At 41.0% G+C, this 102,372-nt stretch overlaps 4 protein-coding genes, 1 long non-coding RNA gene and 1 pseudogene across 6 annotated transcripts; 1 reads left to right on the top strand and 5 right to left on the bottom strand.

Annotated features, from left to right (window-relative positions):
- Positions 1-5,817: 5,817 nt before the first annotated feature.
- LOC150044761 (uncharacterized) lies at positions 5,818-9,191 on the bottom strand. Its single transcript, XM_090320874.1, has 4 exons — positions 9,184-9,191; positions 6,889-7,676; positions 6,428-6,720; positions 5,818-6,343 (listed from the first exon to the last, which is right to left on the bottom strand). The coding sequence occupies exons 2-4, from the start codon at positions 7,663-7,665 to the stop codon at positions 5,905-5,907; spliced, it is 1,509 nt and encodes a 502-aa protein (XP_090177000.1). The 5' UTR covers positions 7,666-7,676; positions 9,184-9,191; the 3' UTR covers positions 5,818-5,904.
- Positions 9,192-18,397: 9,206 nt separating this feature from the next.
- Positions 18,398-47,984, bottom strand: LOC150044760 (uncharacterized). Its single transcript, XM_090321159.1, has 6 exons — positions 47,907-47,984; positions 40,760-40,886; positions 39,730-39,813; positions 36,600-38,221; positions 18,736-19,070; positions 18,398-18,650 (listed from the first exon to the last, which is right to left on the bottom strand). The coding sequence occupies exons 1-6, from the start codon at positions 47,982-47,984 to the stop codon at positions 18,398-18,400; spliced, it is 2,499 nt and encodes an 832-aa protein (XP_090177285.1).
- A 295-nt stretch (positions 47,985-48,279) lies between these two features.
- LOC150044758 (uncharacterized) lies at positions 48,280-64,048 on the bottom strand. The gene is given in 8 exon segments (XM_090321158.1): positions 48,280-48,338; positions 49,342-49,473; positions 49,558-49,761; positions 57,903-58,048; positions 58,133-59,429; positions 60,663-60,746; positions 61,463-61,589; positions 63,998-64,048. Coding segments are annotated over 8 exon segments (2,076 nt in total). The 5' UTR covers positions 64,025-64,048.
- LOC150044759 (uncharacterized) lies at positions 51,866-57,373 on the top strand. Of its 2 annotated transcripts, XR_016533110.1 has the most exons (4): positions 51,866-52,125; positions 54,805-54,966; positions 55,987-56,122; positions 56,830-57,373. It is a non-coding gene; the product is annotated as an uncharacterized LOC150044759 (long non-coding RNA). The 2 variants fall into 2 exon arrangements; XR_016533111.1 differs by lacking the exon at positions 55,987-56,122.
- A 9,069-nt stretch (positions 64,049-73,117) lies between the features above and the next one.
- LOC150044757 (uncharacterized) lies at positions 73,118-77,240 on the bottom strand (annotated as a pseudogene).
- A 16-nt stretch (positions 77,241-77,256) lies between these two features.
- Positions 77,257-79,834, bottom strand: LOC150044756 (zinc finger protein 717-like). The gene is made up of 3 exons (XM_090321157.1): positions 79,786-79,834; positions 79,222-79,305; positions 77,257-77,951 (listed from the first exon to the last, which is right to left on the bottom strand). The coding sequence occupies exons 1-3, from the start codon at positions 79,832-79,834 to the stop codon at positions 77,257-77,259; spliced, it is 828 nt and encodes a 275-aa protein (XP_090177283.1).
- Between the last annotated feature and the right edge of the window lie 22,538 nt (positions 79,835-102,372).

Raw genomic sequence — 102,372 nt, 5'->3', positions numbered from 1 at the left:
TCTCAGAGACTAAAGCAATCTGGGCTGAATCCCTACCTTCAGGGACATCATCACAAAGAGCAGAACTGGTGGCTTTCACCCAAGCCACAGCAGGACAGACCATTAAAAATAAGGAGGAAATATTGGCACTCCTGGCTGCCCTTTGAGAACCAAAGAAACTGGCAATAGTCCACTGCCCAGGACACCAGAAACCCATAGACCTGTGTCCAGAGGCAATCACCTGGCCAACTAGACTGCCCGGGAGGTGGCCTATCTCCAACCCCATCTCTAGCCCTCCCAGACCCAGGACCCAGAGCCTGACCGCCGATCCCAGAGTACACAGAGGAAGAACTGCCATGGACCCAAAAGCTCCCTATGGCACAGCTCCTCGACAGATGATGGAGAGATTCCAGGTATCACATAGTGCTCCCCAAAAAATTAGGGACAAAGGTGCTGCGAAGAATCCACCATAGCACACATCTGGGAGCCAGAAAAATGTAAGACTTAATAAGACAAACTGGACTATGAATTAAGGAAGCAGCCACAAAAATCGATCAGATTATCTCAAGTTGCAGAGTAAGCCAGCTAAATAATGCAGGGAGAAATCAGCAGAATGCAGGGGCAAGGCAGCAGGGGGACAAGGCAGGAGCCTAATGGGAGGTTGATTTTACTGAAATAAAACCAGGAAAGTATGGGTATAAGTATTTACTAGTTTTTGTAGATACTTTCTCAGGATGGGTAGAGGCCTTCCTCACGAAAGGAGAAACTGCACAGATAGTGGCCAAGAAGATACCTGAGGACATCTTATCCAGATATGGCTTTCCAATGATGATAGGTTTGGACAATGGACCTGCATTCATCTCAAAGGTAAGTCAGAGATTGGCTTCCATTCTTGGGGCAGATTGGAAATTACATTGTGCCTACAGACCCCAAAGTTCAGGACAGGTGGATAGAATGAATAGAACATTAAAAAAGACCCTAACTAAATTGACCATGGAGCACAAACTGGGTAGCTCTTCTCCCCTATGCTCTGTACAGGGTTTGAAACTCCCTTTTAAACTAGGACTTACCCCCTATGAAATAGTGTTTGGTAGACCACCCCCTATAATACCCAGCCTTAAGGAAAACCTTGTTAAAAAGAAAGAGGATGGTGATTTTGAACTCTTGTTTTCACTCCAAGCCCTGCAAAGGGCTCAACAAGTGGTCTGGCCCAAGCTGAGGGACCTGAACGAGACAGGACCACCTCCAGTGCCTCACCCCTACAGACCAGGTGATTGGGTACTTGTGAAGAACCACCCGCAGGAGAATTAGGAGCCACCGCGGAAAGGACCGTTCAAAACCATTCTGACAACTCCCACCACTCTCAAGGTGGACTGAGAGGCCTCCTGGATTCAATACACCCATGCCTAGCCAGTGAACCCATTTCCAGCCCTCACTGAACCCTCAGCGAAGAAGACGACCTGGAGGATTGATCAGACTAAGAACAACCCTTTAAAAATTAAGTTGCACTGCCAAAAACTGTGACCATGCTTGCTCTGCGCTTTTATCTTTTAATCTGTTTACCCTTGTGTTCTGTTGCAACAAACCCTCACAGACCATCCAACTGGATGTGGGTGATCCACAACCCTGAGACAGGAAAGAGAATAATTCTGACCACGACACGGGGACCCCTGCCCGATTTCCCCAAACTCCACTTTGACCTATGCCAGCTGGCTGAAGGATCCTGGGCCCGAACGATCCTGGGCCCGAACTGGCTGGACTAAACAGGACTCTCACTCAGAATGCAGATGGCACAGCTGGCACATGGGCCTGGGGGAAAGCAGACAGACCGGTGTGGAGGTCCCGAAGAATATGACTGTAAGGCCTGGGGTTGTGAAACCAGCACCTCCACCTGGTGGAGAGGTACTGGGAGGGATTTAGCAATCTTTTCCAAGCCCAGCAACCAGGATTCCAAAATCAAGATATAATTCACAGACACTGGGAAAAGGGTGGAAGGGTGGGAACTAGGTAAATCATGGGGCTAGCAACTGTATTACACCGGGGGTGTCCATTCAGGGGTGCTGTTAACCTTGCAGGTGGTTAAGGTGCCTGATCGCTGCTCCCCCCAGCAGTCATAGGTCCCAGTGTTGCACTAAAGCCCTCCTGTGACCCGAAACCAAGCAACCCCAGAAAACCTAAGGGAAAGGACCAAAAGACTCAGAAGTCCCAGGGCCCACAAAGCCCTCAAATCCCTAAAACCGTAGATACCCCCGGCATGCCCTAAACATCAGGAGGATCCTTGTGGCAATTGCTACTGCTTACCTTTAAAGTCCTAAATCAAACCCGTCCCAACGTTACAACCTCGTTGGTTACGCTATGACATTCACTTTCTTTTTCATGAGGGCCTGGCCACCCAAAGGAGTATTTCCATCTGCAGCAACTGTACTCAGTGTAGGTGGAACAACAGGCCGTCCATTTGACCTCACAAGTGGTGTCCAGACAAGGGCTCTGTGTGGGGAAGATTCCTACCAAATATTCCCAACTGTGCAATTCCTCCTTTAATTCCACTTCCCACACCGGGTATCTGGTGCCGCCCTCGGACACCTGGTAGACCTGTTCAACTGGACTTACCCCTTGCTTGTCCCTCCAGATACTATGACATTAAGGTCAGGGAAAGGAATCCTTTGGAGTATTAGTACAGCTCCTACCTCAGGTAATTTATCACACTGAAGAAGACATGATGACTCAGTGGATAATGGAACGCCTGAACAGAAAAAAAAAAGGGAGGTAATCGCCTCTATTACCATTGGGAGCCTCATAGGACTGGCTGGACTAGGGATGGGGGTCGCATCTCTGGTAACTCAGCCACCTCCTGTGAGTCCTTACAAGGAGCAATTGACGAGGATATTCAAGGCTTGGAGAAATCAACCTCTTTCCTCCAAAGTCCACTAATCACAGGAAGAAAAATACTTGGCCTTTTAGACCGCAACCATTGAATATTTATCTTTCTCTTGTGTTGTGCCTATCTTCCCTACTCAATTTATTGAGTGAAATCACCAGTGCTACAAAAGAGTGAAAAGACCATTGATAAATTTGAGTGGCTGGGTTCTGATTTCTCAGGTATATGACACAGCAATTATTGGATGCCTATGAGGTTTAATTTCTTGCCTTTGTTTTTTTTTTTTTGGTTGGTTGTAGGGCTTGAACATTGGATCTGGGCCCTGGCCCCGAGTTCTTCGGCCCAAGGCTGTCACTCTCCCACTTGAGCCACAGTACCACTTTCCAGTTTTCAGGTGGTTAATTGGAGATAAAAGCCTCACTGACTTTTGTGCCCAGGCTGGCCTTGAACTGCAATCCTCACATGTTAGCCTCGTCAGTAGCTAGGATGACAGGCATGAGCCACTGGCACCCAACTCTGGTTCTTTCTTTAAAAGTTGTTTGTTCCAGTACCTACTGTATGAGCTATTCTTTTTTTTTTTTACCCCCTACGGCTGGGCTTGAACTCAGGGCCTGTGCACTGTCATTGGATTTTTTTCAAGGCTAATACTCTAGAACTTGACCTCAGCACCGCTTTTGGTTTTCTTATTTTCTGCTCCCGTGGCACTGAGGACTCAATCCTGGGGCTTCATGTACATTAGGCCATCACTCTATCACTAGTTCATGCTCTTGGCCTGAATTATTCTATCTTTAACCCACTCTTTGATCCCACACTTTTGGAATATTGATATCATTTTCCTATTTGCCTGCCCTTTTCTCCTTTGTATACTTACGCTTTCCTACCCTTGAATCATTTCAGGTGAAAAGTTGGAATACAGCCATTATAACTTGCACTGGTGGGTTTGTGTATAGTTTGGGCTTTTCTCCTCTCAGTAAAACTGGTCATAAGCTTTGGAGATGGCATGACCCATTCGTGGAATACATTCTCCATAAAGAAGAGTATGAAATAAGATACTTTTTTCAAGGTGTCAAATCCAGAGTTACCCTGTTAAGGATACTTTCCTTAAAGTTTTTTTTTTGTAGTTAATTGATATTTTTAAATCTTATCTGCTTATCTCAGGAAAAGCAAATGTTAAAGTTTTGGCTTTTGGGAGTTGAAATTTGAAACTATGAAAGTAAAAGCATCCATTATCCCCAAATTTAACTTTTAAAATAATTAAATATGTAGAAATTAGAGTCAGGCATGGCTGCTCACATTTGTAACCTTGTTATAGAGCTAGGACTATATAGATACAGAGTCTTTTGATTTATGGCTAATCCAGACAAAAAGTTCACATTACTGCACCTCATTCAATAGCTGTTCTCAGTACACTGTGTTTGTGACCTCAGCTACTCAGAAAGCACATAAAGATGGATTGTAGTGCAACCTGGCCTGGGCATAAACATAAACCCTATTATAAAAAGGAGTGAAACAAAAAGAGCAGGGTGTGTGGCTCATCTAGTGCAGCACTTACTAGCATGAATGTGACTCTGATTTAAGGACTGGGAGAGACAAGAGGGAAGAATGTGAAGGCAAGAAAGGGAAAATAGAGAAGAGGGGAGAAGAAGAGGGAGCAGTGATCCTATAAGCACATACCTCAATAAAAAATGGTTAGCAATGTATCCGTTTTCTCATCATTTTTCTGCTACTTCACCACTTAAAAATCCAATGACCTCTTGTGGACCAGTTTAATTATATTTGTCTTTATTTTCCCACCAGAGAAACCAGAAGTAGAGTTATGGCTCAAGTGGTACAGCATTAGCCTTCAGCAAAAATGTTTAAGATCAGTGCCTAGGCTCTGAGTTCCAGTTGCAAGATTTGTCCCCACACACAAAGAAAATGTATCCCCAAATGTGTGTTCATCCATGTTCTCTACTGAACTTAGGGACAAAAGATGGGGAGACAGATGTTCCTTCTGTGCACAATTCGTAATAAACAAGGAGGGGTATCTTCCATCAGATCTTCTATTAAAAACCAATCTGGAGGGCTGGGAGTTTGGCCTCGTAGTTGATTGCTTGCCTAGCATGCATGAAGACCTGAGGTCGATTCCTTGGTACCACATACATAAGAAAAGCCGGAAGTGGGGCTGAGGCTCAGACGCTGAGCTCAAGCCCAGGACTGGCAAAAAAAAAAAAAAACCAATTTGGAAATACTAAGTCATCTGAGTTATAATGCATGGACCACACAATACAGTGAGAAACTTTGAGAGAACAGTGGAGAAAAAGATGCTCAAATCATGACACTCTTTTCCCATCTAACAATCCCCAAACCATCTTGGAGATGACCTTAACACCAGTCGCATAGAGCCAGAGCTCTTATTTCTGAGAAGAAATAAGAAAATGTCTTTTTTAGCCAGTCTTGGGGCTTGAACTCAGGACCTGAACACTGTCCTTGGTCTTCCTCAAGACTAAATAGCTCTACCACTTGAGCCATAGCACCACTTACGGCTTCTGTGTATGTGGCATGGAATAAGTGAACCCATGTTTTCATGCATGCTAAGCAAGCACTATACCACTAGGATAAACTCCCATTCCCCTGTGTGTGTTCTAGAAATATTGAGCTATACTTTTTTGGTGAATAACTTTTGACATTTCTTACATTCATATGGTTTCTCCCGTTTGTATTCTCTGATGAAAACGGAGGCATGCCATCTTCTTGAGAAACTTTCCACATCTGTTTCATTCATAGTATTTGTTTCTTGTATGTTAATGAGTTGTGAGCTCTGCCTTCCTGCATTCATAAGGCTTCTATCCTGAATGGTTTTCTAATGCACGAGATGTGGCTTCTGCTCAAAAGACAGTGGTCCTTCATAATATAAGGGTTCTCTCTTGCATGGGTTCTCTGATACAAACTGAGTTCTTACCTAGTTGAAAGATTTTCCATATTTATTATTCCTAAAGTATTGCCACTGAGATTTGAACGCTGGTTGAAGGCCTTTCTACACTTTTTACATTCATAAGGTCTCTAGCCTATGTGAATCCTTGTATGTCTGTTGAGATCTGATTTCCGGGTGAAGGATTTGTCACATTCCTTACCTTCAAAGGGTTTCTCTCCTGTGTGAATTCTTGTATGTGTGTTGAGACCTGATTTCTGGGAGAAGGACTTATCACATGCCTTACATTCAAAGGTTTCTCTCCTGTGTGTGTTCGCTGATGTAAAGTGAGGTATGGTTTCTGTCTGAAAGACTTCCCACATTCCTTACATTCAAAGGGTTTCTCTCCTGTGTGTATACTGGAGTGTCTTTGGAAATCTCTCTTGCATCCAAAGGATTTCTCACATTCCTTACATTCAAAGGGTTTCTCTCCTGTGTGTGTTCTCTGATGTAAAGTGAGGTATGATTTCTGTCTGAAAGACTTCCCACATTCCTTACATTGAAAGGGTTTCTCTCCTGTGTGTATACTGTAGTGTCTTTGGAAATCTCTCTTGCATCCAAAGGATTTGTCACATTCCTTACATTGAAAGGGTTTCTCTCCCGTGTGTATACTGGAGTGCCTTTGGAAATCTATCTTGTATCCAAAGGATTTGTCACATTCCTTACATTCAAAGGGTTTCTCTCCTGTGTGTGTTCTCTGATGTAAAGTGAGGTATGGTTTCTGTCTGAAAGACTTCCCACATTCCTTACATTCAAAGGGTTTCTCTCCTGTGTGTATACTGGAGTGTCTTTGGAAATCTCTCTTGCATCCAAAGGATTTCTCACATTCCTTACATTCAAAGGGTTTCTCTCCTGTGTGTGTTCTCTGATGTAAAGTGAGGTATGATTTCTGTCTGAAAGACTTCCCACATTCCTTACATTCAAAGGGTTTCTCTCCTGTGTGTATACTGTAGTGTCTTTGGAAATCTCTCTTGCATCCAAAGGATTTGTCACATTCCTTACATTGAAAGGGTTTCTCTCCCGTGTGTATACTGGAGTGCCTTTGGAAATCTATCTTGTATCCAAAGGATTTGTCACATACCTTACATTCAAAGGGTTTCTCTCCTGTGTGTGTTCTCTGATGTAAAGTGAGGTATGGTTTCTGTCTGAAAGACTTCCCACATTCCTTACATTCAAAGGGTTTCTCTCCTGTGTGTATACTGGAGTGTCTTTGGAAATCTCTCTTGCATCCAAAGGATTTGTCACATTCCTTACATTGAAAGGGTTTCTCTCCTGTGTGTATACTGGAGTGCCTTTGGAAATCTATCTTGTATCCAAAGGATTTGTCACATTCCTTACATTCAAAGGGTTTCTCTCCTGTGTGTGTTCGCTGATGGGAAGAGAGGTTTGACTTTTGTCTGAAAGACTTTTCACATGTGTTACACTTATAAGGTTTCTCACCTGTGTGAATTCTCTGATGCAAATTGAGGTATGACTTCAGTCTGAAAGACTTTCCACATATGTTGCATTCATAAGGTTTCTCACTTGTGTGAATTCTATTACCCATGTCAAGCTGTGACTTCATCATGAAAGTCTTTCCACATTTGTCGCATTCATAAGGTTTCTTTTCTGTGTGATTTCTTGTATGTACATTGAGATCTGATTTCAGGGTGAAATATTTGTCACTTTCCATACATTCAAAGGGTTTCTCTCCTGTGTGTGTTTGCTCATGTAAAGTAAGGTATGGTTTACGTTTTGAATTCAACTTAAAAGTTCGTAGTGATCTCATTCTTTCCACGACTGTGTTACTATTCATGCTTTCTACTTCACACACACATTCATCTGGATTTTCCTCACACGTTTGAGTCATTGCCTCCATCTTTTGGATACCTAGAATGAGTCATACAAAAAAAATACAAATGAGAACCAACGATTCTGTAATGCAAAGGTAAAGACATTTTCTCCCATCCTAACTGTTAAGAGATTTTAAAATGTCAAAGTAGGAATTGATTTATGAGAAATATATGCTTTTCTTTTGCCGGGAGTGTGGCCTAGTGGTAGAGTGCTTGCCTATCATGCACAAAGACTGGGGATCGATTCCTCAGTACCACATATAAAGAAAAGTCAGAACTACTGCTGTGGCTTAAGTGGTAGAGCACTAAACTTGAGTAAAGTCCAAGGATAGGCTCAGGCTCCTGAGTTCAGTCCTCAGTACTGGCAAAAAAAATAAGAAACAACAACAGAGAAATATATGCTTTTCTCTCTAGTGTATTAATTAAGCAAGTAATCCAGATATTTTACAGAGAAAAATGTTTCTCTATGTGTCCTTTTTCCTTTGTTTTATAACAGAGAAAAATTTACTCAAATTGCTCAATTTTGTACTGATAAAATTGAGCTCAGTACTTACCTTTGGCCTTTACCATTTTTTTCAAATATTATTTGCTTGATCATGGGAGAAAAGCTGCTTTGTTTACATTTACTTTTTTGAAATAACTAATACTGCTGTGTTTCTCAATAATTAGGTGACTCTTTGCCTTTCAATAATTGTTTATACATTCAGTTCTAACTTCTCATTAAGAATTATTTTAGGTATCTATGGGAATTATAAAATTTGTGTTTCTCTATCTTAGACAATGTCTCATCAAATTCCTTTCCTAACACTCCTGCTCCTCAGAACCTTGGAAAAACAAAGATACTCCAGCTCACCACTTACTTAATCATCCTCACTAGACTAAAAGCTCTGCTTCTGGATCTCAGTCTCTGCCACCACTGATACACTATTTTGGTTTTCAGAGTAAAACAGCCCTGATGTATTCCTTATTTCCTCACACTGGCATACTTTTACTTCCAGGAAAATTAAAACTCTTTTCTCTCTTCCTTTCTTTCTTTCTTTATCAGTTCTGGGATTTGAACTCAGGGCCTGAACACTGTCCCTGAGCTCTTCAGCCAACACTAGTGTGCTACCACTTTGCCCCGAGGATCACTTTCAGCTTTCTGGGAGTTATTTAGAGAGAAGCGTCTAAAGGACTTTCATGCCTGGGCTCGCTTTGAACTGACATCCTCAGATCTCAGCCTCCAAATTAGCTAGGATTACAGGTGTGAGCCTCCAGCACCAGGCAGAAAATGAAATCTCATTTTCTACATTATTCACTTTCTTCTTTTTGTTCCATAGTGACTTCCACATAAAGAAAGAAATTGCTAACTTTACCGCCACAGAGAACATAGTAGATCTCCATATCAACTCTTGTTTCACAGTCCTTTGACACAAGGATCACCTAGGTTTCCATCACACACAGGACTCAGGGAAACCTGCAATATTATAGCTCCATACAGCAGAAGAAGAACTTACCCACTGAGTTCAGGCCTCAGCATCACTACATATGATGATGTCACTCACCTGTGAAGTTCTGGTCAGAGGCTCCCCAGGGTTCTGTACCTTGCTCCAGCTTGGCAATCAATTCAGGTTTAGGAAAGCAGTGCCCTGCTAATAAGAAGTAGTGGAGAACTATGGCTCATGCTGGGTCATCACTGCTCTAGGATGTCACACATATTGTTCACAAGGCTGATCCTAAATCTTGCTTCCCTTTTTTTTAGTCTATAATGAATAAATTTTTGTCTTACAAAAATCATTGTCTAGAAATATGGGAATACAAGAAAAGATATCTGCAGTCAGGAGTCTGGTGGTCAACAGCCAGTACAATTCATCCAGGGGAGATTCAAGATTCCAAACCTGCATGACAATTCTTCCTAACAGATGATAAAGCTTTTAACCCCCAAAGGTTTTGTGTTTTGAAGTACAATGCAGAGGATTGAGGATTTTTCATTAACACTGATTCATTGTTGCTGAATGTTTATAATACTACTTTGACTAGAGAGGTACATGTTATGAAGCACAGTCAAAATAATACAATAAATTGTCCTAGAGGCAAATAATATATTTAACATTGTTTTAGTACTGTAGTGTCTAAGGCACTTTCTGTAATGTCAGTTTGCTCAACTATCAACTGAAAAAAAAACCCAAAACAAAACACCAGAATGCTAAGTGTGCACTGGAATACTGTGCAAAGGAAAACGAAGGATTCACACCCACTGGCATGTCAGCGTTCAGGCAGGTGGTATCTGTTCTTCAGGAGGACGTCAGCACGGACTTGGAGAAAGCCAAGTCCCAAAAGCTTTTCCAGTCTTGAGTAGTTAATTGGAGATAAGAGCCTCACGGGGTTTTTTCTGCCATTGATGGCTTCAACCCCAAAATCTCTGATTTCAGCCCCTAAGGAGCCAGGATTACAGGAGTGAAGCACTGCAACCAGTGCCAGATTTAGAGTATAAATCCTGCGGCCTGAAATCTTACACTCCAATAACACAAACATTAATAAATGCACTACAAAATATGACGATGACCTTGTAGGTTATTATGATTTTTGCTCACCCAAGGACACAAAGTTGCTGTAGGTATCTAGCATGACATCCCTGTACATGGTTCTCTGGGCATTGTTCAGGATCTGCCACTCCTGCCAGCTGAAATCCACAGCCACATCATCAAATGACACCAGCTTCTGTAACAGCACATTTCCATCAAGTCATTAACTGTGAGGCATAAGAATACCAACTCTGGAAATTCACTCTTGTACATATATGTTTCATCTTACATCAAATGTTTGGAGCTTGCTCTGTTATGTTACACTAAGAGAAAGAAAAATTAAAAGAAATATATGTCTCTATATTAACTTAGTAATTAGTAATACAAAGTTTCTGCTGCTAGCATTAGAGACAAAGTAACTTCTAAGGAGCTAATAACCTGGAATAATAAAATTAATTATACATAGGTTTCTGAAAGAGTGTCCTTAGCTTATAATATGATAAAATTTACTACTTCTCAGGGTAACCATGAAGTAAACAAATTATTTTTCCATATTTTCATATTCTTCCTCACTGAATATGCTAATTTGATCTTTTATAAAGAGCTCTCATAAGCAATCAGAACAGATTCAGGACATCACATGGAATACATATGCCATTAAGACATCTGTGACAAGTAGAGTGTCCAGGGGAATGTTTAAGTGAGTGACAATACTCAAGTATGTACCTAATGGAAATTTTACAGCTCAAGTGTTAGAGCTCCAGCCTTGAGAAATCCAAGGATAGTGCTCAGATCCTGAGCTCAAGCTCAGGACAGGAAAAACAATAAATAATTAAATAAATAAACTTACCAGTTAATTTTCTATGAAAAGAACAGTCAAACTATCAGACTAGATTATAGCTATTACATAATAAATAGCTTTTCAAAGGAATATACTAGGCCCTGCATATTTGTGAACTGCACAGATGCACAGAGCAATCGAACCAAAATATTTGAAAAAGTTTGGCATCTGTACTAAACAGGCAGTCTTTGAACTATTGTTATCTTAATAATCAGTCAAAAGAGATCTATACTAAATATAGAAAAAACAAATAAAAAGCTAACCTAAGCAAAAGACAATAATGAAAAATACAAATGGTGGGAATATGAAAGGAAATAAACATCAGTACAAATTGTATGACCATAGCTACAGACCATTTATAATAACGAATACATCAAACATCTGCATAATAAAAGATGCATGGTAAAAAGGAAAGTCTCGAAAGACATGCTTAAAAGGAACTCTGGGGCCCTGAGTTTGGCCTGATGGCAAGTGCTTGCCTAGCATGCACAAAGACATGGGTTCAATTCCTCAGTACCACATATGTAGAAAAAAGGCAAAAGTGATGCTCATGCTCAAGTGGTAGAGCTCTAGACTTGAGAATGTCCAAGGAGGGTGCTCAGGCCAAGGACAGTGCTCAGACCCTGAGGCAAACCAAGAAATGGCAAAAAAAAAAAAAAAAAAAAAGAATAAAAGGAACCCTAAAGCTGAGGGTTTAAAGTTCCACCTTGCCAGAATGCAAAATACTGAGAGCTGGCCATGAAGGGTTTAAACAGCAACTCTGGAGAGTGTTCAGAGACTCAGATCACACCTCTTCCTTAGTGCTGGGAAGGCTGGGAACTGAACCTTAGAATGTTGTTGACCTTGAAGAATAATTAAGGAGGATTTCATGGCTGGAATTTGTCTGGGCTATAGTCTCCTGTCTTAAAAGCCTCTTACAAACTCTGTTTTGGCTCTGCTTGTAATATTAATATAGGTGCTTTATTTTTTTTCATGTATCCCTTGTAACCTTCCCTGTGTGAAATAAATATGCTTGTTTGCTGGGACTCTAGGCCCAATTGCTAGTCAAACTTGGAAAGCCTAGTTTCTCTTTTACTTCTCGATTTTTTTATGTCTTCTTGTTGTTTTTTGTTTTTTTTATTTGTTTTCTTTGGATCTGGAATCCTGTAGAAGTGTCTCAGTTTATAATTTGCAACAATTTTCCTATATATTGGGTAAGAAAAATGTCAATTCTGACCAGGTGCTGTGGCTCCAGCCTGTAAACCTAGCTCCTCAGGAGGCTGAGATCTGAGATCAAGGTCCAGAGCCAGCCCTGCATAAAAGGACCAGAGTGTCTCATCTCCAATTAACCTCAAGAAAACAGTCTCCAGGATAGGGCAGTGGCCTCTAGCTGAAGAGCTTCAGGACAATGCCCAAGCCCAGGGGCAGGATGGTAAGGCTTGAGCTGATAAGTTCAGGGAGAGTACTGAAGTTAGGGCTGGTAGTTTGATCTAGTGGTAAAGTCCTTCCCTCATGTGCACAAAGGCCCAGGTTTGATACCTTGGTACCATACACATAGAAAAAAAAAAGGTGGAAGTGATGCTGAGGCTCAAGTAGTAGAGTTCTAGCTTTGAGAAACTGCAAGTATAGTGCTCAGGCCCTGATCTCAGGCCTAGGACTGGCAAATTAACGAATGAAATAAATAAATAAATCAATGATTGAAGGAAGGAAGGAAGGAAGGAAGGAAGGAAGGAAGGAAGAAAGAAAGAAAGAAAGAAAGAAAGAAAGAAAGAAAGAAAGAAAGAAAGAAAGAAAGAAAGAAAGGTATGTAAAAAAAAATGTCAATTCTGGCTGGGGTTTGGCCTAGTGGTAAGAGTGTCTGACTAGCATACACAAAAACCCAGGTTCGATTCACCAGTATTCACCAGTACCACATCCTCACGAATGGCAAAAAAAAAAAAAAAAAAAAAAAACAGGGAAGAAAGGTAGAAAAGAAAATGTCAATTCTATGAACCAAAGGAAAATGGATCAATAAGGAAAACTAGTTCCTGGCAGGGAGTTTGGCCTACTGGTAGAGTGCTTGCCTACCTAGCATGCACGAAGAACTGAGTTCAATTCCTCAATACCACATACACAGAAAAAGCTGCCAAAATGAAGCCAAAAGATCATTGGAAGAAAAGAAAAAGGTGAGACTTATGACAGACAGGGGGGACCAGGAGCATAGCCTAGTGGTAGAGTGTTTCCCTAGCATGCAGGAAGACCCAGATTAGATATCTCAGACAGTATGCCATACACAAAAAAGCCAGAAGTGCTGCTGTGGCTCTAGTGGTGGAGTGCTAGCCTTGAGGAAAGTCCAAGGACAGAGCTGAGGCCCTGAGTCCAAGCCTCAGGACTGGCCAAAAAAACAAGGAAAAAACGTAAAGAAGGAAGGAAGAGGGATTGAGAATAAGAAAAATAAAAAGGGACACATGTAGCCTAATTTTCCAGTAAGACATAAACAACAAAACTGTCCAAGAAGCATGTATGGAGAGGAATTTGTACACATGAACCTTGTTCTCTTCTCTAGCACACTAGAAGTTGTGTGTGGACACACTATTTCAGCTGCTCCACTAGTATTTCATTAACTACACTTATTTATGTTACTCATGGGAATGTGATGTCTCACACTCTGCTTATAAACCTTCCATGAGGGCCATGAGTTTGGCCTAGTGGTTAAAGTGCTTGCCTAGCATGCACGAAGACCCGGGTTCGATTCCTCGGTACCACATACATAGAAAAAAGCCAGAACTGGTGTTGAGGCTCAAGTGGTAGAACTCTAACCTTGAGAAAGCCCAAGGACAGTGCTCAGGGCATAAGCTCAAGCCCAGGACTGGCAAAAAAAGAAAAAAATAAAATAAATAAACCTTCCATGAGAAGTCACTTCCCCATTGTCACTGAATCACATAACAAGTGTGCTTACTTTTTCTTATATCAGAAAAATTAAAAACTACCAGAAGCAAATTAGCACTCAATATGGACAGAATGTAAGGTTTTTATAATCTGTTTGATCTAATTCCATCTTTATCTCCTTATATTTTTAAATCTTCAACACACATAGGTAGGTAAAACACTGAGAAATAAAAAGCAACTCACCACAGATCTTCTCATGTTTTCTTGCTTTTGACAATGAACAGAAGATTCTGGAAGAATAGCTGGGAGAAAAAGCAAATGAGGTGGTTAGGAAAGAGTCTGTATGGTTTTGCTCCATTTTTTTCCTGCAAAACACAGACTATTTAGGCTGGAGAAGCATAAAGCCTTCTATAGATTCTTTTGGATCACAAGTATAGCAATAAACTCTCTGCTAAAGAAGAATCCAGTCCATTAGATGTTAGGTAGATAGTATACAAGCAATTCATTTCTAGATTAATAGATATACAGAATTCATAAAAGCTAATGTTTGCCTGGGTGGGGAGTGTGGCCTCCCGGTAGATTGCTTGCCTATCATGCATGAAGCCCCTTATTTGATTCCTTTGTACCACATCTACAGAAAAAAGCCAGAAGTGGTGCTGCGGCTCATGTGGTAGACCTGTAGCCTTGAAAAAGCTCAAGGACAGTGTCCATGCCCTGAGTTCAAGTCTAGAACTGGCAAAAAGCAAACCAAAACAAATGTTCCCACCAAAAAGAATTAACTAATTGAAACAAATAGAAAATCAAACCCTCATTAAAACTAGTTTTTACTGAAATACACTGAGGCATGTATCAATGATTATTTTATTTATTCAAAGGTATCCAAGGACTGCACTGACCATTTGTGTACTGCCTCATTCATTTACATACTAAATACAACAAAAACATGTATGTCTAACTCAGTATTTATCACCCAAATTTATACAGGAGAAGTGTATATGATATGTAAGTCTTGTTTATGATGTTTCAGTAATGGCTAACAAATGGCACATTTCCCTATATTCAAACACTCAGAGTACCCTTGTGCAATGATTTGCAAGTTGTCATTTAATCTGCTTTTGTCAAAAGGCCATCAGTAAAGATGATGCAAGTCCTTAATGCTGACTTTCCTAAACAGTAAAATTAAGAACCTTGCTAGCCTGGTGGAGACACAGGGCCTAACAAAGATGCAACATAAAATACCGGTCAAAGGCGTGTCTCAATCCAACTCACACATCCTGAGCTAAAGAACCAGAAGATTATAGTCTTTTCTCAGGTCCATTTCTGCCCGGGCTGGCTTTGAACCTTGATCCTGAGATCTTAGCCTCCTGAGTAGCTAGGATTACAAGCCTGAGCCATCTCACTCAGCTTACATTCTAACATTACTTAAAAAATACTTATGTAAAATTACTAGCTGAGAACTCTCCAAAAGGCAGATCCATTATATTTTTAAAACATTAAATAGATGTGTTTCTACATGTACTTAGTAGTTGGTTTGTTACACATGAAATACATTATCTACAGTTCTGTTTGTTTGTTTTTACACACTCATGTAGAATGGAAATTCTTTTTTTGTGATGTTCATTGGACTTCTGCTTTAGGGCCTGGTTGTTGTCCCTGAGCTCCTCAGCTCCAGGCTACCACCCTACCCCTGGAAGCAAACAGTGCCACTTCCAGGTTTTTGCTGCTTAACTGCAGGTAAGATTCTCAAAGACTTTAGTGCCTGAGCTGGCTTTGAACCACAATTCTCAGATCTCAGCCTCCAGAGAATGTAGGATTATAGGTGTGGGCCACCACGCCCAGCTTGGACATTTTTTGATGTAAAATAACATGAATCTTACAAAGACGTACAAAAAATGAAAATGTACTCTTTAGAATTTCAGTGAGGCTGTTCTTGCTAGGAAAGACAATGTGAATTGTTTAAAAGCAATGTTTGCAGATCAGTATTTTGTTTTTCTACATCAGAATAGTGTTTCCTTACATTAAAAACCATTTTTGAAAGCCGGTGCAGGTGGCTCACATCCATAATGCTACCTTCTCAGGAGGCTGAGATCAGAGGATCAAGATTCAATGCCAGCCTCGGCATAAAAGGAACTGAAACGCTTATCTCCAGTTAACCTCTAGAAATTGGAAATGGGCCTTGGCTCTCTGGCAGGGTGGTAGCCTTTTAGTGGAATACCTCTGGGACAGAGCCCAGGCCTAAGAAAAACAATAAGCTTAAAAAAGGTTTTACAATAGCCCATTGCCTATATTCACAACGCTTGAGATCAAGAGTGTTACAGATTTCAGGGTAGGGTATTTTCTTTTTTTTGGGGATTGGGACTACCCTTATACATATTAGTGACTGGACATCCCTTATTAATTTAAAGTTTTCTATTTCATATGACTTTATTAGAAATATAATATGCATTTTATAAGAGAGGCTCTGGTGGCTATAATCCCAGCTACTCTGGAGGCTGATATCTGAGAACTGTGGTTCAAGCCGGCCCAGGCATGGAAAGTCTATGAGACGCTTACTTGCTATTGAAAGCCAGAAACCCGGAAGTAGCACAGATTAAAGCCAGCAGGGACAGGTCTGGAAAAATCCAATATCCAAGGAAATACCAAGAATAACTGGAATTTAAGAGGTGCTTTAAGTGTTTCTGAACACTACTCTTGAGCAAACAAGCTCATGGTTAGTGCCAGGCTGTGAGCTCAAAGGGCAAAATTAGAGAACCCCAAACAGAGAACACTAGCTAAAACTGCAGGGTATGTAACATATACAAATTATAAAATCTGCAGCAAGATACCTTACTTGAATGTTTCTTCTGTGATTTTCCAAAAAGGACAAAGATATGGACTTACACTTCCTGAAATGCCAGCAAGAGCCAATATAGGATCACCAGATCCATAGATGGGATATTTGGGATTAAATTTGAGAGACCATGTACTAGAAATGATTGTGGGAGTAGGTTGAATAAATTAGTGAGAATGGGATTAGGGAGTAGGACCTAGACAGATCCTTTCATTTGTCTCCTGTTCCCCTCTAATAACTAGGTTCCAGCTTATTCCTCGGCCCAGCTCCTCTCCCCGCCTGAAAGTTGGTCTAAACCTTCCCAAATCACCAAGTGACTGAATGCTGGAAGAAAGACTACCACGTCCATTTTGTGCTCTGCAGATATAGAACCAATGATTCCTTAAGGAAAGGAGAGCTAAAACCATCTTCCTCTTCCTGTGCTTTTCTCCTCTGCTCTGTAGGTCAGAGTTGTGAAGTCAGAGTGGGTGAAGTCTGTCCTTTAGGAGGGAGACTCCTGATCACAGGGTGTCTTTCCAACAGCTCTAGGCTCCATTCCTAAAACCACAGCACCAGCACACACTACTCCAATATCCCATGAACAATGACTCCAGACACAAGGACGTGTGCACACCTGCGTGAACTCAAGCCAGGCCAGCTAAGAAGGCCAACAAAGCAGGAGCAGAGCAAACATGTCTTGAGAAACAACACAGAACCCCAATCCCAGCTCACTGTCCTAAGACCTTCCACAATTCCACCACAGTCATGCCCTGGCTTGTCCTCCAGCTGGGCACAGTGATAACATCCCATGGCTGACACAGCACTCTCTCTCAGTCATGGAGGGAAATGCACAGCTCCTGCTTCTCCTGGTCTGCAGGGCCCAGCTTGCTCTCCCGGCGTCCAGAGCCAGTTTCTGGCACCTGGAGGAGACCCGAGAGCTGATGGCAGCGACACTCATGAACCCCGAGTGGAGGAACACGTGGAGGTCGACTCTGCTCCAGTGCTCCAGCCCCGGCTCCCCACCTGACATGGGCTCCACACCTGAGATGCCTTCAAGTACAGCTGGGCGCGTGTCTCAGGGGACTCCGACCTACAGAACGCCAAGTTAGTCTTCCGCGGACTTCCAGCAGCCAGGGGAAGAGGCAGAGCGGGGATTTTCAAAAGCTAAGCTGTGGCTGGGAACGCGCAAGCGCAAAAAGGATCTTCCGCTTCCCCACCCCGCCTCAAAACAGAAAACCTCCACTACCAAGGGCTCTGCTCTGCCCGAACACTACAACTCCCACAATGCACGGCGGCACCCTGGAGGAAGTGGGCTCCTTTCAGAGGTTGCACCATTCTCAGATCCTAGATCACAGGTGTGGCTTGATAGTTTGGAAAGTTTCTCACCCGGTGGGGGAGCCAAGGTGAGTTTCTTCTTCCAATTACTGTTTGCCTCTCAAAGCATTGTAACAAGCAGAAAATGGAAACATATGGCTAGCACTAGATAAGTTGGCTCTTATTAAAAAACTTTTATTAGAGAATTTATTAACATTGATTTTTACATCGTATTTCAAATGACATGATTAACAAACAAGTGTTCAAAAGGAATCTCTATATACAATCAATGGCACTTAGTTTTTAGAACATAATCAAAATTAGGCTAAGGGCTTCCCACATTCCTTACATTCAAAGGGTTTTTCTCCTGTGTGTTCTCTGATGTGACGTGAGGTATGGTTTCTCTCTGAAACACTTCCCACATTCCTTACATTCAAAGGGTTTCACTCCTGTGTGTATACGGGAGTGTCTTTGTAAATTTCTCTTGCTTGCAAAGAATTTGTCACATTCCTTACACTCAAAGGGTTTCTCTCCTGTGTGTATACGGGAGTGTCTTTGTAAATCTCTCTTGCATCCAAAGAATTTGTTACATTCCTTACATTCAAACGGTTTCTCTCCTGAGTGTGTTCTCTGATGTAAAGTGAGGTATGGTTTCTCTCTGAAAGACTTCCCACATTCCTTACATTCAAAGGGTTTCACTCCTGTGTGTATACGGGAGTGTCTTTGTAAATTTCTCTTGCATGCAAAGAATTTGTCACATTCCTTACACTCAAAGGGTTTCTCTCCTGTGTGTATACGGGAGTGTCTTTGTAAATATGTCTTGCATCCAAAGGATTTGTCACATTTCTTACATTCAAAGGGTTTCTCTCCTCTGTGTGTTTGCTGATGGGAAGAGAGGTTTGACTTTTGTCTGAAAGACTTTTCACATGTGTTACACTTATAAGGTTTCTCACCTGTGTGAATTCTCTGATGCAAAGAGAGGTTTGACTTTGTTCTGAAAGACTTTTCACATGTGTTACACTTATAAGGTTTCTCACCTGTGGGAATTCTCTGATGCAAATTGTGGTATGACTTCAGTCTGAAAGACTTTCCACATATGTTGCATTCATAAGGTTTCTCACCTGTGTGAATTCTATTATGCATGTCAAGCTGTGACTTCTTCATGAAAGTCTTTCTACATTTGTCACATTCATAAGGTTTCTTTTCTGTGTGATTTCTTGTATGTACATTGAGATCTGATTTCAGGGTGAAGTATTTGTCACTTTCCGTACATTCAAAGGGTTTCTCTCCTGTGTGTGTTTGCTCATGTAAAGTAAGGTATGGTTTACGTTTTGAATTCAACTTAAAAGTTCGTAGTGATCTCATTCTTTCCACGACTGTGTTACTATTCATGCTTTCTACTTCACACACACATTCATCTGGATTTTCCTCACACGTTTGAGTCATTGCCTCCATCTTTTGGATACCTAGAATGAGTCATACAAAAAAAATACAAATGAGAACCAACGATTCTGTAATGTAAAGGTAAAGACATTTTCTCCCATCCTAACTGTTAAGAGATTTTAAAATGTCAAAGTAGGAATTGATTTATGAGAAATATATGCTTTTCTTTTGCCGGGAGTTTGGCCTAGTGGTAGAGTGCTTGCCTAGCATGCACAAAGACCGGGGATGGATTCCTCAGTACCACATATAAAGAAAAGTCAGAACTACTGCTGTGGCTCAAGTGGTAGAGCACTAAACTTGAGGAAAGTCCAAGGATAGGCTCAGGCTCCTGAGTTCAGTCCTCAGTACTGGCAAAAAAATAAGAAACAACAACAGAGAAATATATGCTTTTCTCTCTAGTGTATTAATTAAGCAAGTAATCCAGATATTTTACAGAGAAAAATGTTCTTCTATGTGTCCTTTTTCCTTTGTTTTATAACAGAGAAAAATTTACTCAAATTGCTCAATTTTGTACTGATAAAATTGAGCTCAGTACTTACCTTTGGCCTTTACCATTTTTTTCAAATATTATTTGCTTGATCATGGGAGAAAAGCTGCTTTGTTTACATTTACTTTTTTGAAATAACTAATACTGCTGTGTTTCACAATAATTAGGTGACTCTTTGCCTTTCAATAATTGTTTATACATTCAGTTCTAACTTCTCATTAAGAATTATTTTAGGTATCTATGGGAATTATAAAATTTGTGTTTCTCTATCTTAGACAATGTCTCATCAAATTCCTTTCCTAACACTCCTGCTCCTCAGACCTTGGAAAAACAAAGATACTCCAGCTCAGCACCTACTGAATCATCCTCACTAGACTAAAAGCTCTGCTTCTGGATCTCAGTCTCTGCCACCACTGATACACTATTTTGGTTTTCAGAGTAAAACAGCCCTGATGTATTCCTTATTTCCTCACACCGGCATACTTTTACTTCCAGGAAAATTAAAACTCTTTTCTCTCTTCCTTTCTTTCTTTCTTTATCAGTTCTGGGATTTGAACTCAGGGCCTGAACACTGTCCCTGAGCTCTTCAGCCAACACTAGTGTGCTACCACTTTGCCCCACAGGATCACTTTCAGCTTTCTGGGAGTTATTTAGAGAGAAGCGTCTAAAGGACTTTCATGCCTGGGCTCGCTTTGAACTGACATCCTCAGATCTCAGCCTCCTCATTAGCTAGGATTACAGGTGTGAGCCTCCAGCACCAGGCAGAAAATGAAATCTCATTTTCTACATTATTCACTTTCTTCTTTTTGTTCCATAGTGACTTCCACATAAAGAAAGAAATTGCTAACTTTACCGCCACAGAGAACATAGTAGATCTCCATATCAACTCTTGTTTCACAGTCCTTTGACACAAGGATCACCTAGGTTTCCATCACACACAGGACTCAGGGAAACCTGCAATATTATAGCTCCATACAGCACAAGAAGAACTTACCCACTGAGTTCAGGCCTCAGCATCACTACATATGATGATGTCACTCACCTGTGAAGTTCTGGTCAGAGGCTCCCCAGGGTTCTGTACCTTGCTCCAGCTTGGCAATCAATTCAGGTTTAGGAAAGCAGTGCCCTGCTAATAAGAAGTAGTGGAGAACTATGGCTCATGCTGGGTCATCACTGCTCTAGGATGTCACACATATTGTTCACAAGGCTGATCCTAAATCTTGCTTCCCTTTTTTTTAGTCTATAATGAATAAATTTATTGTCTTACAAAAATCATTGTCTAGAAATATGGGAATACAAGAAAAGATATCTGCAGTCAGGAGTCTGGTGGTCAACAGCCAGTACAATTCATCCAGGGGAGATTCAAGATTCCAAACCTGCATGACAATTCTTCCTAACAGATGATAAAGCTTTTAACCCCCAAAGGTTTTGTGTTTTGAAGTACAATGCAGAGGATTGAGGATTTTTCATTAACACTGATTCATTGTTGCTGAATGTTTATAATACTACTTTGACTAGAGAGGTACATGTTATGAAGCACAGTCAAAATAATACAATAAATTGTCCTAGAGGCAAATAATATATTTAACATTGTTTTAGTACTGTAGTGTCTAAGGCACTTTCTGTAATGTCAGTTTGCTCAACTATCAACTGAAAAAAAAACCCAAAACAAAACACCAGAATGCTAAGTGTGCACTGGAATACTGTGCAAAGGAAAACGAAGGATTCATACCCACTGGCATGTCAGCGTTCAGGCAGGTGGTATCTGTTCTTCAGGAGGACGTCAGCACGGACTTGGAGAAAGCCAAGTCCCAAAAGCATTTCCAGTCTTGAGTAGTTAATTGGAGATAAGAGCCTCACGGGGTTTTTTCTGCCATTGATGGCTTCAACCCCAAAATCTCTGATTTCAGCCCCTAAGGAGCCAGGATTACAGGAGTGAAGCACTGCAACCAGTGCCAGATTTAGAGTATAAATCCTGCGGCCTGAAATCTTACACTCCAATAACACAAACATTCGTAAATCCACTACAAAATATGACGATGACCTTGTAGGTTATTATGATTTTTGCTCACCCAAGGACACAAAGTTGCTGTAGGTATCTAGCATGACATCCCTGTACATGGTTCTCTGGGCATTGTTCAGGATCTGCCACTCCTGCCAGCTGAAATCCACAGCCACATCATCAAATGACACCAGCTTCTGTAACAGCACATTTCCATCAAGTCATTAACTGTGAGGCATAAGAATACCAACTCTGGAAATTCACTCTTGTACATATATGTTTCATCTTACATCAAATGTTTGGAGCTTGCTCTGTTATGTTACACTAAGAGAAAGAAAAATTAAAAGAAATATATGTCTCTATATTAACTTAGTAATTAGTAATACAAAGTTTCTGCTGCTAGCATTAGAGACAAAGTAACTTCTAAGGAGCTAATAACCTGGAATAATAAAATTAATTATACATAGGTTTCTGAGAGAGTGTCCTTAGCTTATAATATGATAAAATTTACTACTTCTCAGGGTAACCATGAAGTAAACAAATTATTTTTCCATATTTTCATATTCTTCCTCACTGAATATGCTAATTTGATCTTTTATAAAGAGCTCTCATAAGCAATCAGAACAGATTCAGGACATCACATGGAATACATATGCCATTAAGACATCTGTGACAAGTAGAGTGTCCAGGGGAATGTTTAAGTGAGTGACAATACTCAAGTATGTACCTAATGGAAATTTTACAGCTCAAGTGTTAGAGCTCCAGCCTTGAGAAATCCAAGGATAGTGCTCAGACCCTGAGCTCAAGCTCAAGACAGAAAAAACAATAAATAAATAAATAAATAAATAAATAAACTTACCAGTTAATTTTCTATGAAAAGAACAGTCAAACTATCAGACTAGATTATAGCTATTACATAATAAATAGCTTTTCAAAGGAATATACTAGGCCCTGCATATTTGTGAACTGCACAGATGCACAGAGCAATCGAACCAAAATATTTGAAAAAGTTTGGCATCTGTACTAAACAGGCAGTCTTTGAACTATTGTTATCTTAATAATCAGTCAAAAGAGATCTATACTAAATATAGAAAAAACAAATAAAAAGCTAACCTAAGCAAAAGACAATAATGAAAAATACAAATGGTGGGAACATGAAAGGAAATAAACATCAGTACAAATTGTATGACCATAGCTACAGACCATTTATAATAACGAATACATCAAACATCTGCATAATAAAAGATGCATGGTAAAAAGGAAAGTCTCGAAAGACATGCTTAAAAGGAACTCTGGGGCCCTGACTTTGGCCTGATGGCAGAGTGCTTGCCCAGCATGCACAAAGACATGGGTTCAATTCCTCAGTACCACATATGTAGAAAAAAGGCAAAAGTGATGCTCATGCTCAAGTGGTAGAGCTCTAGCCTTGAGAATGTCCAAGGAGGGTGCTCAGGCCAAGGACAGTGCTCAGACCCTGAGGCAAACCAAGAAATGGCAAAAAAAAAAAAAAAAAAAAAGAATAAAAGGAACCCTAAAGCTGAGGGTTTAAAGTTCCACCTTGCCAGAATGCAAAATACTGAGAGCTGGCCATGAAGGGTTTAAACAGCAACTCTGGAGAGTGTTCAGAGACTCAGATCACACCTCTTCCTTAGTGCTGGGAAGGCTGGGAACTGAACCTTAGAATGTTGTTGACCTTGAAGACTAATTAAGGAGGATTTCATGGCTGGAATTTATCTGGGCTATAGTCTCCTGTCTTAAAAGCCTCTTACAAACTCTGTTTTGGCTCTGCTTGTAATATTAATATAGGTGCTTTATTTTTTTTCATGTATCCCTTGTAACCTTCCCTTTGTGAAATAAATATGCTTGTTTGCTGGGACTCTAGGCCCAAATGCTAGTCAAACTTGGAAAGCCTAGTTTCTCTTTTACTTCTCGATTTTTTTGTCTTCTTGTTGTTTTTTGTTTTTTTTTATTTGTTTCCTTTGGATCTGGAATCCTGTAGAAGTGTCTCAGTTTATAATTTGCAACAATTTTCCTATATATTGGGTAAGAAAAATGTCAATTCTGACCAGGTGCTGTAGCTCCAGCCTGTAAACCTAGCTCCTCAGGAGGCTGAGATCTGAGATCAAGGTCCAGAGCCAGCCCTGCATAAAAGGACCAGAGTGTCTCATCTCCAATTAACCTCAAGAAAACAGTCTCCAGGATAGGGCAGTGGCCTCTAGCTGAAGAGCTTCAGGACAATGCCCAAGCCCAGGGGCAGGATGGTAAGGCTTGAGCTGATAAGTTCAGGGAGAGTACTGAAGTTAGGGCCGGTAGTTTGATCTAGTGGTAAAGTCCTTCCCTCATATGCACAAAGGCCCAGGTTCGATACCTTGGTACCATATACATAGAAAAAAAAAAGGTGGAAGTGATGCTGAGGCTCAAGTAGTAGAGTTCTAGCTTTGAGAAACTGCAAGTATAGTGCTCAGGCCCTGATCTCAGGCCTAGGACTGGCAAATTAACGAATGAAATAAATAAATAAATCAATGATTGAAGGAAAGAAGGAAGGAAGGAAGGAAGGAAGGAAGGAAGAAAGAAAGAAAGAAAGAAAGAAAGAAAGAAAGAAAGAAAGAAAGAAAGGTATGTAAAAAAAAATGTCAATTCTGGCCCGGGTTTGGCCTAGTGGTAAGAGTGTCTGACTAGCATACACAAAAACCCAGGTTCGATTCACCAGTATTCACCAGTACCACATCCTCACGAATGGCAAAAAAAAAAAAAAAAAAACAGGGAAGAAAGATAGAAAAGAAAATGTCAATTCTATGAACCAAAGGAAAATGGATCAATAAGGAAAACTAGTTCCTGGCAGGGAGTTTGGCCTACTGGTAGAGTGCTTGCCTACCTAGCATGCACGAAGAACTGAGTTCAATTCCTCAATACCACATACACAGAAAAAGCTGCCAAAATGAAGCCAAAAGAAGATCATTGGAAGAAAAGAAAAAGGTGAGACTTATGACAGACAGGGGGGACCAGGAGCATAGCCTAGTGGTAGAGTGTTTCCCTAGCATGCAGGAAGACCCAGATTAGATATCTCAGACAGTATGCCATACACAAAAAAGTCAGAAGTGCTGCTGTAGCTCTAGTGGTGGAGTGCTAGCCTTGAGGAAAGTCCAAGGACAGAGCTGAGGCCCTGAGTCCAAGCCTCAGGACTGGCCAAAAAAACAAGGAAAAAACGTAAAGAAGGAAGGAAGAGGGATTGAGAATAAGAAAAATAAAAAGGGACACATGTAGCCTAATTTTCCAGTAAGACATAAACAACAAAACTGTCCAAGAAGCATGTATGGAGAGGAATTTGTACACATGAACCTTGTTCTCTTCTCTAGCACACTAGAAGTTGTGTGTGGACACACTATTTCAGCTGCTCCACTAGTATTTCATTAACTACACTTATTTATGTTACTCATTGGAATGTGATGTCTCACACTCTGCTTATAAACCTTCCATGAGGGCCATGAGTTTGGCCTAGTGGTTAAAGTGCTTGCCTAGCATGCACGAAGACCCGGGTTCGATTCCTCGGTACCACATACATAGAAAAAAGCCAGAACTGGTGTTGAGGCTCAAGTGGTAGAGCTCTAACCTTGAGAAAGCCCAAGGACAGTGCTCAGGGCGTAAGCTTAAGCCCAGGACTGGCAAAAAAAGAAAAAAATAAAATAAATAAACCTTCCATGAGAAGTCACTTCCCCATTGTCACTGAATCACATAACAAGTGTGCTTACTTTTTCTTATATCAGAAAAATTAAAAACTACCAGAAGCAAATTAGCACTCAATATGGACAGAATGTAAGGTTTTTATAATCTGTTTGATCTAATTCCATCTTTATCTCCTTATATTTTTAAATCTTCAACACACATAGGTAGGTAAAACACTGAGAAATAAAAAGCAACTCACCACAGATCTTCTCATGTTTTCTTGCTTTTGACAATGAACAGAAGATTCTGGAAGAATAGCTGGGAGAAAAAGCAAATGAGGTGGTTAGGAAAGAGTCTGTATGGTTTTGCTCCATTTTTTTCCTGCAAAACACAGACTATTTAGGCTGGAGAAGCATAAAGCCTTCTATAGATTCTTTTGGATCACAAGTATAGCAATAAACTCTCTACTAAAGAAGAATCCAGTCCATTAGATGTTAGGTAGATAGTATACAAGCAATTCATTTCTAGATTAATAGATATACAGAATTCATAAAAGCTAATGTTTGCCTGGGTAGGGAGTGTGGCCTCCCGGTAGATTGCTCGCCTATCATGCATGAAGCCCCTTATTTGATTCCTTTGTACCACATCTACAGAAAAAAGCCAGAAGTGGTGCTGCGGCTCATGTGGTAGACCTGTAGCCTTGAAAAAGCTCAAGGACAGTGTCCATGCCCTGACTTCAAGTCTAGAACTGGCAAAAAGCAAACCAAAACAAATGTTCCCACCAAAAAGAATTAACTAATTGAAACAAATAGAAAAATCAAACCCTCATTAAAACTAGTTTTTACTGAAATACACTGAGGCATGTATCAATGATTATTTTATTTATTCAAAGGTATCCAAGGACTGCACTGACCATTTGTGTACTGCCTCATTCATTTACATACTAAATACAACAAAAACATGTATGTCTAACTCAGTATTTATCACCCAAATTTATACAGGAGAAGTGTATATGATTTGAAAGTCTTGTTTATAATGTTTCAGTAATGGCTAACAAATGGCACATTTCCCTATATTCAAACACTCAGAGTACCCTTGTGCAATGATTTGCAAGTTGTCATTTAATCTGCTTTTGTCAAAAGGCCATCAGTAAAGATGATGCAAGTCCTTAATGCTGACTTTCCTAAACAGTAAAATTAAGAACCTTGCTAGCCTGGTGGAGACACAGGGCCTAACAAAGATGCAACAGAAAATACCGGTCAAAGGTGTGTCTCAATCCAACTCACACATCCTGAGCTAAAGAACCAGAAGATTATAGTCTTTTCTCAGGTCCATTTCTGCCCGGGCTGGCTTTGAACCTTGATCCTGAGATCTTAGCCTCCTGAGTAGCTAGGATTACAAGCCTGAGCCATCTCACTCAGCTTACATTCTAACATTACTTAAAAAATACTTATGTAAAATTACTAGCTGAGAACTCTCCAAAAGGCAGATCCATTATATTTTGAAAACATTAAATAGATGTGTTTCTACATGTACTTAGTAGTTGGTTTGTTACACATGAAATACATTATCTACAGTTCTGTTTGTTTGTTTTTTTACACACTCATGTAGAATGGAAATTCTTTTTTTGTGGTGTTCATTGGACTTCTGCTTTAGGGCCTGGTTGTTGTCCCTGAGCTCCTCAGCTCCAGGCTACCACCCTACCCCTGGAAGCAAACAGTGCCACTTCCAGGTTTTTGCTGCTTAACTGCAGGTAAGATTCTCAAAGACTTTAGTGCCTGAGCTGGCTTTGAACCACAATTCTCAGATCTCAGCCTCCAGAGAATGTAGGATTACAGGTGTGGGCCACCACGCCCAGCTTGGACATTTTTTGATGTAAAATAACATGAATCTTACAAAGATGTACAAAAAATGAAAATGTACTCTTTAGACTTTAAGTGAGGCTGTTCTTGCTAGGAAAGACAATGTGAATTGTTTAAAAGCAATGTTTGCAGATCAGTATTTTGTTTTTCTACATCAGAACAGTGTTTCCTTACATTAAAAACCATTTTTGAAAGCCGGTGCAGGTGGCTCACATCCATAATGCTACCTTCTCAGGAGGCTGAGATCAGAGGATCAAGGTTCAATGCCAGCCTCGGCAGAAAAGGAACTGAAACTCTTATCTCCAGTTAACCTCTAGAAATTGGAAATGGGCCTTGGCTCTCTGGCAGGGTGGTAGCCTTTTAGTGGAATACGTCTGGGACAGAGCCCAGGCCTAAGAAAAACAAAAAGCTTAAAAAAGGTTTTACAATAGCCCATTGCCTATATTCACAACGCTTGAGATCAAGAGTGTTATAGATTTCAGGGTAGGGTATTTTCTTTTTGTTTTGGGATTGGGACTACCCTTATACATATTAGTGACTGGACATCCCTTATTAATTTAAAGTTTTCTATTTCATATGACTTTATTAGAAATATAATATGCATTTTATAAGAGAGTATTGTAACTAGGCTCTGGTGGCTATAATCCTAGCTACTCTGGAGGCTGAGATCTGAGAACTGTGGTTCAAGCCAGCCCAGGCATGGAAAGTCTATGAGATGCTTACTTGCTATTGAAAGCCAGAAACCCGGAAGTAGCACAGATTAAAGCCAGCAGGGACAGGTCTGGAAAAATCCAATCTCCAAGAAAATACCAAGAATAACTGGAATTTAAGAGGTGCTTTAAGTGTTTCTGAACATTACTCTTGAGCAAACAAGCTCATGGTTAGTGCCAGGCTGTGAGCTCAAAGGGCAAAATTAGAGAACCCTAAACAGAGAACACTAGCTAATACTGCAGGGTATGTAACATATACAAATTATAAAATCTGCAGCAAGATACCTTACCTGAATGTTTCTTCTGTAATTTTCCTAAAAAGGACAAAGGTATGGACTTACACTTCCTGAAATGCCAGCAAGAGCCAATATAGGATCACCAGATCCATAGATGGGATATTTGGGATTAAATTTGAGAGATCATGTACTAGAAATGACTGTGGGAGTAGACTGAATAAATTAGTGAGAATGGGATTGGGGAGTAGTGCCTAGACAGATCCTTTCATTTGTCTCCTGTTCCCCTCTAATAACTAGGTTCCAGCTTATTCCTCGGCCCAGCTGCTCTCCCCGCCTGAAAGTTGGTCTAAACCTTCCCAAATCACCAAGTGACTGAATGTTGGAAGAAAGACTACCACGTCCATTTTGTGCTCTGCAGAAGTAGAACCAATGATTCCTTAAGGGAAGAAGAGCTAAAACCGGCTTCCTCTTCCTGTGCTTTTCTCCTCTGCTCTGTACGGCTTGTCAGAGTGGGTGAAGTCTGTCCTTTAGGACAGACTCCTGGTCACTGGGTGTCTTTCAAACATCTCTAGGCTCCATTCATAAAACCACAGCACCAGCACACACTACTCCAATATCCCATGAACAATGACTCCAGACACAAGGACGTGTGCACACCTGCGTGAACTCAAGCCAGGCCAGCTAAGAAGGCCAACAAAGCAGGAGCAGAGCAAACATGTCTTGAGAAACAACACAGAACCCCAATCCCAGCTCACTGTCCTAAGACCTTCCACAATTCCACCACAGTCATGCCCTGGCTCGTCCTCCAGCTGGGCACAGTGATAACATCCCATGGCCGACACAGCACTCTCTCTCAGTCATGGAGGGAAATGCACAGCTCCTGCTTCTCCTGCTCTGCAGGGCCCAGCTTGCTCTCCCGGTGTCCAGAGCCAGTTTCTGGCACCTGGAGGAGACCCGAGAGCTGATGGCAGCGACACTCATGAACCCCGAGTGGAGGAACACGTGGAGGTCGACTCTGCTCCCGTGCCCCAGCCCCGGCTCCCCACCTGACATGGGCTCCACACCTGAGATGCCTTCAAGTACAGCTGGGCGCCTGTCTCAGGGGACTGCGACCTACAGAACGCCAAGTTAGTCTTCCGCGGACTTCCAGCAGCCAGGGGAAGAGGCAGAGCGGGGATTTTCAAAAGCTAAGCTGTGGCTGGGAACGCGCAAGCGCAAAAAGGATCTTCCGCTTCCCCACCCCGCCTCAAAACAGAAAACCTCCACTACCAAGGGCTCTGCTCTGCCCGAACACTACAACTCCCACAATGCACGGCGGCACCCTGGAGGAAGTGGGCTCCTTTCAGAGGTTGCACCATTGTCAGATCCTAGATCACAGGTGTGGCTTGATAGTTTGGAAAGTTTCTCACCCGGTGGGGGAGCCAAGGTGAGTTTCTTCTTCCAATTACTGTTTGCCTCTCAAAGCATTGTAAGAACAAGCAGAAAATGGAAACATATGGCTAGCACTAGATAAGTTGGCTCTTATTAAAAAACTTTTATTAGAGAATTTATTAACATTGATTTTTACATCGTATTTCAAATGACATGATTAACAAACAAGTGTTCAAAAGGAATCTCTATATACAATCAATGGCACTTAGTTTTTAGAACATAATCAAAATTAGGCTAAGGGTTTATATGTCATAGATACATATGAATCTATGTAATAAAACATTATGTCTATAGAGTCATAGGTTTTTATGTCTATATAGTTGTGTTTATATTTCCAACACCATATCCATAGCATTTGGTGTGCAAATATTGAGTCCTCACTCTTGTATTGTTTGGATCTAATAGCCACATATTAAGCATACCAGGTGTCTTTTGTTCCTTAGGTCTTGACTTGTCTCAATCAACATGACTCGCTCTAGATTCATCCACTTCCCTGGGCAACCTCATGCAAAAAACTAAAAATTGACTCTAGCCTTTCGTCATGCACAAGCATTAACTCAAAGTGGATCAAAGACCTCAATTTCAGACCAGAAACTGTGAAACTGCTACAGGATAGAATAGGAGAGACACTGGAACTCATACACACAGGGAAAAGATTCCTGAACAGAATCCCAGGGTCACAACAGATTGGAGAGAGACTCGATAAATGGGACTACCTAAAAAATCAAAAGTTTCTGCACAGATAAAAGCATAGCCACAAAAGTAGACAGCCAAGCAACTGGGAAAAGATATTTAGCAATAATACATCTGACAAATGCTTAATATGCAGTATCTACAAGGAACTCAAGAGACTAATCCCCACCAAACCCAACAAAGCAGAGGTCTTCTGGTTCACCAACGGGAGCAGCTTTATGCACCAAAGCTAGACGTAGGCGGGGGCTGCAGTAGTCTCAGAGACTAAAGCAATCTGGGCTGAATCCCTACCTTCAGGGACATCATCACAAAGAGCAGAACTGGTGGCTTTCACCCAAGCCACAGCAGGACAGACCATTAAAAATAAGGAGGAAATATTGGCACTCCTGGCTGCCCTTTGAGAACCAAAGAAACTGGCAATAGTCCACTGCCCAGGACACCAGAAACCCATAGACCTGTGTCCAGAGGCAATCACCTAGCCAACTAGACTGCCCGGGAGGTGGCCTATCTCCAACCCCATCTCTAGCCCTCCCAGACCCAGGACCCAGAGCCTGACCGCCGATCCCAGAGTACACAGAGGAAGAACTGCAATGGACCCAAAAGCTCCCTATGGCACAGCTCCTCGACAGATGATGGAGAGATTCCAGGTATCACATAGTGCTCCCCAAAAAATTAGGGACAAAGGTGCTGCGAAGAATCCACCATAGCACACATCTGGGAGCCAGAAAAATGTAAGACTTAATAAGACAAACTGGACTATGAATTAAGGAAGCAGCCACAAAAATCGATCAGATTATCTCAAGTTGCAGAGTAAGCCAGCTAAATAATGCAGGGAGAAATCAGCAGAATGCAGGGGCAAGGCAGCAGGGGGACAAGGCAGGAGCCTAATGGGAGGTTGATTTTACTGAAATAAAACCAGGAAAGTATGGGTATAAGTATTTACTAGTTTTTGTAGATACTTTTACAGACCCCAAAGTTCAGGACAGGTGGATAGAATGAATAGAACATTAAAAAAGACCCTAACTAAATTGACCATGGAGCACAAACTGGGTAGCTCTTCTCCCCTATGCTCTGTACAGGGTTTGAAACTCCCTTTTAAACTAGGACTTACCCCCTATGAAATAGTGTTTGGTAGACCACCCCCTATAATACCCAGCCTTAAGGAAAACCTTGTTAAAAAGAAAGAGGATGGTGATTTTGAACTCTTGTTTTCACTCCAAGCCCTGCAAAGGGCTCAACAAGTGGTCTGGCCCAAGCTGAGGGACCTGAACGAGACAGGACCACCTCCAGTGCCTCACCCCTACAGACCAGGTGATTGGGTACTTGTGAAGAACCACCCGCAGGAGAATTAGGAGCCACCGCGGAAAGGACCGTTCAAAACCATTCTGACAACTCCCACCACTCTCCAGGTGGACTGAGAGGCCTCCTGGATTCAATACACCCATGCCTAGCCAGTGAACCCATTTCCAGCCCTCACTGAACCCTCAGCGAAGAAGACGACCTGGAGGATTGATCAGACTAAGAACAACCCTTTAAAAATTAAGTTGCACTGCCAAAAACTGTGACCATGCTTGCTCTGCGCTTTTATCTTTTAATCTGTTTACCCTTGTGTTCTGTTGCAACAAACCCTCACAGACCATCCAACTGGATGTGGGTGATCCGCAACCCTGAGACAGGAAAGAGAATAATTCTGACCACGACACGGGGACCCCTGCCCGATTTCCCCAAACTCCACTTTGACCTATGCCAGCTGGCTGAAGGATCCTGGGCCCGAACTGGCTGGACTAAACAGGACTCTCACTCAGAATGCAGATGGCACAGCTGGCACATGGGCCTGGGGGAAAGCAGACAGACCGGTGTGGAGGTCCCGAAGAATATGACTGTAAGGCCTGGGGTTGTGAAACCAGCACCTCCACCTGGTGGAGAGGTACTGGGAGGGATTTAGCAATCTTTTCCAAGCCCAGCAACCAGGATTCCAAAATCAAGATATAATTCACAGACACTGGGAAAAGGGTGGAAGGGTGGGAACTAGGTAAATCATGGGGCTAGCAACTGTATTACACCGGGGGTGTCCATTCAGGGGTGCTGTTAACCTTGCAGGTGGTTAAGGTGCCTGATCGCTGCTCCCCCCAGCAGTCATAGGTCCCAGTGTTGCACTAAAGCCCTCCTGTGACCTGAAACCAAGCAACCCCAGAAAACCTAAGGGAAAGGACCAAAAGACTCAGAAGCCCCAGGGCCCACAAAGCCCTCAAATCCCTAAAACCGTAGATACCCCCGGCATGCCCTAAACATCAGGAGGATCCTTGTGGCAATTGCTACTGCTTACCTTTAAAGTCCTAAATCAAACCCGTCCCAACGTTACAACCTCGTTGGTTACGCTATGACATTCACTTTCTTTTTCATGAGGGCCTGGCCACCCAAAGGAGTATTTCCATCTGCAGCAACTGTACTCAGTGTAGGTGGAACAACAGGCCATCCATTTGACCTCACAAGTGGTGTCCGGACAAGGGCTCTGTGTGGGGAAGATTCCTACCAAATATTCCCAACTGTGCAATTCCTCCTTTAATTCCACTTCCCACACCGGGTATCTGGTGCCGCCCTCGGACACCTGGTAGACCTGTTCAACTGGACTTACCCCTTGCTTGTCCCTCCAGATACTATGACATTAAGGTCAGGGAAAGGAATCCTTTGGAGTATTAGTACAGCTCCTACCTCAGGTAATTTATCACACTGAAGAAGACATGATGACTCAGTGGATAATGGAACGCCTGAACAGAAAAAAAAAAAGGGAGGTAATCGCCTCTATTACCATTGGGAGCCTCATAGGACTGGCTGGACTAGGGATGGGGGTCGCATCTCTGGTAACTCAGCCACCTCCTGTGAGTCCTTACAAGGAGCAATTGACGAGGATATTCAAGGCTTGGAGAAATCAACCTCTTTCCTCCAAAGTCCACTAATCACAGGAAGGAAAATACTTGGCCTTTTAGACCGCAACCATTGAATATTTATCTTTCTCTTGTGTTGTGCCTATCTTCCCTACTCAATTTATTGAGTGAAATCACCAGTGCTACAAAAGAGTGAAAAGACCATTGATAAATTTGAGTGGCTGGGTTCTGATTTCTCAGGTATATGACACAGCAATTATTGGATGCCTATGAGGTTTAATTTCTTGCCTTTGTTTTTTTTTTTGGTTGGTTGTAGGGCTTGAACATTGGATCTGGGCCCTGGCCCCGAGTTCTTCGGCCCAAGGCTGTCACTCTCCCACTTGAGCCACAGTACCACTTTCCAGTTTTCAGGTGGTTAATTGGAGATAAAAGCCTCACTGACTTTTGTGCCCAGGCTGGCCTTGAACTGCAATCCTCACATCTTAGCCTCGTCAGTAGCTAGGATGACAGGCATGAGCCACTGGCACCCAACTCTGGTTCTTTCTTTAAAAGTTGTTTGTTCCAGTACCTACTGTATGAGCTATTCTTTTTTTTTTTTTACCCCCTACGGCTGGGCTTGAACTCAGGGCCTGTGCACTGTCATTGGATTTTTTTCAAGGCTAATACTCTAGAACTTGACCTCAGCACCGCTTTTGGTTTTCTTATTTTCTGCTCCCGTGGCACTGAGGACTCAATCCTGGGGCTTCATGTACATTAGGCCATCACTCTATCACTAGTTCATGCTCTTCGCCTGAATTATTCTATATTTAACCCACTCTTTGATCCCACACTTTTGGAATATTGATATCTTTTTCCTATTTCTCTGCCCTTTTCTCCTTTATATACTTAAGCTTTCCTACCCTTGAATCATTTCAGGTGAAAAGTTGGAATACAGCCATTATAACTTGCACTGGTGGGTTTGTGTATAGTTTGGGCTTTTCTCCTCTCAGTAAAACTGGTCATAAGCTTTGGAGATGGCATGACCCATTCGTGGAATACATTCTCCATAAAGAAGAGTATGAAATAAGATACTTTTTTCAAGGTGTCAAATCCAGAGTTACCCTGTTAAGGATACTTTCCTTAAAGTTTTTTTTTTTGTAGTTAATTGATATTTTTAAATCTTATCTGCTTATCTCAGGAAAAGCAAATGTTAAAGTTTTGGCTTTTGGGAGTTGAAATTTGAAACTATGAAAGTAAAAGCATCCATTATCCCCAAATTTAACTTTTAAAATAATTAAATATGTAGAAATTAGAGTCAGGCATGGCTGCTCACATTTGTAACCTTGTTATAGAGCTAGGACTATATAGATACAGAGTCTTTTGATTTATGGCTAATCCAGACAAAAAGTTCACATTACTGCACCTCATTCAATAGCTGTTCTCAGTACACTGTGTTTGTGACCTCAGCTACTCAGAAAGCACATAAAGATGGATTGTAGTGCAACCTGGCCTGGGCATAAACATAAACCCTATTATAAAAAGGAGTGAAACAAAAAGAGCAGGGTGTGTGGCTCATCTAGTGCAGCACTTACTAGCATGAATGTGACTCTGATTTAAGGACTGGGAGAGACAAGAGGGAAGAATGTGAAGGCAAGAAAGGGAAAATAGAGAAGAGGGGAGAAGAAGAGGGAGCAGTGATCCTATAAGCACATACCTCAATAAAAAATGGTTAGCAATGTATCCGTTTTCTCATCATTTTTCTGCTACTTCACCACTTAAAAATCCAATGACCTCTTGTGGACCAGTTTAATTATATTTGTCTTTATTTTCCCACCAGAGAAACCAGAAGTAGAGTTATGGCTCAAGTGGTACAGCATTAGCCTTCAGCAAAAATGTTTAAGATCAGTGCCTAGGCTCTGAGTTCCAGTTGCAAGATTTGTCCCCACACACAAAGAAAATGTATCCCCAAATGTGTGTTCATCCATGTTCTCTACTGAACTTAGGGACAAAAGATGGGGAGACAGATGTTCCTTCTGTGCACAATTCGTAATAAACAAGGAGGGGTATCTTCCATCAGATCTTCTATTAAAAACCAATCTGGAGGGCTGGGAGTTTGGCCTCGTAGTTGATTGCTTGCCTAGCATGCATGAAGACCTGAGGTCGATTCCTTGGTACCACATACATAAGAAAAGCCGGAAGTGGGGCTGAGGCTCAAGTGGTGCTGAGGCTCAGACCCTGAGCTCAAGCCCAGGACTGGCAAAAAAAAAAACAAACCAATTTGGAAATACTAAGTCATCTGAGTTATAATGCATGGACCACACAATACAGTGAGAAACTTTGAGAGAACAGTGGAGAAAAAGATGCTCAAATCATGACACTCTTTTCCCATCTAACAATCCCCAAACCATCTTGGAGATGACCTTAACACCAGTCGCATAGAGCCAGAGCTCTTATTTCTGAGAAGAAATAAGAAAATGTCTTTTTTAGCCAGTCTTGGGGCTTGAACTCAGGACCTGAACACTGTCCTTGGTCTTCCTCAAGACTAAATAGCTCTACCACTTGAGCCATAGCACCACTTACGGCTTCTGTGTATGTGGCATGGAATAAGTGAACCCATGTTTTCATGCATGCTAAGCAAGCACTATACCACTAGGATAAACTCCCATTCCCCTGTGTGTGTTCTAGAAATATTGAGCTATACTTTTTTGGTGAATAACTTTTGACATTTCTTACATTCATATGGTTTCTCCCGTTTGTATTCTCTGATGAAAACGGAGGCATGCCATCTTCTTGAGAAACTTTCCACATCTGTTTCATTCATAGTATTTGTTTCTTGTATGTTAATGAGTTGTGAGCTCTGCCTTCCTGCATTCATAAGGCTTCTATCCTGAATGGTTTTCTAATGCACGAGATGTGGCTTCTGCTCAAAAGACAGTGGTCCTTCATAATATAAGGGTTCTCTCTTGCATGGGTTCTCTGATGCAAACTGAGTTCTTACCTAGTTGAAAGATTTTCCATATTTATTATTCCTAAAGTATTGCCACTGAGATTTGAACGCTGGTTGAAGGCCTTTCTACACTTTTTACATTCATAAGGTCTCTAGCCTATGTGAATCCTTGTATGTCTGTTGAGATCTGATTTCCGGGTGAAGGATTTGTCACATTCCTTACCTTCAAAGGGTTTCTCTCCTGTGTGAATTCTTGTATGTGTGTTGAGACCTGATTTCTGGGAGAAGGACTTATCACATGCCTTACATTCAAAGGTTTCTCTCCTGTGTGTGTTCGCTGATGTAAAGTGAGGTATGGTTTCTGTCTGAAAGACTTCCCACATTCCTTACATTCAAAGGGTTTCTCTCCTGTGTGTATACTGGAGTGTCTTTGGAAATCTCTCTTGCATCCAAAGGATTTCTCACATTCCTTACATTCAAAGGGTTTCTCTCCTGTGTGTGTTCTCTGATGTAAAGTGAGGTATGATTTCTGTCTGAAAGACTTCCCACATTCCTTACATTGAAAGGGTTTCTCTCCTGTGTGTATACTGTAGTGTCTTTGGAAATCTCTCTTGCATCCAAAGGATTTGTCACATTCCTTACATTGAAAGGGTTTCTCTCCCGTGTGTATACTGGAGTGCCTTTGGAAATCTATCTTGTATCCAAAGGATTTGTCACATTCCTTACATTCAAAGGGTTTCTCTCCTGTGTGTGTTCTCTGATGTAAAGTGAGGTATGGTTTCTGTCTGAAAGACTTCCCACATTCCTTACATTCAAAGGGTTTCTCTCCTGTGTGTATACTGGAGTGTCTTTGGAAATCTCTCTTGCATCCAAAGGATTTCTCACATTCCTTACATTCAAAGGGTTTCTCTCCTGTGTGTGTTCTCTGATGTAAAGTGAGGTATGATTTCTGTCTGAAAGACTTCCCACATTCCTTACATTCAAAGGGTTTCTCTCCTGTGTGTATACTGTAGTGTCTTTGGAAATCTCTCTTGCATCCAAAGGATTTGTCACATTCCTTACATTGAAAGGGTTTCTCTCCTGTGTGTATACTGGAGTGCCTTTGGAAATCTATCTTGTATCCAAAGGATTTGTCACATTCCTTACATTCAAAGGGTTTCTCTCCTGTGTGTGTTCTCTGATGTAAAGTGAGGTATGGTTTCTGTCTGAAAGACTTCCCACATTCCTTACATTCAAAGGGTTTCTCTCCTGTGTGTATACTGGAGTGTCTTTGGAAATCTCTCTTGCATCCAAAGGATTTGTCACATTCCTTACATTGAAAGGGTTTCTCTCCTGTGTGTATACTGGAGTGCCTTTGGAAATCTATCTTGTATCCAAAGGATTTGTCACATTTCTTACATTCAAAGGGTTTCTCTCCTGTGTGTGTTCGCTGATGGGAAGAGAGGTTTGACTTTTGTCTGAAAGACTTTTCACATGTGTTACACTTATAAGGTTTCTCACCTGTGTGAATTCTCTGATGCAAATTGAGGTATGACTTCAGTCTGAAAGACTTTCCACATATGTTGCATTCATAAGGTTTCTCACTTGTGTGAATTCTATTATCCATGTCAAGCTGTGACTTCGTCATGAAAGTCTTTCCACATTTGTCGCATTCATAAGGTTTCTTTTCTGTGTGATTTCTTGTATGTACATTGAGATCTGATTTCAGGGTGAAATATTTGTCACTTTCCATACATTCAAAGGGTTTCTCTCCTGTGTGTGTTTGCTCATGTAAACTAAGGTATGGTTTACGTTTTGAATTCAACTTAAAAGTTCGTAGTAATCTCATTCTTTCCACGACTGTGTTACTATTCATGCTTTCTACTTCACACACACATTCATCTGGATTTTCCTCACACGTTTGAGTCATTGCCTCCATCTTTTGGATACCTAGAATGAGTCATACAAAAAAAATACAAATGAGAACCAACGATTCTGTAATGCAAAGGTAAAGACATTTTCTCCCATCCTAACTGTTAAGAGATTTTAAAATGTCAAAGTAGGAATTGATTTATGAGAAATATATGCTTTTCTTTTGCCGGGAGTGTGGCCTACTGGTAGAGTGCTTGCCTATCATGCACAAAGACTGGGGATCGATTCCTCAGTACCACATATAAAGAAAAGTCAGAACTACTGCTGTGGCTCAAGTGGTAGAGCACTAAACTTGAGGAAAGTCCAAGGATAGGCTCAGGCTCCTGAGTTCAGTCCTCAGTACTGGCAAAAAAAATAAGAAACAACAACAGAGAAATATATGCTTTTCTCTCTAGTGTATTAATTAAGCAAGTAATCCAGATATTTTACAGAGAAAAATGTTTCTCTATGTGTCCTTTTTCCTTTGTTTTATAACAGAGAAAAATTTACTCAAATTGCTCAATTTTGTACTGATAAAATTGAGCTCAGTACTTACCTTTGGCCTTTACCATTTTTTTCAAATATTATTTGCTTGATCATGGGAGAAAAGCTGCTTTGTTTACATTTACTTTTTTGAAATAACTAATACTGCTGTGTTTCTCAATAATTAGGTGACACTTTGCCTTTCAATAATTGTTTATACATTCAGTTCTAACTTCTCATTAAGAATTATTTTAGGTATCTATGGGAATTATAAAATTTGTGTTTCTCTATCTTAGACAATGTCTCATCAAATTCCTTTCCTAACACTCCTGCTCCTCAGAACCTTGGAAAAACAAAGATACTCCAGCTCACCACTTATTTAATCATCCTCACTAGACTAAAAGCTCTGCTTCTGGATCTCAGTCTCTGCCACCACTGATACACTATTTTGGTTTTCAGAGTAAAACAGCCCTGATGTATTCCTTATTTCCTCACACTGGCATACTTTTACTTCCAGGAAAATTAAAACTCTTTTCTCTCTTCCTTTCTTTCTTTCTTTATCAGTTCTGGGATTTGAACTCAGGGCCTGAACACTGTCCCTGAGCTCTTCAGCCAACACTAGTGTGCTACCACTTTGCCCCACAGGATCACTTTCAGCTTTCTGGGAGTTATTTAGAGAGAAGCGTCTAAAGGACTTTCATGCCTGGGCTCGCTTTGAACTGACATCCTCAGATCTCAGCCTCCTCATTAGCTAGGATTACAGGTGTGAGCCTCCAGCACCAGGCAGAAAATGAAATCTCATTTTCTACATTATTCACTTTCTTCTTTTTGTTCCATAGTGACTTCCACATAAAGAAAGAAATTGCTAACTTTACCGCCACAGAGAACATAGTAGATCTCCATATCAACTCTTGTTTCACAGTCCTTTGACACAAGGATCACCTAGGTTTCCATCACACACAGGACTCAGGGAAACCTGCAATATTATAGCTCCATACAGCACAAGAAGAACTTACCCACTGAGTTCAGGCCTCAGCATCACTACATATGATGATGTCACTCACCTGTGAAGTTCTGGTCAGAGGCTCCCCAGGGTTCTGTACCTTGCTCCAGCTTGGCAATCAATTCAGGTTTAGGAAAGCAGTGCCCTGCTAATAAGAAGTAGTGGAGAACTATGGCTCATGCTGGGTCATCACTGCTCTGGGATGTCACACATATTGTTCACAAGGCTGATCCTAAATCTTGCTTTCCTTTTTTTTAGTCTATAATGAATAAATTTATTGTCTTACAAAAATCATTGTCTAGAAATATGGGAATACAAGAAAAGATATCTGCAGTCAGGAGTCTGGTGGTCAACAGCCAGTACAATTCATCCAGGGGAGATTCAAGATTCCAAACCTGCATGACAATTCTTCCTAACAGATGATAAAGCTTTTAACCCCCAAAGGTTTTGTGTTTTGAAGTACAATGCAGAGGATTGAGGATTTTTCATTAACACTGATTCATTGTTGCTGAATGTTTATAATACTACTTTGACTAGAGAGGTACATGTTATGAAGCACAGTCAAAATAATACAATAAATTGTCCTAGAGGCAAATAATATATTTAACATTGTTTTAGTACTGTAGTGTCTAAGGCACTTTCTGTAATGTCAGTTTGCTCAACTATCAACTGAAAAAAAAACCCAAAACAAAACACCAGAATGCTAAGTGTGCACTGGAATACTGTGCAAAGGAAAACGAAGGATTCACACCCCCTGGCATGTCAGCGTTCAGGCAGGTGGCATCTGTTCTTCAGGAGGACGTCAGCACGGACTTGGAGAAAGCCAAGTCCCAAAAGCATTTCCAGTCTTGAGTAGTTAATTGGAGATAAGAGCCTCACGGGGTTTTTTCTGCCATTGATGGCTTCAACCCCAAAATCTCTGATTTCAGCCCCTAAGGAGCCAGGATTACAGGAGTGAAGCACTGCAACCAGTGCCAGATTTAGAGTATAAATCCTGCGGCCTGAAATCTTACACTCCAATAACACAAACATTAATAAATCCACTACAAAATATGACGATGACCTTGTAGGTTATTATGATTTTTGCTCACCCAAGGACACAAAGTTGCTGTAGGTATCTAGCATGACATCCCTGTACATGGTTCTCTGGGCATTGTTCAGGATCTGCCACTCCTGCCAGCTGAAGTCCACAGCCACATCATCAAATGACACCAGCTTCTGTAACAGCACATTTCCACCAAGTCATTAACTGTGAGGCATAAGAATACCAACTCTGGAAATTCACTCTTGTACATATATGTTTCATCTTACATCAAATGTTTGGAGCTTGCTCTGTTATGTTACACTAAGAGAAAGAAAAATTAAAAGAAATATATGTCTCTATATTAACTTAGTAATTAGTAATACAAAGTTTCTGCTGCTAGCATTAGAGACAAAGTAACTTCTAAGGAGCTAATAACCTGGAATAATAAAATTAATTATACATAGGTTTCTGAAAGAGTGTCCTTAGCTTATAATATGATAAAATTTACTACTTCTCAGGGTAACCATGAAGTAAACAAATTATTTTTCCATATTTTCATATTCTTCCTCACTGAATATGCTAATTTGATCTTTTATAAAGAGCTCTCATAAGCAATCAGAACAGATTCAGGACATCACATGGAATACATATGCCATTAAGACATCTGTGACAAGTAGAGTGTCCAGGGGAATGTTTAAGTGAGTGACAATACTCAAGTATGTACCTAATGGAAATTTTACAGCTCAAGTGTTAGAGCTCCAGCCTTGAGAAATCCAAGGATAGTGCTCAGATCCTGAGCTCAAGCTCAGGACAGGAAAAACAATAAATAATTAAATAAATAAACTTACCAGTTAATTTTCTATGAAAAGAACAGTCAAACTATCAGACTAGATTATAGCTATTACATAATAAATAGCTTTTCAAAGGAATATACTAGGCCCTGCATATTTGTGAACTGCACAGATGCACAGAGCAATCGAACCAAAATATTTGAAAAAGTTTGGCATCTGTACTAAACAGGCAGTCTTTGAACTATTGTTATCTTAATAATCAGTCAAAAGAGATCTATACTAAATATAGAAAAAACAAATAAAAAGCTAACCTAAGCAAAAGACAATAATGAAAAATACAAATGGTGGGAATATGAAAGGAAATAAACATCAGTACAAATTGTATGACCATAGCTACAGACCATTTATAATAACGAATACATCAAACATCTGCATAATAAAAGATGCATGGTAAAAAGGAAAGTCTCGAAAGACATGCTTAAAAGGAACTCTGGGGCCCTGAGTTTGGCCTGATGGCAAGTGCTTGCCTAGCATGCACAAAGACATGGGTTCAATTCCTCAGTACCACATATGTAGAAAAAAGGCAAAAGTGATGCTCATGCTCAAGTGGTAGAGCTCTAGCCTTGAGAATGTCCAAGGAGGGTGCTCAGGCCAAGGACAGTGCTCAGACCCTGAGGCAAACCAAGAAATGGCAAAAAAAAAAAAAAAAAAAAAAAGAATAAAAGGAACCCTAAAGCTGAGGGTTTAAAGTTCCACCTTGCCAGAATGCAAAATACTGAGAGCTGGCCATGAAGGGTTTAAACAGCAACTCTGGAGAGTGTTCAGAGACTCAGATCACACCTCTTCCTTAGTGCTGGGAAGGCTGGGAACTGAACCTTAGAATGTTGTTGACCTTGAAGAATAATTAAGGAGGATTTCATGGCTGGAATTTGTCTGGGCTATAGTCTCCTGTCTTAAAAGCCTCTTACAAACTCTGTTTTGGCTCTGCTTGTAATATTAATATAGGTGCTTTATTTTTTTTCATGTATCCCTTGTAACCTTCCCTGTGTGAAATAAATATGCTTGTTTGCTGGGACTCTAGGCCCAAATGCTAGTCAAACTTGGAAAGCCTAGTTTCTCTTTTACTTCTCGATTTTTTTATGTCTTCTTGTTGTTTTTTGTTTTTTTTATTTGTTTTCTTTGGATCTGGAATCCTGTAGAAGTGTCTCAGTTTATAATTTGCAACAATTTTCCTATATATTGGGTAAGAAAAATGTCAATTCTGACCAGGTGCTGTGGCTCCAGCCTGTAAACCTAGCTCCTCAGGAGGCTGAGATCTGAGATCAAGGTCCAGAGCCAGCCCTGCATAAAAGGACCAGAGTGTCTCATCTCCAATTAACCTCAAGAAAACAGTCTCCAGGATAGGGCAGTGGCCTCTAGCTGAAGAGCTTCAGGACAATGCCCAAGCCCAGGGGCAGGATGGTAAGGCTTGAGCTGATAAGTTCAGGGAGAGTACTGAAGTTAGGGCTGGTAGTTTGATCTAGTGGTAAAGTCCTTCCCTCATATGCACAAAGGCCCAGGTTTGATACCTTGGTACCATATACATAGAAAAAAAAAAGGTGGAAGTGATGCTGAGGCTCAAGTAGTAGAGTTCTAGCTTTGAGAAACTGCAAGTATAGTGCTCAGGCCCTGATCTCAGGCCTAGGACTGGCAAATTAACGAATGAAATAAATAAATAAATCAATGATTGAAGGAAGGAAGGAAGGAAGGAAGGAAGGAAGGAAGGAAGAAAGAAAGAAAGAAAGAAAGAAAGAAAGAAAGAAAGAAAGAAAGAAAGAAAGAAAGGTATGTAAAAAAAAATGTCAATTCTGGCTGGGGTTTGGCCTAGTGGTAAGAGTGTCTGACTAGCATACACAAAAACCCAGGTTCGATTCACCAGTATTCACCAGTACCACATCCTCACAAATGGCAAAAAAAAAAAAAAAAAAAAACAGGGAAGAAAGGTAGAAAAGAAAATGTCAATTCTATGAACCAAAGGAAAATGGATCAATAAGGAAAACTAGTTCCTGGCAGGGAGTTTGGCCTACTGGTAGAGTGCTTGCCTACCTAGCATGCACGAAGAACTGAGTTCAATTCCTCAATACCACATACACAGAAAAAGCTGCCAAAATGAAGCCAAAAGATCATTGGAAGAAAAGAAAAAGGTGAGACTTATGACAGAGAGGGGGGACCAGGAGCATAGCCTAGTGGTAGAGTGTTTCCCTAGCATGCAGGAAGACCCAGATTAGATATCTCAGACAGTATGCCATACACAAAAAAGCCAGAAGTGCTGCTGTGGCTCTAGTGGTGGAGTGCTAGCCTTGAGGAAAGTCCAAGGACAGAGCTGAGGCCCTGAGTCCAAGCCTCAGGACTGGCCAAAAAAACAAGGAAAAAACGTAAAGAAGGAAGGAAGAGGGATTGAGAATAAGAAAAATAAAAAGGGACACATGTAGCCTAATTTTCCAGTAAGACATAAACAACAAAACTGTCCAAGAAGCATGTATGGAGAGGAATTTGTACACATGAACCTTGTTCTCTTCTCTAGCACACTAGAAGTTGTGTGTGGACACACTATTTCAGCTGCTCCACTAGTATTTCATTAACTACACTTATTTATGTTACTCATTGGAATGTGATGTCTCACACTCTGCTTATAAACCTTCCATGAGGGCCATGAGTTTGGCCTAGTGGTTAAAGTGCTTGCCTAGCATGCACGAAGACCCGGGTTCGATTCCTCGGTACCACATACATAGACAAAAGCCAGAACTGGTGTTGAGGCTCAAGTGGTAGAACTCTAACCTTGAGAAAGCCCAAGGACAGTGCTCAGGGCGTAAGCTCAAGCCCAGGACTGGCAAAAAAAGAAAAAAATAAAATAAACCTTCCATGAGAAGTCACTTCCCCATTGTCACTGAATCACATAACAAGTGTGCTTACTTTTTCTTATATCAGAAAAATTAAAAACTACCAGAAGCAAATTAGCACTCAATATGGACAGAATGTAAGGTTTTTATAATCTGTTTGATCTAATTCCATCTTTATCTCCTTATATTTTTAAATCTTCAACACACATAGGTAGGTAAAACACTGAGAAATAAAAAGCAACTCACCACAGATCTTCTCATGTTTTCTTGCTTTTGACAATGAACAGAAGATTCTGGAAGAATAGCTGGGAGAAAAAGCAAATGAGGTGGTTAGGAAAGAGTCTGTATGGTTTTGCTCCATTTTTTTCCTGCAAAACACAGACTATTTAGGCTGGAGAAGCATAAAGCCTTCTATAGATTCTTTTGGATCACAAGTATAGCAATAAACTCTCTGCTAAAGAAGAATCCAGTCCATTAGATGTTAGGTAGATAGTATACAAGCAATTCATTTCTAGATTAATAGATATACAGAATTCATAAAAGCTAATGTTTGCCTGGGTGGGGAGTGTGGCCTCCCGGTAGATTGCTCGCCTATCATGCATGAAGCCCCTTATTTGATTCCTTTGTACCACATCTACAGAAAAAAGCCAGAAGTGGTGCTGCGGCTCATGTGGTAGACCTGTAGCCTTGAAAAAGCTCAAGGACAGTGTCCATGCCCTGACTTCAAGTCTAGAACTGGCAAAAAGCAAACCAAAACAAATGTTCCCACCAAAAAGAATTAACTAATTGAAACAAATAGAAAATCAAACCCTCATTAAAACTAGTTTTTACTGAAATACACTGAGGCATGTATCAATGATTATTTTATTTATTCAAAGGTATCCAAGGACTGCACTGACCATTTGTGTACTGCCTCATTCATTTACATACTAAATACAACAAAAACATGTATGTCTAACTCAGTATTTATCACCCAAATTTATACAGGAGAAGTGTATATGATATGTAAGTCTTGTTTATGATGTTTCAGTAATGGCTAACAAATGGCACATTTCCCTATATTCAAACACTCAGAGTACCCTTGTGCAATGATTTGCAAGTTGTCATTTAATCTGCTTTTGTCAAAAGGCCATCAGTAAAGATGATGCAAGTCCTTAATGCTGACTTTCCTAAACAGTAAAATTAAGAACCTTGCTAGCCTGGTGGAGACACAGGGCCTAACAAAGATGCAACATAAAATACCGGTCAAAGGCGTGTCTCAATCCAACTCACACATCCTGAGCTAAAGAACCAGAAGATTATAGTCTTTTCTCAGGTCAATTTCTGCCCGGGCTGGCTTTGAACCTTGATCCTGAGATCTTAGCCTCCTGAGTAGCTAGGATTACAAGCCTGAGCCATCTCACTCAGCTTACATTCTAACATTACTTAAAAAATACTTATGTAAAATTACTAGCTGAGAACTCTCCAAAAGGCAGATCCATTATATTTTTAAAACATTAAATAGATGTGTTTCTACATGTACTTAGTAGTTGGTTTGTTACACATGAAATACATTATCTACAGTTCTGTTTGTTTGTTTTTACACACTCATGTAGAATGGAAATTCTTTTTTTGTGATGTTCATTGGACTTCTGCTTTAGGGCCTGGTTGTTGTCCCTGAGCTCCTCAGCTCCAGGCTACCACCCTACCCCTGGAAGCAAACAGTGCCACTTCCAGGTTTTTGCTGCTTAACTGCAGGTAAGATTCTCAAAGACTTTAGTGCCTGAGCTGGCTTTGAACCACAATTCTCAGATCTCAGCCTCCAGAGAATGTAGGATTATAGGTATGGGCCACCACGCCCAGCTTGGACATTTTTTGATGTAAAATAACATGAATCTTACAAAGACGTACAAAAAATGAAAATGTACTCTTTAGAATTTCAGTGAGGCTGTTCTTGCTAGGAAAGACAATGTGAATTGTTTAAAAGCAATGTTTGCAGATCAGTATTTTGTTTTTCTACATCAGAATAGTGTTTCCTTACATTAAAAACCATTTTTGAAAGCCGGTGCAGGTGGCTCACATCCATAATGCTACCTTCTCAGGAGGCTGAGATCAGAGGATCAAGATTCAATGCCAGCCTCGGCATAAAAGGAACTGAAACGCTTATCTCCAGTTAACCTCTAGAAATTGGAAATGGGCCTTGGCTCTCTGGCAGGGTGGTAGCCTTTTAGTGGAATACCTCTGGGACAGAGCCCAGGCCTAAGAAAAACAATAAGCTTAAAAAAGGTTTTACAATAGCCCATTGCCTGCATTCACAACGCTTGAGATCAAGAGTGTTACAGATTTCAGGGTAGGGTATTTTCTTTTTTTGGGGGATTGGGACTACCCTTATACATATTAGTGACTGGACATCCCTTATTAATTTAAAGTTTTCTATTTCATATGACTTTATTAGAAATATAATATGCATTTTATAAGAGAGGCTCTGGTGGCTATAATCCCAGCTACTCTGGAGGCTGATATCTGAGAACTGTGGTTCAAGCCGGCCCAGGCATGGAAAGTCTATGAGACGCTTACTTGCTATTGAAAGCCAGAAACCCGGAAGTAGCACAGATTAAAGCCAGCAGGGACAGGTCTGGAAAAATCCAATCTCCAAGGAAATACCAAGAATAACTGGAATTTAAGAGGTGCTTTAAGTGTTTCTGAACACTACTCTTGAGCAAACAAGCTCATGGTTAGTGCCAGGCTGTGAGCTCAAAGGGCAAAACTAGAGAACCCCAAACAGAGAACACTAGCTAAAACTGCAGGGTATGTAACATATACAAATTATAAAATCTGCAGCAAGATACCTTACTTGAATGTTTCTTCTGTGATTTTCCAAAAAGGACAAAGATATGGACTTACACTTCCTGAAATGCCAGCAAGAGCCAATATAGGATCACCAGATCCATAGATGGGATATTTGGGATTAAATTTGAGAGACCATGTACTAGAAATGATTGTGGGAGTAGGTTGAATAAATTAGTGAGAATGGGATTAGGGAGTAGGACCTAGACATATCCTTTCATTTGTCTCCTGTTCCCCTCTAATAACTAGGTTCCAGCTTATTCCTCGGCCCAGCTCCTCTCCCCGCCTGAAAGTTGGTCTAAACCTTCCCAAATCACCAAGTGACTGAATGCTGGAAGAAAGACTACCACGTCCATTTTGTGCTCTGCAGATATAGAACCAATGATTCCTTAAGGAAAGGAGAGCTAAAACCATCTTCCTCTTCCTGTGCTTTTCTCCTCTGCTCTGTAGGTCAGAGTTGTGAAGTCAGAGTGGGTGAAGTCTGTCCTTTAGGAGGGAGACTCCTGATCACAGGGTGTCTTTCCAACAGCTCTAGGCTCCATTCCTAAAACCACAGCACCAGCACACACTACTCCAATATCCCATGAACAATGACTCCAGACACAAGGACGTGTGCACACCTGCGTGAACTCAAGCCAGGCCAGCTAAGAAGGCCAACAAAGCAGGAGCAGAGCAAACATGTCTTGAGAAACAACACAGAACCCCAATCCCAGCTCACTGTCCTAAGACCTTCCACAATTCCACCACAGTCATGCCCTGGCTCGTCCTCCAGCTGGGCACAGTGATAACATCCCATGGCTGACACAGCACTCTCTCTCAGTCATGGAGGGAAATGCACAGCTCCTGCTTCTCCTGCTCTGCAGGGCCCAGCTTGCTCTCCCGGCGTCCAGAGCCAGTTTCTGGCACCTGGAGGAGACCCGAGAGCTGATGGCAGCGACACTCATGAACCCCGAGTGGAGGAACACGTGGAGGTCGACTCTGCTCCAGTGCTCCAGCCCCGGCTCCCCACCTGACATGGGCTCCACACCTGAGATGCCTTCAAGTACAGCTGGGCGCCTGTCTCAGGGGACTGCGACCTACAGAACGCCAAGTTAGTCTTCCGCGGACTTCCAGCAGCCAGGGGAAGAGGCAAAGCGGGGATTTTCAAAAGCTAAGCGGTGGCTGGGAACGCGCAAGCGCAAAAAGGATCTTCCGCTTCCCCACCCCGCCTCAAAACAGAAAACCTCCACTACCAAGGGCTCTGCTCTGCCCGAACACTACAACTCCCACAATGCACGGCGGCACCCTGGAGGAAGTGGGCTCCTTTCAGAGGTTGCACCATTGTCAGATCCTAGATCACAGGTGTGGCTTGATAGTTTGGAAAGTTTCTCACCCGGTGGGGGAGCCAAGGTGAGTTTCTTCTTCCAATTACTGTTTGCCTCTCAAAGCATTGTAAGAACACGCAGAAAATGGAAACATATGGCTAGGACTAGATAAGTTGGCTCTTATTAAAAAACATTTATTAGAGAATTTATTAACATTGATTTTTACATCGTATTTCAAATGACATGATTAACAAACAAGTGTTCAAAAGGAATCTCTATATACAATCAATGGCACTTAGTTTTAGAACATAATGAAAATTAGGCTAAGGGCTTCCCACATTCCTTACATTCAAAGGGTTTCTCTCCCGTGTGTTCTCTGATGTGAAGTGAGGTATGGTTTATCTCTGAAAGACTTCCCACATTCCTTACATTCAAAGGGTTTCACTCCTGTGTGTATACGGGAGTGTCTTTGGAAATCTCTCTTGCATCCAAAGGATTTGTCACATTCCTTACACTCAAAGGGTTTCTCTCCTGTGTGTATACGGGAGTGTCTTTGTAAATTTCTCTTGCATCCAAAGAATTTGTCACATTCCTTACATTCAAAGGGTTTCTCTCCTGTGTGTGTTCTCTGATGTAAAGTGAGGTATGGTTTATCTCTGAAAGACTTCCCACATTCCTTACATTCAAAGGGTTTCTCTCCTGTGTGTATACGGGAGTGTCTTTGGAAATCTCTCTTGCATCCAAAGGATTTGTCACATTCCTTACACTCAAAGGGTTTCTCTCCTGTGTGTATACTGGAGTGTCTTTGGAAATCTCTCTTGCATCCAAAGGATTTGGTACATTCCTTACATTCAAAGGGTTTCTCTCCTGTGTGTGTTCTCTGATGTAAAGTGAGGTGTGGTTTCTGTCTGAAAGACTTCCCACATTCCTTACATTCAAAGGGTTTCTCTCCTGTGTGTATACTGGAGTGTCTTTGGAAACCTGTCTTGCATCCAAAGGATTTATCACATTCCTTACATTCAAAGGGTTTCTCTCCTGTGTGTATACTGGAGTGTCTTTGGAAACCTCTCTTGCATCCAAAGGATTTGTCACATTTCTTACATTCAAAGGGTTTCTCTCCTGTGTGTGTTTGCTGACGGGAAGAGAGGTTTGACTTTTGTCTGAAAGACTTTTCACATGTGTTACACTTATAAGGTTTCTCACCTGTGTGAATTCTCTGATGCAAAGAGAGGTTTGACTTTTTTCTGAAAGATTTTCACATGTGTTACACTTATAAGGTTTCTCACTTGTGTGAATTCTATTATGCATGTCAGGCTGTGACTTCGTCATGAAAGTCTTTCCACATTTGTCGCATTCATAAGGTTTCTTTTCTGTGTGATTTCTTGTATGTACATTGAGATCTGATTTCAGGGTGAAGTATTTGTCACTTTCCGTACATTCAAAGGGTTTCTGTCCTGTGTGTGTTTGCTCATGTAAAGTAAGGTATGGTTTACTTTTTGAATTCAACTTAAAAGTTCGTAGTGATCTCATTCTTTCCACGACTGTGTGACTATTCATGCTTTCTACTTCACACACACATTCATCTGGATTTTCCTCACACGATTGAGTCATTGCCTCCATCTTTTGGATACCTAGCATGAGTCATAGAAAAAAAATACAAATGAGAACCAACGATTCTGTAATGTAAAAGCAAAGACATTTTCTCCCATCCTAACTGTTAAGAGATTTTAAAATGTCAAAGTAGGAATTGATTTATGAGAAATATATGCTTTTCTTTTGCCGGGAGTTTGGCCTAGTGGTAGAGTGCTTGCCTAGCATGCACAAAGACCGGGGATCGATTCCTCAGTACCACATATAAAGAAAAGTCAGAACTACTGCTGTGGCTCAAGTGGTAGAGCACTAAACTTGAGGAAAGTCCAAGGATAGGCTCAGGCTCCTGAGTTCAGTCCTCAGTACTGCCAAAAAAATAAGAAACAACAACAGAGAAATATATGCTTTTCTCTCTAGTGTATTAATTAAGCAAGTAATCCAGATATTTTACAGAGAAAAATGTTTTTCTATGTGTCCTTTTTCCTTTGTTTTATAACAGAGAAAAATTTACTCATATTGCTCAATTTTGTACTGATAAAATTGAGCTCAGTACTTACCTTTGGCCTTTACCATTTTTTTCAAATATTATTTGCTTGATCATGGGAGAAAAGCTGCTTTGTTTACATTTACTTTTTTGAAATAACTAATACTGCTGTGTTTCTCAATAATTAGGTGACTCTTTGCCTTTCAATAATTGTTTATACATTCAGTTCTAACTTCTCATTAAGAATTATTTTAGGTATCTATGGGAATTATAAAATTTGTGTTTCTCTATCTTAGACAATGTCTCATCAAATTCTTTTCCTAACACTCCTGCTCCTCAGAACCTTGGAAAAACAAAGATACTCCAGCTCATCACCTACTTAATCATCCTCACTAGACTAAAAGCTCTGCCTCTGGATCTCAGTCTCTGCCAGGTTCCAGCTTATTCCTCGGCCCAGCTCCTCTCCCCGCCTGAAAGTTGGTCTAAACCTTCCCAAATCACCAAGTGACTGAATGTTGGAAGAAAGACTACCTCGGCCATTTTGTGCTCTGCAGAAGTAGAACCAATGATTCCTTAAGGAAAGAAAGCTAAAACCGTCTTCCTCTTCCTGTGCTTTTCTCCTCTGCTCTTTAGGCCTTGTCAGAGTGGGTGAAGTCTGTCCTTTAGGAGGGAGACTCCTGGTCACTGGGTGTCTTTGAAACATCGCTAGGCTCCATTCCTAAAACCACAGCACCAGCACACACTACTCCAATATCCCATGAACAATGACTCCAGACACAAGGACGTGTGCACACCTGCATGAACTCAAGCCAGGCCAGCTAAGAAGGCCAACAAAGCAGGAGCAGAGCAAACATGTCTTGAGAAACAACACAGAACCCCAATCCCAGCTCACTGTCCTAAGACCTTCCACAATTCCACCACAGTCATGCCCTGGCTCGTCCTCCAGCTGGGCACAGTGATAACATCCCATGGCTGACACAGCACTCTCTCTCAGTCATGGAGGGAAATGCACAGCTCCTGCTTCTCCTGCTCTGCAGGGCCCAGCTTGCTCTCCCGGTGTCCAGAGCCAGTTTCTGGCACCTGGAGGAGACCCGAGAGCTGATGGCAGCGACACTCATGAACCCCGAGTGGAGGAACACGTGGAGGTCGACTCTGCTCCCGTGCCCCAGCCCCGGCTCCCCACCTGACATGGGCTCCACAGCCTGAGATGCCTTCAAAGTACAGCTGGGCGCCTGCCTCGGGGACTCCAACCTACAGAACGCCAAGGGAATCTTCTGAGGAATCCAGCAGGAAGGAGAAGAGGCACACGCGCGGATTTTCAAAGGGAAAACCCCAAGCTGTGGGCGGGAATGCACAGGCGCAAAAAGGATCTTCCGCCTTCCCAGTCCGCCCCAAAACAAACTTCCTCCACTACCACCAGCTCTGCTCTGCGGTAAAACTACAACTCCCACAATGCACGGCGGCACCTCGCAGGAAGTGGGCTCCTTTCAGAGGATCCACCACTGTCAGAACCTAGGTCTCAGGCTGGCCTTGAACTGCAATCCTCACATCTCAGCCTCGTGAGTACCTAGGATTACAGGCATGAGCCACTGGCACCCAGCTCTGGTTCTTTCTTGAAACGATGTTTGCTTGTTCCAGTACCTACTCTATGTGCTATTTTTTTTTTTTACTCCCCTGTGTTGAGCTTGAACTCAGGGCCTGGGCACTGCAAATGTCAATTCTGTGAACCAGCTTGTTTGTGAAGGGACCCCTTTCTTGACTTCCCTCCAAATCCATCTCCTATAGGCATTGCCCATCTTCAGGAAAAAGGAGTACTTGACTCAACTCAGGGGCTGTAAATTCCCTGATAACAGCTCAGATTACAAGAGCAGCTTAACCAGGTGGAGTTACCAGAATTCCTCTCCCACCCTACCCCCTCAGCCTGCCAGGAAACTTCCTCCCTTTCCTTTGTTGTCAGAGGGCAGTTTGGTTTAACATTATTGGGTACCTTTAGTGCCCGTCTCTATGAGTCAAATCCCCTCGTCCCATGCTGGAGGGCACCACATTTCTACTATCTGAGTAGTGAGGTGCCATTCCACAGTAAGAAAGGACCCTTGCCCTTTTTTCTTTCTTTCTTTCTTTTTTTTTTTTTGGTCAGCAAATTTTGTGACTTCTTATTTTGGGGGGATAATGGGACTTGAATTCTAGGCCTGAGCCCTGTCCCAAGCTCTCTGGCTCAAGGCTACCACACTATCCTTGGAGCCCCAGACCCACTTCCAGTTTTCTAGAGGTTAATTGGAGATAAGAGTCTCAGGTCCTTTTGTGCCCAGGCTGGCTTTGAACCTTGATCCTCACATCTCAGCCTCCTGAGAAGCTAGGATGACAGGCATAAGCCACCATGCCCGGCCTGTTCATGAAACCTTGAGCTTTTTGTTATTTTGGTTGTTTCTCAATTTTGCCTTTTATTTAAAGTCCCCATCCCTCCCTCTTTGCTTTTAGGCCTGAGACTTGAACTCAGACCTTGAGCACAGACTGGGAGCATTTGCTGTGCTTTACTTGCCTTTCCTATAATAATGATGTGATAGGACCAAGAGATTAGCCCAATATAGAGAAGCCACAATTTAGGAATTTATATCTGGGGTCCTTATTAAAAAGCAGGCTGCTGGGCCAGGAGTTTGGCCTAGTGGTAGAATGCTTGCCTAGCATGCACCACAGCTCTGGTGCAATTCCGCAGTACCATATTCATAGAAAAGCCAGAATTAGTGCTGTCACTCAAGTGATAAAGCTCTACCCTACAGAAAGGCCAAGGACAGAGATCAGGTCCTGAGTTCAAGCCCAGGACTGCTGGACTTCTGTCACAAAGACAGTCAGAATTTGCACCAAGTTTTGCTTTTTTGGGGGCAGGGGGGGGGAGCGATGTGGAACAGCAAGATCCTGGGGCTTGGGCACTGTCCCTGAGCTCTTTAGCTCAAGGCTAGTCCCCTACCACTTGAGCCACACTGCCACTTATACAATGCCATCCACCTTGCTTCTAGGAATTATAAACTTAAGTCAAGATTTCTGTGTCTATGTAGATGAAAGGGGTTTCATTCCAACCTTCTGTAAAATGTCTGAGTCTCTCTAGCCTTGAGAAAGTCCAAGGACACTGCTCAGGCCCTGAGCTCAAGCCCAGGACTGGCACACATACAAAAAAAGTGTGAGCTTCTATATTATTCACAAATGGCTCAATGAATTTCCTTCTGGTAAAAGCCATTTTTTTCTTGAGCGATGCTTCTAAAAGAGGAATTCTTAGAGCCTCCCCAAAATAAATATCCTTCCTTTCTTCCTTCTTCCCTGCCTCCATCCATCCCTCTCAAGGCCTAGCATGTTTGCTGAGGCTTCTACTACTTCAGGTACAGTTCAGAACCATAAGATTTGTATCCACTTAAATTATCCATCAAATAAAGGAGCAGTCACTCAGCAGCCTGAGTCTGAGGCTCACTGCTATTGCAGCGAAGTCAGGCAGTATTTCAAACTTACCTTTAACTACTAAAAAGACAGAAGTGAGAGTAAGTTGTGCTTCCAGAAATAAGAGCACCAACATTGACAAAAAAAAAATCTCAAAAAAACCCCAAAACAAAACAACAAGAAAAGACACTCTCAGGCTCTGAGCTCACAACTCTAAGTTCAGGAAAACCAAAAAGACAAAAATGAAATACTTTATCTGGAGAATATAATGTAACCATTCTATTAATTACAATAAAAATACATGAACAAAATTTTAAATACAAAAAAATGAAATACTTTTTTTCTAGCAGTTTTACCATGAATAAAGGAAACATTATGATCCTTGCCTATTATTCTATCTACATAGGCTTAAGTAAGAGGACTGCAGTCTCTGAAGCATCCTTTGTGATTTAAGTAATATTTACCTGATTAAACAAAAAATGTCTGAGCTGGGCACGGTGGCTCTCGCCTGTACTCCTAGCTACTCTGGAGGCTGAGATCTGAGGATCAGGATTCCAGGCCAGTTCAGGCAGGAAATACCAGTTCAGCCGTGAGAAACCCAGAAGTACAAGTATGGTTAACAGGCAGCCTATCATCCATAAGGGAAAAGGCCAAGGAAGAGCAAGAATCCTGGGTTCAATCCCTACTCCTGACACACACAAACGAAGAACAATGAAATTAATTTACAACTAATAACTCAGACCCTTACTCATCAATAACTGACTCTATGTTGTTTGTGAGAGAGTGAACGCTTTTGTGCTTCCTTCACACAGGTGAGCTGCTGCTGTGGGTTTCCACCCAGTCTTGGACATGGAAATAGACCCTCTTTAGCACATCAGCAGAAGAAGAAGGTCATTCCAGAATTGCTTAATGTATGTTCTTTAAAAACTGAAGGTGACCAGCAGCTGCTACTTTCTACATCAATGGCTAGAGATGTACGTAGTGGCTTATTTCAGCGAGCTTCATAGAACAGTGATTTCTAATTTGAGTCTAATTGAGTCAAAAGGGGTCAGTCATTCTCCCTGGCCTGGTTCAGAACTGCTTCCTATGAGTGATTGTACTAAAAACATCCAATAATCACAGGAAGAAAAATACCTTGCCTTTTAGACAGAAACCATTTAATATTTATCTTTCTCTTGTGTTGAGGCTATCTTCCCTACTCAGTTTATCAACTGAAATCACCAGTGCTATAAGAGTGAAAAGACAATTGATAACTTTCAATGGCTAGCTTCTGATTTCTCAAATATATAAAATAGAATTTATTGAAAGCCTCTGAGATTTAATTAGCATTATCTGATAGGTTTAGGGCTTGAACACTGGATCTGGATGAAGTCCATGAGATCTTTGGCCCACACCTAGCACTCTCCCACTTGAGGCACTGTGTCACTTTCCAGTTTTCTGATGGTTAATTAGAGATAAGAGCCTCAGTGACTTTTGTGATTGGGCTGGTTTTGAACTGCCATCCTCACATCTCAGCCTCATGAATAGCTAGGATTAGAGGCATGAGCCCCTAGCACCCAGCTCTTGTACTTTCTTTAAACTAAAAGATATTTGTTCCAGTACCTACTGTAAATGTTATTCTTTTTTATTTTTTCAGTGTTGGGCTTGCACTGTGGGCCTGGGCACTGTCCTTGGATTTTATTCAAGGCTAGTGCTCTGCCACTTGACCTCAGCACAATTTCCGGCTTTCTTTTCTTCTGCTTGTGGAACTCACAACTTAATTCTGGGTCTTCATGTGCATTAGGCAAGCACTCTACCACTAGTCCATGCTCTCGGCCTAAATTATTCTATCTTTAACCCACTCTTTGATCCTACAGTTTTGGAATATTGATGTCTTTTTCCTATTTCCCTGCTTTTTTCCCCTTTTTATAATTAAGCTTTCCTAACAGTGGAATCATTTCAGGTCAAATGTTTGGTACAGCCACCATAACTTGCCTTGGTGGGTTTGTATACAGGTTGGCCTTTCCTCCTCTTGGTCAAAATGGTCATAAGCTTTGGCGCTTTCATGATCCATTCATGGAATACATTCTCCAGAAAGAAGAGTATGAATTAAGATAGTTTTTTCAACGTGTCAAATATAGAGTTACATTGGTAAGGATACATTCTTTGAAGTTTTGTTTCTTTTTCCAAACAGTTAATTGATATTTTAAAATCTTATCTGCTTAATTAATCTTGGGGAAATCAAATGTTAAAATTTTGGCTTTGGGGGGTTGAAATTTGAAATTATGAAAGTAAAAGCATACATTGTCCCCAAATTTAACTTTTCAAATAATTAAATAGTTAGAAATTAAAGTCACGAATGGCTGTTCACATTTGCAACCTTTTATAGACAGATCTAGGATTACGTACAGAGTATTTTGATTTATGGCTAGTCCAGGCAAAAATTCACAACATTGCATCTCATTCAACAGTTGTACCCAGTACATTTTGCTTGTGATCTCAGCTACTCAGAAAGGACATAAAGAAGGATTATTGTGCAAACTGGCTTGGGCATAAACATAAACCCTAGTAAAAAAAAAGAAGTGAAACAAAAAGACCAGGGTGTGTGGCTCATCTAGTACAATAATTACTAGCATGAATGTGACCCTGAGTTTAAATACAGGGGCAGACAGAAGGCAAGGGTATAAAGGAATTTTTTTAAAAAAAGAGACGAGTTATCCAATAAGTACATACCTCAACACAAGAAGGGTTAGAAATGAATCTATTTTCTCATCATTTTTCTGCTACTTCACCACTTACAAAATTCAATGACCTGTTGTTGACCATTTTAATTATGTTTGTCTTTATTTTCCCACCAGAGAAACCAGAAGTGGAGCTATGGCTCAAGTGGTAAAGCATTAGCCTTCAGCAAAAATGTTTAAGATCAGTGCCTAGGCTCTGAGTTCCAGCTGTAAGATTTGTCCACATACACAAAGAAAATGTATCCCCAAATGTGTGTTCATCCATGTTCTCTACTGTACCTACAGACAAAAGATGGAGAGACAGATGTTCCTTCTGTGCACAATTTGTAATAAGTGGTATCTTCCATCACATCTTCTATTAAAACCCAATCTGGAAATACTAAGTCATCTGAGTTATAATGCATGGACCACACAATACAGTGAGAAACTTTGGGAAAGAGCCGAGAAAAAGATGCTCAAATCATGACACCCTATTACATGTAACAATTCCCAAACTATCTTGGAGATGACTTTAACATCAGACTCATAGACCAGACCTCTTATTTCTGAGAAGAAATATGAAATTATCTTTTTTGGCCAATCCTGGGGCTTGAACTCAAAGCCTAAACACTGTCCTTGGGCTTCCTGAAGCTAGATAGGTCTATCACTTGAGCCATACCACAACTTCCCGGCATTTTCTGTGTATGTGGCATGGAAGAATCAAACCCGGGTCTTCATGCATGCTAAGGAAGCACTCTACCACTAGTTTAAACTCCCAGTCTCCTGTGTGTGTTCTAGGAACACTGAGCTATACTTTTTTGGTGAAGAACTTTTGACATTTCTTACATCCATATGGTTTCTCTCCTGTGTGTGTTCTCTGATGAAAACTAAGGTATGACATCTTCTGGAGAAACTTTCCACATTTATTTCATTCATTGTATTTCTCTCTTCTATTTTAATGAGCTGTGAGCTGTGCCTTCCTGCATTCAAAAGGCTTCTATCCCATATGGTTTTTCTATTGCAAAGAGGTGTGACCTCTGCTTGAAAGACAGTTGTCCTGTATAATCTAGGGGTTCTCTAGGGTTCTCTCTTGCAAACTGAGTTCTTATCTAGTTGAAAGATTTTCCACATTTATTATTCCTAAAGTATCTCAGGTGTGTGAATTCTCCTATGTCTACTAAGATGTGAGTTCTGGATAAAGGCCTTTCCACACTGTTCACATTCATAAGGTTTCTCTCCTGTGTGAATTCTTGTATGTCTCTTGAGACATGATTTCTGGGTGAAAGATTTGTCACATTCCTTACATTCAAATGGTTTCTCTCCTGTGTGTGTTCTCCAGTGTATTTGCAAATCTGTCCTGTCTCTGAAGGATTTGTCACATTCCTTACATTCAAAGGGTTTTTCTCCTGTGTGTGTTCCCATATGGGAAGAGAGGTTTGACTTTTGTCTGAAAGACTTTCCACATTTGCTGCATTCATAAGGTTTCTCGCCTGTGTGAATTCTATAATGCACATCATGATGTGACTTCTTCATGAAGGTCTTTCCACATTTGTTGCATTCATAAGTTTTCTTTTTTGTGTGATTTCTTTTATGTATGTTGAGATCTGATTTCAGGGTGAAGAACTTGTCACATTCCTTACATTCAAAGGGTTTTTCTCCTGTGTGTGTTCTCCAGTGCCTTTGAAAATCTTTCTTGTATCTGAAGGATTGGTTACATTCCTTACATTCAAAGGGTTTCTCTCCTGTGTGTGTTCGAAGATGGCAAGAGAGGTTTGACTTGTGTCTGAAAGACTTTTCACATTCTCTACACTTATAAGGTTTCTCACCAGTATGAATTCTATTATGCACAACAAGATATGACTTCCTCTTCAAGGTCTTTCCACATTGGTTGCATTCATAAGGTTTCTTTTCTAAGAGAATTCTCTGGGGTCTACTCAGAGCTGACACCTGGGTGGAAATTTTCCTACATCGTTTATATCCAGAGTGTTTCTCTTCTGCGGGTGTTTGACTTTGGGAAGTTGGGTGTGACTTCTGTAAGACAGATTTTGTACACTGGCTGTACTCATTGGATTGCACCTCTGAATATTTGCTCTGAGATTTTGTAATGAATATTTTCTTCCTTGAAGAATCCTCACATTCACCACATGGATTGACCTCTAAGTACATTTTCTCATGTGCAGTGACTGTAGGTCTGAAGGACAATCTTCTTCCACATACAGTACCTTCAGGTGTTTTCCTTCCTTCCTGGTATATCTCCTGGACAAGGAGAACAGGCCTATCATAGTCTTCTGTGTATTCATTATGGTTTTGAGTGGGCTCTCCCCCATCAACACAATTATGTCTAAACGATATGGCTTCTGAATTTAATACGCTCCCTTCTTCACCATATTTCAAGTACTGCAGCTCATGTGGACTTTCATCATTTTGAATGAAATGCTCAGAATATCTGAGGGATTGTTCAACTGCAGGAGACACAGCAGGCCTGTATGCAGCATGCATCTCATCTGGCTTAGTGGAGAGAAGCATGCTCTGACACTCACTGGGCTTGTCAGTCTTCAGCTCTAAGGAATCCCGATTATTCCTCACCAGCTCCGGCTTCTGTTGTGAACTCAACTTAAAGGTTGGTACTAATCTCACGCCTGCCTCCACTGTGTTACTATTCATGCTTTCTACTTCACACACACATTCATCTGGATTTTCCTCACCGGTTGTAATCATTGCCTCCATCTTTTTGATATCTACAATGAGTCACAGAAAAACAAATACAAATGAGAACCAAGATTCTGTAATGTAAAGGGAAAGACATTTTCATCCATCCTAACTGTTAACAGATTTCAAAATATCACAGTAGGAATTGACTTATGAGAAATATATATTTTTCTGTCTTGTATATTAAGAAACTAATACTAATATTTTACAGAGAAAAATGTTTGTCTGTGTTGCCTTTATTCTTTGTTTTACATCAGAGGAAAATTTACTCAGATTACTGAACTTGGACTGCTAAAATTATGAGCTGAGTACTTTGGCCTTTACTATTTTTTTTCAAATATTATTTGCTAGATCATGGGAGAAAAGCTGCTTTGTTTATATTTACTTTTTTAAAATGACTAATACATTATTCTGCTTTGTATCTCAATGATTAGTTGTTCTTTGCCTTACACATAAGAGTTTATACACTGTTCTAGATATCCATGGGAATTTTAAATTTTATGTTTCTCTATCTTAGACAAAGTCTCATCAAAATTCTTTTCCTAACACTCCTTCTCCTCAGAAACATAGAAAAACAAAGACACTAGAGCTCACCATCTAGTTAATCATCCTCACTAAACTAAAAGCTTTGGTTCTGGATCTCAGTCTCTGCCCACCACTGAGAAACTCTTTTGGTTTTCAGAGTAGAACAGCCCTGATGTATTCCTTATTTCCTCACACCTGCAGCCACCTACTATCAAAGAAAATTAAATCTCTTTGCCCTCTTTCTTTCTTTCTCTTTTTGTCAGTTGTGGGACTTGAACTCAGGGCCGGGACACTGTCCCTGAGCTCTTCGGCCAACACTAGTGTGCTACCACTTTGTGGGGTTATTTAGAGAGAAGCATCTAAAGGACTTTCATTCCTGGGCTATCTTTGAACCAAGATCCTCAGATCTCAGCCTCCTGAGTAGCCAGGATTACAGGTGTGAACCACCAGCAACTGGTAGAAAATGAAATCTCATTTTCTACATTATTCACTTTATTCTTTTTGTTCCAGAGTGACTTCCACAAAAAGAATGAAATTACTAACTTTGCTGCCCCAGACAACTTAGTAGATCTCCATATGAATTCTTGTTTCACAGGCCTTTGACACAAGGATCACCTAGCTTTCTGACACACACAGGACACAAGGAAAGTAGCAATATTATTGCTCCATACAGCACAATTACAACTTACCCACTGTGTCCAGACCTCAGCATCACTCTGTATGATGATGTCACTCACCTGTGAAGTTTTTGTCAGAGGCTCCCCATGGTTCTGTTCCTTGCTCCAGCTTGGCAATCAATGGAGGTTTAGCAAAACAGTGCCCTGCTAATAAGAAGTAGTGGAGAACTATTGCTCATGCTGGGTCATCACTGCTCTAGGATGTCACACATATTGCTCACAAGGCTGATCCTAATCTTGTTTCTCTTATCTCACTGGTTGCATGGTTGTCAAGCCCAGAATTTTGCATTCAGTTGGCTAAGTAATTGTGTGGCATGAACTCAGATCTTTTGCTTCAAGCTACAATTCTATCAGTTTGAGTCCAGGAACCACTTCCAGTCTTGAGTAGTTAATTGGAAATAAGAGCATCATGGGGATTTTCCTGCCATTAATGGCTTAAATCCCAAATTCTCAGATTTCAGCCCCCTAAGGAGCCAGGATTACAAGAGTAAAGCACTACAACCAGTGCTAGATTTAGATTGTAAATCCCTTCTTTAAATAGTGATTTCCCAGTGACATTCCCAATATTAATATACCTTTCATTCTGGACTGTATATACACCAACAAAATCACCTCAACTTTGGGTAGACAGTCTCTTGTCAGTATAATGTAGTTTAGAACTTTTGTCTAAGTTCTGATTTGGCTTTTGGAAGAATCAGAAGAGAGATTTTGAATATAATCAAGTGGATGTTTTCTTGGGATATTTTTGTGTGTGTGACATTTCCTGCACACTGGAATCTTACACTCTAGTATCATAAATATTCATAAATCCACTACAAACAATGACATTGACCTTGTACATTATTCTGAGTTTTGCTCACCCAAGGACACCAAGTTGCTGTAGGTTTCTAGCATGACATCCCTGTACATGGTTCTCTGGGCATTGTTCAGGATCTGCCACTCCTGCCAGCTGAAGTCCACAGCCACATCATCAAATGACACCAGCTTCTGTAACAGCACATTTCCATCAAGTCATCAGCCCCGAGTTATAAGAATACCAAGTGTGGAAATTCACTCTTGTACATATACATTTTATCTTTCATCAAATGTTTGGAACTTGCTCTGATATATCTACAGTTAGATACAGACAAATTAAGAAAAATATTTGTCTCTATATTAACTTAGTAATTAGTAATAATTAGCATTAGAGACAAAGTAAAAATTTTAAGGAGCTAATAACCTGGAAGGATAAAATTAATAATACATAGGTGTCTAAAAGGGTGTCTTTAGCTTAATTTGATAAAATGTACTACTTAACCATTGAGTAAATTATTTTCCATATTTTCATATTCTTTCTTACTGAATATCTTAATTTGGTCTTAAATAAACAGCTCTCATAAGCAATCAGAACAGATTCAGGACATCACATGGAATACATATCCCCTTAAGACATCTGTGAAAAGTACAGTGTGCAGGGAAATGTTTAAGTGAGTGACACTACTTAAGAATGTAGCTAATGGGGGAAAAAAAACGATGTAGCTCATGGGCCAGGAGTATAGCATAGTGGTAGAGTGCTTGCCTAGCATGCACCAAGCCCTGGGTTCAAATACTCAGTATCACATACACTGAAAAAAAAGCCAGAAGGGGCACTGTGGCTCAAGTGGTAGAGTGCTAGGCTAGAAAAAGCTGAAGGACAGTGTCCAGGCCCTGAGTTCTAGCCTCAGGGTAGAAAAAAAAAAGACAAAGAAAGGAAAGAAAAAGAATGAAGATAATGAAGGGCTGAGAATGTGGCTTAGTGGTAAAGAGTTTGCCTAGCATGCATGAAGCCCTGGGTTTGATTCCTCAGTATCACATAAGCAGAAGAAACCAGAAATGGTTCTGTGGCTCATGTGGTAGAGGACTAGCCATGAGCAAAAGAAGCTTGGGACAATGCCCAAGCCCCAAGGTCAAGAGTTCAAGCCTCAACAATAAGAATGTATCCAGTGATTGATTTAGCACTTAAAAGTTAGCAGAGTTCCAGCATTGAGAAAGTTCAAGGATACTGCTCAGGCCCTAATCTCAAGCCCAGGACTGGCAAAATTAATTAATAATTAAATGAACGAATGAATGAATGTTAAAAAAAAATACATATCAATTCAGAGTTTGGCCTAGTGGTAAGAGGGCCTGCCTAGAATACACAAAAAACCCAGGTTCGATTCATCAGTACTACATCATCAGGAATGTCAAGAAAAAAAAGTAAAGAATGAAAATGTCAATTCCAAGAGCCAAAGGAAAATGGATCAATAAGAAAAACTAGTTCCTGGCTGGGAGTTTGGGCTACTTGGGTAGCATGCACAATTACCCGAGTTCAATTCCTCAGTACCACATACACATAAAAAGCTGCACCAAATGAAGCGAAAGCAAGATCATTTCAAGAAAATAAAAAGGTGAGACATATGATGGAGAGGTGGGGCCAGGAGCAGAGCCTAGTGCTAGAGAACATGCCTAGCATGCAGGAAGGCCCAGATTGGATTCCTCAGTCAGTATCACATACATAGAGAAAGCCAAAAGTGGTAGTGTGGCTCAAGTGATGGACTGCTAGCCTTGAGGAGAGCCCAAGGACAGAGCTAAAGCCCTGAGTGATCCAAGCCCCAGGACTGGACAAAAAAGAAGAAATAAAAAGGAAAGAAGGAAGAAAGGAAGGAAGGAAAAAAGGAAGGAAGGAAGGAAGGAAGGAAGGAAGGAAGGAAGGAAGGAAGGAAGGAAGGAAAAAAGGAAGGAAGGAAGGAAGGAAGGAAGGAAGGAAGGAAGGAAGGAAGGAAGGAAGGAAGGAAGGAAAGAAGGAAGGAAGGAAGGAAAGAAGGAAGGAAGGAAAGAAGGAAGGAAGGAAGGAAAAAAGGAAGGAAGAAAAAAGGAAGGAAGAAAAAAGGAAGGAAGAAAAAAGGAAGGAAGAGAGACTGAGAATAAGAAAAATAAATTGGGGCACATGTAGCCTAATTTTCATGTAAGACACAAACCACAAAACTGTCCAAGAAGCATGTATGGAGAGGAATTTGTACACATGCAGCTTATGCTCTCCTGTAGCACACTTGAAGTTGTGTGTGGACACACTATTTCAGCTGCTCCACTAGTACTTCATTAACTACACTTATTTATGTTACTCGTGGGGATGTGATGTCTCACTATCTGCTAGTAAACCTTCCATGAGAAGTCACTTCCCCATTGTTACTGAATCACATAACACGTGTGGCTACTTTTTCTTACATCAGAAAAATTAAAACAATCTGAAGAGAACTGGCACTCAATTTAGACAGAATGTAAGACTTTATAATCTGTTCAAAATAATTCCATCTTTATCTCTTTATGTTTTTAAATCTTTCACACCCTTAGGTTCATAAAATGGAAGGTACAACACTGAGAAATTAAAAGCAACTCACCACAGATCTTCTCATGTTTTCTTGCATTTGACAATGAGAAGAAGATTCTGGAAGAATGGCTGGAAGAAAAAGCAAATGAGGAAGTTAGGAAAGAGTCTGCATGGTTTTACCCCATTTTTTCCTGCACAACACAAGCTATTTAGGCTGGAGAAGCATAAAGCCTTCTATAGACTCTTTTATATCTCAAGAATAGCAATAAACGCTCTGCTAAGAAGAATCCACATTCCATTAGTTGGTAGGTAGATAGTATAAAAGAAATTCATTTCCAGATTAATATATATACAGAATTCATAAAAGCTAATATTTGCTTGGGTGGGGAGTGTGGCCTAGTGGTAGAGTGCTTGCCTAGTATGCATGAAGTCCCTGGTTTGATTCCTTGGTACCACATGCACAGAAAAGCCACAAGTGGTGCTATGGCTCATGTGGTAGAGCTGTAAACTTGAAAAAGCTCAAGGACAGTGTCCATGCCCCGACTTCAAGTCCAGAACTGGCAAAAAGCTAACCAAAGCAAATGTGCCCACCAAAAACAATTAACTAATTGAAACAAAAAGAAAATCAAACCTTCATTAAAACTATGTTTTACTGAAATACACTGAGGCATGTATGAATGACTATTTTATTAATTCAAAGGTATCCAAGGACTGAACTAACCATTTGTTTACTACCTCATTCATTTACATACTAAATACCAGAAAAAAACATGTGTTTATAACTCAGTATTTGTCACCCAAAGTTGTACTAGAGAAGTGTATATGATATGCAAGTCTGTGTTATGATGTTTCAATAATGGCTATCAAATGGCACATTTGCCTATATTCAAACACTCAGAGTACCCTTGTGCAATGACTTGCAAGTTGTCATTTAACCTGCTTTTGTCAAAAGGCCATCAGTAAAGATGATGCAAGTCCTTAATGCTGACTTTCCTTAACAGTCAAGTGAAGAACGTTTTCCAGCCTGCTGGAGACACAGGGCCTAGTAACGATGCAACATGAAATACTGGTCATAGGCGTGTCTCAATGCAACTCACACATCCTGAGCCAAAGAACCAGAAGATTATAGTCATTTCTCAGGTCCTTTTCTGCCCAGGCTGGCTTTGAACCTTGATCCTCAGATGTCAGCCTCCTGAGTAGCTAGGATTACAAGCATGACCCACCTCGCCCAGTTTATAGTCTAACATTACTTAAAAAAAATTATACAAAATACTGATCTGAGAACTCTCCACAGAGCAGATCCATTATATTTTTAAAAAACTTAAATAGATATGTTTCTGCATGTACTTGTTGGTTGGTTTATTACACAGAAAATGCATTATCTACACTTCTGGGGGTTTTTCTGTTTACACAGTCATGTAGAATGTAAATTTTTTTTTGTTGTTGTTCATGGGACTTCAACTCTGGGACTGGATGTTGTCCCTGAGCTCTTCAGCTCCAGGCTACCACCCTACCCCTGGAACCTAACAGTGCCACTTTCCGGATTCTGCTGCTTAATTGCAGGTAAGATTCTCAAAGACAGTTCCTGAGCTGGCTTTGAACCACAATTATCAGATTTCAGCCTCCAAGGAAGGTAGGATTACATGTGTAAGTCACCACGCCCAGCTTCACATTTTATAATGTAAAATAACAGGAATCCCACAAAGACGTACAGAAAACAATAATCTACTCTTTAGACTTTAATTGAGGCTGTTTTTGCTAGGAAAGACAATATGAATCCTTTAAAACAATGTTTGCGCATCAGTATTATGTTTTTCTACATCAGAAGAGTGTTTTCTTACTTTAAAAAGTTTTAAAAAGACAGTGCCAGTGACTCAGACTTGTAATCCTACCTTCTCAGGAGGCTGAGATCAGAAGATCAAGGTTCAAAACCATCATGGGCAGAAAAGGAACTGAGATTCTTATCTCCAGTTAACCTCTACAAAATGGGGAGTGGGGCTTGGCTCTCTGGTAGGGTGGTAGCCTTGAGCTAAAGAGCTCAGGGACAAACCCCAGGCATTAAAAAAAAAAAAAAAAAAAAAAAAAACTTCAAAAACATTTTACAATAGCCCATTGCCTATATTCACAACACTTGAGATCAAGACTGTTATAGATTTCAGGGTAGGGTATTTTCTTTTTGTTTTGGGAGTGGGACTACCCTTATACATATTAATGACTGGACATCCCTTATTAAAGTTTTCTATTTCACATGATTTTATTAGAAATGTAATGTGCATTTTATAAGAGTGTATTGTAACTTGGCTCTGGTGGCTCAGGGCTATAATCCTAGCTACTCTGGAGGCTGAGATCTGAGAACTGTGGTTCAAACCAGCCCAGGCACAAAAGTCTATGAGACCCTTACCTGCTATTAATCACCAGAAACCCGGAAGTGGCACAGATTAAAGCCAGTAGGGACAGGTCTGGGAAATCTCCAAGCAAATACCAAGAATAACTGCATTTTGAGATGTCCTTTAAGTGTTTCTGAACATTACTCTTGAGCAAACAAGCTCATGGTTAGTGCCCAGATCATGAGCTCAAAGAACAACATTAGAAAAACACAAAAACAGAGAATACTAGGTAAAGCTTCAGGATATGTCACATCTACAAATTATAAAACATTCAGCAAGACCTGAATGTTTCTTGTGTAATTTTTTTTTTTTTGCCAGTCCTGGGCTTGAGCTCAGGGCCTGAGCACTGTCCTTGGACTTTCTCAAGGCTAGAGCTCTACCACTTGAGCCTCAGCACCACTTCCGGCTTTTCTCTATGGATGTGGTACCCAGGAATCGAACCCAGGTCTTCATGCATGCTAGGCAAGCACTTTAACCACTAGGCCAAACTCCCGGCGCTCTTGTGTAATTTTTCTTAAAAGGACAAAGATCGCCAACTGAAACTTCCTGAATTTCCAGCAAGAACCAATATATAACTCCTAGGATCACCAAATCCATAGATGGGATATTTGGGATTAAATTTGAGAGATCATGTACTAGAAATGATTGTGGGAGTAGGCTGAATAAATTAGTGAGAATGGGATTAGGGAGTAGAACCTAGACAGATCCTTTCATTCATCTCCAGTTACCCTCTAATAACATTACAGCTTATTCCCACCCAGCTTGTCTCCCCTCCTGAAAGTTGGTCTAAACATTCCAAAATCACCAACTGGGGGCCAGGAGTTTGGCCTAGTAGTAGAGTGCCTGCATAGCATGCACGAAGACCTGGATTCGATTCCTCAGTATCACATACACAGGAAAAGGCTGTGGTACTGAGGGTCAAGTGGTAGAGCTCTAGCCTTGAGAAATCCCAAGGACAGAGCTCAGGACTGGCAAAAAAAAAAAAAAAAAAAAAAAAAGGGACAAACAAAAATCACCAAGTGACTGAATGTTGGAAGAAAGACTACCACGTCCATTTTGTGCTCTGCAGAAGTAGAACCAATGATTCCTTAAGGGAAGAAGAGCTAAAACCGTTTTCCTCTTCCTGTGCTTTTCTCCTCTGCTCTGTACGGCTTGTCAGAGTGGGTGAAGTCTGTCCTTTAGGAGGGAGACTCCTGGTCACTGGGTGTCTTTCAAACATCGCTAGGCTCCATTCCTAAAACCACAGCACCAGCACACACTACTCCAATATCCCATGAACAATGACTCCAGACACAAGGACGTGTGCACACCTGCGTGAACTCAAGCCAGGCCAGCTAAGAAGGCCAACAAAGCAGGAGCAGAGCAAACATGTCTTGAGAAACAACACAGAACCCCAATCCCAGCTCACTGTCCTAAGACCTTCCACAATTCCACGACAGTCATGCCCTGGCTCGTCCTCCAGCTGGGCACAGTGATAACATCCCATGGCTGACACAGCACTCTCTCTCAGTCATGGAGGGAAATGCACAGCTCCTGCTTCTCCTGGTCTGCAGGGCCCAGCTTGCTCTCCCGGCGTCCAGAGCCAGTTTCTGGCACCTGGAGGAGACCCGAGAGCTGATGGCAGCGACACTCATGAACCCCGAGTGGAGGAACACGTGGAGGTCGACTCTGCTCCCGTGCCCCAGCCCCGGCTCCCCACCTGACATGGGCTCCACACCTGAGATGCCTTCAAGTACAGCTGGTCGCCTGTCTCAGGGGACTCCGACCTACAGAACGCCAAGGTAGTCTTCCGAGGGCTTCCAGCAGCACGGGGAAGAGTCAGACGTGGCATTTTTATACCGAAAAGACTAAGCTGTGGGCGAGAACAGGCACGCCCAAAAAGGATATTCTGCCTTCCCACCCCGCCCCAAAACAACCTCCAGGATCAAGACCTAGACTCCATGGGAAAACTACAACTCCCACAATGCACGGCGGTACCTTGGCGGAAGTGGGCTCCTTTCAGAGGTTTGACCATGTCAGAACCTAGGTCCCAGGTGTGGCTGGGTGTACTGGAAAGTTTCTCTCGCCTATCGGGAAGGCAAGGTGTATTTCTTCTTCAAATTACTGTTTGCCTCTAAAATAGTGTAAGACCAAGCAGAAAATGGAAACGTATGGGGAGCACTGGATAAGTTGGCTTTTAATTCTGTTTTTGTAGTTGTCAGTTGAGAGTCTTGAACTCTGGGCCTGGGCGTTGTCCCTGAGCTCTTCAGCTCCAGGCTACCGCCCAGCCCTTGGTGCCATGGCGCCACTTCTGGTGTTCTGGAGGTTAATTGGACATGCGAGCCTCAAGGATTTCAATGGCCAGGCTGGCTTTGAACCGCAGTCCTCAGATCTCAGCCTCCTGGGATTTTAGGATTACAGGCTGAGCCACTGGGCCCTGCTTTGGCTTTTTAATTCCTAGATGTAATCATGGCATTGAGGTTATGAGACCACATTGGTTTTGGTTTTCTTTTCACAGATTCATTCTGCTGCAGGTTGAAGTATGTCTCTGTTTCCCCTTCAAGTTTGGGGTGTCTTCCCTGTCATTTTGAAAAGATATGTGTAGGCCCCTAAACTAATTCCTGGAAAATTTTCCACTGCTCTAATGTTTACACTGGAATAAAATAGCTGGATTGTTAATGTAAGAACCCAGTTTTCGATATAGTTTTTGTGTGTGTGTGTGTGTGTGTGTGTGTGTGTGTGTGTGTGTGTGTGTGTGTGTTGTTTTTTAGACCCTCAGCCTTTTCCCCAAATTGTGGGATGTGGCCTGTGCGGACCCCACCCCTGTTTCTGAAAATGAAAGTTTCAGTTCTGTGAACCAGCTTGCTGACAGGCAGGATCAAAGATTGTGGGATCCCCGCACCTTCCCAGAAAATCCTAGCCAAGTGTAAGAGCTGTATGAGTTCTTGGTTATTCCCCCGACGAGGTCCTAGCAGAATGTGAAAGATCTAGCATGGAGAAATTGTGTTGAAATCATGATGTGAGCCTAGTAATGGGGCTTGGGGGAAGCTAGGGAACATAGCCTAGGGCCGCTTGACCTTGGCTGTGGAGGAAAGAGGAAGTCTCTTATGAGAGATTTAAGTTAAACATCAGTCACATGTGTAGTTTCTTGTACCAGTCTCCACCGGTTCTCCTGGAAGAGAAGGTCATGGGAGGAGATGACTGGTAATCACTTATCCACTAATTCGCCTTGTTTGGGTAAGTGGTAATCCTCACCATGATAGGTTCATTTTGTATGCTTGTATCGCAGTCATTGGCTGCCTAGCTAACGTAGCATTAAATCTATTGGCCACCTGCCAGGGTCGGTTCTACCTGTGACTCTGTGTTTTCTACCTGGCATGTAAGAGGACCAATGATAGAGATGCGTACATTTTAGGTTTAACGTGATTGGTTACAGTTCACACCCATCTCTCTGTGAGTCAAATCCCCTCACCACTGTGCCCGGTCTGATATGACACCTTAAGGAACTTTTCTTGTTGTTATTTTGGTTTCTTAATTTTGCCTTTCTTTTGAGTCCCCACCCCTCCCTCTTTGCTTTTAATCCTGAGGCTTGAACTCAGAGCTTGGGCACAATCTGGGAGCATTTGCTATGCTTTATTGCCTTTCGTATAATAATGATGTTATAAGACCATTACATTATCCCAAGATAGAGAAGCCACAATTTAGGATGTTATATCTGGGGTCTTTTTTTTTTTTTTTTGCCAGTCCTGGGCTTGAGCTCAGGGCCTGAGCACTGTCCTTGGACTTTCTCAAGGCTAGAGCTCTACCACTTGAGCCTCAGCACCACTTCTGGCTTTTTTCTAGGTATGTGGTACAGAGGAATCGAACCCGGGTCTTCATGCATGCTAGGCAAGCACTGTAACTACTAGGCCAAACTCCCAGCCCTGGGGTCTTTCTTAAAAAGCAGGCTACTGGGCCGTGAGTTTGGTCTAGTGGAAGATTGATTGCCTAGCATGCACCAAGACCCTGGTTCGATTTCTCACCACCACTTATAGACAAAAGCCAGAAGTGGTGTTTTAACTCCAGTGGTAAATATCTCTTACAGAAAGGCCAAGGACAGAGGTCAGGTCCTGAATTCAAGTCACAGGACTGCTGGACTTCTGTCACAAGCACCAGGCCCTAACAGAGTCAGAGCCTGTACCAAGTTTTACTTTTTTTGTATTTGTTTATTGGGGCCGGTGTGGGGGAGTGTAACAGGAAGATCATGGGGCTTGGCACTGTTCCTGAGCTCTATAGCTCAAGGCTAGTCCTCTACCACTTGAGCCACACTGCCACTTATACAATGCCATCCACCGTGCTTCTAGGAATGATAAACTTAAGTCAAGATTTCTGTGTCTATGTAGATGAAAGGGGTTTCATTCCAACCTTTTGTAAAATGTCTGAGCCTCTCTACCCTTGAGAAATTCCAAGGACACTGCTCAGGCGCTGAGCTCAAGCCCAGGACTGGCACCCCCCGCCCAAAAAAAGTGTGAGCCTCTGCATTATTCAAAAAAGGCTCAAAGAATTTCCATCTGGTAAAAAACCGTTTTTTTCTTGACCCCTAATTCTAAAAGAGTAATTTTTAGATGCTCCGAATAAATTTCCTTCCTCTTTCCCTCCCTTTTGAGGCCTAGCATGTTTGCTGAGGCCTCTACTGCTCAGGTACAGCTCAAACCATAAGATTTGTATCCTCTTAAATTATCCATCAAATGAAGGAGCGATGACAACTTTCTAAAAAATGGAAAAATACTCAGCAGTCTGAGATCTGAGGCTCACAATTCAAAATCTGCCATTGCAATATAGTCGGGCAGTATTTCAAACTTATCTTTAACTACTAAAAAGACAGAAGTGAGTTGTGCTTCTAGAAATAAGAGCACCAACCTTCGCTAAAAATAAATCTGAAAAACCCCAAAACAAAACAACAACAAAAACAAACTCTCACGCTGAGGTCACTACTGTAAATTCAGAAAAAAACAACAAGGGCCAGGAATTTGGCCTAGTGGTTAAAGTGCTTGCCTAACATGCATGAATACCCGGTTCGATTCCTTGGTACCACATACATAGAAAAAAGCCGGAAATGGTGCTGAGGCTCAGGTGGTAGAGCTCTAGCCTTGAGAAAGTCCAAGGACAGTGCTCAGGCCCTGAGCTCAAGCCCAGGACTGGCAAAAAAATAAAAAATAGAAAAAAAACAAGAACAAAAAAAAAACAAAAAAGAAATACTTCTTTCTAGCAGATTTACCTCGAATAAAGGAAATATTATGATCCTTGCCTATTATTCTAGCTATATAGGTTTATGTAAAATGACTGCAGTCTCTGAAGCATCCCTTTAGATTTATTTACCTGATTTAAAAAAAATCTCTGAGTTGGCCACGGTGGCTCACGCCTGTAATCCTAGCTAATCTGGAGGCTGACATCTGAAGATGCCAGGCCAGTCAAGTCAGGAAATACCATTAAGAATTGTCTCCAGTTCAGCAGTGAGAAACCCAGAAGTAGAGGTATGCTTAACAGGCAGCCTATCATCCATAAGGAAAAGGCCAAGGAAGAGCAAGAATCCTGGGTTCAATCCCTACTCCTGACACACACAAACTACGAACAATGAAATTATTGTACAACTAATAACTCAGACCCTTATTCATCAATAACTGATTCCACATTGCTGTGAGTGAATGCTTTTGTGCTTCCTTCACACAGGTGACCTGCTGCTGTGGTTTCTCACCCAGTGTTGGACATGGAAATAGGCAATCTTTAGCATATTAGCAGAAGGAGGTCATTCCAGAATTGTTTAATATTATCCTTTGAAAACTGAAGATGACCACCAGCTGCTACTTTCTACATCAGTGGGTAGAGATGTAAGAAGTGGTTTGTTTCAGCCAGCGAGCTTCATAGAACAGTGATTTCTAATTTGACTGGTATCATAAAGAGTCAGTCATTCTCATTGGCTTGTTCCAGAACTACTTCCTATGAGTGATTGTACTAAAATCATCCAGTAATCACAGGAAGGAAAATATTTTGCCTTTTAGACAGAAACCATGTAATATTTACCTTTCACTCAGTTTACTAAGTGAAATCACCAGTGTGGCTAGGTTCTGATTTCTCAGGTATATGACACAGAATTTATTGAATGCCTCTGAGGTTTAATTTCTGGCATTTATTTATTTATTTATTCATTCATTCTTTGGTTGGTTATAGGGCTTGAGCATTGGATCTGGGCACTGGCCCTGAGTTCTTCAGCCCAAGGCTAGCACTCTCCCACTTGAGCCACAGTACCACTTGCCAGTTTTCAGGTGGGTAATGGGAGATAAAAGCCTCACTGACTTTTGTGCCCAGGCTGGCCTTGAACTGCAATCCTCACATCTCAGCCTTGTGAGTACCTAGGATTATAGGCATGAGCCACTGGCACCCAGTTATGGTTTCTTCTGTAAAAGATGTTTGTTCCAGTACCTACTCTATGTGCTATTCTTTTTTTCCTCCCCTAGTGTTGGGCTTGAACTCAGGGCCTGGGCCCTGCAAATGTCAGTTCTGTGAACCAGATTGTGTAGGGACCCCTTTCTTGACTTCCCTTCGAATCCATCCCCTATAGACATTTCCCATCTTCAGGACAAAGGGGTACTTGACTCAACTCAGAGGCTGTAAATTCCCCGATAACAGACTCATTCCTTTGACCACGGACACTAATACTGAGGGATTGGACCCTAACAGTTTACAGGCAAGACCAGGGAATGTGGAATCCTTCCCACTTTCCCAGAAAGAACTAGCTGTTGTGCCCAGAGGAGGGGTACCCCAAAGACCACCGAGATTGAGGCGTCTGAAATGCAAAAGCAAAGGTTTATTGTGGGATACAAGCCAGGCAGGGAACTCTTCCGCAACTCTCCTTGGAAGGAGTTGGTAGTCAGGGTTTACAGTCTATTTAAAGCCAAAAATCACAAACAGTTGCTAGGCAAGTTGGGGGGGGGGCATTCTAGAGTTGCGAAAACCACAAACCAACAACTGTTAATTATGGTCCATAAGTTCCTTTCAGATAAGATGACTTATTAGCTGTTCTTTCCTGTTTATGTATCCTCTGGGTTTGAAACTCCTATCTATGAGGCAAGCTGAGTTTCTATTCCATCTACTAGAAGGGGAATAATTTTGAGTCTGGGGGTATTTTCCATCCCTACAGTTCCAGGTTCAGTTGTTCCCCAGGAGGAGGAGCCAATTCTGGATCCTATTCCATTAATTCTATGAAATCATTTTCCTTGTTTATTTCACCTACAGGGGAGTGATTCCTCTGACCATTAACAGAATGGTTCCTAGCCTATCTTTCATAAATTGCACATGCCTGTTCAGAATGCAAGGTCCGAAAGTTAGTAAAACAAACAATATAACTAAGGATCCTAATAAGCTGGACATAAGAGTGGTGAACCAGGGAGACTTACTATACCAGGCTTGGCCATAGTTTTTTTAACTACCCCTGATTGGTCTACATAAAAACAGTATTCCTCGCCAAGGGCTGCACAGAGGCCTTTCTGCTATAGAAATAATAAATCTAGACCTCTCCTGTTTTGCATAACTACTTTAGCCAGGGAACTAAGGGATTCTTGGAGGTGGGAAATTGATGATTCAATTTAACTGGTGGGGGGTCCCACCATATATGTCCAGTTGACCCACACCCCCAGCAAGCACAGTATGCATCTCCCAATCCTCCCCATTTTTTAATCTGACTTGGGGATTGGGAGTGGGCTGGACAAACCTAGAAGCAGTGACTATCCCAGGGATTCCAAAGTTCTGCTGCCAGGTCTGGTTCCAAGGGAACAATGGATTGCCCTTAACTAAACAAAAGAAAAGGGTTGGAGAGGTGTCTGCTGGCCTTTCAGTTATCTCCATGATAATCTTCCTTCAGGGCAAAGGGATCTGCTTGTCTGGCCTAATGGACCCAGGGGGTGACTCCATCTACTTTGAGAGCAGTGGGGATTCTCAGCAATACCATGTAGGACACTTTCCACCATGGTTCCAGACTCTTAGGATTTTGTCTCCAGATGAGCACCCAGTCGCCTGGTCTGAACAAATGGGGGGTAGGGACAGAGGCAGAATCATCTTGGCAACTCGATCAGCCAAATTATTTCCTCTGGTCACTGCGTTAATCACTTTTTGAAGACTGGGACAGTGCATGATGACAATTTTTGTGGATCCCCATAAGGCCTGTAAGGACTGGATTCAATCATGGTTAACAGTGCCAGCTGAGATAACACATGGCTGGGGGGGGGGGCAACACTTATCAGATTTGGGCAGACAGCATTCTTTGGTTTGGAGGAGCATACAGTGTGCCCTCGTACTTCTGCACCCAAGAAAACCCTCACAATTAAGAAATATACATCCAAGCATAGCAACCCCCCACATCAGTGCACTCTATTTACATTACTGCATTAACTCCATACCAACTTTACTCAAGACATACTCATACCATTGGCTACATACTCAAACCTTCTATAACTTACACGAACATTTTGAATTCCTTTCAGATCCTTTCTTATCCTTCATAAACCATTCTCCTCTCCCCAAACCTTTACTAACCTTTCTCTCTTTTTCATGTGACTATAGCCCTCATTTACATTTGCACCTCTCACCTCTAGGCTGTTAAGAACTGGATGGAAAATTCCCTTCACCCATCCAGAGTCACCAGAATGGCTGCAAAAACCTAGGGGACTTTGAACTTAGCACAGATAGAATGTCCCACCACCAAGGCTTTAGTTTCTGTCCTCTGAGGAAGCAGCTGTGGAGTGGTGGAATCGGGCAGGACAGGATGTGTGGCATCAACCTTGTCTCTCAGCAGCTCCAATGGAATGTCACACCTCCTGCTGGGTCATCTGCAAATTTCTGCACAGACTGGTTAGAGAAGCTTACCCTAAGGCCTGACTTTGGTGAAGTCTCCCAATGATTTCCTGGTTGTTTTTCCTGAGCATACTCATTTTTGCAGGCTGGCACCCCATTGGTTTGTAGCACAGTATAGGGCTGAGATTCCAAAGGAATACCAGGGTGACAACTTTTAGTAACCAGATTTTCTTTAAACAAGGCTAAGATTCACTAGACAAGTATACAAGACTTGAACCTGTAGCCATTCCCCACAAGTGCAGTCTCCACTCTTGCACATCTGTTACTACTCTTTTCCATACCTCTAATTTATCCTGTCTCACTTTCCAAAAATGACACTGGTCCCTTCATCTTAAGGGGGTTGATGGGCGAAGATCCCTCTTCTATAACTTCTTCAGGCTGACTCAGACATGTTGTCTCTATGCTTAGCTAGGGACCTGAAAAGCTTAGCCTATTTTACCAAGGGGTTGCCAGAATTACATTTTAGGAGCAATATTTTACTCTAAACTGGAGATCATATAAAACATTTAACAACTACACAAACTTTTTCTTTGGCTACAAAAATGTACTTTGTGTAACACCCATTTGCAAAGGCATTTCCCTGATTGTCTGGGGATCTTAATCTCTGTGACCCTAACAATGCTTCAGTTGTCACTGTAGGCCTAAACAGATCAACAGGGACACAGCCTCAGGTCCACAAACTTTTCTGAATCTGTGGCTGATGTTCAACTGAAATCTTGCTTAACTACTGTGTGTTATTCTCTCCTTTTTCCCCCCCCAGTGCTGGACTTGAACTCAGGCATTTTCCTTGGATTTTCTTCAAGGCTAGTGCTCTACAACTTGACCTCTGCACCACTTCTGGCTTTTTCTCTGCTCATGTGACACTGAGGACTCAACTCTGGGTCATCCTGCACATTAGGCAAGCATTCTACCACTAGTCCATGCTCTCAGCCCAAATTATTCTATCTTTAACCCACTCTTTGATCCCACTCTTTTGGAATATTGATGTCTTTTTCCTATTTCCCTCCTTTTTCCTCCTTTCTCTCTTGCATGGGTTGTCTGATGCAAACTGAATTCTTATTTAGTTGAAAGGTTTTCACATTTATTATTCCTAAAGTATCTCACGTGTGTGAATTCTCCTATGTCTTTTGAGATGTGAGTTCCGGTTAAAGGCCTTTCCACACTGTTTACATTCATAAGGTTTCTCTCCTGTGTGAATTCTTGTATGTATGTTGAGAGCGGATTTCAAGTAGAAGGACTTGTTACATTCCTTACATTCAAAGGGTTTCACTCCTGTGTGTGTTCTCTGATGTAAAATGAGGTGTACTTTCTGTCTGAAAGACTTTCCACATGTTGTGCATTCATAAGGTTTCTCTCCTGTGTGTGTTCTCCAGTGGCTTTTCAAACCTGTCTTGTATCTGAAGGATTTGTCACATTCCTTACATTCAAAGGGTTTCTCTCCTGTGTGTGTTCACTGATGGGAAGAGAGGTATGACTTTTTTCTGAAAGACTTTTCACATTTGTTACACTTATAAGGTTTCTCACCTGTGTGAATTCTATAATGCACATTGAAATATGACTTCTTCATGAAGGTCTTTCCACATTTGTTGCATTCATACGTTTTTTTCTGTGTGTGAATTCTTGTACATATACTGAGATCTGATTTCAGGGTGAAAGATTTGTCACATTCCTTACATTCAAAGGGTTTCTCTCCTCTGTGTGTTCGCTGATGGGTAGAGAGATATGACTTTTGTCTGAAAAATTTTTCACATTTGTTACACTTATAAGGTTTCTCACCTTTGTGAATTCCCTGATGCAAAGTGAGCTTTGACTTCTTTCTGAAAGATTTTCCACATGTGTTGCATTCATAAGGTTTCTCACCTGTGTGAATTCTATAATGCACATCAAGATTTGACTTCCACTTGCAGGTCTTTCCACATTGATTGCACTCATAAGGTTTCTTTTCTGTGTGAGTTCTCTGGTATTTTTTCAGAGCTGACATGTGCGTGGAAATATTCCTATGTCCATTGTGTCCAGAGGGTTTCTCTTCTGTGGGTGTTTGAGTTTGGGAAGTTGTGTGTGACTTCTGAGAGACAGACTATGCACACTGGCTGTACTCATCGTATTGCACCTCTAGATAGTTGCTCTGACATTTTGGAATGGATATTTTCTTCCTTGAAGAATCCTCACATTCTCCACATGGATTCTCCCCCTCGTACATTTTTTTATGTGCAGTGACTGTAGATCTTAAGGACAATCTTCTTCCACATACAGTACCTTCAGGTGTTTTCCTTCCTTCCTGGTGTATCTTATGGGCAAGGAGAACAGGCCTGTCACAGTCTTCTGTGTATTCATTATGGTTTTGAGAGGGCTCTCCCCCATCAACACAATTATGTCTAAACAATATGGCCTCTGAGTTTAATACCTTCTCTTCTCCACCATATTTCAAGTACTGCAGCTCATCTGGACTTTCATCATTTTGAGTGAAATGCTCAGAATATCTGAGGGATTGTTCAACTGCAGGAGACACAGCAGGCCTGTATGCAGCATGCATCTCATTTGGCTTACTGGAGAGTAGCATACTCTGACACTCAATGAGCTTGTCTGTCTTCAGCCCTAAGGATTCCTGATTATTCCTCATCAGCTCTGCCTTACGTTTTGAACTCAACTTAAAAGTTGGTACTAATCTCACTCTTTCCTCCACTGTGTTACTATTCATGCTTTCTACTTCACACAGGCATTCATCTGGATTTTCCTCACAAGTCTGAATCATGGCTTCCATCTTTTGGACATCTAGAATGAGTCATAAAAAAATACAAATGAGAACCAAAGATTCTGTAATGTAAAGGTAAAGACTTTTTCTTCCATCCTGTTAAATATCAAAGCAGGAATTGATTTATGAGAAATATATGCGTTTCTATCTAGTGTTTTAGTTAAGAAATTAATACTGATATTTTACAGAGAAAAATGCTTTTGTGTTTCCTTTTTTTGTTGTTTTACATCAGAGGAATATTTACTCAAATTCCTCAACTTTGTACTGATAAAATTTTGAGCTCAATACTTACCTTCGTTATTTACTTTCTTTCAAATATTATTTTCTTGATCATGGGAGAAAAGCTGCTTTCTTTACATTTACATTTTTGAAATATCTAATACATTCTGCTGCTGTGTTTCTGAATGATTAATTGACACTTTGCCTTTCACATAATGGTTTATACATTCATTCTAACCTCTCATTATGAATTATTAAGGTATCTGTGGGAATTTTAAATTTTGTGTATCTCTATCTTAGACAATGTCTCATCAAAATTCTGTTCCTAACACTCCTGCTCCTCATAACCATGGAAAACCAAAGATACTCCAGATCACCACCTAGTTAATTATCCTTATTAGACTAAAAGCTTTGGTTCTGGATCTCAGTCTCTGCCCACCACTGATAAACTATTTTGGATTTCAGAGTAGAACAGCTCTGATGTATTTCTTATTTCCGCACACCTGCATACTCCTAGTTTCCAATAAAATTAAATATATTTGCCCTCTTTCTTTCTTCCTTTTTTTGTCAGTTATGGGACTTGAACTCAGGGTCAGGACACTGTCCTTGAGTTCTTCAGCCAACACTACTGCGCTACCACTTTGACCCACAGGATCACTTTCAGCTTTCTGGGGGTTATTTAGAGAGAAGTGTCTAAAGGACTTTCATGCCTGGGCTGGCTTTGAACCGAGATCAGCAGATCTCACATTCCTGAGTAGCTAGGATTATATGTGTGAACCAGGAGCACCTGACAAAAAATGAATTCTCATTTTCTACATTATTCACTTTATTCGTTTTGTTCCATAGTGACTTCCACAACAAGAAAGAAATTGCTAAGTTTGCTGACACAGACAACTTAGTAGATCTCCATATGAATTCTTGCTTCACAGGCCTTTGACACAAGGATCAACTAGCTTTCTGACACACACAGGACCCAGGGCAACTAGCAATATTATCCCTCCATACAGCACAAGAAGAATTTACCCACTGAGTCCAGGCCTCAGCATTACTCTGTATCATGATGTCACTCACCTGTGAAGTTCTGGTCAGAGGCTCCCCATGGTTCTGTACCTTGCTCCAGCTTGGCAATCAATTGAGGTTTAGGAAAACAGTGCCCTGCTAATAAGAAGTAGTGGAGAACTATTGCTCATGCTGGGTCATCACTGCTCTAGGATGTCACACATATTGTTCACAAGGCTGATCCCAAATCTTGTTTCTCTTATCTCACTAGTTGCATGGTTGTCAAGCCCAGAACTTTGCATTCAGTTGGCTAATTAATTGTGTGGCATGAACTCAGATCTTTTGCTTCAAGCTACAATTCTATCAGTTTGAGTCCAGAAACCACTTCCAGTCTTGAGTAGTTAATTGCAGATAAGAGCCTCATGGGGATTTTTCTGCCACTGATGGCTTCAACTCCAAATTCTCAGATTTCAGCCCCTAAGGAGCCAGGATTACAGGAGTGAAGCACTGCAACCAGTGCCAGATTTAGATTATAAATCCTGTGGACTGGAATCTTACACTCCAATAACACAAATATTCATAAATCCACTACAAACAATGACATTGACCTTGTACATTACTGTGATTTTTGCTCACCCAAGGACACCAAGTTGCTGTAGGTATCTAGCATGACATCCCTGTACATGGTTCTCTGGGCAATGTTCAGGATCTGCCACTCCTGCCAGCTGAACTCCACAGCCACATCATCAAATGACACCAGCTTCTGTAACAGCACATTTCCATCAAGTCATTAACCCAAGTTATAAGAATAGGTAGTTTGGAAATTCACTCTTCTATATATATGTTTTATCCTACATCAAATGTTTGGAGCTTGCTCTGTTATCTATAGAGTAGGATAAAGAAAAATCAAACCAGAAATATTTGTCTCTATATTAACTTAGTAATTAGTATTATGTTTCTGCTGCTAGGATTACACACAAAGCAACAATGCTGAGGAGTGTATAACCTGGAAGGATATAATTACCTATACATAGGTGTCTGAAAGCGTGCCTTAGTTTAATTTGATAAAATTTACTACTTATCAGGATAATCATGAAGGAAACAAATTATTTTTCCATATTTTCATATTTTTCATCACTGAATATCCTAATTTAATCTTTTATAAAGAGCTCTCATAACCAATGAGAACAGATTCAGGACATCAAATGGAATACATATTCGAGACAAGCATCGGGACTGGAAAAAAAAGCACATTTATAATATACAGAAAAGCTCATTCACTAATAGCTCATTTAAATTTTGATTGTGTTACAAGACATTATCATGCTTCAAGAGAATAAGAAACCATGCCAACATAGTCATATACTGAAGACAAGGTAATTTAAATAGTATATATTTAGATAATTATAAAGGAATGTATACACATATATTTTATGTAACTTCTCTAAAATGTTTTGTAGATAGAGAAGGAAGATGGTGCCGAGACAATAGGGACGCTGCCTAGCTCTCTCTCACAAAAAGAGAGAACCAGGGAGTCCCACGAGCCAACTACCTTAAGAAATCCACAACAACAAACTCAAAAAGCAATGGAGAAGGACTCAAACCAGAAAAGAAATCCAGATAAAGCTCACATGCAACTTTCTCAAAGAATTCGGAACACGAGGACCCCTCCCCCACCTCTCGCCGCCGGATCCAGCCAGGGAAAGCCACGGTATTGAGGAGGGCGTGGAGAAAGAGGTCAATGGTATTGGAAATATATTCAGGGAATCATCTCAGAGAATTTCCCAAATATCCAGAAGGGCAGGCCCATCCAGATACAAGAAGCTTTTAGAACCCCAAACAGACCTGATCAGAAAAGAACATCCCACCGCCACATTGTAATCAGAACTGGATCAATAGAAACCAAAGAAAGGATTCTAAAGGCAGCCAGGGAAAAGGGATTAGTAACCTATAAAGGAAAACCAATCAGAATAACCCCAGATTTCTCAGCAGAGACCATGCAAGCAAGAAGTGACTGGAAGCATATATGTCATGCCCTTAAGTCAAATAACTACCAACCAAGAATACTGTACCCAGCTAAGCTCTCATTCATAACTGAGGGAACAATAAAAACATTCCATTCCAGGGAAAAGCTGCAAGAATATGTCGCAACAAAACCAACACTACAGAGAATTCTCAAAGATGTTCTATATATAGAAAACCAAAATAAATGCAATATAGGGAAAGAAATGGCACCTAAACAGCATACCATCTAAGGACCACAAGAACTGTCAAGACACAGGCCCTAATAAAAGCTTTTAAAAATGATAGGAACTAATAAATATCTCTCAATCCTAACTCTCAATATCAATGGACTTAACGCTCCAATTAAATGGCATAGGCTGCCTTGTTGGATCAAAAAGCAAGAGCCATCGTTCTGCTGTCTTCAAGAGACACATCTTACCCAAAAAAAACAATCATCTTTTGAAAGTGAGAGGTTGGAATAAACTCTATCAAGCTAACGGCCCCTATAAACAGGCTGGAGTTGCCATCCTCATATCAGATAAAATAGACTTCAAACTAAAATTACTAAGAAAAGACAAAGAAGGTTACTACATACTACTAAAGGGATCTTTCCTCCAGGAAGACATAACGATCCTAAATATTTACACACCCAATCCTGGAGCTCCAAACTTCATCAAGCAAACTTTACTTACACTGAAACCATACATAGATCGAAATACAGTGATTGTCGGTGACTTTAACACACCACTCTCACCTATGGACAGATCAACAAGGCAAAAACTCAACAGAGAAACCTTAGAACTGAACAACTATATAGACCAACTAGATCTAACAGACATCTGCAGAATATTCCACCCAGCAACAACACAATATACGTTTTTCTCAGCAGTACATGGAACATTTTCCAAAATAAATCACATCTTAGGCCATAAAACAAACCTGGACAGATTCAGAAACACTGAAATTATTCCATGCACACTCTCAGACCACAAAGGCATCAAATTGGAACTGAACACACATCTCCACCAACGAAAACCCTGTAACTCATGGAGACTGAACAACACATTGTTGAATCACCAATGGGTCATCGAAGAGATCAGAACAGAAATCCAACAGTTTATGAAATTTAACAGTAAGGAGCACACAAAATACCAACTCCTTTGGGACACAGCAAAGGCAGTACTCAGAGGAAAATTTATAGCGCTGAGTGCCTACAACAACAAGTTGGAAAAATTGCAAACCAACAAGTTAATGTGTCACCTTAAGCTCCTGGAAAAAGAGCAACAAACCAACGCTAATTCCAGTAGAAGAAAGCAAATTATTAAAATCAAAGAAGAATTAAATGATTTGGAATCCAAAAAAACTATAGAAGGAATCAACAAAACAAGGAGTTGGTTCTATGAAAGAATTAACAAAATTGACAAGCCCTTAGCAAATTTTACCAAAAAAAGAAGAGAGCATATCGAAATAAACAAAATCACAGATGAAAATGGTAATATCACGACAGAAATTACCAAGATCCAGAATATCATGAGGGAATACTTCTCAAACCTTTATGCCAACAAATTTGAGAATCTAGATGAAATGGATGAATTCCTAGCCAATATTAACATACCCACACTGAACCAAGAAGAACTAACCCAACTCAACAGACCTATTTCAAGCTCTGAAATAGAAATGGCAATTAGAGAACTTCCACCTAAGAAAAGCCCAGGGCCAGATGGATTCACAGCTTAATTCTATAAGGTCTTCAAAGCAGAGCTCACACCAATACTCCTCAAGCTCTTCAACGAAATTGAAAATGAAGGTTCTTTACCAAACTCATTCTATGAAGCCAGTATAACCCTCATCTCCAAACCAGACAGAGATTCATCAAAGAAAGAGAATGATAGACCTATTTCTTTGATGAACATCGATGCAAAACTTCTCAACAAAATACTGGCCAATCGTCTACAACAACTCATCAAAAAAATTATACACTATGATCAAACTGGATTCATCACAGGGAGGCAAAGCTGGTTCAATATACGCAAATCAATTAATATAATTCAACATATCAACAGGAGCAAGGACAAAAATCACATGATTGTCTCAATAGACGCGGAAAAGGCATTTGACAAGATCCAACACCCCTTTATGTTAAAAGCTCTGGAGAAACTAAGAATCCATGGAACATTCTTCAATATAATAAAGGCTGTGTATGAGAAACCCACTGCTAGTATTACACTTAATGGTGAAAATCTAAAGCCATTCCCTCTAAAATCAGGAATGAGACAAGGATGCCCACTCTCTCCACTACTCTTTAACATACTACTAGAATTCCTAGCCAGTGCAATAAAGGGGATCCAAGTAGGGAAAGAGGAAATAAAACTATCCCTCTTTGCAGATGATATGATTCTGTATTTAAAGAATCCTATAGACTCTACTCCCAAGCTCCCTGAGCTGATTCAAACTTTGGAAGAGTAGCAGGCTATAAAATCAACCCTCAAAAATCAACTGCCTTCCTTTACACCAACAGTGAGAGGAACGAGGCAATAATCAGGAAAGAAACTCCTTTCACAATAGCCTCAAAGAAAATAAAGTACCTAGGAATTAGCTTAACTAAGAATGTAAAGGACTTTTTTGATGAAAGCTTTAAAACCCTAAAAAAGGAAATTAAAGCAGAACTAAGGAAATGGAAAAACCTCACATGCTCCTGGATTGGAATAATCAACATTGTGAAAATGACAATCTTGCCAAGGGCTATCTACAAATTCAATGCAATACCCATCAATCTCCCAATGGCATTCTTTAAAGAAATAGAAGAGGCGATTCAAAATTTCATATGGAATAATAAAAGACCCCGTATAGCAAAAACACTTCTTAGCAGAAAGAACAGCGCTGGAGGAATTTCAATTCCAAACTTTAGACTGTATTACAGCTTGGTACTGGCACAAGAATAGGCCTGAAGACCAATGGAATAGAACTGAGGACCCAGATACTAAACGACAGACCTATGGCCACCTAATCTTTGACAAGGGAGCCAAAAAAATAGAATGGAAGAAAAACAGCCTCTTCAACAAGTTGTGCTGGCAGAACTGGTTAAGCACCTGCAGAAAACTAAAGTTGGATTCTTCTTTGTCACCTTGCACTAGAATTAATTCCAAATGGATCAAAGACCTGGAGGTAAAAGCTGACACACTGAAAACTTTACAGGAAGGAATAGGAGATACACTAGGCCTCCTGGGCACAAGTAGAAACTTTCTTAATAAGGACCAAGAATCACAACAAATCAGAGAAAGGCTGGATAAGTGGGACTGCATTAAACTGCAGAGCTTTTATATGGAAAAGGACATAGCTAGTAAATTAATTAGGAAGCCTACAGAGTGGGAGAAGATCTTCACCAACCAAACAACGGACAAAGGCCTCATATCTAAAATATATCAACAACTCAAAAAATTGAATCACTCCAAAACTAATCTCCAAAGTAACAATCATCCCATTAAAAAATGGGCCAACGACTTAAAGAGAGTCTTCTCTGAAGAAGAAACAAAAATGGCCTATAGACACATGAGGAAATGCTCAACATCTCTGGTCATAAAAGAAATGCAAATCAAAACAACACTAAGATTCCACCTCACTCCAGTTAGAATGGCCAGGATCAGGAAAACGAATAATAACAGATGCTGGAGGGGATGTAGCCAGGAGGGATCACTACTACACTGTTGGTGGGAGTGCAAACTCATTCAACCACTATGGAAAGCAGTGTGGCAGTGCCTCAAAAGGCTAAACATAGAACTCCCCTATGACCCAGCAATTCCACTACTTGGCATTTACCCAACCATCCAGAAACAAGGGCATACTAAATCCACTAGCACAACAATGTTCATTGCAGCACTATTCACTATAGCAAAGATATGGAACCAACCTAGATGTCCCTCAGTTGATGAGTGGATAAACAAGTTGTAGTATTTGTATACAATGGAATTCTATGCTGCTGTCAGAAAGAATGACATCGCCCCATTTGTTAGGAAATGGAAAGACTTAGGAAAAATCATATTAAGTGAAGTAAGCCAGACTCAAAGGAACTTAGGCTCAATGGCTTCCCTCATTTGTCATAATCAGTAGAAACCTTGGGCTCTACTAGCAGAGATCTGCAATAGAGCAAAATCTGGATACATAAGGCCATATAGTATGAAGCTAATTGAAAGGACCTCCAGGATATTGAAACAAAAGCCATATAATGAATGATTGTTGTCCTTAATGTACTATGTTGTCTCTCATCTCCTTTGTTGCCCCTTGGTTATCCCATATTGTTATAGTATCTCACTTTGTTATCTGATATATTGAATTTATTTGTATTTGGTTATTTGAAATTTGATAGGGAAGGGGGGAAAACCAAGATGGGTGGGGGGTGTGGGGGGGAGGGTAATGGGTACCAAGACATGTCAAAGGGTATCAATGTATGTGAATTAATGCACCTTCTATCTGGCAAATATCATGTAACCCTTTTACTAATTACAATAAAAAAAATGTTTTGCCGAAGGGAAATTTATGGCACCATTTTCATGACTCATAATGTGTGAAGATTCAATATATATATATACCTAAGTGCATTAAATGCAAAGTATACAAATTAGTGATATAAATTCATTAATATTGTATATGGATTATTGATATAGATTCATTAATATTGAATATGTGCTAAACATGAGGCGCTGACTTCAAATAATTAATCAATAGAACAACTGCACAATAGATTCACGTTATAAATGGAATTATTTCATTGAAAAGTAAGTATATATTGTATGATGTCATATACTAGCACTGAGAGATTATTACACGTTCTTACATTAATAATACAGTGAAGGCCGGGAGTTTGGCCTAGTGGTAGGGTGCTTGCCTAGCATGCACGAAGACCCAGGTTCGATTACTTGGTACCACATACATAGAAAAAAGCCGGAAATGGTGTTGAGGCTCAAGTGGTAGAGCTCCAGCTTTGAGAAAGTCCAAGGACAGTGCTCAGGCTCTGAGCTCAAGACCAGGACTGGCAAAAAAAAAAGATCTGAATAGGGGTGGGGGTGTGGGGGAGGGAAATGGGGACCAAGACATGTGAAAGGGTATCAATGTATGTGAATTAATGCACCTTCTCTCTGACAAATATCATGTAACCCTTTTATTAATTACAATAAAAAATATTTTAAAAAAATCTGAATAATACAGTGAAGTATAGTCATCATGTACTTTTCCTATGCCTGTCATGACCAAGAATAAATCTGGGCAGGACATTTATTTTTTTGCATTGCCATAGAATAAAAACAATTTTTGTGCATGTTTAACTTCTTCTGAAGCTCTAGGCATTAGCCTGATGATGGCCTTGTTCTGTACATAAAATTTCTAGTAGGGCTAGGAGTTTGGACTAATGCTAGTAGAGTGCTTGCCTAGCATGCACGAAGACCTCGGTACCACATACATAGAAAAGAACTGAAGTGGTGCTGAGGCTCACCTGGTAGAGCTTCAGTCTTGAGAAAGGCCAATGACAGTGCTCAGACCCTAAGCTCAAGCCCAGGACTGGCAAAACAATAAATAAATAAAATTTCTAATTAATTCTCTATGAAGAAAACAGTCAAACTATCAGACAAGACTATAGCTACTTCATAATAAATAGACTTTTCTAAGGAATATACTAAGCCCTGAATATTTGTGAATTGCACAAATGCAAAGAACAATAGAACCAAAATATTTGAAAAAGTTTGGCATCTGTACTAAACATGCAGTCTTTGAACTATTATTATCTTAATAATGAGTCAAAACAGATCTAAGCTATAGAAAAAACAAATGTAAAGATATCCTAAACCAAAGTCAGTAATGAAAAACACAAATGGTCGGGATATGAAAGAAAGTAAACATCAGTACAAATTGTATGATCACAGTTACAGACCATTTATAATCACAAATAAATCACACATCTGCATAATAAAAGTTGTACAGTAAAAAACAAAGTCTCCAAAGATTTGCTTAAAAGAACTCGTGGGCCAGGAGTGAATGAATGAATGAATGAATGTAAAAAAAAGGGTCAATTCAGACTTCATTTGGCCTAGTAGTAAGAATGCCTGTGTAGCATGCACAAAACTCAAGTACAATTCATCACTACCACATCCATTAAAGAGGCAAAACTGATTTGGGGCTCAAGTGGTAGAGCTCTAGTCTTGAGAAAGCCCAAGAACAGCGCTGAGGTCCTGAGTTTAAGCCTCAGAAATGGCAAAAAAAAAAAAGGAAAAAAGAAAAGAAAATGTCAATTCTAAGAGTCAAAGGAAAATGGATCCATGAGAAAAGCTAGTTCCTGGCAGGGAGTTTGGCCTACTAGTAGAGTGCTTGCCTACCTAGCATGCACGAAGACCCGAGTTCAATTCCTCAATACCACATACACAGAAAAAGCTACAGAAAATGAAGCGAAAACAAGATCATTGGGAAAAAAAGAAAAAGGTGAGACATATGACAGAGAGGTGGGGCCAGGAGCATAGCCTATGCATAGAGAGCTTGCCAAACATGCAGGAAGGTGCAGATTTGATTCCTCAGACAGTGTCACATACACAGAAAAAGCCAGAAGTGGTGCTGTGGCTCAAGTGGTGGAGTGCTAGCCTTGAGGAAAGCCCAAGGACAGACCTGAGGTCCTCAGTCCAAGCCCCAGAACTGGCCAAAAAAGAAGAAATAAAAAGGAAAGAAGGAAGGAAGAGGGATTGAGAATAAGAAAAATAAAAAGGGACACATGTAGACTAATTTTCAAGTAAGACACAAACCACAAATCTGTCCGAGAAGCATGCATGGAGAGGAATTTGTACACATGCCGCTTACTCTCTCTTCTAGCACACTTGAAGTTGTGTGTGAACACACTATTTCAACTGCTCCACTAGTATTTCATTAAGGTACATTTATTTATGTTACTTATGGGAATGTGATGTATCACTATCTGTTAGTGAACCTTCCAAGAGAAGTCCCTTCCCCATTGTCACTGAATCACATAACAAGTGTGGCTACTTTTCCTTACATCAGAAAAATTAAAAACAACCTGAAGCAAATTAGCACTCAATATAAACAGAATGTAAAGTTTTATAATCTGTTCAATCTAATTCCATCTTTATCTCTTTATAGTTTTAAATCTTCAACCCCCTTAGGTTCACAAAATGGAAGGTAAAACCCAGAAAAATAAAAAGCAACTCACCACAGATCTTCTCATTTTTTCTTGCTTTTGACAATGCACAGAAGTTTCTGGAAGCATGCCTGGAAGAAAAAGCAAATGAGGAGGTTAGGAAACAGTCTGCGTGATTTTGCCCTATTTTTTCCTGCACAACACAGGCTATTTAGGCTGGAGAAGCATAGAGCATTCATATAGACTCTTTTATACAAGTATAGCAATAAACTCTCTGCTAAAGAAGAATCCACAGTCCATTAGACGGTAGGTTCATAGTATAAAAGCAATTCATTTTCAGATTAATATATACACAAAATTCATAAAAGCTAATGTTTACTTGGGCAGGGAGTGTGGCCTCGTGGTACAGTGCTTGCCTAGCATGCATGAAGCCCCTGGTTTCATTCCTTGATACCACATGCACAGAAAAAAGCCAGAAGTGCAGCTGTGGCTCATGTGGTACTGTGGTAGCCTTGAAAAAGCTCAAGGACACTGTCCATGCCCTGAGTTCAAGTATATTAGAAAAGTCTATTTATTATGAAGTAGCTATAGTCTTGTCTGATAGTTTGACTGTTTTCTTCATAGAGAATTAATTAGAAATTTTATTTATTTATTGTTTTGCCAGTCCTGGGCTTGAGCTTAGGGTCTGAGCACTGTCCTTGGCCTTTCTCAAGACTGAAGCTCTACCAGGTGAGCCTCAGCACCACTTCAGTTCTTTTCTATGTATGTGGTACCGAGGTCTTCGTGCATGCTAGGCAAGCACTCTACTAGCATTAGGCCAACAAAGCAGGAGGAGAGCAAACATGTCTTGAGAAACAACACAGAACCCCAATCCCAGCTCACTGTCCTAAGACCTTTCATAATTCCACCTGGAGGAGACCCGAGAGCTGATGGCAGCGACACTCATGAACCCCGAGTGGAGAAACACGTGGAGGTCGACTCTGCTCCCGTGCCCCAGCCCCGGCTCCCCACCTGACATGGGCTCCACACCTGAGATGCCTTCAAGTACAGCTGGGCGCCTGCCTCGGGGACTCCGACCTACAGAACGCCATGTGAGTCTTCTGAGGAATCCAGCAGGAAGCAGAAGAGGCACACGAGGGAAATTTCAAAGGGAAAACCCTAAGCTGTGGGCGGGAATGCGCAGGCGCAAAAAGGGTCTTCCTCCTTCCCACCCCGCCCCAAAACAAAAAACCTCCACTGCCAAGGGTTCTGCTCTGCATTAAAACTACAACTCCCACAATGCACGGTGGCACCTCGGAGGAAGTGGGCTCCTTTCAGAGGATCCACCACTGTCAGAACCTAGGTCCCAGGTGTGGGTGAACATACTGGAAAGTTTCTCTTCCGATCTGGGAACTGTGGTGAGTTTTTTCCTTGAAGTTACTGTTTGCCTCTTGAAGGATTGTAAGAACAAGCAGAAAATGGAAACGTATTGGAAACACTAGATATGTTGGCCTTTTTTTAAATTTATTTTTTATTAACATTGATATTTACATCATATTTCAATTGACATGATTAACAAATAAGTATTCAAAAGGGAATCTCTATATATAATCAGCACTTTGTTTTTAGAACATAATCAAAATTAGGCTAAGGGTTTGTATATCATAGATACGTATTCATTTATGTAATAAAACATTATGTCTGTAGAGTCATAGGTTTTTATGTCTATGTCATTGTGTTTATATTTCCAATGCCATATCCATAGCATTTTGTGTGCAAATATTGAGTCCTCACTCATGTACTGTTTGGATCTAATAGCCAAATAGTAAGGATACCAGGTGCCTTTTGTTCCCTTGGTCTTGAATGTCTCACTCATCATGATTTGCTCTAGATTCATCCACTTCCCTGGGCAACCACATGCAGAAAACTAAAAATTGACCCTATTGTTTAACCATGCACAAGCATTAACTCAAAATGGATCAAAGACCTCAATGTCAGACCAGAAACCGTGAAACTGCTACACGATAGGAGAGACACTGGAACTCATAGGCACAGGGAAAAGATTCCTGAGCAGAATCCCAGGGTGACAACAGATTGGAGACAGACTTGATAAATGGGACTCCCGAAAAATAAAAAGTTTCTGCACAGATAAACCCATAGCCACAAAAAGTGGACAACCAACTGGGAAAAGGTTACCAATAATACATCTGACAAATGATTAATATCCAGTATCTACAGGAAACTCAACAAACTAATCCCCCCCAAAACCCAAAAAAACATTCACTATATGGGCAAGGGAACTAAAGAGAGACTTATCAAAAGAAGTGATTAAAATGGCAGAAAAGCATATAAGAAAATGTTCATCTTCCATGGTCATAAAGAAAATGCAAATAAAAACAACCCTAAGAAACCACCTTACCCCAACAAGAATGGCCAAGATTTTGAATTCAGACAATGACAGATGCTGGAGGGGTTGTGGAGAAAAAGGAACCCTACTGCACTGCTGGTAGGATTGTAAACTAGTTGAACCACTGTGGAAAGCAGTGTGGAGGCTTCTTGCTGAACTGAAAATTGACCTTCCCTACAATCCCGCCATACTACTTCTGGGCATCTACCCTGAACATCATAAGGACACCTGCTCAGCTATGTTTATCTCTGTACTATTCACAGTAGCCAGGTGATGGAAACAATCCAGATGGCCCACTGCAGATATATATATATATATATATATATATATATATAGATAGATATATATACATTAGAATTCTTCACAACAAACAATATAAGTTGGCTTTTTAATTTTTTGTCACTTGTGGGTCTTGAACTCTGGGCCTGGGTGTTGTGCTAAGCTGTTCAGCTCCAGGCTTCTACCCAGCCCTTGGTGCCACAGCGCCTCTTTTGGTGTTCTGGGGGTCAATTGGAGAAAAGAGTCTCAAGGATTTGAATGCCCAGGCTGGCTTGGAACCACAGTCCTCAGATCTCAGCCTCCTGAGTAGTTAGGATTACAGATGAGCCACTGTGCCCGACATTGGTGTTTTTAATTCCTAGATGTAATCATGCCATTGAGGTTATGAGACTACATTGGTTTTGGTTTTCTTTTCACAGATTCATTCTGCTGCAGTGTAAAGTATGTCTATGTTTTACCTTCAAGTTTTCAGTATCTTCCCTGCCTCTTTGGAAAGATATTTATAGGTCCTAAACTAATTCCCGGATAATTTTCCACTGCTCTAATGTTCACATTGACCTAAATTAGCTGAATAGTTATTGTAAGAACACAGTTTTAGATATAGTTCTTTTGTGTGTGTTTTTTTCTTGCTGTTTTTTAGACAGTCTTTTCCTCAATGTGGGGAATGTGGCCTGAGCTGGCCCCAACCCGTTTCTGAAACGGCGATTGTCAGTTCTGTGAACCAGCTTGTTTGCAGGCAGAATCAGGTAATGTGGGGATCCCTCCTGCTTTCCCAGAAAAACCTTGCCAAATATAAGAGCTGTGTGAGTTGTGTGTTATTCCCCCCACAAGGTCCTGGCAGAATGTGAAAGATCCAACATGGAGAAATTGTTTTGAAATCATGATGTGAACCTGGAAATGGGGCTGGGGAGAAGCTAAGGAGGATGGTCTAGGCTGTGGAGGAAAAAAGAAGTCTCTTAATAGATTTAAGTTAAAAATCAGTCACATGTTGAGTTTCTTGTACCAGTCTCCACCAGTTCTCATGGAAGGGAAGGTCATGGGAGGAGATGACTGGTAATCACTTAGGCACTAATTCTGCTTACTTGGGTAAGTGGTCACCCTCACGATGATAGGCTCCTTTTTGTATCTTGCATCGCAGTCATTGGCTGCCTAGATGATGTAGCATAAAACTCTTGGCTGTAGGGCCAGTAGTTTGTCCCAGTGGTAGAGTGCTTGTCTATCATGCACGAATACCCGGGTTTGATTCCTTGGTACCACATACTTAGAAAAAGCCAGAAGTGGTGCTGAGACTCAAGTGGTAGAGCTCTAGCCTTGAGAAAAATCCAAGGATAGTGCTCAGACCCTGAGCTTGAGCCCAGGAGTGCCAAAAACAAAAACAAAAACAACAACAAAAAAAAACTGTTGGCTGTCTGCATGGGACGTTTCTATGTGTTACTGTGTTTTCTACCTGGCGCAAAAGAGGACCAATGAGAGAGATGCGTGTTTGGTTTAACATGATTGGCTACTATTCGCGCCCATCGCTCTGTGAGTCAAATCCATTCCATCCACACTGGAAGGAACGACATTTCTACTATCTGACTAGTGAGGAGCCATTCCACTGTACAAAAGGACTCTTGCCCTTTTTTTGGAGTGAGAAACAGGTTGTGTTGTTTCTCTTTTATTTTATGTGGGTCATAAGGCTTGAGCTCTGGGCCTACAGGCAGTCCCTGAGCTCTCTAGCCCAAGGCTACCACCATTCCCTTTGATCCCCAGTCCCACTTCCCGTTTTCTAGAGGTCAGTTGAAGATGAGCATCTCAGGTCTTTTTTACCTGGACTGGCTTTGAACCTTGATCCTCACATCTCAGCCTCCTGAGGAGCTAGGATGACAGACATAAGCCACCGTGCCTTGACTGTCTATGAAACCTTAAGTAGCTTTTGTTCTTGTTATTTTGGTTGTTTCTCAATTTAACCTTTCTTTTAAGTCCCTACCCTTCCCTCTTTACTTTTAGTCCTGAGGCTTGAGCTCAGAGCTTGGGCACAGTGTGTGAGCATTAGCTGTTTTACTTGCCTTTCCTATAATAATGATGTTATAAGACAATTAGATTAGCCCAATATAAAGAAGCCACAATTTAGGAACTTATATCTGTGGGCTTTATTAAAAAGAAGGCTGCTGGGCCGTGAGTTTGGCCTAGTGGTGGAGTGCTTGCCTAGCATGCACCAAAACCCTGGTTTGATTCCTGGGTTCCACATACATAAAAAAGCCAGAATTAGTTCTGTAACTCAAGTGGTAAAGCTCTATCCTAGAGAAAGGACAAGAACAGAGGTCAGGTCCTGAGTTCAAGCCCCAGGACTGCTGGACTTCTGTCACAAAGCCCAGGCCCTAACAGAGTCAGAGTTTGCACCAAGTTTTGCTTTCTTGTGTTTTTGTTTTTCCGGGCAGTGGGGCGGGGTTTGGAACAAGAAGACCATGGAGCTTGGCACTGTCCCTGAGCTCTATAGCTCAAGGCTAGTCCTCTACCACTTGAACCACACTACCACTTATACAATGCCATGCACCTTGCTTCTAGGACTTATAAACTTAGGTCAAACTTTCTGTGTCTATGTAGATGAAAGGGGTTTCATTCGAACTTTCTGTAAAATGTCTGAGCCTCTCTACCCTTGAGAAAGTCCAAGGACACTGGTCAGGCGCTGAGCTCAAGCCCAGTACTGCCCCTCCCAAAAAAAACTATGATCCTCTGCATTATTTTAAAAAGGATCCAATAATTTCTTTCTCGTAAAATCCATTTTTTTCTTGAGCTGTACTTCTAAAAGAGATATTTTTAGATGCTCCCCAAAATAATTTTCTTTCCTTCCTCATTCCTCCCTCCCTATCAAGGCCTAGCATGTTTGCTGAGGCCTCTACTACTCAGGTAGAGCTCACAACCATAAGATTTTTATCCACTTAAATTATCCATCAAATGAAGGAGCAATGACAACTCTCAAAAATATGGAAAAATACTCAGCAGCCTAAGTTCTTAGGATCACAGTTCAAAATCTGCCATTGCAGTATAGTCGGGCAGTATTTCACACTTTAACTACTAAAAAGACAGAAGTGAGTTGTGCTTCTAGAAATAAGAGCACCAACATTCACTAAAAAAAAATCTCAAAAACCCCAAAACAAAAAAACGACAGGAAGAAAAACATACTCTCGCGCTCTGAGCGTACTACTGTAAGTTCAGAAAAAAACAAAAAAACAAAAATGAAATAATTTTTCTAGCAGATTTTCCTTGAATAAAGGAAATAATATAATCCTTGCCTATTATTCTAGCTACATAGGCTTAAGTAAGAGGACTGCAGTGTCTGAAGCATCCCTTGAGGTTTAAGCACTGTTTACCTGATTTAAAAAAAAAAAATATCTGAGCTGGGCATGGTGGCTCACGCCTGCTATCCTAGCTGCTTTGGAGGCGGAGATCTGAGGATGCCAGGCCAGTCCAGTCAGGAAATACCATTGACACTTTTCTGCATTTCAGCAGTGAGAAACCCAGAAGTAGAGGTATGGTTAACAGGCAGCCTATCATCATAAGGGAAAAGGCCAAGGAAGAGCAACAATCCTGGGTTCAATCCCTACTCCTCACACACACAAACTAGGAGCAATGAAATTAATTTACAACTAATAACTCAGACCCTTACTCATCAATAACTGGTTCCATGTTGTTTGTGAGAGAGTGAACGCTTTTGTGCTTCCTTCACACAGGTGAGCTGCTGCTGTGGGTTCTCACCCAGTCTTGGACATGGAAATAGGCCACCTTTAGCATATCAGGAGTAGAAGGTCATTCCGGAATTGTTTAATATATATCCTTTGAAAACTGAAGATGACATCCAGCTGCTACTTTCTACATCAGTGGGTAGAGATGTAAGAAGTGGTTTGTTTCAGCCAGCGAGCTTCATAGAACAGTGATTTCTAATTTGAGTGGGATCATAAGGGGTCAGTCATTCTCCCTGGCTTGTTCCAGAACTCTTTCCTATGAGGGATTGTACTGAAAACATCCAGTAATCACAGGAAGGAATAGGAAAAAAAAGCCATAAGTGGTGCTGTAGCTTAAGTGGTAGAGTTCTAGTCTTGAGAAAGGCCAAGGACAGTGCTCAGGCCCTGAGTTCAAGGCCCAGTACTGGCAAAAAAAAAGGAGAGGAGCAGAGAAGAGGAAGGAGTTATCCATAAGCATACACCTCAATACAAGAATGGATAGAAATGAATCTGTTTTCTCATCATTTTTCTGCTACTTCACCACTTACAAAATCCAATTACCTGTTCTTGACCATTTTAATTATGTTTGTCTTTATTTTCCCACCAGAGAAAACAGAAGTGAAGCTATGTCTCAAGTGGGAGAGCATTAGCCTTCAGCAAAAATCTTTAAGATCAGTGTCTAGGCTCTGAATTCCAGCTGCAAGATTTGTCCCCACACACAAAGGAAATGTATCCCAAAATGTGTGTTCATCCATGTTCTCTACTGAACACAGGGGCAAAAGGTGTGGAAACAGATGTTCCTTCTGTGCACAATTTGTAATAAGTGGTATCTTCCATTAGATCTTCTATTAAAACCCAATCTGGAAATACTAAGTCATCTGAGTTATAATGCATGGACCACACAATACAGTGAGAAACTTTGGGAATAGTGCCATGAAGAAGATGCTCAAATCATGACACTCTTTTTCCCATCTAACAATCCCAAACCATCTTGGAGATGACCTTAACACCAGTCTCATAGAGCCAGAGCTCTTATTTCTGAGAAGAAATAAGAAAATACCTTTTATAGCCAGTCCTGGGACTTGAACTCAGGACCTGTACACTGTCCTTGGGCTTCCTCAATGCTAGATAGCTCTACCACTTGAGCCATTGCACCTCTTCTGGCTTTTTCTGTGTGTGTGGCATGGAAGAATCAACCCCAGGTATCATGCATGCTAAGCAAGCACTCTACTACACACGCAGTCTGTGTGTGTGTGTTCCAGGAACACTGAGCTATACTTCTTTGGTGCGGAAATTTTGACATTTCTTACATTCATATGGTTTCTCTCCTGTGTGTGTTGTCTGATGAAAACTGAGGCATACCATATTCTTGAGAAACTTTCCACATTTGTTTCACTCATAGTATTTCTCTTTTATGTTAATAAGTTCTGTGCTGGGCCTTCCTGAATTCATAGGCGTCGATCCCAAATGGTTTTTCTAATGCACCAGATGTGACTTCTGCTTGAAAGACATTCATCCTTTATAATCTAAGGGTTGTCTCTTGCATGGGTTCTCTGATGCAAATTCTTATCTAGTGAAAGATTTTCCACTTATTATTCCTGAAGTATCTCACGTGTGTGAATTCTCTTATGTTTACTGAAATTTGAACTCTGCCTGAAGGTCTTTCCACACTGTTTACATTCATAAGGTTTCTCTCCTGTGTGAATTCTTAAATGTATGTTGAGACATTTTTTCCAGGAGAAGGACTTCTTACATTTCTTACATTCAAAGGGTTTCTCTCCTGTGTATATTCTCTGATGTAAAATGAGGTATGGTTTGTGTCTGAAAGAATTTCCACATGTTGTGCATTGATAAGGTTTCTCTCCTGTGTGTGTTCTCCAGTGGCTTTTCAAATCTGTCTTGTATCTGAAGGATTTTTCACATTCCTTACATTCAAAGGGTTTCTCTCCTGTGTGTGTTCTCCAGTGGCTTTGGAAATCTCTCTTGGTTCTGAAGGATTTTTCACATTCCTTACATTCAAAAGGTTTCTCTCCTGTGTGTGTTCACAGATGGCAAGAGAGGTTTGACTGAGTTCTGAAAGACTTTTCACATTTGTTACACTTATAAGGTTTCTCACCAGTGTGAATTCTATTATGCACAACAAGATTTGACATCCACTTGAAGGTCTTTCCACATTGGTTGCATCTATAAGGTTTCTTTTCTGTATGAGTTCTCTGGTGTCTGCTCAGAACTGACACCTGGGTGGAAATTTTCCTACGTCCTTCATATCCAGAAAGTTTCTCTTCGGTGGGTGTTTGAGTTTGGGAAGCTGGGTGTGACTTCTGAGAAACAGATTTTGCACATTGGCTGTTTCTTGAACAATCCTCACATTTACCACATGGATTCTCCTCTGTGCACATTTTCTCAGGTGCAGTGACTGTAGCTCTTAAGGACAATCTTCTTCCACATACAGTACCTTCAGGTGTTTTCCTTCCTTCCTGATACAGCTCGTGAACAAAGAGAACAGGCCTATGATAGTCTTCTGTGTATTCATTATGGTTTTGAGAGGGCTCTCCCCCATCAACACAATTATGTCTAAACAATATGGCCTCTGAGTTTAATACCTTCTCTTCTCCACCATATTTCAAGTACTGCAGCTCATCTGGACTTTGATCATTTTGAGTGAAATGCTCAGAATATCTGAGGGATTGTTCAACTGCAGGAGACACAGCAGCCCTGTATGCAGCATGCATCTCATCTGGCTTACTGGAGAGAAGCATGCTCTGACACTCATTGAGCTTGTCAGTCCTCAGCCCTAAGGAATCCCGATTATTCCTCATCAGCTCTGGCTTACGATTTGAAGTCAACTTAAAGGTTGGTACTAATCTCACTCTTTCCTCCACTGAGTTACTATTCATGCTTTCTACTTCACACACACATTCATCTGGATTTTCCTCACAGGTTTGAATCATGGCTTCCATCTTTTGGACATCTAGAATGAGTCATAGAAAACAAATACAAATGAGAACCAATGATTCTGTAATGTAAAGGTAAAGACATTTTCTCCCATCCTAACTGTTAAGAGCTTTTAAAATGTCAAAGTATGTTGGGGGCCAACTGTGGGGCCAGTGACCTTGGCCCCTGTGGGGTCAGTTACCTTGGGCAATGTTAATTGCTTCTCATTTAACCTAATGGTGACTTGATTGCTGCTTTGTATGAATGTAGCCCCTGGCAGTTCCCTAGTTTTTGGTTTTTTTTTGCCAGTCCTAGCCTTGAGCTCAGGGCCTGAGCACTGTCCTTGGACTTTCTCAAGGCTAGAGCTCTGCCACTTGAGCCTCAGCACCACTTCCGTTTTTTTTTTCTATGTATGTGGTACCGAGGAATCGAACCCAGGTTTTCGGGAATGCTATGCAAGCACTCTACCACTAGGCCAAACTCCCGGCCCCAGTTCCCTACTTTTAAAAAGAGTATTTAAGGTCAGAACTTGAAATAAACTGGACTATAGTCTTAGGCTCATGGCCATCTGGAGTTTTGAGCTGCTGACTTAGGCTGTAGTCCTCCCAAACACCATCTGTTTGTCTCCTTTCTATTTTCTTAGTCCTTACCCCCTATTTCAGGAATCCCGATTCCTTGTCGGCTGGTTCCGGCAAAAGTAGGAATTGATTTATGAGAAATATATGCTTTTCATGGGCCGGGAGTTTGGCCTAGTGGTAGAGTGCTTGCTAGCATGCACAAAGATCGGGCTGTGATTCCTTAGTACCACATATATAGAAAAGCCAGAACTGATGCTGTGGCTCAAGTGGTAGAGCACTAACCTTGAGGATAGTCCAAGGATACTGCTCAGGCCCAGAGTTCAGTCCCAAGGACTGGCAAAAATAAAAACCAACCACAGAGAAATATATGCTTATCTCTCTAGTGTATTAATCGATACTGATATTTTGCAGAGAAAAATGTTTTTCTGTGTTTCCTTTATTCTTCATTTTATATCACAGGAAAATTTACTCAAATTGCTCAACTTTTTACTGAAAAAAATTTAAACTGAGTAGTTACCTTCATCCGTTACTATTTTTTTTTCAAATATTATTTGCTTGATCATGGGAGAAAAGCTGCTTTCTTTACATTTAATTTTGAAATGATTAATACACCATGCTGCTTTGTTTCTGAACCATTTAGGTGACTCTCTGCTTTTTACCGAATTGTTTATACATTCAGTTCTAATTTCTCTTTAAGAATTATTTTAGGTATCTATGGGAATTTTAAATTTTGTGTTTCTCTATCTTCGACAAAGTTTCATCAAATTCCTTTCCTAAAACTCCTGCTCCTCAGAACCATGGAAAACCAAGGATACTCCAGCTCACCATCTAGTTAATCATTCTCTCTAGACTACAAGCTTTGGTTCTCGATGTCAGTCTCTGCCCACCACTGATAAAGTATTTTGGTTTTCCACCACTGATAAACTCTTTTGGTTTTCAGATTAGAACAACCTGATGTATTCCTTAATTCCTCACACATGCAGCTTCCTACTTTCTTTCTCCTTTTGTTAGTTGTGGGACTTGAACTCAGGGCCTGGACACTGTTCCTGAGCTCTTCAGCCAACACTACCGCACTGCCACTTTGAGCCATAGGATCACTTTCAGCTTTCTGGGAGTTATTTAGAGAGAAGCATCTAAAGAACTTTCATGCCGGGGCTGGCTTTGAAATGAGATCCTCAGATCTGAGCCTTCCGAGTAGCTACAATTACAGGTGTGAGCCACCAGCACCTGGTAGAAAATGAAATCTCATTTTCTTCATTATTCCCTTTATTCTTTTTGTTCCATAGTGACTTCCACAACAAGAAAGAAATTGCTAACTTTACTGTCACAGCAAAATTAGTAGATCTCCATATGAATTCTTGTTTCACAGGCCTTTGACACAAGGATCACCTAGCTTTCTGACACACACAGGACCCAGGGAAATTAGCAATATTATTGCTCCATACAGCACAAGAAGAACTTACCCTGAGTACAGGCCTCAGCATCACTCTGTATGATGCTGTCACTCACCTGTGAAGTTCTTGTCAGAGGCTCCCCATGGTTCTGTACCTTGCTCCAGCTTGGCAATCAATGGAGGTTTAGCAAAACAGTGCCCTACTAATAAGAAGTAGTGGAGAACTATTGCTCATGCTGGGTCATCACTGCTCTAGGATGTCACACATATTGTTCACAAGGCTGATCCTAATCTTGTTTCTCTTATCTCACTGGTTGCATGGTTGACTAGCCCAGAACTTTGCATTAAGTTGGCTAAGTAATTTTGTAGCATGAACTAGATCTTTTGCTTCAAGGAACAATTCTATTCTATCAGTTTGAGTCCAGGAACCACTTCCAGTCTTGAGTAGTTAATTGGAGATAAGAGCCTCATGGGGAATTTTTTCCCATTGATGACTTCAACCCCAAATTCTCAGATTTCAGCTCCTAAGGAGCCGGGATTACAGGAGTGAAGCACTGCAACCAGTGCCAGATTTAGAGTATAAATCCTGCGGCCTGAAATCTTACACTCCAATAATACATATATTAATAAATTCACTACAAAACATGACGATGACCGTCTATGTTATTATGATTTTTGCTCACCCAAGGACACCAAGTTGCTGTAGGTATCTAGCATGACATCCCTGTACATGGTTCTCTGGGCAATGTTTAGGATCTGCCACTCCTGCCAGCTGAAGTCCACAGCCACATCATCAAATGACACCAGCTTCTGTAACAGCACATTTCCATCAAGTCATTAACTGTGAGACATAAGAATGCCAAGTGTGGAAATTCATTCTTGTACATATATGGTTTATCTTACATCAAATGTTTGGTGCTTGCTCTGTTATCTATACAGTAAGATACAGACAAATTAAAAGAAATATTTGTCTCTATATTAACTTAGTAATTAGTAATAGAAAGTTTCTGCTGCTAGCATTAGGGACAAAGTAAGTTCTAAGGAGCTAATAACCTGGAACGATAAAATTAATTATATATAGGTGTCTGCTCCACTAGTATTTCACTAAGCTACATCTATTGATGTTACTCATGGGGATGTGATGTCTCACTATCTGATAGTAAACCTTCATGAGAAGTCACTGCCCCAGTGTCACTGAATCACATAACACGTGTGGCTATTTTTCTTAGATCAGAAACATTAAAAGCAACCTGAAGCAAATTAGCACTCAATTTAAACAGAATGTAAGGTTTTATAATCTGTTCAATCTAATTCCATCTTTATCTCTTTATATTTTTAAATCTTCAACCACCTTAGGTTCACAAAATGGAAGGTAAAACCCAGAGAAATAAAAACCAACTCACCACAGATCTTCTCATTTTTTCTTGCTTTTGACAATGCACAGAAGTTTCTGGAAGCATGCCTGGGAGAAAAAGCAAATGAGGACGTTAGGAAAGAGTCTGCATGCTTTACCTCCATTTTTTCCTTCACGACACAGGCTATTTAGGCTGGAGAAGCATAAAGCCTTCTTATAGACTCTTTTATATCTCAAGTATAGCAATAAACTCTCTGTTAAAGAAGAATCCACAGTCCATTAGATGGTAGGTTGATAGTATAAAAGCAATTCATTTCTAGATTGATAGATATACAGAATTCGTAAAAGCTAATGTTTACCTGCGCAGAGCGTGTGGCCTAGTGGTAGAGTGCTTGCATAGCATGCATGAAGCCCCTGGTTTGCTTCCAGTTTGATGCCAGTTTCTGGCATCTGGAGGAGACCAGAGAGCTGATGGCAATGACACTCATGAACCCTGACTGGTGGACTCTGCTCCCGTGCCCCAGCCCCCGGCTCCCCAGCTGACATCGGTTCCACGGCCTGAGATCCGTTCAAGTACAGCTGGGCGCCTGCCTCGGGGACTCGGACCTACTGAATGCCAAGTTAGTCTTCTGAGGAATCCAGCAAGAAGAGGCACACGTGGGGATTTTCAAAGAGAAAAATCCTAAACTGTGGGCGGGGACGCGCAGGCGCAACAAGATCTCCCGCCTTCCCACCCCGCCCCAAAACAAACTTCCTCCACTACCAAGGTCTCTGCTCTGTGGTAAAACTACAACTCCCACAATGCACGGCGGCACCTCGGAGGAAGTGGGCTCCTTTCAGAGGATCCACCACTGTCAGAACCTAGGTCCCAGGTGTGGCTGAAGATACTGGAAAGTTTCTCTTCCGATCTGGGAACTGGGGTGAGTTTTTCCTTCAAGTTACTGTTTGCCTCTTGAAGCATTGTAAGATCAAGCAGAAGACGAAAATGTATTGGGACCACTAGATATGTTGGCTCTTTTTAAAATTTATTTTTATTAAAGTATTTATTAACATTGATATTTACATCATATTTAAATCGACATGATGAACGAACAAGTCTTCAAAAGGGAATCTCTATATACAACCAATAGCACGTAGTATCTGTTTCGCCTTCAAGTTTTGAGTATCGTCCCTGTCCCTTTGAGAAGGTATTTGTAGGCCCTAAACTAATTCCTGGATAATTTTCCACTTCTCTCATGTTCTCACTGACCTAAAATAGCTGGATAGCTATTGTAAGAACACAGTTTTAGATATAGTTTTTTTGTGTGTGTTTTTTTGATGCTGATTTTTAGACACTCAGCCTTTTCCCAAAATTGGGGGATGTGGCCTGTGCCCACCCCACCCCCGCTTCTGAAACTGCAATTGTCAGTTCTGTGAACCAGCTTGTCTGTAGGCAGAATCAGGGATTCCTCCCAATGTCCCA

This window comes from Megascapheus bottae, chromosome 29, assembly GCF_031878675.1.
Source record: "Megascapheus bottae isolate mThoBot1 chromosome 29, mThoBot2.hap1, whole genome shotgun sequence".
Classification (NCBI taxonomy): domain Eukaryota; kingdom Metazoa; phylum Chordata; class Mammalia; order Rodentia; family Geomyidae; genus Megascapheus; species Megascapheus bottae.
This window is presented reverse-complemented; position numbering and strand designations above follow the sequence as displayed.

Bases quoted from the DNA above. Each gene is read 5' to 3' on its own strand.
- LOC150044756 (XM_090321157.1), bottom strand. From the start codon at position 79,834: ATGTACAGGGATGTCATGCTAGATACCTACAGCAACTTGGTGTCCTTG. The intron at 79,306-79,785 runs GTGAGCAAAAAT...TCTTATTAGCAG, and splicing joins CAGCAACTTGGTGTCCTTGG to GGCACTGTTTTCCTAAACCT. The intron at 77,952-79,221 runs GTGAGTGACATC...GACTCATTCTAG, and splicing joins CTCTGACCAGAACTTCACAG to ATGTCCAAAAGATGGAAGCC.
- LOC150044760 (XM_090321159.1), bottom strand. From the start codon at position 47,984: ATGGGATGTTATCACTGTGCCCAGCTGGAGGACGAGCCAGGGCATGAC. The intron at 39,814-40,759 runs GTGAGCAAAAAT...TCTTATTAGCAG, and splicing joins CAGCAACTTTGTGTCCTTGG to GGCACTGCTTTCCTAAACCT. The intron at 38,222-39,729 runs GTGAGTGACATC...GACTCATTCTAG, and splicing joins CTCTGACCAGAACTTCACAG to GTATCCAAAAGATGGAGGCA.
- LOC150044761 (XM_090320874.1), bottom strand. From the start codon at position 7,665: ATGGAGGCAATGACTCAAACGTGTGAGGAAAATCCAGATGAATGTGTG. The intron at 6,721-6,888 runs GTATGTGACAAA...TTTGAATGTAAG, and splicing joins AGAAACCCTTTGAATGTAAG to GAATGTGGGAAGTCTTTCAG. The intron at 6,344-6,427 runs GCACTCCAGTAT...AGATTTCCAAAG, and splicing joins TACAAGATAGATTTCCAAAG to ACACTACAGTATACACACAG.